The following is a 121896-nucleotide window of genomic DNA, read 5'->3' on the forward strand; positions in this document are numbered from 1 at the left end:
CGCAAATTCCTTTTAACTTGAAATTAGTTTCTGCCCAGCAAGGAGGGAACATTTTTCCTGCAGAATAATAAAGCACTTTCTATCAATTCTGCGGGAGATGCTATCGGGGCTTTTTGTAATGAAACCGGAGATCTAATTCAGGGAGGAACTCTGTTGTCAACAGTGATTTGAAACTCGCAGCAGAGGCACCTCGCTGAGACGAATCCTCTCAGCCACTAAAGATGAGGCTGAAAATGTTGTTCCCTCCACAAGAGATGACAAACAGAGTTTCGCGTGTCATCTTTGAAAACACTCGAAGCTCGTGTGTGTGAATTAGCATTGAGCACCATTGTGAAGGCGCATCCAAAGCACACGACTGCCCCCTCGTCTGGTGAGAGGCTGGAGCGTTGCCTCCAGTGCGGAGTCACTGCGGCTGCCGAGGTCACAAGGTCAAGGACAAGAGGCGTTTGGAGCGGGAGAAAAATGAGTTACATTCTCTGACAAGCTGCATCCTGAGTGCAGTTTTCAATTACAGCGGTAGTTAGAGTGTTATGTGCACATGTGTGTACCCCGTTTGTGTGTGTGTGTGTACGCCTGTCCATTTCCAGGAGGAGAGTCAGCCAGCAGGATCTTGGCACGGGGATTCCTGCCCATCAGGACTTGACGAAGGGAACAGATGGAGCTCTCTGAGGTGTGCTCTCGGTTTGGAGTCCCCCTTCCACCACAACTCCACCCCCACCCCTACACGCTCATCCCTCCCTCCGTCCACCACCACAGCCAGCTGTGCACAGCCTCTGCAATTTCATCAAAGCAACTTGTCATTCTTTCATGGTAAAGCCACAGCCCAAGATCCCTTGAGAAGCCGTCTTTTTCGAAATGCACGGCCTCATGTGCGGGTGACACAATACAAACGAATAAAAAGTGAGCGGATCATCTGAGTAATGTGTGATATTGGTGGCGGGCCAGCCATGCTGTCCCTATCGCTACAGCTGCTGTAATTGTGCTCAATTAAATGAGTGTTGTTAAATGATGTGAGATCTGCCTGGCCTCAGAACGGGTGAGTGCCGGTTTCTCTCTCTCTCTCTCTCTCTCTCTCTCTCTCTCTCTCTCTCTCTCTCTCTCTCTCTCTCTCTCTCTCTCTCTCTCTCTCTCTCTCTCTCTCTCTCAGTATTGATTGAGATATATTTTATTTAGCACAGGATAATAATAATTATTTAGTCTGCATCAGATTTATGAAAGTTTTGTTTCAGGATTGACAAAACACTTTAAAGCTGCACTAATCAATATGTTTGTGTTAACGGGGTCACATGACTCAACGTAAAGGTGCTGCTCATAGTGATAAAACAAAAGCAGAATTATTACTCAATCATCTTACAGCCTTGTTTTCGTTCTGCGTCCTTTAAAATCTTTAATGTTTTGTTCACTTTTAATCACCGTGATCAGCCTCTAATCCAATATTGGTACAGCAGTAAAGTCAGATTAACCCACAGAAAGATAAACTGATAAAGTAATAAATTTGAAAGTGGCTGGTATTTCCCGATGGAATTAGTGGAGACCAGAACAGCTAAAAGTTGTGAATACTGATGTTGCTGTATCTCTGTTGGATGCGTTAGTAGGTAACTGTGTGTTTACACGAGAACCCTATCAACTTTATAAGGTGATAACTTGTCTGCTTTAAGTTCACTTACTAACCTAAGGTGGTGATTAATAATAAAAAATACGTACATTTTTGCTTATCTATATCAGTTAAACTTTAGGGTGACACAAATAATCCAAAGTCGGAACAACGACTTAACAATTGAGGAAATGGAAGCTTCCAGCCGACTTCTTTCCTGGAAAATTTGTGTCAATGTAAAAAAGAACAAAAAACTGTACATCGCAATGTTGAGGAAAGAGGAGGAAAGATTTCTGGGTCCGCCCCTTTTCTGGATCCACCCCAAAACAAACAAACAAACAAACAAACAGACTGGGCTGAACACATAACAACTTTGAAGTCAGCACACCATAAAGACTATATTCAAACAGATGGTGTCAACTATTGTCATTTGTGTTGGTAGGTGATGTGAGTGATGTGAAGTTTTGACAACAAAATCAAACGAGCTGCGCTACATTTTGACTCGGAGCCCTCAGTGCTTTTAACAGAAAGATTATGATTCCAGGCACATCCACTAAACGCTGCTGTATCCCTGTTGACACCTCCTCTTAAAGCTGTTGCATGTAGATTAACTCACTCTTTTTTTCTGTCCGCTATCTCTTTGTTACCTAAATAAATAGACCAACTGTCTGTTTATTTGTCGGCTTTCTTCCACTGGCATATTCTAATCAATACACTATAAGGTTTTAATTAATCTGCAGACGGCTTCTGTATGTTCTCTTAAAGATAAAGAAAAGCAAAAGCAGACTCTGCTTTTTTAATTTCCCTGCATTGTTTATGCCTATGATTGCATTTCTACCAACCGGCGGCGTACGTATTCAACAAAACTTTCTCAAATCTGCCAGGTCCAACTCATTATGTTTCAGCCGGTAATGTGCTGCTGTTGTTTTCATGAGAAATATTTCACAAGAACATTGCTTCTCACAAATCTCATGCTTACACAGGGGAGATGCTCCGAACACCGCACCCTTGAGTAGATGCACTGGAGCAATTGGGGGTTGAAGACCTTGCTCAAGGGCACCTAATTAGTAGTTGGGGGCAGGAGATTATTCGCTCTCCTCCTGCACCGAGAGAAGTTCAATCTGGTGACCTCCTGTTCGCAATCTTGCTTCACTAACCTTGAGGCTACAGCTACCCTCCATTGTATAACAAAACGACCTACAGTACACCAATTGCAATCCAGCATCACCACATTAAGGGGTTTTCCATGCTTCTGTCTCCCACTGTAGTCCCGTGTGAATTGAAAGGACGAAGCCGGTCTTTTTTTCCACATCCTAATAACCTCTATAATCTGCCCAGTGGTTTCTCATTTATTATTCTTTATCGATTTTCATCATCAGTCCTAAACCTCCCCCCCAGCCCTTCTCCCAATGAATCATTCTCCTCTCTCCTTTCTCCCTCTCTCTCACACACACTTTCTCCAGCTGAGGTTGCAACTGCCAATCGATTCAGCACCCCGCGCATATGAAGTAGGGTACTTTTCAGTAAAATACATCACACTCATGCATGCTAATGGTTTATTGTTTTGCAGCCCGATCTAGTACCGAATGCATTCAGGGGAGCGGGTTATTGTCCAATGTGTGAATTTCAGTTCGCTGTGCTGAGACAATTTACACTGTTCAACGGCTAAATTGACAAAAATAAAACTTGGGAGTGGAGCAAGAAACATTTAATACATATGAGGAAAAGACCTGCAATGTTTTCAGAAAGTGAGAACACTTTTTTTTACTGTAAAAAATGGTTCAATTGAATTTCATAGGAATGCAAATTATGCATCTGTCCAATAAGGTTCACCTGTAATTGGATAGTGTGATTTAAAGTCTATTTAAGAATATGGCTGTCATTACCTCCTGTGTGTTTGTTAAACCTGGTGTAGGTCAGGGAAGAATGCATTACATATTTGAATCTGAATCATGAAGAATCTTTTTTAATAATTCATGGATCTTAATGAAAAGAATCAGTCCTGCTGATATTTATGTGTGCTTTTTGGTGCACATCCCAATAAAAATCTGGATCTAGTCAATTTAAACGTGGTTTCATATGAGACATGACACCCAAAGGATTATTACGAACAGTTCAATAAAACATACACTAATCAACCATTACATAAGGGAAAAATGGATGATCATGTATATCCTTGGCATTTTTTGAGAGAGTGAATTTAACCCATCAGTATAACTTTCAGTAATTATAAGAAAATCAGCCACAGCATTAAAGGTTCAGTGTGGAGAATTTAGTGACATTTAGTGGAGAAGTTGCATGTTGCAGCTGACTACCCCTCACCCCACCCTCCCCTTACACATAAAAGAGAACCTGTGGTAGCCTTCAGTTGTTATGAAACCTAACAAGATGTTTAGTTTGTCCAGTTTGGGCTACTGTAAAAAAACATGGAAACCTCCATAGGGAGGACCCGCTCCTGATGTTACAATAAAGTATTTAAATATAAAGGGCTCATTCTTGGTTGAAACACATCAGTGAAATCATCAGAAGAATTATTTTATATTCAATATCTTTCAATAGATTCCCTTTAACCTCAATCTTACACACTGGACCTTTAAAACCCGATGTGTGTTAGAACAGAAAGGCTTCCTCTCAGTCAAGGTGTATCTGTGCAGCAGGACTGGAGTTATCACTGTTTCACACAGCAGCTCTCTCTGTGCTGCCAGTGGGTCAGATCCACTCACTGAACTTTCCACCTCCACGTGTTTTCTAATTTCCTCTGAGCAGACCATCGTGTCCTCGTGATCACTATCTGTGGGAACAATGCCGTGAGGGATTAATAACTTGGGAGATGGAGGTGGTGATAAATGATGCCGTGATGGTCCCATGTCTCAGACTGTACAAATTAACTCCAGGTCTCTTGCCATTATGTCTCTCGCTTGCTAATGCTGCACTTACTAAAGCCACTCCATTATCTTACCGTACCATTCCATTGTGTTTGATGGTCATCATCAAGTTTCTTAGGTGAAGATTTTTTTTTGTGTGAAGTGACCATTTAGATCAAATTTAATGATTTTAAATGATTTTAGGAGTTTCAAACAAAATGTCTTGATGGTGTAGAATGCTGGTTTTCTGGACGACCTTCTGTGTGGCGTGTGGCTTCTCTGGTTAAGAGTGCATGTACAAAGCTGGACGACATGACAGCTCCCCGAAAGTGAAGCCAAGTCATCGTGATCACCCCCGGTTGGCTGGCACATCCATAGGTATTATACCCCATCTCCATGTTAATGAATGGGACATGGACAAAAGTAGTTCTAATTCTTAATTAGTTAATTGATGCTATAAACATCTTGATTACGACTAAGACTAACTCTAACCCCCACTCACTACTGCTGCTGACCTTGTGTCTCCATAAGATGTCAGAAGAACAAGATGGCAGCACCCGTATCTGGGAGAGTTGAGGGAAGTAGAGATGCGTCTTCCATCTTTACTCACAGTCCATGGTAACAGCCCTGCGCTCTAAGGCGATTTGATCTCTCTGACTGTCAGGCTGCAGTGACGTGACCCCTCACATTGTGTCTCAAGCTGATAAGGGATAAGAGTTATCCTGCATCGACCTGCTTCTCAGGAAGTTGTCAGACCTTAAATGATCCTTCTTCACCTTAATGTATGGATTACACATCTGATCATGGCCACAGACTCCAGGTTCTTCACATCAGAACATGTCTTACTACCATTACTGAAGACACTGCCTCCTGTTCACAGTGTGTAGGTTAATGTTTCCTTTGTGCTGATAAGTCTAATGCAAAGTTCACACAGCAGCGGATAACATGGATTTTCTATGATTTTGAAAAGTGTTGTTGAGTCTTGAAGCAGAATGCATTCCTGAGAGTAAGCATATTTGTCAAGGAGGCAAAATTTGTGAGCTTTCAGTCTCACATCTTTGTCATTCCTTCGTCTTTTCCTGATTCCGGACAATAAGACACTTGAAATACAACCTGAGCAGTCAGGCTGAGAAGCATTTTCAGAGATAAGATTTTGAATCAGATATCAGTTTCAACACAGACATGAATACGGGTTATTCTATGTGCAGATTAAATATACTTTCTTTTTAGTCTTTTCGAGTCAGTTTGCGCTTATGAACATCCTCCAAAAATCGGTCATAACGAACTCAATAAAATACATATAGCTGACGAGAGAGAATAAAAGTGGGAGAGAGACAGAGAAATACAGGGATGATACTTCCATTCGTGGGAAAAACCTACATTCAACCAAAGTAATTCATTGTTTCCAATGGTGGTGTAAATAAGAGGGTCATCTGACTTATTATGTGAAAACAATCATTAATGTGATTTGAAGCCAAATTTTAGAATACGCTTGTACCAAGATGGATAGACAGAGTAGATGTATGAATGGTGGATGGTTTGATGGATAGATAGATGGATAGATAGATGTTAATAGATAGATAGACTCTTTAGAGATAATTGTGTTGCTTGTTTGTATACACCAACACACACACACTCACATAAACACAAGCTAAGCGGAGGCAGCTGTGCACTCCGGAGTTCTTCTGGCTCAAGCTGCTGTAATGAAAATAAAAACATTGAGAAAACTGTGACGACATGTTAAGTGCTTTCAATTTTGATCCCTTTCCGTTGGTGTAAAATACGTTTTAAACAGCCATAATGTTTTATGCACTCATAGCTGCTCTACTCTTTTTGGAAATCATTGATGAGTTATGCTCTGGAAGTCCCACGAAGCCATTCACAGTTCAGGCTATAGGCTCCGTGAGCGTTTCAGTTGGCTATCACCGGACACATTCATGATTTATCAAAGATCAAATAATGATATTTAGCCAAGAGAAGTCAGCAGATTACGAATCCTGAGTGTGTGGGAATGACTCATGATGGGGTTGTAAAACTGCAGCCTAGCACTTACCCGCCACACGGTTTAGTGGATTAAGGAGTGCCACAGTCACACTCGCTTAAACGACTGTGTCAACAAGGAAAGCATCTCCCAAGTCACTGGATAAATCAATGCATCGCACGCTCTCCGAGATGCTTTAGAGGTTATGCAAATGAACGAGGCTGGGATGTGACATTTTGAAGGTCCTGGATGGATCACCCCTATTAGCAAAGGTTTTGACTGATCTTAAAAGGTACTCCCCCCGCCCCTCCTCCCGAGATGCAGGTTTATTCCGTCCTCTCACTCCTCTTTCAATATGATTTGTGGTCAGCAGGGTCGGCGGTGAGTTCAAATAAAACAAACAGAGCCCCCGCTGTAAGGGAGCCCACCTGTGAAATGGAAGCACGGAGCAAAGAAGCTGTCAGGACTCAGGAAGCAGGGGGCGCGTGACCGATTCGATGTTGCATCAGACTGAACAAATGTAGTGAAAGAAACCGGGGCTTACTGAAACCAAGACCGCTCTACTGTATGTTTGTATCCCTCTGTTGTTGAACAGCAGTGATTCACGGAGATGAAGCCTGGAGTACGACAAGCTGTCCGCAGCCACTGAGTCGAGAGCCGAGCCTCCCCGCAACAGCATTCAGAAGCAATAATTGCTCATGTGCAAAAGTATTACAATGGAAACACACGCATCCTAAAATGAGAACAAAATGTTGTCGTCATTCTTCCCATTAAAGGGTGAATATTGTTTGCACAGCACCCAGGTGACACGCTTCATATAAATTGGTTGCAGCACTTAACTGATGAGATGGCAATGGCCAAAAAAAAAAGAGGGACATTACATTATGGTAGATGAGGCTTTTTAAAAGTCCATAAATGAAATGATCGAGGGAAGAATAGAGAGGCTGATTGAATGCTGACATACACCAGCGCTCCATTAGCGGTGACAGCTAAAACCCCCTGATGTTAGCTGCAGTTACCACTTCACCACCACATTATTACACACACACACACACACACAAGCTGGGTACATGCAGTGCCCACTTCCATTTACCATCAGGAACAAGCTTTTTTGATTGAATAGGGAAAGTTTGTTTGATAAGTCCAGTCTACATGTGATAATATTTCATAATAATTAGGACTGATTCATATTCTCTACACACTGGAAATACCCCAATCAGCAATGATTAGTGATTGGTTAATCTAAAGAAGATGTAGATTGGGCCTCTATTCTTGTTGGTTAAGATAAGTTAATGCATTACTACACTTTATGATATATTTTCAGATTTTTCTGTGTCATGATGACATCCCTCCCATCTCTAAATATGATCATAAATGATTTGTCTATCTGTACAAGCATTAGGTTGTGTCTAGACATCTGAAGAATGGAGAGCAGTGTTTTCTTAATCACATCACTAATCAAATGGTTTAGTTCATTCATTATTTAAAGCATTTATCCTTTGAGGATGGCGGGGGGAGCAAGAGCCAATCCCAGCTGTCATTGGGTGAGAGGTGGGTACACCTTGGACAGATTGCCTGCATATTACTGAGCCAACATACATAGACAATCAACACTCACACCAGTCAATTAACCTAACCCCAGTCTGCATGTCTTTGGACGGTGGGAGGACGCTGGGGTACCTGGAGAAAACCTACACACACACAGGGAGAACACGCGAACACCACCGTGAAATTCTAACCCATGATCTTCTTTCTGTCAGGTGACAGTGTTAACAAGTGCAACACTAAATTGCCGATATGATTTAATGTGAGAGGGATGTTTTTCTGATCAATATGAGCTTGAGATTGTCTCTCCAGTCGAGTTATGTGCAGAAAATGTGTTTTTGAGTCATTATTTTGTTGACCTTTGCATGGTCAGCTCTAAAAGTCAATCATCTGGATATAAACTCCCACGTAATATTCCCTCCGAGTTTCGTGAAAATTTTTCCATGCTGTTTTGAGTTATCTTTGCTAAATGACTGCTCATTCTGAAAGCACTTATAAGCACAGTGCAAACATCAGGCCGACATAATACTTCGTTATTTTTCATTCTGAATATGTAGTCATTCTGTATACTAACTCTCATAAGAAGATACTGTAATGGAACATTTTATTACATTTCACAGCAAAGACAATTATCAATTCGGGTTCATACAATTCTACCTAGCTGCGGCTAGGGACCAGAGCACCCTGTCACTTAGTCAGACTTGGGTCAATGGCCCAGAACAATGGAATCACATTTGATTTATACTAAATAAGTCCCTCCTTTCACAAAGGTAGAATGTTTATCCAATCAGCTCTCTGCGTGTTGTCTTCAGGCTTAGATTTGGTCACCTCCAATCTGAATGAAGGACCCCTTCGAAGGTCTCACTACACATCAACATCAGGCATCTGCTTAGACTCCAAGTGTTAAAACCTGTTTTCCCAGAGACCCCTGTCTCTGACTGTAACACCTATGCACTCTATCGCAGACAGTAGGATGGACCCTGCTGTTAAGACCTTTTGTTTCATCAGAGGCACAAAGGAATCTCCAACGAATACACATCTGAGTCTGCCAAGCTGACCCCACATGTTTTCAGTCTTAAACACACAGAAATACATATCAGAATAACATTCCCATCTATAACTGTCATTCCTTGCATGAAACATAACTAAATATAAAATCTGCCATCACAATACAATACATGTTTTATAATTATTCACTAACACATTCACTAATGAATAATTCAAATGAAAACAGTTATAAGATAGTAATTATTTCCTAACGTGTCCTTAACAATGAAGTATATGTAAATTATTTACGTCATTAATAAATGAACAATGCTGATAATAACATGTTGTGTCAGTTCAATACATCCCATTATGATGTGTAATCATGTAATGGTTCAAATGATGCGATGCTGTTTGCACTGTCATCACTGTTCCTAAATCATCATGAGAGCAGAACAGCAGTCATAATAAATAATAGACTTTAGGAAAAGTTGTCATCCATTAGTTTGGGGTTTTTTTTTGTTTTTCACAGATGTCCACTCACTTCTTCATTATGCTGCAGCTTCAAGTCTCCCTAGGAAAGAGAGCTTTCAGGTCCTTATTGGAGCAGAGACTTTAGAAACAGATCACAGTCATTCATAAATACCAAGCGACATGATCAGTCTCGACACAAAGAACAAAAAGGCGAAGGAATCACTGGGGATTTCCTGACGCTTGTCACAAAGGACCAGAGTCATGAATATTGAAAGTGGTGCCACCAGATGAGAAGGGTAAAGCTGCGGCCGATAACATCAAAGACAGAGGGAGAAAACATTTTTAGGAATTAAAGTGTGCTCTGTGTAGCTCACTCAAATTACTGTGTGCTGTCTACAAATCAAATTCATTGAAATTCCATAGATCGTACAGACAATACAAGCAATAATGTAAAAATCATGCTTTAACAAAGGAAGGTTTCACTCTCTATTCATCTCTGTAGGGTTGACTCATTCAGACCTTCTCCTACAAAAGAGCTGTGTCCCAATTCAGGGGCTGCATCATTCCGAGGCTGCATTCGAACCCAGAGTGCATCATAACATTGTGAAAAAAGGCCGTCTCCAATTTTAAAAGCTCTTCCATACACAGGAAACAAATGCGTCCTTCCGTGCTCGAGCAGTGAAGGTGGATCCACCCGTCGGATCCTTCTCGGGCTTTTAGAGACCCCAGGCAAAAGGGTTAGGGGGTGTCTGGCAGTGGGTCCGGTGTAGTTTCATTTACAGAGCCAATCATTGAACTCCTTTCGAGACAATATAGGGACGCTGGTTCCGCCCATGACTTACTAAATAAGGGCACGTTTTTGTGTCCAAACATGAAAACACATTGGTCAAAAACATTCCCTCTGCATCCATCCACCAGCTGGTCAGAGACAACACCCGAAGTCAAAGGTCATCCCCAGAAGGTAGAGAACAAACAAGGCAAACATCTTGAGGACTCTGAGAATGTCTGAGAGTCCAAAAGGCAGGCATCATAAATAGAAGCCTGTCATTTTGTGTTATGCACATACCAACATCTTTTACTCTAACGAATACACAACACTCCCATTGCTGCTGACTAATGTAATCAGCTGTTCTCAGGGGCCCTTGATTTGCTTACCCCTGCGCAACATCCCTTATAAACCATTCATGTCGCACCATGGCCAGCCCACAACAAACTGCAATGCTGCTGCACAAACTTCCCAGACTTCAGCCAGAGACAACCTGAACTCTGTGTTGTGTATTGTTAACCCTGACTTTAATATTTACAGCACTAATCTGGGAGGAAGAGTTTGGGGTCAGGAGGGTAACACTTTCACCTCAGAGCTGCCTGGCATACTACAGGCTTTTATTGCTGAGTGGCTTAATTGAAGCAGTTGAGGCTATTCTTGATCAAGGGCGCTTGTTTATCAAGGGCACCTAAGAGGCCGCAGCCGGGGGAACTGAGAGCGGTTCCTATTATACTCCCAGACCATGTCCCAGACCTGCATTTTTTCAGGCCAAAATTTAAACTTGTGACCTTGTCCAGTGTTCAATTTATATCCATTAGGCCGCTGCGGTGCCAAAAAATTGATGACTACTACAACCACTCCACTCGGTGCTGCAACATAATGTGCCGTGATATGAGAAACGGCATTTTCGTTTTGCACCCGCCATTCATAAATAGATCCTCATGTCTCCGTTCCATATTTCACTGGAGGACAATGGAGTGATATTGAGGCATGTCACACAAATCTCCGCTGGCACAGTCTGACATCTAATCTAATCTTGTCCTCCCTCCATTTCTTTTCACTGCTGGTTTAACAGACTATTATGCTTTTAGCATTCGTGGCTTCCGGTGCACGGTGCACGGACCCTTCTGTATCTTATTGAGCGACTTTTCATCTCGGCAGGACATTTGATTTACAACGGCTATGGATGTCAGGGCGTCTCATAAACCTCCGCTTAGTCATTTATTTTGTTTATCCACTTTGGAACAGATCAGAACTTTCCAAGGACTTCACTGCACTCGTACAAGTGCAACAAGTTAGTCCTGGAAATAAGAGAGAAATGAGCGAGAACACAATCAAAACCACCAGTTAAATCAGAAGATGCTATTATATATCAGAGTGTACACAACATGTGAGGCGGGATTCTCTGCATGTGTTTCATTATTCCGTTTTGTGGTGGCGTATATGTATCAGTGTTGAAGCATAAAAAGAAAAAGGGGGATGTTGTGAGTCGTCTCTTTTATTCTGATATTTTCATCTCTTGCTGCAGGCGAAGACAGCAATACACCAAATGTACACCCACATGCATCATTTCAACAGCACCCCCTTTGGTGACAAGTCCATTCCCACAAGCATTATCCAACATAATATTACACTCCAAAATAGCAAGACTGTGAAAGGATGGACTAATATAAAACGCCGGAGCAGTCATTTTAATCGCCCTTCATCAGATCTTATTAATCACATTTACAAAACCATTTCTTCTCCCTCTCGTACCACACGTCCTGTTTGAGAGCTTTTAATATGAAGCCATTTATTTTATAAATGTAATGATTAATATGAAGCTGCAATGCACGCTGTAATTTTAGTTATTGATTACGACCCGGGGCCTTTGGCTCTGGGGGACATATGGGTCTAACATATGAGCAACCTGTGCTGCGATGCAGTACCTGAGGTACACAGATGATGAAGTCACGCGTTCAAAATCACATTAGCATGGCTTTGACCAGTTTTACATAACGTATCCCCGGATACCGCAGTTCCCCACAGGGACGTGAATAAAGCATAAGGCCCTGTGCAGTATCTCCCTGTGTTCTAAATATCTCCTCTCAACTTTTTATAAATGTGCAGTATTTATCATTTGGAATTCTACCACAAAACCCCTCTGTGTATCACTGGGGGAAGGCGAGGGAAATGGCAAAGGGAGAACTGGAATAAATTATTCGCAGACAAATCTTTTATTCCAACACTGAGCACAGAAAACAAGTGTGCCAGCTCCCCCAGTAATTCAAGAGGTACTTTTCTTTTGTTCTTCCCTTTGTTTTCTGTGCGAATGTGGAAATAGAAGTTGCTAAATAAGGCTCCTCCCATTTCCCAACTCCCCACGAGTTTCATCAGTGGTTCTTTCTTTCTTCCTCTCTCTGACTTTGGCAGCCTCTCTTCAGCATTAGATCATTACCTGTTGTCTGCTTTCAGTATCTTATACCTCTAAGTCAGGCCCATCATTTAAATTGCCTGTGACAAAGTCCACACACTGAGAAGGCGAGAGCTGCCCCTCTGTTGTTTATTAAGTTTTCCAATTGAATAAATTACCTGTGGTGGCCGCGTAATTGAGTTGACCTTATAAAATAACAAGAGGGGTGGCTCTGATGAGGCACAGTGGACGCCACACCTTTCACCACCTTGCATGACACCCTCTTTTATTGTCTGGACTGGATCGCTCTTATTAAGACTTCATTACTGCAACACTATCAATATTTCATCCTCATTGTCTGCGGCTGCTTTTGGTTGCTGGAGGAGAAGATAGTCGGAGAGGAGGAAAGACTTGGTCAAAGGAATGAGATCCAGGGAGAGAGAGAGGGAGCTCTTTCATCATGTGTTGAAGCAAACGTGGCTGTAGCATGGGGTATTACATAATGAGTCACACACCCATATTCACGTGTAGTCGTGTGTTGTTATGTTATTATTTTTTTTAAAGCTCAGCATGATGAACAGAGCTTCCAAGTAAGACAGTTTGCTTTCAAGCAGCTTGGGTACGTTGGAAGCCCAAAGGATCAAATTTACACTCCTTGGAAAACCTCTAATGATCTTGGCAACATCGCACAAACTGTACTTTCCTGGTGTTGTCTAGCTTCTCAGTTAAACTGTACGATACAGACATGCAAGCAGCTCCAATTAGTAAAGAACTAGTCAAGATTTTTTATCCCAATATCTGAATTTTGGTCCAGGGATTCAAACCGAACCCAGCCACAGCCCAGCTCATCCAAACCTTTTCTTGTTTCCTCTCTGGATTATTTTGAACAGTCGAGGTGCTGCACTCCGAGCTGCTCCTGGGTAAAAAAAAAACTCTACTAGTCTCAGAATAACACACTGTTGTTCTCCAGTAAAGCATGTTCTCTCTGCCAGCTCCGTCTCTTCGTCACGTCGAGTGCCACGTCAATCTGAAAAAGTACCGCAGCTTCTGCAGGAGCGTTCCAAGGCCTGCCTCGCTCCTGCACCTGCGGTTCAACTGCTTCCTTGAATTATTGATGCCCCACAGGTGGCTACTGTACGGTGACTGATGCATAACCTAAAGGATTTAGTTTAGAAAGTAATATTCACTGCCGGAAGATTTTATTCGCACTAAATCACTGTTGAATGTTACAAATTACCACAGCAGATAATTCAGCAACATTTAGAGGTAAGATGATCGTGTGGTTTCGGTGTAAAGGGAGGAGCGTCTCAGCATCCACCAGCAGAAGTACTGCAGTGATGCAGATGTTTCGCACAACTAAATGTGTTTGCTGGTTAAGTGTCTGTTTTCTCCACACTGTAGTGTTTGTGTGTGTACGTGCTGTGTGAGAGAGCGAGAGAGAGAGAGAGAGAGAGAGAGGGAGAGGGAGAGGGAGAGAGAGATATGTTGAGCTACCTGGCATCGCTGCTGCCTCTGTTTGTTTGGCTCCAGGCTTTCAGACTGTCAGTGCGAGGTCTGTGTAGTGAAACAAAACATGCTGTCATCTCCGTAACAAGTCTAGCCGCCGGGACATCACACACACACACACACCTCAGTGAGACGAGATGCTACGGCACAGCCTCCATCTCTGCACATTCTGGCTCCAGCAGTTGACACTTAGGACAATCGTCATTCTAGGGATTTTGGGAAACTTAAAATCCTCTGTGGCGTTTGAAAAAAAAAAATTTCATGGCATTTCCTTAGCCTTCATGCAGCGGAGCCATTTTTGTATAAGCACATTACAACTTGCGAAATCAGGATTGGTGCAGAGATAAGGTTTCACACTGAAATGTGGAGACAGGCGTGTTGACCTAGGAGGAAGTGAAATCTCATTTCTGAGCCAACTTTCATGTTGTTTGTCTTTGCCCATCTGTTGTCTAAACGCCACGGTCCTGGAGGCACATCAGCCCTGGTCTGTAAGCTGTTACAGACGGGAAGTCAAGCGCCTCTTTCAATTACTCTCTTATTGGCCCGGACCTCCCTCTGGACAGGCCAGGCCCAGTGTCACTCCTGCTGGTAATGAGGGGAGATCACTCCCCACGGAGGAAGTGTCTCTTTGGGTTTGCGTTATGTGTCCTCCCCTCCTAACTCGACAAATAGGAAGTACAGGGGGTGTTGTGGCTTTTAGCACATGTCTACTGTATTTGTGTCCTGTTCTCTACTTTGCTTTCACCATTTTCTTCGACTGAAATCACTTCACACACACATACATGCACGCACGCACAAACACGCACACACACAGACACACACACACACACTCCAACCCTGATCTTTTCCTGATCTCCTCAAGCCACATCAAATCTGTGACAAATGAAAAGTACCTTTTTCCTTTTTTTGAGACTCATGTGACATTTTGTTCAACAGACCACGCTGCCCTTTTTTCCCCTGCCTGCAAGTTGTCTTTCGCTGGCTATAGTGCAATAACACATAACACCAAAACGACTCCCACAGCTCAACTTTTTGCTTTTCTCTCCCCTGGGGATTGCAAGTGTGTTATGTGTGGAAAAAGAGGGGGTGGTGGGGGGTGTTGGCAAAAAGGTTGAGTGTGTGTTTGCATCTCGCAGCCAGACAGCTGTACACCAGCCCAGTGTGAAGGTCAGGGTACAGCCCGGCTAGCAGCAGGAGATGTCACACCAGGACAGGCCATGGCAGCCATGCACAAAATTGCCTCAACAGATCACAGACCGCCACCCATCTGCTGTGATGCCAGATTGGGGGGGGTTGCAGAAAGTTGAATTCAGTGGTCGAGCTAATAGCCCTCTGTGAGATTCACCACAGTGGTGTGGAGCCATTTGGAAATTCTTTGTTCCGTCACCGATTTTTTTTTCCGAACAAATTAAATGGAATTCAAATGCTCTGTGATTATAACTGAAGTTGCACGTCCAGCACTGAGTGATTATGGGATGGTGGTGTGACTAATACTGTTTCATTTAGGCTTGAATATATTAAAAGTTATTAGTTCTATAGTTCAAAATACATTGATAATCTCAGCTATAATCCTGTATTGTTCCTCAGAATTGTTTCAGGTAAAGTCTGTCGTGTCGGCTCAGGTCGTAGTTCTGTCCACATGATGACCTGCGTTGTTGCTAGGCAGCATTTTCAGTTCACCAACCCAGATGGGAGGTAGTTGCTGGGTCTAGTTTTCTGTCCTACCAACCTTCGACAGGACATTTGTCCTACAGGGAGCTGACGTCACACCACCACCCGTAGTGGTAGAAAAACAGCAGGAACTGTCATGATAAACAAAAGAATATGGCTAGTCTGTGGGTAAGAAACAGCCACGGGTATAATTACAGGCAAATGAAGAGATGTGTATGTTTTTCCAAAGCTGCTTGAATGTGCAAACACTCCTCCAAAGCAAACGTGGTGCATTAGTCATAAAGTGTTGGAACAGACTCTGGATGAAAATATAATTCAGCTGCACGTCATCCACTTTGAAGGAACCTGACAAAGTCAGACCCGTGTAAACACGAGCATCATCCAGCACAGAAGTGATGTGACTCCACTGAAGACGAGGAGAACGACCTGACAAGTGCAGAGCAGTGACTAAGTTTCTGCGTCAGAGTTTAATTACATTCTCATACTGTGGAAATTATAAAAGTGCTGACCTCTGGGGGAATTTGATGGCTTACAGTCACACTGCATAGAATATGTATTATTATTATACAGAGCTTTGAGATTGGTTGTAGGGCTGAACAGAAAGTCTGTGAGCGAGCGCCCGTCTGTCGGCAGTTTCTATTTCTGTTACCGTTCCTTGTGGCTGATGTGTCCCATCTTGGAGGAGTCAATCTTCCTCACAAAGGAGGAGCCTGCCTTCCCCGGGGACATCGTTTATTCATGTATCAGATTTATTTTTCGCTGCCACGGCCTCCCAGGATTCACACCGCATTTATTACAGGGGGGTAATGAAAATTGAATTCATATGGCAAAGCCCCACATGCATTGTGTGACTTGGGCGCAGTGTGAAGGTCTCCTCCCTCCACTACAGCCTGCTGCAACCACACTTCCTAAGTTGAGATAGAAATTTGCAGTCTAAAAAACTTTTCAAGGAGAAAAACGTTTTCAAATTGAAAGAAATTGATGGTGAAAAGTTTTTTTTTGTTTCTTTTGTGGTTTCTGTTTGCTAGGGGAAGACAATCAGCTGCTGTCAGAAGTAAAACTCATCTGCTTGTTGGAAAAGATGCATTAATCATCTCGTATTTATTTGAGTCCAGGAAACACAACTACATATGTCTCTTTTAAAAAATGACTATATCTTCACATGACGTAATGGACTGAACTTCTCAAAGTGTTTCCATGTTCCACTGGGAAAACAATTAAGTAAAAGATACATTTTTTCTAGATAATTGAACTGGATTTCTGAGTATCTGGTATCGATGGACTCTATTGTCCCACAATACAATCACAGGAATCAGAAAATACAACAGGTTGACTTAAGGAGTGAGACAGCTCCAGGAACATCGGCATCAACAAGCCGTATATCTGAGGAAACATGATTTGCTGTTCTTTCCTTCCTCTCTTTGTGTTTGTCCCTCGTAACGGATCATGGTTATTCATCTCTGCGTGAAGTGAATAAAACTTTAATACGTTTCCTCATCCGTGAACATGATTTGCACCTGAGTTGCATCAGGTAGATTATCATCTGCAGTGATGGTGAAGACAACATCTCCCATGATCCTTCGCTGCTTCACGACATCATCAAACATGATAAAATCGCTGTTAGCTTCACCTCTGTTTGTCTTTTTTCATTTCTTGTTGTGTAAAATAGTGAACTCCATTAATAACCTGCATGTAAAGTAAATAAAACATCAGTATGCAACTAAGCTTATGCAATAATATATATAGTTCATATTTCTTGGGCTGGACAGCAAAAAAAACAACAACATTTTTGTGTTTGTGTGTGTGTGTGTGTGTGTGTGTGTGTGTGTGTGTGTGTGTGTGTGTGTGTGTGTGTGTGTTAAGGCTCGGCCTCTTACTGATCTGAGGACCTCCTGTTTCCCTCTGTATTCACCCTCAGGTCTCTCTCTCCACTTCCCTCCCGTCTTATTCTCCATTATCATGAAGATTTATACATTTCAGGGATAAGCAGAAATTTTCCATTTTTCACAGATGCATCTCTGACAAATTCACAAGAGTTTGCATCTTTTCAGTGGCTCAATCGCATCATGTCCAATGTCTGCTTCCTGCCAAAAGATCCAGTTTTGCAGAACAACTTCACTTGGAGTGACTGTGGCAATGAATCATTATAATGTATCAACTGATCATTTATCAACAAGTATTTCATTACTACAGCTGTTAGATAAATGTAGTGGAGTCAAGAGTATAATACTTAAGATAAGATAAGGTAAGATATAAACACAGGGTAAAATATAATATAGGATGTATGATATAAACAGAATATATACAGTGCAGCAGCCCCGCACATGCATTTCCCTCTGATAATGTTGTGAAGTAGAGGCGTTAAGGAGCAGAAAATTATAGTATATATAAAGTATATACTTGATTGGTTGGTTTCTACCTCTGAAAATAACAATGAACTTTAAAGGTTAGGATAATAAACAACATGTGCATTAGGTGATTTGTTAAATTGCAGTGAAGGTGCAGCCAGAGTGGTATCAACAGAGTTTATGCTAAATCTTACCTGCCTGCTGAAGACAGTAAAACATTTATGGATGACAAACAGCCACCGATTCTGGATTTCTCCCTGTGCTGCTGATGGTAAGTCTGACTCTGACGGTCAGTGTGTTTGTGCGGAAGAGAGATTGAGAGCAAGAAAGAGGGCTGTCGTCTTGTTTTTTGTTCAATGCCATTCAGGGTTCAACTTTTATTGATAAACTGCAGATCCCAGGATCAAGTAAGCAGCACAAACCATAGGATACACACCTGCACACACAAATTCTCTTTCTGCACACCCAGCACTGTCTCTCGGGGGGAATGGCTGAGAGGGGGAGGCAGAATTGGCAGGTTATTGAGGGGGATGTGTTTTTTTGTAATTTAGTTTTAAAGGGGACGGCCTCCGTCCTCATCCCCCGACAAATCACCTACTGAGTCCATGTGTGTGTCTTTCTCAGTGAAGTGTTTTACAGATAACATACATAAATCTCTCGCTGAGTTTTGTGGTGTATTTGGGCTGTATCATGGATGGATGACGGATCAACTCATTAAATGAATTATTCATTTGTTTATTTATGGGCTTAGATGAAGACTTTGAAAGTGTTATTTTTAGTGACATTCCAGCAAGATCTAATTCACAGAGGACTGCCATGCTCAACACGAAACTTTTCAAGTATAAAACGGATGCATGCCAACTCACGGATATTAAGTCGGCAGCACACATAGATTAAAATAAACTGACAAAATAAAGAGAGGCTCTGCACTGAACCAGGGAGTCAGGAACCTTCCGTCTCTTTCTCCAACGAGTCTTCATCTCCTCCCGCTTCATCTTCCCGTAAGGTCCCCCCCCCTCGATCGTTTGTCTCCTTTACCTTGAGTATATTTTTCCTTCATCTGTCTCTGCACCGCCGTCTGCTGTGCCGTCTGCACGACAGGTTGGCCTTTTTAAATGACTCTTTGTCATTGTGTGGAAGCGTCAAGTTACTTTGGTGAGCTGCTTGCCCTCAAGTGTGAGGCAAAGAGGACAAGGGAAGGAGGTGGGAGGAGGGGCGGAGTGATGGGAGAGGAGGAGATGAAAGGAAGAGGAGAAGTACAGAGGGAGGGAGGAGATGAGAAAGGAAGGAAATCAGATTTAAGGAGAGAAAATAAATCCCCCCCCACCCTTCACCTTAAACGACAGTGAGAGGGAGCATTTCCCGTGGCTGATACAACAGCAAATTATGAAAGGTAATCTCTGGTGTGAGTGTGTGACACAGTGATAACTTTGGCAGGTGGAGAGGAATCCTTCATCCCTGAGTCCAGGAGAGGAGCCAGCTGATCTTATCAAACATGGCTGATGAGGCCTTTGCTGTCGGTATTTTTTTTTCTTCCACACTCCCTCCTTCCCTGTATGCCCCCTCCTCTCCCTCCCATTCTCTCATTTCTGTCTTACAAGCTCACTGGGCCTCGGCTGCTGACATGCTTCAGCACAACCACTAAGCACATCCCCACTGTCGGGTCTTGAGTTCACACTGCTGACATTGCCAATTCATTAGTGTCCACTGACGCACAGCCAAACTCATAACGCCACGAGGCATTATTTTATTTTTTAGATCTTTTCCTTTCCCTGCTGGGAACCTAAATCAGGTGGAGAGGGAAATGACAGTGAACTCATATTCTGAGCAGCAGAAGCCACAACCGGGCTCATTCATGTGTGGCTGCCTTCCTCTCAGCCTTTTCAACACTTTAATTAAATTGGATCTGCCTCCTAATTATTCTAATTGATAAATTATAACTTGATTATGTCACATTACGGCTCTGTAAATCCAAAATCCTCATTTGCTTGACAAATGCAGCAGTGACTAACGTGCATTTGAAGGGAGCTTGGGATGGCCTCAGCCGCACTGAGGGGAATGCGCAGTGCAGAGATTCCCCCATTTATTTTTCGGTTGCTGCGCAGGGTTGGTGATTATTTGTCTCTTTCAATCGCTAGAAGCACGGTTAATTAGAGCCCTTTCATTTTATTTCAATAACTAATTTGGGAATTGGGGTTCTACACTTTATAAAGCATGTGCTGTAATTATATCCAAAATACATTACCAGGCGTTTTTTTTCCTGTGTGTTCGATTATAGTTGGGAAATGACAGAACCCATGGGCTATATCGCTGGAATGGCTCCTCTTTGAACCACATCAGCCAGAGCTTGATGATGTTCAAATTGAAAACAAGCTCTTACTGCGGGAATTGTTCAATGTTATGAAAATTTCAATATGTGCAAATGGGAATCCGTGAAGTCAGGGGTGTTGCTGTTCACCTCCCCGCAAACCAGGAAACGACGGGCAGCTCAATCACGAGCCCATCACGAGTTTAGTAACAGGCTGCGGGTGCAATTGGTGCGTTGCCGTCTGCAAACACCAATTTAAAATAAGAATTGAATGAACAATAATCTTTCCCAAGACGCCTGCTCATCTCGTTCTCACCTCTGAACTTCAGCATGACCCGCTGCATCAGCTCCACCGCCTGCAGGCATCAGCAGCACACATAGAGGAATGTGTGTGGCTAGCAAGTGCACATGTATGTGCGCTGTATGTCTGTGTGTTGGTGGTGGTATTGAGGGAAAACAATGCTGAAAGAAGCAGTTGGTGTTTGTGTGTTTGTGTGTGTGTTGGGTGGAGGGGTTACAAACCCTTTGAGACCTCATTAACCAGGGAGCCTTCACCTCTTTGTGTCATGCAGCATCATAATGTTGACTGATGCTCGGAGACCAATAACGACCAGAGAGGATGAGCACAGAGTAATTTTTGTTATTCTAACTCTAGTTCAGTCAGAAACCTTCTCATCAGACTGAAGTCGGGGCTGAATTTACTTTTGTTGCTCATTTAAAAGAAAAAACGAAAAACCCCTGAAGAAGAGGAAAAGCAAACAGAGCCAAGGAGTAATGATGATGTTCATGTGCACATGATGCAGCAAAATGTAAAATCTGTGTTTCTTATGCTGAAAGTCAAAAGGTTAACTCATAAAAGCCAATTAAACTTCTAAAATCGAACAGCATGCTGGTGAAGGCTGCAGTGATATCGCTCTGCAGCACCTGCTGTCGGTTAGTGAGTCTGAGCCCGCTGCAGCAGTAACAGATGTGTGCACTAATGTATATATGGCTGGTTTGTTATATGAATGAGTGTGTAGCGGATCAGCTGATGGTTGTCTCTCGTGGGCGACATAAATTACTTCTTGCTGCTGCCTGAACCGATCTCTGTTCACGCAGGCGTGCAGACACACATCAAACATCTCTTGCCTCCTTCTCATGTTGTTTTCAGGATCAGCAATCCCCACCAGCACTGGAAACTTGCTGGAGGAAGCGAAAGCAGCCGTATAGGTGCATGTTTGAGAAGCAGCCTGCAGCATCTACAGGTTCTGAAGTTATACGAGTCTCCAGCAACAGAACTACCCCTTAACACAGTAGTACACTTTATTATTAGTAGTAGTAGAAGTATTAGTGGTAGTGGTATTATTAGTAATCTAAAGCTTTGTTCAGGCCACCTAAAGCACTTGGTTAAGGTTCAAATGACAATGTGGGTATTTTAGGTAGAGTCAAGGTCATGGTTTAAGGATAATTTATTTTTGTAAAACACATTGATATGAGCAGTGCATGAATTTCATCCAGATCATTTATCCAACAAATAAAATAAAAAGATGGACTATTGGTTCTCCACTTCTTCCCACTTTAAAATATCCTAGATATGGGTGCCGCCATCTTGAGCTTTTAAAAAAAATTTTTTTTTGAAAATGTTCAGTTCCACGAACAGAAGAGGCACAAAGAAAGAACCAAAGTATAAAGGAAACAGCACAAAAAAATAACAAAACTCGATGGAAATCTGCTCATATAGGAAAAAAATCAGCCCGAAGCGATGCACCTGTATTATCAGCTTCCAAGTGTTAACTGTACACAGGTGGAGTAAATCACAGCACTGAAGTCAGAGTCAATTTAATTTAAAGAGCCATTTGTTTCCTCCTCTACATCTCTGTGTTTGTTTTGGAAGCTGTGCGATCATCTGACCTCTGCTGTTTCTCGTCCTGTTTGCAAAGTCACCGTGTTCCGAAGAGCTGGCGAGTGCATCGTATATCAAAACAAGAAACAGAGACCATGGCCAAACATACTAAAAAATAATATCTAATCACTGTAAATCTAATGGTCTTTTTAATGGCATATTAACATATCCTTTGAAAAGAGCTAAATGTGTTAGCACCGTGTTCGAAAAGGAGGCTGCACTCGCTGCTTTCAATAAACATTTGCCAGCGAAAGATTTATTTAAGACACGGCGTCCTGCATATGAACAAACAGTGGGAATGGGGCTCAGACAACTTTGACCTTGACTGTGTGTTTTACATAATGTTGGAGATGATTAGACCTTCTCAGCATTTAATCATGTGCCATTAGAGGCAGAACAAGATGGACATTTATAGACATTTCATTTGCCGGGACTGGAACATTGTTATTGTTCCCTGGATCTGCAGAAAATGATAAAGTTAAATGAATGTATCCTGTTTTTGATTTGTTTTACAACATCCTTCATGCTGAATGGGGTTAATTAAGAAATTAAGTAAATATGTCGGCACTCAAGACCGCGACGGCTCTGGAAATGTCCCTGTGACACGTAAACCTGAAGGAACTGAACGTGTTGTGTGAGCTATCGCTGACTTCATCTATTGCTTCTGTTTCATGTTCTCTCTCTGAGGAAATTGTATTTTCCTTGTTGCCACGAGCTGAGATTTCTTCTCAGTGAGGATGGTTTTCGTGTTAATTATTCTTTTTGGAGATTTACTGATACCGACTACAGTGATGATGCCTGTGAACAAAGTGATTGCAGAGGATTGAACATTTTCTCTCTCTTTTCGGTGCGATTACATGATTTGTATTCAGCTGTGTATGAAACTCATAATTGCAAAATCATCTCATGACTGACTTCTGAGAGGAAGCAGCGGAAAGATGCAGAGATGCAGATTCACGTCAGTGGAGTTTTGAATTCGGTTTCAGGAGATTCAAAAACCTCTGCAGCAGTTTGAGTCGTGATTTTTGTATGTTCGCCCCCGAGCTCACACTGACGGCATAAATCTCACTGGGTGGAGTTTAAGGCCAAGGACAATATAGAACAACCAACCACAGCAGAGTGACAGATTGATCTACCGTGAACACGATACACATGTAACCTCGCTATCCATCTTCTCACTCTGTCAGCGTATTAAGATGCAAGGTGTGTTTGTCATGCCCTGGTAAATAAACTTTTATTGCATCAAAGCCTCAGGGACTCATCTGAATATTTAAAATCTTTGGATGAATGCTCTGATTTAGTAGCTTTGAACCCCCCCCTCCCTCCCCCCTCAGGGTGCTGACAAGAATTCATGAAAGTCAGCTTCAGTTGATCATAATTAATCATTGAAATGACAGAAAGTAGATGTTGTTTGGGGAAAAAATAAGATTGTCTATGTATTTAGTGTTAAATTAATTAACATGAGACTTTATCAACAGCAAATACTATTCTTTTTTAACTTTCAGCCATCCAACCCAAACGCTGATGAACAAGAAGAGTCTATAACATCATCATCGTAAAGTGGCAGCGCCCAGAAATCTTCCTCTCATAGTTTAGCTTCGTATTTTGAAAGAAAAGTTGATATTCTAAACTCTGTGTGTTCTGCACTCTGGCGAAATATCAAAAGTGAATCTTCCAGGGATGGTGGGTTCAAAGCAATATCAAACCCTCGATCCATCATCAGAGCCTTATACCTCCGCAAAAAAAAAGCCCATATGAAGCGAGGTGGATATTGATCATGATACAGACGCACAACGAAAATCTGTGGGAGGTCAAGAAAAAAAAAAAAAATAGATCCCATCGAGGGACCTGCAATTCCCACAATCCCCAGTTAACCTGAACATCAGCACAAAGTGAAGCGGCGCTCAAGGTCAGAAGAGACGCCTCTACCTACATAAATCATGAGAGGAGTCATCACAAGCAAAACTCGAATGCCCATAAGCGTCACTCAGCCTGCCAGTGTGTAAGCATTTTTTTTTCCACAGTGTTTCCTCACAAGGGCGTCCATGAGATTTTTCTCCTCGGTTTTCTTTTTCAGTTTTTCATGATTCATCTATTTTATCTTCATGTTTGTTCCAGGCGATCCAGTAAAGCCGGGCATACAGGCCTTTGTGCACAGCTGTTCCCGTCTTCTTATCGCCTCTGTGTTTTTGTTCTGTGTTAAAACCCCTCTAAGTGAATATTCACCTTGCCTAGAGGAGCGAGCCACTGCTATCAAAGTTTGGGCAACCATCTGGAAAAGCAAAAAGGGAAAAACAGCAAAAATAAACCTTCCGAAATTCCCTTATTTACTGCAGAGAAAAGGTGATGTGAAATGTGCTTTTGTCAGTAGCTTTTTCTCACTGATTTTAAAGCTTCTACATTCCTTAAGAGACTGTTTGTAATATACATTTACTGCCATCATCAGGCAATTATACCCACTCAAGTCTGGCTATAAATGTGATCTTATCAAGTGTCACCCTGGAGGAGCGAAGCAGATCTTTTAGCAGACTGCAGAGTGAAATGAAGACATATGTTGAAAGCATATTCCCCATTCAAATGATAGAGCTGTTAATATTCTGTATTTTTAGTCCATGAAATGACTGAAACCAGCAATATGTTAGTTTCCCTCTCAATACTTGATTCTCAAACACCACGCTGAACCCATGTGTTCCTGAGGGAGACACATGCATCACTCAGAGTAATTCAACTTTAAGTTTCAATAACTTTCCAAAACAGGTGGGCACTATAACTTCTATTTATGTGTGTGTGTGTGTTCATTGTAACTTCGGTTCCACATCATTACATATTCAATACGTATGAGTTGAAGAGATAATCTCAATATGATAGAGAACGCCCAGCTAGGTTGTATAACTTTGATTCTCTGAGTGAAGAGACTATCTCTCCAACTCTGTACATACAGAATATGATACTTTAATTATAATGGATTTGGCTGCAGCGCCCTTCCCCCCTGAAACGTATACAGTGCCTTGCATAAGTATTCACCCCCTTTGGACTTTTCTACATTTTGTCATGGTATAACCACAGATTAAAATTTATTTCATCGTGAGTTTATGTAATGGACCAACACAAAATAGTGCATCATTTGGAAGTGGGGGGAAATATTACATGGATTTCACAATTATTTACAAATAAAAATCTGAAAAGTGTTGAGTGCATATGTATTCACCCCCTTTACTGTGAAACCCCTAACAAAGATCTGGTGCGACCAATTGCATTCACAAGTCACATTTGCAAGTCACATAATTAGTAAATAGGGTCCACCTGTCTGCAATTTAATCTCAGTATAAATACACCTGTTCTGTGACGGACTCAGAGTTTGTTGGAGATCATTACTGAACAAACAGCATCATGAAGACCAAGGAGCTCACCAAACAGGTCAGGGATAAAGTTGTGGAGAAATATGAAGCAGGGTTAGGTTATAAAAAAATATCCAGAGCTTTGAACATCTCTCTGAGCACCATAAAATCCATCATAAGAAAATGGAAAGAATATGGCACAACCGCAAACCTACCAAGAGGAGGCCGTCCACCCAAACTGAAGAGTCGGACAAGGAGAAAATTAATCAGAGAAGCAACCAGGAGGCCCATGGTTACTCTGGAGGAGTTGCAGAGATCCACAGCTGAGGTGGGAGAATCTGTCCACAGGACAACTATTAGTCGTCTACTCCACAAATCTGGCCTTTATGGAAGAGTGGCAAGAAGAAAGCCATTGTTGAAAGGAATCCATAAAAAATCCCGTTTGGAGTTTGCCAGAAGCCATGTGGGAGACACAGCAAACATGTGGAAGAAGGTGCTCTGGTCAGATGAGACCAAAATTGAACTTTCTGGCCTCAATGCAAAACGCTATGTGTGGCGAAAACCCAACACTGCCCATCACCCTGAGCACACCATCCCAACAGTGAAACATGGTGGTGGTAGCATCATGCTGTGGGGATGCTTCTCTTCAGCAGGTACAGGGAAACTGGTCAGAATAGAGGGAAAGATGGATGGAGCCAAATACAGGGAAATCCTTGAAGAAAATCTGATGCAGTCTGCAAAAGACTTGAGACTGGGGCGGAGGTTCATCTTCCAGCAGGACAATGACCCTAAACATACAGCCAGAGCTACAAAGGAATGGTTTGGATTAAAGAATGTTAATGTCTTAAAATGGCCCAGTCAAAGCCCAGACCTCAATCCAATAGAGAATCTATGGCAAGACTTGAAGATTGCGGTTCACAGACGGTCTCCATCCTGACTGAGCTTCATCTTTTTTGCCAAGAAGAATGAACAAACCTTTCCATCTCTAGATGTGCAAAGCTGGTAGAGACATACCCCAAAAGACTTGCAGCTGTAATTGCAGCGAAAGGGGGTTCTACCAAGTATTGACACAGGGGGGTGAATACTTATGCACCCAACAGATGTCAACTTTTTGGTTCTCATTATTGTTTGTGTCACAATAAAATTTATTTTGCACCTCCAAAGTACTATGCATGTTTTGTTGATCAAACGGGAAAAAGTTTATTTAAGTCTATTTGAATTCCAGTTAGTAACAGTACATAATGGGAAAAAGTCCAAGGGGGGTGAATACTTATGCAAGGCACTGTATATGATAATGAGTGAATCTTCATATTTGGGTGAACTATCCCTTTAACAGGTGTGTTAGGGATCTATATACCCCAGGTCCCAAACACCCACGTTAATAATCACTGTTCCTCGTCGTTTTCAGCAGCAGAATACTAAATGTTCATCGTAATTAAAACACACGTCACCTAGTCGAGCGATGCAGCTCATTAATGTGTTTTAAATGGTCTCTGGACAACAATGGAGCTCTGAGGCACAGAGGAACGAGCTGTGTCAGGGTTTATCAGCACACAGACCTGTTCACTTTGGTTTTGGGACTTTTTATGGGATTTGCTGTCATTAGGAGTTTAAGTTACTGGATTTTTGGAGAGTGTGAATTTCTCAAATTTACAAGAACATGATACATTACTAATATCATTTCACTGTGCTTCTCCTCCTTGCTAAATAGTACTACATTATTACTGTTATATATTGTTGTACTTTCAAATGCATTACACCATAACATAGACCAAATAGTATCATTGGTATTATTAATATATATTTATAATTCTACCAACAACTAAAATATTTTAATAGTAATATATATTGTACAATTTGTGGTAGTATCAGAGTATTATTATGTGGCAGGTGGGGATCTACAGATAGTGTATATAGTTATACTTTGATATAAAATACTATTTATATTAGTAAAATCCCTATTTTACTTTTAATATTAATTTTTATATATATATATATCAGAATCAGAATCAGGTTTAATTGGCCAAGTGAATTGTACAAACAAGGAATTTGACATGGTTAAGTGGCTCTCAATGTTTTTACATAGAATACACATAACAACACAAAACAAAACAAAACAAACAATGCGATGGTCTAAGAAAAAGAAAGAAATGAAGTGCAGGGATAAATATTGGAAGGTATGAGTATTACAGTTGTACAGTGAGGGTTAAATAAATAATATAATTAAATATAATTACAATATAATATACAGTGCCTTGCATAAGTATTAACCCCCTTGGACTTTTTCCCATTATGTACTGTTACTAACTGGAATTCAAATAGACTTAAATAAACTTTTTCCCGTTTGATCAACAAAACATGCATAGTACTTTGGAGGTGCAAAATAAATTTTATTGTGACACAAACAATAATGAGAACCAAAAAGTTGACATCTGTTGGGTGCATAAGTATTCACCCCCCTGTGTCAATACTTGGTAGAACCCCCTTTCGCTGCAATTACAGCTGCAAGTCTTTTGGGGTATGTCTCTACCAGCTTTGCACATCTAGAGATGGAAAGGTTTGTCCATTCTTCTTGGCAAAAAAGATGAAGCTCAGTCAGATTGGATGGAGACAGTCTGTGAACCGCAATCGTCAAGTCTTGCCATAGATTCTCTATTGGATTGAGGTCTGGGCTTTGACTGGGCCATTTAAAGACATTAACATTCTTTAATCCAAACCATTCCTTTGTAGCTCTGACTGTATGTTTAGGGTCATTGTCCTGCTGGAAGATGAACCTCCACCCCAGTCTCAAGTCTTTTGCAGACTGCATCAGATTTTCTTCAAGAATTTCCCTGTATTTGGCTCCATCCATCTTTCCCTCTATTCTGACCAGTTTCCCTGTACCTGCTGAAGAGAAGCATCCCCACAGCATGATGCTACCACCACCATGTTTCACTGTTGGGATGGTGTGCTCAGGGTTATGGGCAGTGTTGGGTTTTTCGCCACACATAGCGTTTTGCATTGAGGCCAAAAAGTTCAATTTTGGTCTCATCTGACCAGAGCACCTTCTTCCACATGTTTGCTGTGTCTCCCAAATGGCTCCTGGCAAACTCCAAACGGGATTTTTTATGGATCCCTTTCAACAATGGCTTTCTTCTTGCCACTCTTCCATAAAGGCCAGATTTGTGGAGTAGACGACTAATAGTTGTCCTGTGGACAGATTCTCCCACCTCAGCTGTGGATCTCTGCAACTCCTCCAGAGTAACCATGGGCCTCCTGGTTGCTTCTCTGATTAATTTTCTCCTTGTCCGACTCTTCAGTTTGGGTGGACGGCCTCCTCTTGGTAGGTTTGCGGTTGTGCCATATTCTTTCCATTTTCTTATGATGGATTTTATGGTGCTCAGAGAGATGTTCATATTTTTTTATAACGTAACCCTGCTTCATATTTCTCCACAACTTCATCCCTGACCTGTTTGGTGAGCTCCTTGGTCTTCATGATGCTGTTTGTTCAGTAATGATCTCCAACAAACTCTGAGTCCGTCACAGAACAGGTGTATTTATACTGAGATTAAATTGCAGACAGGTGGACCCTATTTACTAATTATGTGACTTGCAAATGTGACTTGTGAATGCAATTGGTCGCACCAGATCTTTGTTAGGGGTTTCACAGTAAAGGGGGTGAATACATATGCACTCAACACTTTTCAGATTTTTATTTGTAAATAATTGTGAAATCCATGTAATATTTCCCCCCACTTCCAAATGATGCACTATTTTGTGTTGGTCCATTAAATAAACTCACGATGAAATAAATTTTAATCTGTGGTTATACCATGACAAAATGTAGAAAAGTCCAAAGGGGGTGAATACTTATGCAAGGCACTGTAACTTCAGGAGTATTTGTACATTGGTTATTATAAAGAACCAGGGTTATTGCACAGTGCCACGTGGATTGGCTGTTCAGGAGTGAGACGGCGTGGGGGAAGAAACTGTTTTTGTGTCTGGAGGTTTTAGTGAATCCTATATAAGTATATAAAGTATATACTGTTGTACATTGAATTTATAACCCATAATTACTCGATGTAACAATATAGTACCTCTGTTTTGTTCCATCTGTTGTGTCGTATGTTATGTTTTTATGTTTCATGTTCTGTTTCACTGTTTTAGCAGTAGATAAGAGTTGAACTGAAAGAAGTTCTGCTTTAAAGGATAGTTTGACTTTGATGGTCCTTGCCTGGTCTCTCTCCTGCCTCCTACAACAGACGCTCACTCATCTGCACGTTGTTGAAGTCTAAGTTTCCCACAAAGGCCCATTAGCGTTTCTTTTTCACGAGTCTTTCATGCACCTTTTGAGAGAAACGGTTAATTAAATGGTCGATACTTGCAGCAATTCCTGGAAATTTGCTTATTATTGATCCAGCCTCCATCTCTCCTGTTGTGAACCAGATGCATTTCTCCATTGATCCCACATCAGACTGTGCAGTGTACCGGCACAGTATTTTTAAATCTCTGGCTATTACGCATTGATTTAAAACAACTTTTCATTTTTTGCACTGAAACACTCACAAGTTCAGTCTGAAGAGGAGCCATTTTCTGCTCAATAGCAATACCAGGCTCTCGTGGGCTTTAATTGGTTCTCTCATAATGAAAAATGAAAAATTTGTTTCCACGACTTTATTCCGTGTTCTGTGATTTATTATTACTGCGCTCATAATAAATCCTTTCCTCTGTCGTCACTCGTATCATCGTTTTTCTGAAGGTGTTTGAAATGTTCCAAGTCAACTGCCACCTCAGTGTTAATTCATGCCTAATTTACATGATTTCTATATATGGCTCCGACTTCAAGGTGCACCCATTGCGGTTTCTGATACAGAGGTTCTTTGTTGTCAGGAAACAGGGTGGGGAGAAGAAAAGAACGAGAAAAAAAACAAAAACAAAAGTCTATTCCTGTCTAGTGACAACCCCTCTGCAGTCTCGTGGATGTCAGAAGTTGAATTTACAAGACAAAGGCGGTGAGTTCACTGCCGACACGCAGCGAGTCTCTCTCCTGACAGACGGAGGAAATATAAACGGCCGCAGCTCAAAGGAAGACGCACTCCTTGTAAGCTTGAGTTAGACGTTCGGGAAGATGTCCACTATTTCTAAACGACAGTCGGGGGTCTGTCACTTTATTCTCTCTGTAGTTTCTATTAGCCATGTGTTTATTGTAGCTTTTAGTCTCTTGTTTTTTCCTTTGTCTTTGTCACTGCGTCTACAGTGCACCATTCTGCGCCGGTGTTTCAAACTTCAATTCCAGCTGAATAATCTATTCGGAAGGGAGCTTTTAAAAGGTTAATATGGTAAATACACGCCTCCTCTTGTCTCAAATACATTTACATTTAGATTTGACTATTTTGATTGTAATTAGTCTTTTAAATTTCAATGTACGGGCCTCATGAGTGTATATAAACCTGATCCATATCAGGAAGAAGAGTTTTCTCACATTTATTTCCCCCCGTATCCCAGTTAAGCCTGAATACGTTTGAACTGTAGAGCTAACACAAAGTTTAACTTGTGTATTTAAGAGAGGTCCCTGCGTATGAATCTGTAATGAAGTTTTACTGAGCCTCAGCTTATGAATATGCATGATTTAAATCTGGGAGACTTCCACGGCGCTATTTGGGAATTTTCCCGGCAAAGCGTGTCAAGCATCTAACGGGTATGCTACAGCAGGATAACTGATGGAGAGAGGGAGGGAGGGAGAGAGAGAGAGAGAGAGAGAGAGAGAGAGAGAGAGAGAGAGAGAGAGAGAGAGAGAGAGAGAGAGATGCATTTAATATATTCAAACACAGAGAAAACAAGCAACACATTGTCTGATATGCGTGTGCTGTCTGTTCTCTGCCTTTGTGGCATCGGTGTCAGCAGGTGGTCGCACAATGAGGCGGAAATTCTGGGATATGACATCTAGTAAACTGATTACAGATCCGCGGCGCTCTTTCATCATTTACAGCTATCACTGTAATATTCAAATGCAGATATAGGTTGCGGAGCAGTTAAGATTAATGTCCTTGTTTTGCAGCACAGTTCAAACATATACGTCCTATGCAAATAGGGAACAGGGCATGTAGCAGCACTGGGTTGTGTTCCACTGCTGTTTTCACATTTACTTCCTTGTTGTTCTCATAAAACTCTGTAGTCGGCTCCAGTTAATTCCAGCAGAGTGTTGGTCCATATCACATCATTTGTATTTGTCAGTTTTACAGTCAAGCCAGTGGTATCTAGCATACAACTGGAGTTATTTGGATTGGTTTGTGGGACCTACAGCACTGGAAAAATCCATTTAAAAAAGGAAAGACTCTCTTCTTATAACCACAGACCTCACTGTGAACAGTTAAGGAATTATCAGTTTTACACATTTACTCAATCACCATGCCCTATATGTAAGAAATAGATGTGCTGTAATCTTCAATCTTTGCAATATGAGGTTGGTGTTTGTTGCTTTTGGGCATTTTGTGATTTTCCAAATTTCATCACCAGAATTTGCAGAAGAAATAAAATGCTGGACAGTATTATCTTTTCTATTAGAATATTGTCAAATGTTTCAAACGGGGCATGATTCTTTAATTTCAAGAATGAATTGGTCTGGTTTTTTTCCGACATAACAAAATATATACCTTGTTGTCTCTCTCTCTCTCTCTCTCTCTCTCTCTCTCTCTCTCTCTCTCTCTCTCTCTCTCTCTCTCTCCCTCTCTCTGCATATGTGGCAGAGAGACTGTGGCTGATGCTGTGCCCATGCAGGTGATGAATGACCAACAGTGGATAAACTACACAGCATAACCTCCAGGCAATCCAGAGCACACTCAGGTGCAGGCCAGCAAATTTATCATTCAATCGTCAGAGGATTTTTATCAAGTGTGTTTTCTCCTGTGTCTTTAGATTTATTTTACAATTTGTAAAAGTGACTCTGAGTCAGCGCTTGACAAGTGTCATTGCAGCCAGTCCACAGAAAAGCATCTCAGAGTTCAAATCCATAATCTGATCCAGAATTAAACAGCGGAGAATTGGAAACATGGCATTTAGGAAAATTCAATAATATTTTTTGTAGATGTCAACATTTCAAATGCGGACAGAGGAGCAGGAGCAGAACTACAACAGTATGCTACAAATAAACAGATGACCTCGCTGGCTCTCCTCTCTCTGCTCAGACAAGTGGAATGCGTGGGTTTGGGCGGCGTGGTGTAGGAGGCACAAACCCTGCTGAGCCCTCTGGGCTATGAACACTCATCAGCACATGGAGTGCACTTCACTGTCTTGAAAAAGAATACACACTCTCCCCCCAATCACACAAATGGGTCTACAGCAGCGGAAAAGTTGCCTCAGCAAACCGCTTGTTTATTTCTCTCTCGCAGGCTAATTGTTAATCATTTTCTTTTTAATTGTGGTAGTGGGCCCGGGCTCTCGATCTGCGGTGGCAGGCCTCCCAAGGCTCGCCATGGCGTTAATGTGATGTTCGGTTTAGTCTTGCAGCAGCAGTCTGTCCCTCCAGCCGCCACTGAGCACAGCATGATGGCAGCCCATGAGGGACGTTACCAGGCCAGCCTCTCGGAGGCGTGATATGTAAGCTGCTTCTCTCTGGAGGCAGGAAGCCTGGTTCTCTGTCTTACCAGGCTCTTGCAGCTCTCTCTGGGGGCTTGGCAGTGCCCATGTGGGGGTGGCAGTGATTGATGATGCCCACTCCATTTAACACACTGTAGAAAGCCAGCGGCAGATGGGGATCTACAGATGTATGCTTCGCTGCAAAGCAACACAAACCCAGGTCTCGAGGAAGTTAGCTTTGCCACAGTATGTCAGTGAGCTGTTTTACAAGTGCACTAGATCCTGTTGTCATCTTCCAGCATACAGACCATCCTATTGAGCATGTATCATCCAAAATGGCACATGTCAGGGGAAGGGTAACTAATGATTCATGCTGTATCACTAAAGGCAAAATGACATGAAGCCTGTTTAAACATTATTCCACTATGTGAGTTTTTTAAATGCATTACGCATGCCATTTAATGCATAAGTATTATGCATGCATGAGTATTCTTATTATGCAGTTACTGTACCATTATCACTTTGTGTTCACGTCATGTAGTGTAAGGCCATGACCAGAGGAATTGCAGTTGTGCTGACCATTTGTTCATTTTTAGGAAAATTTGTGAATCCCCTCCGTTTCTTCCGCCGGTTTGATTTGACGTATTAATCTTATCGACTTTACAAGAGTGCAGATGTGAATATCTTAACCATCCCAAAGTTATTTTCATGCAAAGGGGGGAAGAGAGTAGGAGGAAGTTATTTGTCGGTCTGCTGAAGTGGGAGGAAGTCCCATTTAATTGGATTTTGATGTGCCGTGTTGTCATGGCACCCAGATCCCATCCTTACACATGAACTTATGTGGGTCTGTGCATTAGTGTGTGTGTCTGTTTGTGCATGTAAGATGGAGGAGCAATAGAAAAGGAGACAGAACGACAGACAAAGTGAAGGAGAACCAAAGGACAAATGATATTTCACACAGGAAGGGAGTTGTCCTGAAGAGAGTGCTGAATGATGGAGGTATGAGCAGTGATGATTATTGAGAGAAATTATTCGGCGGCCATTTGTCATAACGGGCTCAGGCTGCAGCTGGTTAAGTGGCCACAGATCCCTCAACCAGTGGCAAGTCAAATCACAACCAAGAGGTTTAGTGCATGTGTAATGAAGGGACACAAAGTCCATCTGCATCTCAGTCTGCTTTCATGCTTTGATGTGGCATGTGCTCCATCTCGATTTATCTCCAAAGGCAACTCTATAAAACCACAGATTAGCAAGACACACACACACACGCCTGTCGCCTGTCTGTGCTGGATAGGGAGCGCAAACACAAGAATCCTGAGCATGTTTTTAACCCTTAATTAACTGGTAAAGAAAACGCTCCTATTTAAAACGACAGCTTTACACATTTTTTGACTGCCCACAGCATCTTTCCTCACTTCCCTGGAAAGGTTAGGAGTGCCAACAATTTGCCCAAAGGCTTGCCACTGCGAGTTCAAGTTACATTTTTGATATTTTTTTTTTTTTAGAGACCCCAAATTCCAGTTGAATCAGAAGCTTGTGCTCCTGCTAGCTGATAGCAAGTTGTGTTTGGGCACGGCACAGTGGTGCAGTGGGTTGCCCTCACTGAATCTAACCTTAGTTCTCGATGTATTGTTTGGTTGTTTGTCTCTGTAGGTTGGCCCTGTGATATGCTGGCGACCTGTCCAGGGTGCACCACGCTTCTCATCTAATGTCAGTGGGATTGGCTCCAGCTCTCCCCGAGATCCACAAAGGATAGCGCGAGATAATGGATGGATGGATGGTTCCTGACAGCCTGAAAAAACTAAGTCCAGTTAAGTTTGGTCTCCGCAAACACTTGATAGAATCATCTTCTTACTTTCGCTGCTAAATACTTCACTATGTTCTCCAGCTGCTAACTCTCTGCCCCCAGTTGGTTCTTAGGCGTGTAGCAAATTGCAACTTCAGGACTGAACCAAAACTTGAAACCTTTGAGCTGCATAAACCAAAAACAATGAAACAAAAGTACCAATTGCTTCAGGTTTTTTAGTAAAAGTGACCTATTTTCCTATTATAAATTGCATTTGGAACCATTGTTCTTTCAGGAATAGTCTTTGTCAAAAATATATAGTTGTACACTAATCATGGTAATAAAATAATCAAAAAGGCAATGATATTTTATCCAGTTATTATTTCAGTAAGGATCCAAATCTATAACTTGGATGTTAAAAACAGGCTTTTCTTATTTTTACTTTTCTAATCTTCATAAGAGTCGTAAGGTGAAATGAGCCTGACCTTTAAATTTGAATAAGAACAGACAGGTGCATGTTTGCTTCCCTCTTTCACTCCATGTTTGTATATGAGCGGTGAGCAGAGCTGGAACTGAGCCCTGAAGGCCAGAACTCTGAAGTTAATGGAGCTGTGAGCACAAGGTAGACACTTTTATCAATGGGAGAAAAAAACTACCACAAGTATTTCATTCTCTTCAGAAACACTGTCAACTAAATTGCTGGTCCCAGTCCACAGAAACAGTCATTAGTCTATAAATCCAGCCAGTTGCCAAGGATGGTAAGTGCGACATAAGGCGAGATTAACCATCTATCCTCAGAAGTACCGAACTGAGTTACAGTTGAGTGTGAATGTAAACACTAATATTGACATGGGGAGCTCTTGAAGCTTAACTGTGCACAGGGGAGCTCGAGCCAATCCGGTCGCTCTCGCAAACACACAGAAAAGTCTTGCATCACAGAAAAAAATCCTACTTTTATGAGTGTGAGGCGTTTGATTGTGAGAGGTGTTCCCACAGCAGCCAGCAGACACTCGTAAAATCATTTACAGGAGTCGTAATTTAGAAGAATTGAGGAGGCAACAATGGGGATGATTTTAAAGAGCGAAAAACGAGTCTCAGTTTGTTAAATATAACCCTGACACTGCTCCTGGTGATGACTGACTGTCTGCTCCGTATCATTTTCATATCGTATCAGTTCCTTTTGGTTGAAAGATAGATAGGGGCACCTCAGTGGTGCGTGAGAGCACTTGGATCCCACGACGGTGTCGACAAGAATCTGGAGCATCCAAATTTAGTCAAAACGAAATCCAGGGTTAATCACCCAGGATGCAACGCAGGCACTCAAACATCTGTTGGAAAGGAGAGAGCGCGACGGCTCGAATGGAAAATTCATTCGCTTCTCAAATACACAGAGGGAACAGTGAAATGACTTTGCAATCTCTGGGTGAAGGAACAAATTATTAACTTGTTTCATCAACCAAGCTAAAAATAGTATTGGAGTAATGTCCGCAGTGTTTTGACAAAGTCACACCTATAATTCCTAATTGGCTTCCTTCTCCCTACTCATTTGCTTCAGAGAGATTAATTGTGCTACGTAGAAAATCTTAACAGTGTTTCCTGCTGAACAAAATCCAGTTTCAAAGGTAGGCATGCAGCTGAGCGAACACACACACACACACACACACACAAAAACACACACACACACACACACAGCTTCGTCCGGGCTAAATTGAGCTAGGCTGTGCAAATGCTGCACATATTAACCCACATCAAATGAAGGTTTATTGCCGGCCAAATGAGCTTAAGTGGCTCATAAAAAAATATCAAATATTTGGAATTCAAATCGGCAAAACGTGGACATGAGATATGGTGATGGCCGCACTGCTCTGTAAGCTCAACCCTGCACTCGAAGACGCTTGGTTCTGTCTCTGGTTCCTGGTCTGTTTCCGTTTGGATCTCACACTCTGTTCAGTGTCGAGAAACAGCTGCATGAAAGTGAAATGCTCCAAAGAAAAGTTTTCCTCCAGCTGTTAAACGGAGTAAAATCTTGCCTGCTGATTGTCGGGGTGGAGGAGGAGGGTTACCTTGAGAACACTCTTCAACCCTCACTTCACCTTAAGCCTAACCAATACAGAAGAGTGAGGAGCGAAAGAAACAGACTTCACTCCGGAAGAAAAAGAAAAAATAAGACAGGCTCCTATGGGAAGATCCGTGCCCATTCATCTTTAATGTATCTCAACTTGTGCTCCGAGGCTCTGAGGACTGACAATGGAGAACAGACAGAACGAAGGAAGAATGGGGGAAGGGAAGGGGATAAAACAGAGGGGGGGGGGGGGGGGGGGGCACCTTACTGGGGAATAGTAGGATAGTGTGAATGATTGATGAGCAGACAGGGCTGTTGGGTGCAGTCGCCAACCAATAAAAATGGACTAATCCATCCTCTTCACTTCCCGGGGAACACATCGCCACCGCCGTCGCCGAGCTTGTGGGATTTTTTGGGGGGTGGAACTTTTTCCTGACCAGTTTTCAAAAAGCCAACACGTTGGAGGAGCTGGAGCCAAATGGTTTCCAGCCAACTGGAGTCGCTCCATCACCTCTCCCTGTTTCAATCTCTCTTTCCCCTCGCCCCTGCTGTCTGTCTGCCCATCTGTCCTTCTGTCTTTCTGTGTACCTGTCCATCTGACTGTTGTTTGGTTAATTTGCCTGGATCAATCTGTGAGGCCCCCCCACACACACACAAAAAAAAATGTCCACACTCATCTCCTGTGTCATTTCCCCCTCGACCACCCACTCTCACCAGTGTCATTTCCCCACCAAACCCACCTTCATTCATGCTGCAGCCTGATAACTCTTCTTCCCCTCCAGCAGCTGCCGCGCTCGCTTTTGCTAAACACAGAGTGACCCCTGCTGGTGGAGAATATGCTCACAGGCGCCGTCTACTCCCTCTTCTCTGGGGGGGGACATCATCCGTGAAATCAGCCTGGTATCGGCTCCACGGTGAAAGACCCTCTGCTCTGTCTCTGAGCCAAGAAGTTTGCCCCCTGCACCCCCCCCCCATCACTTGGGAAGTAGCAGCAGTCAGCAGGTGGGGTTTGTCTCCACTGGGTTTTCCACCCAGTTTTTATTACTACGACTGACGAAGGCATTTCAAGTCTTTAGTAGCTGACAAGCAGTGCTTCCTGTGGAACAACTAGTGAATTCACTGCTCCAAAGTGAGGTGGTTTAGCTTTTTAAAGTACTTCTGTATCAAGTTCTCACATTGTTTATACTTCAATAAAACTAGTGGCAACATAATGGTTAAAAACTCCACTAAAAGTAAAAGTTAATCACAATTAAAAGCAAATATACATAAAATGTCAAAAAGAAAGGTTTTTATTTTACTTTACTTATTCACATTGGCCCATTCAAAGTGTTTGTATTAATGCATTTATACTGTATATCAGTATATTGTCATTATTATTATTAGTGACCTCATGTAGGCAGCATATTGACATTTTCATTCTAAATACTTGATTTAATACTGGGTAGTTCTATATAGGCTATATAAAAATGAATAATATTCTTTACATTTATTTTAATTCAAGTATATTAATACAGCAGCAATATCATATGAGGTAAATAAAATTTCCCACTGGAATGTAATAAAGTAGAGTTTGATGTGAACCTCAAAATTATACCTATGGCCACTATCTTTGTATCTTGTTGTATTAACGTCTAATTTGAAATCAATCAATCAATCCCACTTGATCTGTTGAGCCTTTTTCATACAATCATGTTCATTACCTGTTCTCCCTTCACAGTTTTCTTTCCTTCTTTGTACATTTTCAATTTGGACTTTGAAGAAATCCGTGTAGAAACACTGGAAATTCAATAAAAACCATTTATAATAAATAATAAATATTGCGAACAACTTTATTCACTTGGCCGAGGTGGAAAAGTTGGTATATTGATGAAAGCAAACTCTGACTCATTGCAGTGGAAACAGACTTAACAAATAAATCATGATACAATATTTGAGAATGACCTTCGTGTTGTTATTTCTCTCATAGCTCAGAAACAATATATCAACAATATAAAGAAATTAGGTCATTAATATCTTTTGAAGTGTTGTCTGAGGTGGATTATATTTAGCCCATGTTCATCCACATTAATTTCCCTTCATGGCGTAGGTCAGTGTGTGGCACGAACAAAATGTGTTTGTGTCTGCCGACGTTCATTTCAATTTCCAGCCGATCCACGTCCGCTACTGAAACCACAAGTGACTCATCCAGTCTGAGCTACAGCAGCTTCCCCCTGAAAAGAAAGTTAATATCATTGTATTTATCTGTCGCTGCTCTTAGAAGTCAAAACAGAGAGAAAGTGAATCATCTTACATTTTTCTAAGACGCTTAAGTTGTGACACAGCCGGCAGAGAATTCCTTTGAAAGGTGGAGCTCAGTGTGCCGCGGCTGTCGACAGTAAATTAAGCGTAATTGGGTTTCAGCGCGGAAAAATGTCCCGCCTTTGACTTCCAGTTGAATTTTGCTCAGAAGGGAAGGGAATGAATAAGACATGCAGGTGGGAACGTCAATATGAACTACGGGTTGGCTCTCTTGCTTTCATCGCACACGAAAGGCATCGTGACACCGCCGTCTCTCTTCAGGGGGATTCAGGTGGACAAGTGAAATGGATGTATCATCTTGAAATAGGTGATGAGAGAATCGGCTGCTGTGTTTGATGAAATCCTGTCGAGCCGTCCTTGTACTGAGGAGGGATTTACTCTGAGATACACGGGGAAACGTCACATGAGGATAATTCACTAAAGTGCTGATAACCTTGGAACTAAACCCCCCCCCCTCCCCCCCTCAGACGTGAACTGAAGGGCTCTCACGTGGCGAGACGTATCCGGCTCCCCCAGCAGCCAATCAGGCTCTGCTCAGGCGACGCGTGTGGTCACCAGACGATAGACACGGCCCCCCCCCCCCTCACACCTCTCACTTACCTCACATGATTTATTCCAGATTTCATTTGATGAGACTGACCCTTCGGCCCGCCACAGAGAAGACTGAGTTGTAAACGTCAGCCGTGAGATTGTGATTTAAGGAGATCCGAGTGATTAAGAAGTTAATTGTTGAAGTGTTGTCATGGTGGCTTGTTTAATTATGGCGGACGAGGGGATTCATGTGGGGGCTGGACTTGAAAACAGCGGCTGAGTAACCGACACCGTGAGGCTCGTCTGCTTGGATTCAGCTTTATTTACTCTGCAGAAGTCACAGCGACGACCCCTGGGGAAAATAATTAAGGTGGAATCAACATTTCACGCCGTACGTGACGAGCATATCAAGACAATTAAAGCTCCTAAGAAAGGGAAGGGGAAGGGGCCTTTAAGCAGGAGAAAGTGCTGATAAGCAGCGTTCCGCAGGTTTAAATCGTGAGGTATAACAGACAGTTTGGAGCATTCAGATGCAGCTTATCCCCAGGCTGCCGCTTACACAGGATAATTAGGTCCAACGTTGTAGCTGGGGGAGGAAGCTGCTGGAGTGGGAGTGCACACATTCAATCATCCTGTACTTTTTACAGTATTGTTAAGTACTTGAGTTATTCCCCAGCCATGTCACAGGGGAACTAACACCAGGCTTTACCTACTTTTTTTTCCCACATTTGTCAGGGAAATATTCATTTCCACTGATTTATGTGTCGGATCGTATCGCTCCATTGGCATTAATGTATTCCATCATTCCCACTGTTCTCCAGAAGCCATGAGGAGCCTCTCCGCCTCCTGCAAAGTCTGAACCGGGTCGTGGTAAAGACCCCACAGGTCATTTCTTTTTGCATAAATCCTCCTTTTATGCCACGCCAGTAACACAGCAGTAAAAAAGTTAAGTTTATTTTCATGTAAAAATCTTGACCTCTAATCAGAAAAGAGCAAATTCAACGATCGGTCAACGAGGACACGCAGCGTCAGTGAAGATACCAGTTTATGTTTCCGTCGTTCAGTTGCAAACCTGCAGCTCCAGCGTTTACAGACGTGCTGCTCTGAACGTAGCGCTGCCAGTGATGTTCTGTTTCATACAGTAGCTGCTGCAGGTATTTGTGTTATAAAATATCTTATGTGTCGGATGTTGGTGCTGGAACTACTGATCATTTTTCATTGTTAGTTAATAGTTTGTCTCCATGTTTAATGGATGAATCATTTACTCCATAAAACACCATCTCAGGTCCATAGAGACAAACGTGACGTCTTCAAATGTCTTTTAATTCAACCTCATGAAGCAAAGATATTCAGTTTATGATGATATGAAACTGAGCAGAAATGTTGACATATTGTCTGTTTAAGAAATGACTCAAGATGATTATTCCTCCATTTGATCAACTAATCAATGAATTAATGCTGCAGCTCTGTGATATATTTTCTGCTGAAGATTGAGAAGAGACTGTTGGGCCATCGACTTTCATGGCTGTGAATCATCTGACAAACATTGGAACCTGATGATGCCGCTGGCGACCTGCAGGTGAGCACTGCTCAAAACAGGTAAGGCCTCGTGAAATTGGTTTGTTCGGACGGGACTGGATTTGCACAAAACGGAAAAGAAACAAAAGGTAGATGTAAAATTCGAATATAAGATAAAGTGATCATTTATTTATCCCCATGGGGAATTTTGTTCATTACAGCAGCCCAGGCAAAAAGTAATTACAGGTCAAAATAAAGAATAGAATACATTTAAATAGAAATTAGAACAATGGCATTACAATTAGATACTTGAATATAAAGAGGTGTAAATGCATTTCTTATATACAGTAGAGTGTAGCATTACATTGAATATATGTGCTGTTTGCAAAATTTCAAAATCAGTCCAATACCTTTACAAATTACAGAAATGTCTGTTGTTGTTATATCGGCGTGTGTTTCTGCTCTTTTTGTTTATATATATATGAGGTATACGTATAGAGTCACTCAAGCCTGGGGTATAACAAATAACACTTTCATCAGCTCATTTGTCCGACTCAATGCTGAAAGCTTTTTAATTTAGAGACTAATAAATGATAAATCCTCATCATGGAAATAAAACTCATCATAAAAATGCCATGTTTCACCAGGTATCAACACATAAGCATAAACACATTCACTCACGTACACACATTCAACATAATTGCGAAACTAAATGATGGTGCCCATGGAGAAATATGAAGTATTTCATGTGTGCTGTACTCATTTCACGCCTGATGGCGTCTCACCTTTAACCGGGAGGTGCATGTCTTCAGATGCAGTTTCAGGCTTGGGGATTCTAATAAAAGAATAATGGAAGCATTCTCTCTTTTTAATTGGACATTGTTAGAATGACATATCAATCGTGCAGCAGAGATGCCCTTTCCATGTATACTGTAATTGAAACATTCCCTATTCCCCCCGTCACTGTCTCCCTATACAGAAGATTGAGGCTGCTTATGTTGGGTAAATCTGCTCAGCCTGCGTTGTTGCTTTTTGTCGAGTCTGCTTTACTGAGCATCACATCAACACGTTCATTCAATTTTTATGTTTTTCTTTCTAATATTCATGTGAATTACTCATCAACTCGTCTGGTGTAGATGCATATTAATGTGAAAACCGTCTTTGATTTCTCAATATAAGCTGCTTTCAGACATACCCTCCAGGGGCTGTATGTCCGACTGAGAGCCTCCAGCCTCTCTCTCTGACAGCAGGTCATCCCCTGCAGGACTCACCGCGGGCCAGTGGGTGTGTAGATGACGTTTCTAACACGCAACCGAACAAATGAAAATCAGGATAATAGAAATACCTCAGGATGAAAAGGATAAACCGAGGAAGACACTGACAACGATGTCAGGAGAGCTTTTGACGATAAGGTCAGACACGTGATCCCTGCAGCGTCATTTATACGTATCATCCTCCGCCTGCTGCACCAGCCCTCACGTGGACGCTGCAGAGATTTGTGTGTTGTTGTGAATGTGTCTGAGCAGATAATCTCCTGCTGCGTTGTACATGTGTGAAAGGAAAGCTGCAGAGAAAGTCTGGACCCCACTTCTCCAAACCTCAACCAAAAACAGCCATACTGTCTAAATCAACAATACTGGTGCCTCTATTATACTATTTGTCTTGTACAATTATCCATCACCGAAGCTCTGATTCCCATTAGCATTTTTGCAATCATCCAGAAATTCTATTAAAGTTCTTAGAAAATAAATGACAACAAATGATCACCCTATTAAGCCCCGCTGCTAAAACCCGACATAATGTGCACAGTATGGTATTGTAATCATTTTCATTAGAGGGTGAAAAAGCAGCGAATTGCTACCTGTGTTTAACCACTCAAATTTCCATTTCAGGTATTCATGGCATGAAGCTGACAAGCGAACTGAAGCCGAGCAAATAAAACCTGGCAGCCGCTGGATGAACGGCTGCATGTTTGGGTCATGATAAGGAAGAATTACACTTTTGCACATCACTGAGGGGAGGAAGACAAAGCCTGGCGCGCGCTTAAAAGTGCTATAAACTGCTGGGAAATAACCCAGTGGAAAAATAAATTAAACAAAATTCTCTCTTGGTGGTTTAAGCCTTTTCCACAGTGGGAGATGTAAGTGATTCAAGGCTCATCAAAACCACACAGTATGGCCCCCAAAGCACACATAGTAAAAGGCATGATGGAGGTCCGCAGGGCAGGTGTGGCGCTGTATCAGTCTTCAGAGGGCGTTCCTAATGGAGCCATTACAGAGTCAGCTGTCATCTCCAAAGAACTTCATTAATCACCACAGGAGGGATAACTCCTGCTCATTAAACAGTAAAACCTTCACAGCCACAGTCGGGACCATCAAAATCACCACTTCAACTCTTTGTACAGATTCTCACCAAGCCGTCACCTCGTCCGTCCATCCGTCCACACATCCATCCGTCCACACATCCATCCGTCCACACATCCATCCTTCCACACATCCATCCTTCCACACATCCATCCTTCCACACATCCATCCGTCCACACATCCATCCGTCCACACATCGATGTATCCCACTGTCCATCCATCCGACATCTGACTTAGTCCCGACCTGTCTGTCAAGCTCATGTGGCCTAAATATTGTATGTTATGTTTCTCAGAGCCTGTGACAGCATTAGATTATATTACATGTTAGGAGAGTAAGTGAGATTGTAATGAGAATGAAGTGAGAGAGTAATAATATTATCAGTATTTATACAGTGGCAGACTGTTTATGAAGATGGATGATAGGACAGCTCCCCAAAAGTGAAGCCGAATTATCTTGGTCATCACCTGGTGGCTGGATGCTTTATATGAAACCCGGAAAAGTTTGTTTATCTCATTGATCTCCAGTATATATGCAGAAATAAACATCATAGGAAGTCAATATTCTGATTCCAACAATCAGCTTTTCCTTTTTTGTGCATTGTATGTTATGTTTTATTTGTAAATCTTTGGTTCTTGAACTATTGATCAGATAAAACGAAAGACAGAAGAGAAGCATGGATGCAGAGCAAGAAGGGGAACAAGGCTACTTGATGTCAGCACAGCCATTTGGCAGCTCGGCTCCAGAGGGCCTGCTCCCATTGGGTTCGAATCAGAAATCTAACAGCTAATGGCAACAGTCGCCCCATGGAAGCACTGCTGACAGCAAACTAATGCCCACACACACAGAGTGGAGCACATGAGCTGTCAACACCCCATCATGACCCTGTGGGTATAAACTGGCAATGAAGAAAGAAAGAGAATAGAAAGAGGAAGTAGGAACTGAAGGCTGCTTTCTGTTAAACCCACTTTACCACAAAAAGGTGAATATTCTTTTTCGGTGTTTGTCAAAATAATCAAAATGTTGAGTCACATTTCAAAGTGGAGGAGGGAAGAGGTCAGGAGAAAACAGTGTCAGATCTATAAAAGCTTTTATTTAAAGCTGTCACCTGTCGATGTGCAAGAGGAAAATTAAAATAGAAGCCAACGAGACAAACCACAGATAAAGTCAAGATGAGTGAACAGAAGATGTTTCTGTAAAACTGACCCAAATCTCCTATATGGGCTGAACTGTGTTAAGACCTGGATACTGAAATGGTTTTAGAAAATAAGACTCGGATTGTTATAATTTTGACCACTTGTGTCCTAATGCATTTATTATATTTCCTATTTTTTAAATCAGGTTTTATACTTAAATTGTCCTCTCATCATAGGTTTAGTAGAAGTTGTCTTTAGATCATGTCAGTATGAATCTTAGTTTTTTTTTGTTTCAAGTAAATTATAGAAATTGAATCACTATCCATCAATCATTTCTCAAATTTGCGATTCATTTTATAAAAGCTTGAATTGCAGGATTACACAACAAAGCTATACTGAGCTGATTTCCCTCAAACTTGGTGGGTCTGGACCAAAGAAGAATTCAAGAAGCTATTACATTTCTGTGTGGACGTGGATTAGGGGCCAGATCCAGGATTTTGGTTTTATTAGAAAAATGAATGATTTAGTTTATCAGAGCACGTCCTCTTTTCTATAGTTTCCCTCTATAAGAACTAGCTGGAGCTTGGTGCTCTACTGTGTGCTGTTCTAGCTCCCTGTGTTTTTAAAGGGGTATTGAGACTCTGCAGGGAGATTTCCCAAATGTCCAAGAAAATAAAGTTGGTGAAGTCAAACCACAAACTTTGTGATAGAAAGACTGTGTTAGAAATGCATTTGTTTTGGAAGTTTGGAAGAAGTAGGTTTGGAGTTTGGAAGAAGTAGGTATTTACCAGACCAGGTGGGTCAAAAGAAATAATACTATTGGCTGCATTGAATAAATAACTTTTCTATGTAAAGTAAACTCCACAAATAACCATGTATTTTCGTGTAGACAAATAGAATGTTACAAAAGCCTCCCCGACCAAACCCTGCAGGCTGTCACAAGATGAGCGTCGAGTAGATTGAAGAAATCGCTGAACAGCAGCGCTTCTCGAGATGAGCAGTATCTCGAGCGTTCAGCTTCTCCACCAAGCCGAACCCAGTTTGTCTTATCAGCAGACAGGTTGAACCACAACACTGAGCAGCGTCAGCAAAGAGCAGGAGCCCCGAGGGGATCAGACATCAAAGTAATCAGCCACTAAATGTAAGAACAGGGAGAAGCTGTCGCACCAGGGAACTCGTGTCGTCTTTTCTCAGAGGAAAAGGACAAATCTCTTCAATAATGTTCCAACAAACAGATTTACTCTGCGATAAACACAATTATACAACAAACGTGTGATTTTTCATGCTTAGCCTTTTTCCGGCTGTAACCTTCCACATTGATGGAGACGAGTCCAGAAACTTGGAGCTGAAGTTGAAGAACAGCAGCTCGTTCCAGACGATTCTCAGAGCAAACAGGCATCATCTTAATCCTTATGGAGCTGCAGAGTAGCACACATGGCCCCAACGAGAGACGTCATGATTCTAAAATTTGATGCAATCCTTTTTCAACGTTGCTTCACAGATTGGGGATACATGTGCGACTGAACTACGGCAAACAGGAGCGAAGCATTAGGGCAGAAACTCTTTCCCTGAGATCCAGGCAGAGATTTCATTAATCACCACAGTTGCCCCTCCTAAGTGAAGACAGAGAGCAACAGCTGGGGGAGAGGAGCTCGGCTTTAAACAGTACAGAGTGCAGGAGGTGCAGCCATCGCTTCTTGTTGTGGATTCTGACATCAGTAGTAATGAACACCTTGGAGCGTTGCCCGCCTGCCCGAGCATGAACTGCTATCACACATGATGCCGGGCATTGGAGGCAGTTATTGTTTGAGTATCTTTGTATGAGCTGGTGTCTGTGGGTCTGTGCGTGTGACCAATGCAGTGTACACTCCTCTGTGCACCTGAACGTCCTCGTGCGTTGCTGCCTTTCACTGTGCAGATGTGAGTAATATGCAGAATAACAGGAAGGCCCAAATGACCTGGTCTGACAGGAGCAATTAATCAGAACGTTGTTGGTGCTCTCGGACGAGACCGGGGCGTCACGCTGAGGTTACACCTGCAAGTGCTGGAGCTGCACTGGGATCCAGAGCACCAGCACACAGTGATCTTTAAATGATCTATGGCTCACTGGACCACATTTATTTCAAATAAAGAAGCAATTCGTTTCAGAGACTATTCATTTATCCAGTGCAAGTCCTATATTTATTCCCTTTTTGCTCTGCTTTGGTCTCCACCACCTTCTGAGGAAGGTGTCTGTATATTCAGCTGCTGAATGTGCACTGAACATAATGGAGATATATTTCTGCAGGTAGGAAAAACCTGTGGGTATTCCATGAACTGCTGTGTCTAAAAATGCTTGAAAATGAAAAGCCACAAAATAAAAGATGTAAAGCCTCAGGCTGTGACACCAACATAAAAAATTGAATAAAACTATATATTTCTGTGGGAGGGAACCTTTAGCCTTCCACAAGAATATGTCACACTTCCTCAATGTTGATTATGAATTATCATATCTTAATTTGGCAGTGGGAGTAAATAACTTTTTAAGGAGGCAAGAGAAACACATTGTTAACAGCTGGTCAGCTGGAAGGCTGGAAAATTACTCTAATTAGGACAACCCAAAAATTAGCATGCGTGATATTTGGATAATAACAAATGTAGTCAGTGTTTCTATCTCAGCAGGTATATTCACAAACAGCAGACTGGAGCCGTCGCCACATTACAATTCTGTGCTCACATCCTGCTTTGGGAATTCAGTTGTCACTAATCACAGTAAATCAAATTAAACACAGACTCAAAACCCGGGCGCTTTCCATTCTGCTGCTCTTTTGTCCAATCTTCTGTCAATGCTGGAGCCACCTAGCCGGTTTCGACTTCTTTCCTCCACTTCACACACGCTCTCACTCAAACACACACACAACACCAGGAGGTCTTTGCTTGCTGATCTATGTAGGACAAGCAGTGGGGTGTCTGAAGTAATAAATGAACAAGATGAATGTGGGGGATATGTTCATTTGAAAGCTCTTGTCACTGAGGGTTTGTCGTCTGGCTGCACAAAGGGTGGAGCCGTCCTGCCTGATTTGCTTTAGAGTCAAACCGTGGCTAAATTGGAAATCGTGAATCACTCTGACACCGTTGGCGCAAGATGGATTACTCCAGTTAAAGGCTGCCTTTTCTTTACTTTGGTCCTTTTTTTAAAGAAATCATACAAAAATTAATTTTTCTGACAGACGGCCGACCTGGGCAGTCAATGAAAGGAACAGCAGAAGGAGGCAAAGGACTGAGGCACTACAAAGCCGGTCTTATCGGCGCCGCACTATCCCGAGCGCATCCAAGAAGCTCTCTGCAGCACAATGAGCCTGGCGGAATATTTGATCAACTGTCTCAGGTTTAACAAGGCTTGCCAAACTACACCTGCTGGAGGAAAAAGATACGCCTTTGAGCAGGGCACTGCCTCCCTCAAGATGTTAAGGAAATAAGCGTTTGATGTGCACAATACCCAGTCGCCACTAATCTCATCCAATCTCCAGCACTTGGATTCTCAGTGACGTTCACATTTTGCAGGACTGAACAATGGCCGACTGGAGACCAACATTGCCTTCCAGCATGATCCATCTATAAATTACAAACCAGTACACTCAACACGCACTGCTGTCGACTACATAGAGCTTTTACAGAATGAATTCAATACTATACTACTATAAATGTCCTCATACCAATGACACAAGGGATCTTAATTCATGGTGCACTTGGAAACTCTCCCACACACACAGTGAGGCCGAGGATAACACACTTGGACAGAGGTGTAAATTCATGTGCTCCCTGTATCATTCTGTCTTTGAGTCTGAGCTGGAATATGTGTGTGCGATTGTGTGTGTGTGTGTGTGTGTGTGTGTGTGTGTGTGTGTGTGTGTGTGTGTGTTCACCCCAACTCATCGTTGCCGGCTGCAGCTCATTGCCCTGCAGTAATATCGGGCCTTGCAGACACCTGGGACCAGTGGTGTGGACCCTCAGAGGAGGCAACCGCCTGGCAACTGGCCCTGATTACTTTCTCCACTCTCTGGAACTCAACTCTGTATATGCCATTAACCAGCTCCACGCAGTGTGATCCCAACTCGACCGTGCCATTAACCCTGTACACAAAGGGTTGTTTACACACACACACACACACACACACATACGCACGACACAGAATTCTACGTCTTAACCACTAGGCCTCGACCACCAGCATCCTATGAGCAGAGCCTGTGCAGCTGGCTAACCTGAAACGAGAGTGACATCTAGTGGCCAACTTGGAGCACAACATAGAGGAGCATACAAAAATATGAGTTTAAATGTGATCTCCCTATAAATGATATTATCTTTCATACACCAACCCAGTTTGTTTCAAGATTTGGTTTCACACTCCACACTTCCATATGAATTACATTAATTATCCTAAATTAAAAATGGAACTGTTGTTTTTTTTTTCTAGATACGATAAGATAGATAAGATACGATAGGATACATTTATTGATCCCAAACACATGCACAATCACACGACATGCAGAGTAGGGAAATTTGTCTTCTGCTTTTGGCCCATCTGATGAACATCACAGGACACACAGAGCAGTGGGCAGCCATGCACAGCGCCCGGGGAGCAGATGTTGGGGGAGTTAGGTGCCTTGCTCAGGGGCACTTAGACAGTGGGGGTAGGGAGAGTGCTCTTTGGACTTTGGAACAGATCCGGATGTTGTCCTGGCAGCTATTGAGTCGTGGTCTTTCGAAGAGGACAACAACATTACAGATAATTAAAGAAATACAAATAAAATAGGTGTAAAGTATTTTTAATAGACTGAGTTATAAAAAGACCACGTTCATTTAGTGGGCAACATTAAAGAGGTTCAGGATCAATATAATTTTTAGAAGTACTCAAATCCTAAATTAGAAATCCCAGAATTTAATCAAACATAAATGTACATAAACATTTTTAACATAGAATACAAAAAACTGGATGATTTAGAGATTTATGTAATATGTAATATCCTGTTTCATTAACGCGTAAGATGAACATAATTAAAATTTCAAGAAAATTTTCATATTATTTGATACTTCATTTTTTCACACGTCAACCATAATCAGACTTAATGGAAAAACACGCAGTTGCTGAAGGGACTGTTGTTTTGCTCCCTTCTCACCAGGGGGCAGTGTTTCCCCATATAGGATTTCCTTTTTCATTTCCTTTTCCAAAATACAGATTGACATTCTCTCACATTAAGGACATAAAAAGTCACTCGAATGAAAACACACTTTACTCAAAGAAATCCCTATAACTTTGTAGTTGTCATATCATCAAATGAATGAAGGGATTAAACGGTTGACAAAGAACGAAACAAATTTAAATACATTTTACTTCCCCCATTTTACCCTCATATCATTATAACACATCCCATCACACCTTCCCACCTTTTTTGAAATTTCATTTGTCGATATGTATTGTACAGTCAATAAAGTAAATGTATATAATGTGAATTTAAATGTGGTATTATTGTTGTTCTTTATTATTTTTTGAATCACTCAATAACTTTGTGGAGAACGGTGTTAATACTAAAGTTACTTAATTATAACCTATTATACTAATGATAGTAATAATTAATATTATTAACATCATTATTATGATCATGATGATGATGATTATTAATTGTATTGTTATTATGGTTTAACATCACAGGTATTATTTTATTTATTTACCTGCCAACACATTCTGTAGATTTCTAAAAAAACAGTTAACACATAAAGCCTGTACAACTGGATAACATTGTTTTACAGTGTCTGCACATTGTAAACACACTTTGTCCCACATGCTTGACAATGTGACTGAGCCACAAGGAAGAGGAACACAACCTTATCTGACGTATGCAAATGTTTCTGACTCCGCGCGTCTCCGTGTGGAAGAGGCTTTTCAGGAGGGAGGTGCCAAGAAGTCTGAACAGTTTCAAAGCTGCTGAGCGTCCACACACGAAGAGGACTTCTCAAGGACCTCTGCTCACACGGGGACACCAGGAGACACCAGGAGACACCAGCAGGCAAGTTGTCGCTTCGCCATGTGCTGTGAGATTTGTTGCCGATTGAAGGGGAAAGGAGGCTGTAACCTGATCCCTGCTCACCTACCGGTTACAGCAGACATGTCCTACCTGTCACCTCTGTCAAGAACAGCTGTATTCTCACAGTCGGTTCGTCTGTTGAACCTTTCAAACTGTTAGAATACTGTGTGTTGCGTAAAACTGTGCGTAAAACTGGGGTTAAACTCCACAGCCTTTGTCCCTGTCTCTGTCTTTACCCGATAGACTGATCCCACTTTACAGTAAGTGAGACGAACAGGCCTCTTTTACCTTATGGTTGCTTTTGTCTCCTGGTGATCGAATCTTAAGACTAACGTACAAGAACCAACTTTGAAACTTATCTGAGGCCGTTTGTTATTATATTATTGATAACAATCATAGTTATTACGGGTTATGGAGATAGTAACAGGTAAAAAGGAAGAAATCCTATTGGGAAGAATGAAATGTATGAAAATGTTTAGAGTAAGGAAGGTTAAAGCAGCAACTACAATTTCTGGTTCCCATGATTTGTGTTTAGTTTATAAAACCTCAAGAATCCATCACAGGGCCCGAGTACACCCCAAGAGACAGTGTAAGAGGAAGATAGTTAGCTACGTTGCAGTTTGACTCAAAATGTCTAACACAGTTAGTCTGTTATTCAAATGGAGATGATTTAGTCTGTTTTGTTATTGATTAACTCTTTGTTGCTCAATTGTTTTTCCATTTCTGTGATATTTAGACTACTCTACCTTAAACATAATCCTTCAAGAGACGACTGACTTACATCACATTGTAAATTCCTGTTGAGAAAACCAAAGATACCCAATATATTGGGGAAATAAGAAAAAGATTAAATTAAAGTTAATATTAATAAGGTTGTTTCTGTTTGATGAAAGGTTCAGAAAACAAAGATTCTTACAACTTCAAAGAGTTTTCATGAATACATGCGTTTGTATGGAATAAGACGCAGAACAGAAAAAACAGAATGTGAGATATTATATTTTAGTTAATTCAACATGTATTCCTAATTAGATGTCATTCTTCTTCAGTGAGTACACGTCTTCTATGCGGCTGAAGAGAGGCCCAGATGCTTCATCATGGATCAGCTAACTCCCCACCAGAGCTCAGCTGCAGGTCTGCTGGAGCCGGACAGCGAGGAACTCCAGCTCCGGGTGGACTCCTTCAGGAAGCTGGGTTACTCCTCAGAGGAGGTCCGGTCCGCTCTGAGGAAGCTGGGGCTCAGCACAGACACCAACTCGGTGCTCGGGGAGCTGGTCAGGATCCGGACCAGCACCGCACCCGGCAGTTCTGACGGAGAGGAGAGGAGAACAGCACTAAAGGACCCTCTGCTGCCTCCCAGCTGGGCTCTTGGATCCAGAATCACGAAACAACTGGGGCACCAGAAGAATACAGAGACAGAATTGAGGCCTATTGTCATTGACGGCAGCAATGTTGCCATGAGGTAATCCTGAGAGCAAGGGTTTCCTATCCTTTATGGGACCAGTAGATCAGTAACTTAAATCATTATATGTCCTTTTCGTGGTATTTATGTTTGCTGCTTTGAACTCCCGAGCCGCTGCATATACGTGCACGTGATTTACTACATCCAGTGACCTCAAGGATTGTGAACCCAGGCACAGTAAAATACCTGCAACGTAACATGTTTAAATCTACCATGGCTAAGTGCCACGTTGTCACTCAACTCTGACCCTGAAACTCCTCTCCTCTTCGGCGGTGGTGGAAGAAGTTTTTTTATAAAAGGTGTTCACCACCCTGCCTGTGCATGTTTTTGCAGCTGCTACAATATGCAAATTCTAGAGACACACCTTGAGGTATCCACCTCACAATAGATAATCAGTGTGATACAAGAGATATGACCTGAGGGAAGTCATTGAGAAGGCTCAGGTTTTAACAGATTTTTTGACAGATCCATTTAGTTAAATTATCCGTATTCACTTTGTACTTGTTCCCTCACCTCTGTCTTTTACAGCCACGGCAACAAGGAAGTGTTCTCCTGCCGAGGCATCCAGCTGGCAGTGAACTTTTTCCTGGATAGAGGCCACAGCTCCGTCACCGTCTTTGTTCCCACTTGGCGAAGGGAGCAGCCCAGACCTGATGCCCCCATCACAGGTAATAATACAAGAATGAACGACCCAGCACACAGTTGGCAAAAAAACAACAACCCTGAAGCAATTACCATTACTAGTAGAGGAGTTTGCCACTGGTTAACTTTCTCTCTGGAGCTCTAACCCTTAGCCCTCAGAGGAAAAGAAGGAATGTCTCCTCACCTTACTGAAGAGGAGACACCAGCGTTGTGGAGTTGGGCTTGAGGCCAATGTGCATTGTTTACATTAAGTTAAATTAATCAGACATTGTTCTGCTTCAATCGAAGGAACGATCAATCGTCAAAGAACGATCGTCATTCTCATTTCATTGACTCAGAAATCGTCCGTTTATTAGAATCAGTTGTTTGGCAGTAAGAAGTAAAACCTTGTATATCAGTGTATCTGTAGGTACATGCGTATTCCTCTGTCTGTCCCCTCAGCAGTCATGTGATAACGTTTCAACGTTGTCCGAGGCTGAACTCGAGCCAGATGCATGTGGCAACACATCAAGATTACGAAAGAGAGCTGCCCAGTTCTGTTCTAGCATGAACCCATGATAGCAGCCAGTGTGGGAACCTTAGCTGATATCCTGGGGCTCTTTCCATGAGGGCACAGCATGACGGCATGAAAGTCGTGTGGCAGCAGGACACAATAAAAGGCTCTGCGTGTGTGATGTCTGAGTCACTCATGTTCCTGGGTGTATCTGACAAATCACAGATCACTATCACGTCGTTGTCACGTCATCTGCCTTCTGATGCCTTTTATTCCATCTCAATCAATCTTTTTTTTTCGACCAGTCAATCTTATCTACCCACGGAAAATGAAGAAACTGCCGGCCTTTTCAAACTGATGCATCATCACCTCGTGGCTCTCAGGATTAAGTAACCGGTGCTGGCCTGGGTGGAGTAATCCAAGGGATCTATTTCCATTCTGTGAACAAGGAAGTAAAAATCAGCCTGCAGTCATTCCAGGGAAAGCCCCATCAGGAAGTACAGCTGTGTTTTTACTCCCACACCTAGTTGACTGGTTTGCTCAGGCTGCAGATAAGTGCTGACAATCATCTACAGTAAGTGGTTGAATGAAGACAGTCAGCCTGAAACACACAAACACTTATTTACTGAGGTGGCTGAGAAAATCATGATTTTCATGTCACCTTCAGGCCTCTTGGATGGCTCCTTTCATTTAATTTTTAATTTGCAATAAGCGCTAACAATGCACATATTGTGTTTCCATTGACTCTTGCAGAAAGAGTAATATGATATAATGTACATAGAGGTTCTGATGTTGGCACAGGTGATGTAATACCTTCTTTGTGTCCTGGGATTTGATCGCTGGAGCTTTGTCGGATGATTATTCTTTATTTAATTGTGTGGTTTTTGTTGCCTGACTCGCAGTTGAGGATATTGATCAATGGTTGTCATGTTACATAACAAAGGTATTCAGCTTATATACAGCTGTGATAATAATACACCACAGTTAAATACAGTGTTAAAGGGTTATGACTCAGACAGGATTGTTTGCATTCCCAGATCAACACATCCTGATGGATCTCGAGAGACGTAAAATAGTGGTCTTCACGCCGTCGCGGCGAGTTGGGGGCAAGCGAGTGGTCTGCTATGACGACCGCTTCATCGTGAAGTTGGCGTTCGAGTCGGAGGGAGTGATCGTATCCAATGACACCTACCGTGACCTCCAAGGAGAAAGGCCTGAGTGGAAGAAATGCATCGAGGAGAGGCTCCTCATGTTCTCCTTCGTGAATGACAAGTAAGCACCGAGTGCTTCTCTGACTGAGGCTGTGAGGTCTAATGACTTCCTTTTCACAAATACGATTTAATGCAGCTGCAATGAAACGTACGGCCTCGTCTACCTGATTTCTCATTAGTACGTTTGATTTTGTTTTCCCTCCAGGTTCATGCCCCCTGATGACCCTCTGGGTCGCCGTGGCCCCAGTCTTGACAACCTGCTGAGGAAGAAGCCTCTGCCTGTGGAGACGAAGAGACTGCTCTGTCCTTATGGTGAGAGACTATCAGTACATTAATCAGGACCAGAATCCTGTAGCTGCAACGTAGATGCACAAAAATGTGGCTCCTAAGTTGAATGACCGTAAGCTTTTTTTGTTTGTGTCCATTTTTATTTTTCTCAGACAAAAAGTGCACTTATGGCATCAAGTGCAAGTTTTACCATCCGGAGCGAGCCAACGGGTCCTACCTCTCTCTGGCTGATGAGCTGAGAGAGAAAGCCCAGATCTCTTCTGCAAAAGAAGAGAAAAATGTCTCATTATCACACAGACAGCTGCAGCCGGAAACAGGACCTGCTCGTAAAGCAGCTTCTCATCCTCGAGACCCGAACACGGAGCTTGTGAGAGACGGGCAAGGCTCCTCATATCCAAGTCTAACCAGTGAAAACAAACTGTTGTACTGGGAGGATCCTATGAAGAGTTTAAACCATTTGCCCCGCTCAGGCCAGAGTCAGAAGGATTGGCCTGGTTTGCACTCTGCGCCAAATCATTACTATACCAACAACTCCCACGAGTACCTGGATTCAGGCCTCGGCTCTTTCGACAGCCAGTACTCTGATAACTTGCATTTCCACAGCAACTCCCACAGCCCCAGGTCCCAGCAGCAGAGTGGCCCCTCCTGCAGGTGCTGTTCTCACACTGGGCCCTCAGCAGCGCACCAGCAACACCACAGGAGCCTGGACTCCCATTGTCAGCCCAGCTACCCTCACATGTTCCCACCAGGTGCGCCACATCAACACAGCCTCCCCAGCCCGCTCCATTACGGCGGTGCCCCCCAACATCAGCAGAGTTACTGGTCAGATCCCTATCAGGGGCTTCCCCAAGCCAGCACATCAGGCAGTCTCCCCTCCTCCGTCCCATCGTCACACTCACACAACTCTCGCTGCTCCTACGACGGCCACGAGTATCAGTCCTGGGGCCAACAGCAGCCGTCTCCTGCCCAGTTTGACCCTCAGAGGATGGAGCTCCGCCAGAGACTGCAGGCCATCTTCAACCCCCATCAGGTGGATAAGGTCATGGAAATGTTCCCACATCTGATGAATGCAGAGAAACTGGCTGCAGAGATTCTCAGCTCGACTCAGAAAGGAACATTCTGAGTCGAGCTCAGACCTGACATGGTACTTGACCTAAACACTTTCTGGTGTTTCTTTAAATGAATGATTAAAGCTGAATGCAAATGTGTTTAGTTCTGCGAAATGAAAGGAAAATTTGCCTTAATATTTATAAAGAGTTTAGACATTCTCATTTCTTAAATATCTCAGTGAGAGCCTCCGACCTGCCTGCGGACTTTCTCCGCCTTGCCCCAAGTATAAAGTCAGCAAAGTCTCAGAAGGAGACACGTCCTCCGCAGAAATGTCAAATGTGACCCTGTAATCCATGATTTGGATAAAAAAAAAGTGCCTTTAGAGCAAAAATAGTTATGACTGAGTTTCCTTAGTTTTGATTGTTGATGCATATTGTGTCAAATGTGATTTATTTAAAGTTCTCATGCGACAGGAAATCACTGAATAAAGTATTAGTTATGCTTTTATCCGGCTGTTACTCTCCAGGACACTCTGCTGCTCAGTAATCTCTGTGAGGTGTGTATTTCCACACACTGTGACCGATCATTGTGTTGATTCAGTTAATCAAAGGTTCCAGGCTTGCATATAGCATTGACAGTAAACCGTAATCCAATAAGGAAACTGAGAAAAAGACTTTGATGCCGGTGAAAGGAATTTTTTTGGCGTGTCATCAGTCGTTTCCTGTAAGTCAGCTTCATGGAACACTCATAGAAGACAGTTGCTGCAACACGACACACATGTTTGGACTAATGTGTGATTGAGGATGTGATAAAAAAAAAAAAAAAAAATGTTCTCTTAATCACGGACTGTGAAAGTACACTGTGAGATAAACAATCATTATGTATGTATACAGGAAAAGAAGATGTCGCTGTTAATAAAAAAATGTGTCAGATATTATGTTTTCCTGTTGGAGTTACTTGTACCAGTTGTTCTAAAGTTTTTTTTTCCAGTAACAGGAACCGAGTGTCGGACTCACTCGTTCTTACATCATGACTTATTGCCTACATTTCCTCCTGAATTTCACAAGAGCACTTCTGTTTTTCTGGCTGTGATATAAACAGGATTCAATGACTTTACATGCACTATTCCGGAATTAACCAGATTAAGACAACAGTTTAAAACACACAGCATATTCAGATGACCTCAAACTGAATGGGATCATACTCAGAATAAGCAACAATCGAACCAAAACGTGTAGTATTCTGATATTAGTCACAGTATGTAGACAGGTATAAGTCTTGCACATACACACATTAACACACACACACACACACACACACACACTGACTCTGAGTTGAGTCGTTCTCTATTTGTTCAAAGCGAGAGGCCCTTCAGGCCACTACGAGAGTCATTCACACAAAAATGTTTGCACTCAACAGGATTGTAACACCTCCTGTTATCATGCCTTCAGTTTATGTTGGTTTTTCAGTTGAGCCTGAAGTGATGCCTGTTTTATTTACGTAAAGACCTGCTCAACAACTCGCTCATAAAGAACAGTTACACACTGTAACCGTAACATATCTCTGCCCAAGCTTCACACAGGGTTGAAATAATATTTATTTTTGTGATTCTTCAGAGACATGACAACACAACACTCGTGTTTTTACATTTGTACTATGATACAACAATACCTCATTACAATAATGTATCAGACCCATGACTGTGACTACTGTTCTCTACTCAGTCGGTTCTCCATGGCGCAGCTTGGCGTGACGTATTCTCGTCATTCCCAGGCCATCAGTAGTTTGTGGAATGGTACAAAGGCACCAAATCCAGGTTTACTGCAAGGGGGCAAAAAGTAAAGTCACAATGAAACTGAACAAATCAGCTATAGATAAAATAACAGAGAAAACAAACCATGACATTTGCATATTCAGCTCTGTCACTAACTGCACAGGATAGGCTCAGGTATGTCCGGGTGCAACGTTTGACAGCTTAATGCCTGCTGTCAGTCGGGTTGTGTCACAGTCAGATGTCCTGCAGTCTGATTTCTGCATATTTGACTCATGATTCAGGAATCACAGTTTGATAACAGATGGCCAGAAGTGTTGATGTAGTGTATAGATCTGGAGGGATTCAAGACTGGAACAATAGCAAAGTTCTGAAGACATTAAAAAAAAAATTCAAGCAGGGTTTGTTTATCTCAGGAAAGCGTCCGAGTGGATTCCCAGACGAGGTGTAAACGTTCGAGAAGTTGCATGCTCCTTTGATCAAACAGTGAGGAATTGAGGTCAGTCACTTACCATTCAAAGTAGCTGTGTCCCCTGTGGCTGCCGTCATGCAGCCCGTGATCAGGTGTCTGCAGCTCCACGCCAAGGTGGAGGTCTGGCTCCCCCTGCAGGTGGCCCAGGTAACGGACCGTTCCTGTGCTGACCCGCCCAGACGGCAGCATGACCCTGACCCGGTGGCCCAGCTGCAGGTCCATGGGGGAGTGGGGGACAAAAGCCCTGTGGAGCCCATAGGACGTCCTCCATGATCTCACACTGAAGGAGCAGGAAGGTTCAGTCAGTAACAAATCCCCAGCTCCTAAAATAAAGATTCCGGTGACTTGTGACCCCCGCTCTCCTCTGTGGTGTATGATTGAAGCATATGAATGATATCAATTTGATTTAGTGTCCCCCAAAAAATATCCTACATGTTGAAATGAATTCTGTTATAAATTAACCTAATGCAACTGATGCTGTCGTTTGTCTGTCATCGGCACCTCAGGGTAAATTATTGCATATTATATATTATATTTGGGCATAAAGAAAATCAGATTGCTGAGGATTTGTGTTTATTTCATGTTTTTATTATATAATTAACAGATCAAAACACACTATTCTTATATGTTTTTGAATTATATTTGATTCCTGGGAGACATCCTGTACCTGGTGACTGAGGATGAGGAGGATGCGAGTCTTGAGCTCAGCGCTGTTGATGAAGATAAGCGACTGTCTGACAAGCTGCTTCTGCAGCCGTCATTTCCTGATGACATCTCACTTCCTCTGTGTAGAAACATGTGTCTTGAGAGACCTGTCCATTAGAAAACAGCACTTTAAGTCTTTGTTCAACTTTAAATGTATGAAAAACTCTTCATTCATATTTGTGTCATTTTACTTGAGCTCTCCTCAAACACTTGTCCATTGTCCTCTGCTGACTCTGCCTGATCATCACAAGTGGCCACTCTCACCAACACACCAGCCTCAGAGTTCAGCTGAGGAGACAGAGGGGACTTATCATTAACCAAGTCATTAACACACACACACACATGTTCACAAACACACCTGACCACGCAACTCTTCCTGTTTCCTCTGCAGCTCTGAAAACCTCCTCTCCCAGGACACCCTCTCACAGGCGACCCTGGTCTTCAGGGACAGGATGTCTCTCTCAGCCTTGCTCAGTCTCTGGTTCAGGCCGGTGGTGCGGTCGGGGCTCCCTGGTATGGCTGTGATCCCTTTACTTTCAAAACCTGATAACAGGAGTCAAATGGTCAACGTGACACACGTGCACTGCATGCAGATTATTTATGAAGCAGATAATATTATTGTTTCTTTTCATGAGTTTATAATCATATCATAAAAGTTCTCTATAAATCCATAAAAGAAGTTCAGTTATTATTGTTAATCTTATTTTTCTTATTGTTCTTATTGTTCTTCTTATTCATATTCTTATCAGCTACTGTGAATAAAATTTGTTGTAATCAAAAGTTAAAATTGTATTCATTATGTTTTATCGCTGACTCTTACCCACAAGTTGTTTCATCTGTCGTCTCGTCTCCTCTGTAACGGGTTGTTCCCTTGGCAAGAATTTGACTGCATTATATGGGCAAATCTGCAAAATTAAATAACTATAAATAAATAACAACCCCATCTAGACTTATGCAACGATACAAATGACTCATGCACTCACCCACAGGAACCTGCAGGTGCACAGTATCCCTTTAAATGTCCATGTAAACACAGTACGCAGGATATAAGCCGTCATGTTGGAGCATTTTCCGACTGGAGAACCAATGATATGAACGTTCCTGGGGTGAAATAATATTCCATCTCTACATTGACGTGTACTCATGACTGTGGTTTTACTACACTGGGGTCTATTGAGTCCAGAGGATCAGGTGAAGGCTGCTAAAGAAAGTAACTCCTGTGGGCGGATGCTGCAAACTCACACAAACACAAAACACAGACAGTGACAGCGCTGGACACTGACCTTGGCCAGAAGCTCACCTGTGGACTGGGAGGAAACCGTCCCATGTGAGGTCATATGAAAGTAGTGGCTCCCATTTCTGCTCAATGGGCCTCAATGCGTGTAGTCCTGCTAATGTGTCGCGCACTCAGAGCTCAGAGGCCTGTTGCTACGTATCAGGTCTGTGTGAACACTGCTGCTGACGACTGCTGGGAAGGTAAATCTTCTCTAATCTTCTTAGTCATGCAGTCACAGAGTGGAGTTGGATCCAGGCTGCCTAATTTGGTCTGCTGAGCCTCAGCTGTAAACAATACGAGTCCACATGTTATCCTGTTGGAATCAGTCTGCCTTCTGGTAAAGTGAATCGGAAGAACTGAGGGAGAATTTACCTCACGTAAGGCCAAACAGACTCCCACAAAGACTACATTTATTTTGAAAGGGAGCCATGATTACAAGTTTAAAGTGACACTTTCTGACAATTTAATTCACAATGTGACAATATCACATTTCATTGAGCACTTGATCTACTTGGCCAAGACCCAGAGATGTGGAAGTTTCTTGGATGAGCGGTTGTCGATAAGACAGAGAGAGATTTCTCCATTTATAAGCCATCTTATCAAGTTTTCCTCAAGGGGATGCAAATCTGTATTTTCCATGACGTGGACATCATCAGAAAGCTCAAAGCAACTAAAACAAAACTAAAAATTCCATTCCTACTGTTTATACAATTTATAATACAATTAAAGTGTGAGATTATGTCCCAGAATTAGATGAACAAAACAAAAACACATTTAAAACAAATGAAATGGCCAACAAAGTCTACACAAAGTTCTGCATACGTCGAACAAACTTGCTCGACTTGGTTTGTCTGATTTCCTCTCCAGAGATCAGTGCTCCTTGCTCTTCAGTGGAGGGTGCTGTTCACCAACAGTGTTAGAAAGATGTTGTTTGTCAGAAACAAAACTCTGCATCATCTCCCTGTTAGGAAATCAAGGGGGCAGTATTTTTTCCCAGTTGATTATTCACACTACACAGAGTTTTTGGTTTCACAGTAAAAACTGGGCGTTCAAATGAAACGTGAGCTCACAGTTTCCATCTGTGTGGTGTGAATTTAATCCAAACACCTTCTTTGTTGCTTTGTTGCTTCTACGAAAGTAAGAAAAACACTCATCCAGGGTCACGTCCTTACACAAGCACACGCATCGTACACACGTGTAAACAAACAGGGAAGCTAGATTCACCCCGTTTCATCAGCTATGGGATGTATTTTTTATATTGAAATGGAAGTATATCGGGACTTTGGGAAATTATCAGCAAAATAAACAAAGATACTACTTTTTTGTACGTATAAACTATATACTTTTTAGGCCACAGAGAAGTTTTATTTGCTGCAGTACCGGGAGTGGCCCCCAGGGGGGAAAACGATAGCAAAGCTGAGTGACTGCAGGTTATGTCCACTTCTGTTAACGCATTAATGATGACGTCATGTGACAACCAGTGGGGGCAGCGTGGGTCAGAGCTAAAGAGAAAAATAAATGTTGATGGAGTAAGATGTGAGCTCATTAGACCTGTGAGGCTTCTTTGTAAAGCTGGAGGCCACATTAGCAAATAAAAGCATCACACTGCAGAATCTATGACATGTCAGGTTACAGTGAGGGTAATGAAGACACCTGGTTTTGACCAGAAAGAAGAAGAATGAAGATGATACTTCCTGTTCTGCTGCATCGATTTTACCGTCCATTATTAGTCCGATTTTTTTTTTGTAGAGTTTGTAATGAAGGGAACTTTTCGCGGAGTGGATGAGTCTGTACGGTTTAAGATGGACTTTAAAAATGTGAAACTACCCTTTAATGTACCCAGATGAAGCTGACTGAGCCTTTTGGATACAGAGTCATTATTTCATTGAGTGTAATACAGTGTGTGACATTAACAGCCACATCCTGCCTCTGGATAAGTCAATTCATTTTTCAAACTACCACCCTTAACCTTCTAATGATCATCCGGAGAACATAAACACATTTTGTGTGTTTCCTGCAGCTGCGACGAAGACAGGAAGGATTTCTGTCACCCGAATTGTGCAAGTGCCTTTTGTGTCGTGTCCAAGAATTCAACGTTCTCTGGGCCACAAAGAGGTAATTGTAGTGTGAGGGGGCTGGTGGGCAGGGAGCGGGGTCTGATTTCACATTGTGTTGGACAGAAACCAGAGGGTTCCCTATACAACAGCCCACAAGGCACTGCAATCTCACCTGGACTCTTATAGGCCAGCAAAGGCTTAAGCCACTGAGTTATTTTAGTAAATCTTTAATTGCAGGGCGCACAGTTTTAATAAAACTTTATCAAAGCAACCGTACACTACAGGGCATTGTAATGTAATATCGTCTTTTATGTTGAACCGACACACAGGAACATGGGATTTAAAGACATTTAGGGGATATATGGGGGTAAACAGGGTAATTAAAGTATCCATTTGGGGGAAAGTTATGAAATAAGCAGTTTTCTGTTTCTAAATACATTTCTCAAATTGATCAATATCAAATTATTCCAAAAAAATGTCCCACCTCCAAAAATACATCACCCTGTCAATTCTAAGGCATCTTCAGACCCGCCCAGCGACAGGAGGCTGGTAGTCTCCTCCTCTCACACTGGTATAGACGCGCAGGTGAGAGTTTCCACTTCTTATATTCCCACTCCAGTGCCGTCATCAGGAAGCGAAGGGGGGAGGTGAGAGAGAAGGAACACCAGTGAGAGCGAGAGAGAGCTCATTCACTTCAACCACAGCTGACACCAAAGCCTGCACAGTGCGCCCCAGGTGAGTCGCCTCCACCGATTTTACATGATGGTCTTTGTGTGTTTTTAATGGAACTAAATGCAGCTTAGATATTTGTGTAAAGGGAATCCCAGGGTGGTGTTACCACCGTGGATGATACAGCAGGGGGAGGTTCCTCGATCTCTTATGATGTGACATTTCTGTTAGAAACCATATATGTGATGTGTGAAGTTTGTTAATGACAAGCAGGTATTTAAATATATATGGATTCATTTTCAACTTAATTGAGAGTCTGTGTTTCCAAATAACTCCAGACAGCTTGTAATTTAGTTGTTTTATTTCTCAATCTCCAAAATACCTTAAAATGAACTGATTCTGGTTGATAATGAAATTACTCACAACAACAAAAACATGGTCAGGTTTTGCGTTTGTAGCGTCTCCTCACACAGACGTCATTCATTCACATCATAATCAGTCAATATGTTTTCTTATGAAGTTAATCCCTTTCCTGAAAATGGTGATACTGTCATTTAAACTGGTCCTTGGAGTCAATTTCATGTTTCACCGATGGAACATGAAGTAAGTTCAAGTCAGGTCGAGCATTGGGAAGGAGGTGGTTTAAAATATGAACTATTCAGCACCTGCACACTTCATCGTGCACAGAGCACTGTTCCCAATTAAACTCAGCAGTTCAACCTGAACGATGGCTTGTGTTGTCGCTCAGTTTCCAGGGTGTAGAGCCCTGAGGAGGCCATGCTGGGATCCAAGGGAGAGGGGAAAAAACAAGCCGCCTGACGGTTCTCCCGAGGGAACTGATTGAGGAACAAACACATTTTAATTGTGTTCCCTGATTTGCGAACAGAGACACTTATCATATAATTGCCGGTGACTGCATGACCTCATGAGTGGGTGAATATTACCTAAAACTGCTCATCGGGCTTAGACCTAAAATGTTGCATTCCAGGAGCTACTGATGTTCGGGAATTGAAAAATGCAGCATTAAATCTCACATTTAGCAGTTTCGGGCTCAGCCAAACAATTACAGGATCAGTTTCAGCCGAACAATTAGAGGATTGTGAAGGGAAGAGACCAGAGGTGACTCCCACAGATCTAAAGAGCTGCCCACTGAGCGCGACAGTAATTCAGTGAGTCCAATTAGCCTGGGTAAACAGTTTGAATTGTGCCCACATTACCATTCATCATAAAGATCCATTGTCTGCGCACAAATTCAATTTGTTGTCGCTGAGTTTGTTCTGCAGGCAGAGATTTGTCATTGCGTCTTCAACAAAAACCTTGTGTACTTTAATAGAAGAGCATCCTGCAGCTGTCTATTCATGTTCATTGTGTGTCTTACCTTTCCATTCACCAGGATTCTAACATGATTTTATTACAGGCTGAACACAGCGCTCCCTCGATTTCTCTCCGCGTGACAATGGCCTCCACTCCCGTGAAAGACTCAGGTATGAGTGTGTGTTTGCTCAGGCTTTTAAAATCATCGACAGTGATCACACACACGTTCCCTAATCTGCACAAACCATGTCTATCAAGTTACATCAGTTTTGTTTGTGTATCATGAATATGTCTCAAAATGATATTGAAATGTGTGCAACAAACTAAATTCATAACCTCAGACCCAAAATTAATATATGGAAAAACTCCCCCCCCAAAAAAGAAAAATATGTCAGTTCTAATTTGGTCAAATTTTAGGAATATCAAAATCAATTCATTTCACTGTAAATTGTAAATTATTTTGTTAAGCAGATGTAAATTGACTTTAGCACATCGTGTGGCTAACATTATTCAGGACTGCAGCTCGACCATGACCGGCCGTGCTACAATTTGGATGTCTTCTGATTTGTTTCTCTTCTCATTTGTCCTTTTCAAGGAGTTAAAACGAAGTTAAAAAAAATACCTGCTCTGCTGCTAAAGAGACAAACTTTCACCAAAGTTAGTTTGGTCACTTAATGTTAGTTTCTGAACTGTTTAAGTCTGTGACAGATTGAAACCCCAATTCTGAGGTACACATTGCTCACATGGCTAAACTAACATAACTACCTCAGTCTGACTACACATGCCTGCGCTTTAAATATATTTGTATACATCTCTTCTTTCCTTCTTCATGCTATATTTTCTCCGTATAATAGTTAATTGTTTGTTGACAATCCGTTGAACCAAAAACTAGATTTGTCCACCAGGAAAGGTTCCTAAACATATCTGTGCATAATGACGTGGCAGCTGATCTAAGCCTTGACCAATGAACATGTCCCATGAGACACCCTGTTAGCAAAGATCTCTAAGAAGCCATTTTTAAGTTTTTTGGTCTTAGGAATGCATTTTCCCTGATATTATTAAAAAGTGTATACTGAAATTAATATGTATTTCTGCAACAATGTCTCCCAAATTCCCAGGTTTCACAGGTGCCCTGCACCTCCTCCTGTTAGGACTACTCCTGCCAGCAGTATTAGTGTCGGGTCAAAGTACCTCAGCTACCACCCCTGCAAGCATGACAACGAGCAGCGCAACCTCCCAGCCGACAACCACGTCATCTGGAGCAACCAGCAGCACCACCCAGGCCCCCACTTCTACAACCCAATCCCCGACCGTCACCACAGGAGCCTCCACCTCCCAGTCCCCAAGCACCACCTCTGGGGCCACAACAATGACCACACAGTCCGCTACGACCAACATCAACAGCCCCAGCCAGTCTGCAGCCTCCACCACCTCAGGAGGTATACCAGTCCCCACCACCACCCAGCCTTCCACAGCCACAGCAACCTCTGGGGGCTCTGCATCCATCACAACCACCCAGTCCGTCACAACTACAGCCGCCTCAGGAGGCACTGCAGTCAGCACCACCACCAACACTCAGACACCCTCCAACACTTCACCAGGAGGCGGCTCAACATCCATCACAACTACAGCCGCCTCAGGAGGCACTGCAGTCAGCACCACCACCAACACTCAGACACCCTCCAACACTTCACCAGGAGGCGGCTCAGCATCCATCACAACTATAGCCGCCTCAGGAGGCACTGCAGTCAGCACCACCACCAACACTCAGACATCCTTTAACACTTCACCAGGAGGCGGCTCAACATCCATCACAACTACAGCCGCCTCAGGAGGCACTGCAGTCAGCACCACCACCAACACTCAGACACCCTCCAACACTTCACCAGGAGGCAGCTCAGCATCCAACACAATTCAGTCCTCCACAGCTTCTTCAACAGGTGGAGGCAAGGCAACAACCAACACCCAGTCACCCACAACCACTGCCAACTCTGGAAGTACCGCAATCACCAGCACTCAGTCCACCACAACATCTAACCCATCTGGAGGTATTGCAGCCAACACCACCTGATATCCCATCACCACTAGCACCCCCAGAGGCTGACTGCTACTAACCAGTCCCCCACAGCCACCAACTCAACAATCACTGCCAATTCTGCACCTTCAATATCTATCACTTCTAATTCTCTTCTTTTTCTTTAGTTTCTACGACAGCCATGAACCAGTCCAGCCTCACCCCGATGGCTTCAGGTGGGACCAGTTTAATTATCTCTGTAGCTTCAGGTGTTGTGACTGGTATGGTGTTTATTTTTCATCAAATATCCATTTAAAGAAAAGAAAATAATTGCTTATTTGCTGTTTTTAACTATTATTGACATCCATCTTTTTGCCTCAGGTGGAATGACCAATGGAACCACTGTGAGTAGGGCAAGTCCCCCTCTTGAGAGAGACGTTTTTTTGGGGGGATTTGTGTCTCTCCCTTGTCATTCCTTCTTCTTCATCATTGATTCTGTCTGTCTCACCTTCATCGTGAATCTCTCATCTCTCTCATACACAGTTCGAATGTCCCTCATTCAGCTGTAACAAGTCGGAGTGCTACAGTATGTACAGCAGTCAGAATGCCACCTGGTGTTCTACTGCGTCCGTTTGTCAGGTAGGGAGGCAAACCACTCTTTTGAACCATCTCACAAACTGCTTCAATGCATTGACTTAAACTTAAATATAATTTAATTTAACGCATTTCAACTTATGCCAATATTAATTTAGGGATTGATATATTTCCAATACCAAATATTGGTCGATATATGTTTTAGAAAAACACTTGGTGAGGATTCTTAAGATGTAGTTATAAAACCCTCGAGACAAAGAAATGTTTTTGAGGCTTGACTTTTTTACAGTTTAACCGTAACCTTTATTTTCAATACCCATACAGAAAAACTGAAATACAACCAGATGTATTGGACGTGAATTATTAATTTCCTGAATGTTTATTTTGTCAGATAAAAGTTTTGTTATCAGCACATATCAGAAAACACAGATACTGATACAGTATTTCTGTGAAAGGCTAATATCTTTTACCGTTCGTTATCGACCTACCCAGACCAGGCTCTAGGCTTCATGCAATTATAATGTTCAGTAACATTCATAAAAAAAAGAAAAGGCAAAATAAGTAATCTCTGCTTGTGTGTCGTTCTGTGTTGCATCAGCTGATGAGGCAGATGGACATGTCCTACAACGTTAGCTGCACTGCCTCGTGTGCCGACAGCTGCGTCAACGCCTCTCAGATCAACTGCAATGAGAACTGCTGCAACTCTACTGGCTGCCTCAACAGCACTTTTGCTTCCATGATGAACATGACCACAGGTAACCCTCCCGCCTTTACTCTTCCTAATCCACGACTCAGAATTGTTGCATCTGTCTTTATCTTCTTCACATGATAAATTATTATATTTTATTACATCTCGTGAGTTTATCGATGTGCACTTTAAGTCTTTATTTCATGTTCAAACAGTTTTGACTCTGTTCTTTACATTGTTGTAGCAAGTGGAAACACAACAACAATGACACCGACCTCAAAACCAGTCACTACAACTACTGCCACCAGTACAGTAAACAAGGTAAGGGACTGACGCCTGCATGTGTGAGTGTGTGCTGGGTACAGTGTGTGTGTGTGTCTGTTGTGTGTGTGAGCAGAAAGTTAACTTGTCTTCTTGACTTTTTACCCGAGTATATTACATTTCTGCCCAGTAATTTGATAATCCAAAGTCAAACAATCTAAATGTGTTTGTGTTTCTCAATTTTTTTCAGGGAAACAAGTGTAATCAAGGTGTGTGTACTGGCGCGGACTGCTACACAACTTTTAAAATTTTACCTCTCCAAACCTGCTCGTCCTCACAGCCACACTGTCAGGTGAGAATATGCAGAGAATATATAACAGTGTACTTCACCCACATCCATATTTTCATTAATATAAGGAAGCTCCAGGAAAGTACTTAATTTCTACATGTAAGATTTAACAGAATTGATAAACACAAATGCAACTTAAATGTTTTCACCTAGGAAAACACTTAACCTCTTAACAGTCGGGTGAAATTTTGTGAACATGGTCACACACTTTCACAGTTAAAGAAAAAGGGCACTCACACACACACACACACACACACACACACACACACACACACACACACACCTCCCCCAGATCAGAAGTAAGTCCTAAAGACAAACACACAGTGCGGTATACTGTATATTTATATATTTATACCTCACTGACAGAAATGAGACACTGTGTGAAAGCGCCACATTAACATCTTCAACTGCCTCTTCTCCGCTTAACTTTACATGACCTATGACTAAAGTTATATTAGTGTAGATGAAAACTACTGCTTTCACAGATGAACCATCTCCAGAGGGTCCTGAGCAATACCGAAATATCTCGGCCTCACATTTTGGCGTTTGACCTCTCGTATCCTGCACAGTTCTATTCACTCACTGTCTTGTTTGCAGCTGATGAAGGAGACGATGGACTCCTCCCTTAAGTGGACGGCAGGTTGCTTTTCCAACTGTTCTGCCAAGACCACGTGTGAGGCCTCCACTCCACCTCCCTGTCATCTGGAGTGCTGCAACGCCACCACCTCCTCCTGCCTATGGCTGAACGGCACCATGAATGTCCCCTCGTTCGCCACAAGAGGCCCGTCTCTTCACACAGAAATGATGACCGGCCTACTCTGCCTGCTAGCCGTCACCCTGATGCTGTGAGGAGCTGTGAGCAGCCTCAGCTGTTGTGTAGGGTTATGTTAGGTATCCAGAGCTTTGTATAACTCCCAGTCCTTCCAGAAATAAAGCAGGTTACGGTTTACACTACTTCATATATATCTCAGTGATATTCATATGTGATTGTGCTGTGTATATATAAATGTGGGATAATATAAATGTAAAGCTATAATGTTGATTTTCTTTCTTTTTTTATTGAAGATTCCCGATCACACTTTTATCTCTGTTTCAAAACCAGTGACAGATGGCTTTGAACAGTATATTTTCTAAATGAGAAGATTAAACTTCAGGAATAAATTACAAATCTTTATCATCTTTATTAATAAAAAATAACACATTAAAAAAAATCCAAAACATTTTTTTGGAGTGAAGTTTAGTTTAAAGAAATTATATTGTATCTAGACTCCTTGTTTTAGCCTTGACCTCGTCCATGATTAAATTCATATCCTTTTTTAAGAACGATTTCCACTTTCATTTGATTATAGACACATAATTTGATGGGTGAGTGAGCCAAAAACACTAGGTTTTAGTGGTTGTGAGCAGTTTTTTATCATGTCATTACAAAACAATTTCCCTTCAGATGATCAACTTTTGAAGCCATTGCAAGAGTAATGCACTTTATGAAACTCTAAGTTGTAACATGGTGTTGTGAGGGTTCGCTGAACAACCGCTGTCAATGTAATCTCAATGAAATGTGCAATTCAGGACTTTTTGGCTACTTATTGTCAAAGAAATGTTTTGTGGTGAATCGTGACTTTGATGTACACGTGGTATACAAAGTATATTTTTTTGTATAATGGTGTCATGTGGATGCTCAATGAAATCAGAATGGTGTCAGGTTATTCTAGTTTTGTGTTTCTGTACAATATGATGATAGTGCCTGAAGAAATATATCTAATAAACTATATGATTGGTGAAACTCGATTTGATGACATCCTCCAATGGATGGTGAAGATATTTCTTTGGGCTCACAGATGCAATGGGCCCACAACAATTCTATTAAGATTATTTTTTTCATAAGGGAGGTTTTCATAGATAGACAGACAGACAGACAGACAGACAGATAGATAGATAGATAGACAGACAGACAGACAGATAGATAGATAGGTGTACTTTATTGATCTAAAATTTAGAAGCTACCGTGTTACAGGGCATTGCACATAGAGCAAAGCATCAATAAAGCAGATACGAAGAATTACAATTGCTCAAAATAGAACTTCGATTTTAAAACTGTACATTCTCCCGAAGTAAATGATACACAATAAAGTACTAGAATAGACAGTAAAGTACCAAATATAAGAGAACAACGAATAAGCCTATAAACAAGAGAATAAATACAAAAGAAGACAAACTACAAACAAAAGACACATGTGCAAAGTTGCAGTATTTCTTTCCATTAAAAGACAATGTGCTGAGGTATGTAGGAATATGACTGAAATATAATATGAATATAATATGTTCAAATTCACAGCTATAGCAGGAGGAAGCAGAGGGTTTGGACAGATACTGAGAGTTCATCTTAATTTGACCGAGATGAGGAGCTGCAGCAGAATCACAGAAATACTGCAGGACGGATAATAATGAAACTTGGTGGAAGGAGTGTGGAGGTCAGGCGGGAGCCCATTACAAATTGGAGCGGATTTAACATTGCGAGAGTTATTGACATTTTCATTGATTTCTCCAAATAAATCATGGCACTTAATGAATAACACTATCTATCTATCTATCTGTCTATCTGTCTGTCTGTCTGTCTGTCTGTCTGTCTGTCTGTCTATCTATCTATCTATCTATCTATCTATCTATCTATTAGGGACTGTTAGCTGAGTAAATGGGGGCTATGGGCTGTAACTGGTTTGTTCCCCCTCCAACCAAACACCCCAGGAGGTCCATTGACCTGGTGGATCCTCAGAACTCCTCGACACAACTCAGTAAAAGCAGGGATCCAGGTCTATTGTGGGACATAATCCTCTTTGGCTCAGTCGCCCTGCTGCCCAGGCCTGTTAATCCAAACCGATCCACACCAAACCGAGCTAATGACACCCCCCGGCTGTGACGTCTCTGTGGGTTCTGAGTCAGTGCGTGGCAGAGACAGGCCCGAGTGGGTCGGGCGGGGCCAAGGAAGAAGGAAGGAAGGAGTGGGGGGGTAAACATCTGGATCAGAAGAGGGAATTATGTCGCTGCTCGCGTGTCTCTGCTGCAGATGTGTGAGAGGGAAAGAAATCAAAGTCTGATCGAGATTCACGTGGAGTTTCCCTGCGGGTGGATTCTACGAGCTGGAGAGAGAGAGACGCGTCGCTATGGATCAGTCCGTCGCTATTCAGGAAACTTTGGAGAAGGAGGAAAACTGCCTCATAGTATCCTTCACAACCTGCCTGCGCTTCTTCACGGGCTTTACATGGGGAATAACAAAGACTCAAGCTAAATTCAAACCAGCCCGAGTCGTGTTGGAGAGTATCAGAGTCCACAGATTATATAGATTATATAGATTATATATCTTGGATTAAAGCTCTGTTACGTGGTTTACGTGTCTACGGATAAAAAACTTCTGGTTCTGTGGGTTAAATCAGATCAAAGTATTTGACACGTTGTTGTCTTCACGAGCAGGGTTGGTTTGGGTGGAACTTCCCACGGATCCAGTCCAAGTCCTGTAGTTGGAGCTCTCGTCCACACGGTGGCAGCTTTGTGTCACCAGCTGATGTTTGAAGTTACAGGCAGCGTGAAGAGAAGTGGTCTGAAGATGTGTCACAAATGACATGAGTGTAAAAAAATGCTCCATCACAAGCGGAAGTTCTGCATTTGTTCGGAAGTGAGGATGTAGATTTGACAAGGAGTCTGAAAACAAAAGTAGTTCTGATGCAGCAGAGTTTCCACCAATAGGTTTTATTTAGTTGTTATATTGGATTAATTGAACTCAAGGATTCACATATAAACAGATATACATTGTTCTTTTGGTTATATTGCTACTGATGAATATTAAATTGTGATTTTTAATAATACTGCTTTATTTCCCAGCTCTTCAAGTCATATGATAATTAAGAAATACTTAATACTTTTCACTATACCCTTAACTGTGAACATGCCGTCCAGTGTGAGGTCGTCTCTCACAGCATCACAGAGAGCATACTGCTGGGACTGGTGGAGTCTTCCAAAGAACATGCGTGAGTTTTTAACAGTAATTGGCAATAACATGACTTCTGTGTGTTGCTGAATCATTTGTTCAGAAGAGGAATTGACTTGGTTGCGTAACCGATAGCACAACCAAAAACTGAAATGCTAGATTTCACTGTGTTGTGAAGCAGATCTACAGTAGTTTGAGTTCAACCACACCCATCTGATTTTAATATTTTTCTTTTGTAGAATCTTTATTTATACTCATCGAAGGATGGCCATCACCGCTGATGACGTGTCCCTGGAGGACATCGTACCCGTCTCCCTTGACTTTGCTGTTGTGGAGAGTGAGCAGCTTCCATATGTTTACCATCGTAACAAGTCGGACCGACACCAGACTGAATTACATTGTGTTATTCTTCTCTTTTTCTGCACTGAAAAAAGATATCAGTTGGACCAACTTAATTTAATTACTTCAATTGGTAACACCCAATTCAATTAAGTTGAATCAAATCAAATAAACAGGTTGGGCAAACCCAATTAATTTAAGTCAGTTCAACTTAATAATTCAAATAAAAAATGTGCATTTAGACCTAGATTTAAGGTAATTCAACAAAAAAATTTCCAACTCCAGCTGTTGTGGAGAGTGAGCAGCTTCCATATGTTTACCATCGTAACAAGTCGGGCCGACACCAGACTGAATTATATTCTGTTATTCTTCTCTTTTTCTGGTAGTTTGTCCTCACCCTTGTCCAGGGTTAAAAGGCTGCTGCACCTTGTTAAGCTTTGAGGCAAATAGAGATTTGTGAATGTGGGCGATACAAATAGAATTAGATAGAGGAGAATAACTTGTTTCTTGTGAAAAAATGACCTGACGCTACTGTTGTCTTTCATTCTGCACTTTTTTTAGTTTCCTCCCCGGAGGAGCTGGCAGTTGTGGGTGTGTTTGCCCTTTTTTTTCTTAATTACAAATATTCTCAAATACATTACAAATACCAAGTAAAACTGAATATCACATGGTTTTTTTTCTCAAAATGTTCTTCATCTGATTCAAGGTGCTGATACCAGAGTGAGAGTAAGCTACCAGGAGGAAGCACTGGAGCTCAGACTTCCTTTCGGGTCTCATTCGCGGCTCTTTCTCAGTGAGGTCAACAGAGCGTGGAGTGGTAGGTCAGCACTCACACACTGAGGCCAAGCGCTTATGTAACATCCAGCAAGTCGTCCCTTTTTGTTCAGGGCTCCTGCAGCCTCTGAAAAACCCTGAAAAATAGCTGTTTCTGTTTGACGTACATGACATTGGCAGTGATGAAAGGCAGTTTGAAAACTTCAAACGTCTGTTATAGATATGGATATATAGATATAACTGATAATTTTTTGCTTCAGAAGTTCATATTTATATATGTATTTGAACAAAGTTGGATTCCCTTTGTGTGAAGTACAAATAACCTTCTCTAACGCATGTTTTGATAAAACCTGCTGAGCCAGTCTACAATTGCCATGGGGCTAAATTATGTCTGGAGCCTAAAATTCATTATATTATTATATTTTGACATGAGATTACTGTTAAATACATTTTCACAAATCTGAAATGAAAACACAAATGCATTTGTGAGACTGTTGATGTCCCACAGCTTCCACGGAGGACGAAAAAGAGGAGTGACTCAGACAGACAGACAGTGAGAAGGGGTGGAGTCTGTACTTGTGTTTAGTTTATTTATGTCATCAGCTTTTACTGAAAGGACGAGACTCAAACGGTTCAAAAAGGACGAGTCACTTCCTCCTCGATGTTTCTCCAGAACTTCTTTTTAACTTTTGATCTGAATACAGCAGCTCGGTTGAGGGGGTGACAGAGACATTTTCCAGGGATGTGTCACTCTCGCCACTGGCTCTCTATTCTTCACAGTGGAAGCCAGTTGTCAGCATGGACGAGGACCTGTGTGTTACATTTTTCGTTGTACGCTAAATGAGCCACTGGGACTTTTAACCCGGAGATGGAAAGATTAGAGGACAAGGCTCCGGTAGTTGTTAAAAGGAAGAATTTAAAAAATGGTAAAGGTAAGCGAAAAGAAATGAGATTCCTCAATGCGATTTCCTAAATATACATTTCAAGAAGTGCAAATTTGAAGGTGGCGCCACAGAAATCGAAAGCTGATGTTTAAAAATGCTTCGGAAATTAGATCACTTCTTCTTCAACACTGTATTTACACCATGCATCTTACCTCCTCCACAGGTGCCTGATGACAAATTCCAGCTGTTTCCGTATTCCTCAGTCACACGTAATTGTGATCGTCCAAATTTATTCCGATTCTCTTCCCCTCTCTGTCCGGTTTTTCTCCAGATGCTTGTAAGTCTCCTACGCACGTGCCAACATTCGAGTGGATCAACAAGTACCACAAAGCCAATAAAGGGCCGGGAGTTGTCAAACAGGCCCTCGGCACAACTTTCACTAAACTCAACCAGCACCGGAAAACAGGTTTGTCGTCTAATACCTTTTTTCTTTGTATTTGTTTCCAGCCTGTGCTTCCGTCAAGTAACGCTCCAGTTGACAGCCATCATAGGTTCATTCATTCAGTTGGTGACAGGTTGCAGGAAGAACAGGGGATGAATGCAAATGTCCCGGCACGTGTATGATTGAAAACAGTAAATGTTTGAAAATTTCTCATTGTCCCAGTGAGCCAGGAAGCTAAGCGAGCATTAAAACAGGGCCATAGTCATGCCAGAGCTACAGGAAGGACAGTCGTTACTTATATCATTATCGTGAATAACACCACTTTTCCTGCTGTGATGTGGAAATGACTGCCCAGACTTTATCTCTACAGCACTTTAAAACATGCTCACCGGTCGGCTTGATGATAGGGATTAGTCAAAAATAGAGAGTTAATTCAAAAAGCTTTTTTTTTAAATGCCCTGGCTGATATGACTCATATGGGTGTTCCAAAAACATAAAACAGAACCAAACGAGAGTGGCCCTCAGAAGAGAGCTTTCCTATGCCAAGGCTGAACAGTCCTACACATGACTGTTTTGTAGTACAAATATAAAAGTTAAGGGAGTGGTCTGATAACGTAAATTATTTATTTGTCATTAAATATAGAGAAAGAAAGTGAAGGGAACAAAAAACCCTGTGTCAGCATCTTCTTCCCCAGAGGTTTGTGTTTCCTCCTGAACAAATAAACCAACAAACACGAGTGAAAACATAAACTCCTCAGTGGAGTAAACAATGGAGGTTAACCATCAAGAGACCTACTATATATTTAGTAATTCAATACAAGAATCCATGTGTGATCTTTGAAGGTCACAATGAAAAATGCACTTTGTTTATGAAGAAACAAATGTTTGTGTAGTTGCAGTTACATGACAGGATATGTTCCCTTAAAGATGTCACACATTATGTTCATGCATGCTGGGAGCCATGCTGCTCATGACTGTATACTGTATATAAATACACATATCTATCCTCATATACAGTCTATGTTTATGACAGACTTTGGTGCCTTGGCGGAGGGAAACACTCTAATGTGCACTTTGTGTGTTTTTCGACTGTCTTTGTATGTTTGTTAGTAGAATAACACAAAACCACCAAACTGATTTCTATTCTATTCTGTGGAGGGGTGGGATCTGACCCAAGGAAGATTTATGGTGCGGATCAGGGGTCGGATTTTCTTCCCACTGAGATGAGGTGTTTTGTGTTGATTTCTCACAGAATATTCGAGGATCATACATTTTAAGGCATGTTTTAAGGGACTGATATTTAAGAGTGTTTGCAACTTGCTGCAGATCCAAATGAAAACCTGAATCTAGCGGATTTAAATGTGGTTTCATTAGGGGACTAGTGGGAAACACTACCGATACTTAATTTATCCACTTGAAATGTGTGAGCCTAACTTCATGTTGCACCGGTGTAAATATTGTGTGCATCTTGTGAACAGTGTGTGGTTCAGCTCGTGTCTCTGCAGCAGCAGCAGCAGCAGGTTAACTCCTCCCACCTCACTTAGCATGGGCAGGTCTGAGTGGAGCTCGGTCTCCTCCTGCACAGAATGAGTGGCAGCGGAGTGGGGAGATGTCTGAGCCGCTGAGAGACTCGGGTATGACAAATATTCCAACATTTACTTGTCTTCAAGGGGCTTTAACAAAACTAAGAGTGTGTCCCGTTTAGCTGGCTAGCTCCCCAGCTAACTCCAGCTAGCCAGTAGTAGTAGTAGTTGCTTCCTCGAGGCTAACTTTAGCCAGGTTAGCTCACAGGGCCAGGTTCGCTGGGGGAAACAATTATTTGTGCTGAATCTCAGCGGTTGTTATTGCTCACATCAGTGTGGAGCTGCCTGTCAGGTTAGCGCGTGTAGCCGAGCGGTGCTAAAGGCTAACGGGGCTCCGTGCTACATGAAGTTAGTGGTCGTCGCTGTGTGACAGAAAATGACACACCCGCTGTGGTAAGAGTTGGAGTCAGTGTTTTTGCGACACACACAAACACTTGTGTCACACACGTTGAGTCACACCGTCGTCGGTTTCCAAAGAGACACTCTCGCTAGCTCATCCTCTCAGCTAGCTTAGCCTGTTAGCTTCAAATCACTACTCTGCAAACTTTCTCAGGGATGAAGCTGCTCTGCACCGACTTGGGAGGAGAGAGTTTCTCTAAATCAATGCAAGTGGGATCCAAGTGTGTTATTCAAGCAGGAAGAAGCGATGCCGTCGATCTGCAGCTTTAGATTCATTCCTCTGCAGCTGACAACTTGGTGCTGACAACGAAAAGGAAGTTATGAAATAGTGAACTTTGTGCAGCTGCACATAAAAAGCTGCGGGTGCATCAATACGGAAGAGATTGACACCTGAACAACGTTCGTGCTGACTTGTGGTCAGCTGCAGATAAAGAGGCGCAGGCGTGTGGACGTGTGTAGTTCAGCCTCCATGCAGCCGACATGGTTATTAAGCTCATTAGCTGGTTAATGATACTCGAGCAATGCGCAGGAATGTGAAACATGCTGAGCTGGTGGTCACACACAGGACCCTCATGGGGCCAGGGCCTCACTGGGGGGGGGCTGATTGTAAGATAAGCAACTGCAGCAAAGTGTTTAATAACGTATTACAATGAATGAATTAATAACATTGTATTTGTGCATTGCCCTTATTCACACGAAGTCCTCTGTTCCTAACCCTCAACAAGAGTAAGCAAAACCCACTAAAAACCACGTAGAAACCTCAGAGAGAGCCGCACGTGAGGGATCCTCTCCCAGGAGGGACAGAAGTGCAATATGCAGAGAAGAGAAGAAGCTCTCTACACTTTGTGGCATGTTGATCAGCTGCTAACGATTATCATAGGTTAATCACCTCATTAACAAGTCCCCATTGTCCACATTGATGCCATTTATTTGCTTAAATTTGACTGATCAGACGTCCAAAACCTAAACAAATCGAGGTCACTATTATACCAGTCGAAATAAAGCAGCTGTTAACACATTTTAGCAGCTGTAATATGAGGATGACTAATACTTTATATGCTTAAAATTAGTCCTAATTTATCTTTCAGTTTAAGAATAGTTGAGGATTTGAAGGTTAACGTTTTGTGATAGTTACTAACTACTTTTATGTGCATTTAATTTTCATGAGACTTTCGTCTTTATACCTTCTTTATTGTTCATTATTCATTCACATTTTCCATGACATGGTTTATTTCACAGAGAGAAACTGGTGTTCAAAGCGAGAACAAACTCTTACCTTTGGTAAACAATCCAACTAATGAAATGGGGATGAACCAGTCTCTAAAGGGCTAAAGTCTAACATGCATGTCCCTGAAATCTTAGGGTTAGGGTTTCTGCAACTCAGGAAGCACTTTAGTCAATTTCACAGTTACATGTGTTTTTTCTTTGTGTGCACAAGCTGTTCAACATCTTAACCCGGAGCATTTATTAATTTACACCCTTCTAATGTAATTTCACAGTTTGCTGGAAGTTTTCTCAGACACATAATGGGCCATCTTTTTTTTTCCATTTCACACACTTTTTTAGTCAAAACTTAAATGGGGACAGTTCAGGTTGTGTTTGTTACCTTGTTGATTATTGTACTAAATATACTGGCACAAACATTTCTGATATGATGACCTTTTCTTGGAGTTGCACATGTCACAACCTGTTTTCTTAGAAAGTCCGAATGATGAGAACATTTCTGTACAACAAAGATGCAGAAAAAGTTATGTTGTATGACAACTGTGGTTATAAAGCTGTCTCAAACGTTCTGCATTAGCCACAGATTTAACAAGAATCATACATTTTGTAACCGCATTGTTGGGAGTTTTGTGATCACTTTTCTTTAGGCATATTTTGACAACTTTCTTTCCCCTCTGACATTGTTTTCGTCGTATGATGTTATAGTCATAGCACTCTTGATATCCATGTCCTGAAGTGCATTTTAGCCACAAGGTTCTTGTGTTGAATGCTGAAACCAAAAAACAGAAGAGATCAGACAACAAATGCAATAGAACATACTTTTGTGTGCTGGCACTGCGATGTTGGTCAGGTGCACTCTTAAAGTAGCCTACACTGAAACTTTTGGAGAGTTTAATTTCCTGCTCAAAGAACCTGGCCTTCCCTTTCAGAGCAGCCAGCTGTGTTCCCTGCCAAGCTGCAGGAGACAGGGGCAATGCTGTCTCATATCCTCACACTTTAGTGAAAGCCAGCTACTTGGGATGCACTAACTGTTACCAACTCCAAAAGACCGGCTCTGTCAATTGACCACAGCAGAGCCCTGACTTGACACTTTTTTTACGATTGACTTCCATGTTACTGTGGGAGTTTGTTTTTGTTCTTGGGCATGGCAGCTTTAATTTATTCAACATAGTCATTATTAAGGTGTTGAAATTGGTTTGTTTAGGGCTGGGTTCTTTCTCATATGATACTTGGGGCATTTTAGGATAATGTTGGGAACGACACTAAAGCCGTTATCAGACATGACCTGCGGGTAAAATGTGGCGAATTGGTCTCTACCCAGAAATTGCCTTTCACACATGCACAACACAGCGGGAGGATTTCTGCACAGACACGTTCACATCAGCAAAAACTCTGCTACGAAGATCACGTGATTTTCTTGACAACACACAGACACTACTGTGAGCTCTTATCACCCCAAGCTCACGTCATTTTCATCAGGGTCTTCTGGGTATATGACACCGCTTTTTCCACCAGGAGATATTAGTTTTTTTTTCATTAGTAGAGTATTCAACCCCCTCACTCGCTTGTGGTGAATCCAGCGGGGGATCCCCTGCCGCCCTCACACATGCACCTCCTCCGGAGAAAATACGATCCTGTGCACTTAAGCTTAAGTACCTTGCACCACACAGTCTTAACTGACGAGATATTTATTTAGGCATTTTGAATTTGTGCTATATTGTTACCTTTATGATCTTATGTGTTGTCAATTGAACCTAGAACTTTTTTGTTTAACCTTCCTTTAATCTGCCTTCTCAATACACAGAGAAATCGGACCAAAAGGGAAGTTCAGAAAGGGAAATCGGTGCCAACAGCGGCACACAGAAGTCCAGAGTGTGTCCGAGCCCGGAGAGGTGAGGCCTTTTTATTATTCACACGTGGAAGTTTTCAAAACCAAAACTCTTCATACAACTTTGGGTTCTTACTTTGGGGTCATTCCATACAGTAAACTACAACTACTTACGTAAAAGTTTAATGTGGAGTTGTGTGAGTTTGTTCATATTCTGTGTGTGTCCCTCAGTGTAAAGACTGTTTTATTTTCTTTACGCTTACTAAACATGTAGAATACATTTCCTTCCTTTTACAGAGCCTTCCTTTTTCTTTTTCTTTTTTTTCATGTTTGCTTGCGTGCGGTCGTCTTCTCTCTTCCGTGTCTGTGGTGCATTGCTCCCTCAACTATATTTCTAACTTGACTGTTTGATGGATGAGTACAACTGTAATGTGCTAATTGTAGTTTTAACCCGAGTGTTTAAGGAAGATATTAAACCAACAAGGCACCAATGACTTTACTGTATCGCCTGAAAGTTACAACACATTAATAGGTTCACTTAACACAATGTTAAATGCAAAACATTTGAGAGCTGAAACAGAAATTTAAAAGTATAAAAAGCATATAATTTGAGAATTATCCGATTTACATCAGGTACTGTTTACATACCCGGCAGCAGCATGTGAGGCATGTATCATTTAAATTCAAACCTCTTAATTTACTTAAAGTTGTTAAAGTTTACAATGCTAATTTGCTCTGTTCATTTGTGTTACCTGAAATTGACGGCTGCCCTGGAATGAATGACTCTACTGTATTTTTTAAGATGGTTTTTAGTTATGGTTTGTTTCTGGAAGATTTCTGAGACACAGGCATATCACATTTCTTCCTCTTTTCTTTGTCTCATTGTGTATTGATACCAGGGGAATGACGTGTTGCCCCACAGTCTTGGTTTCTACTGTGCATGTGTTGATCTACTGTTTATCTCACTGTTGGTCTGGAGCAGAGTGTTATGTCTCTGGTGTGCCATCATTTCATTTCTAGCTTTTAGAAGCGTTATTAACTGATGCAAGTAGGTCGAGTAGTGTTGTTGGTGCAAACTGATAACTGTACTTTGGTTGGTGAACAGTAAAGTCAAACAATTTAGACCAAACACCCAGTTTGCATTCATCCAGACACTTGTTCCCCCTCTGACCTCACACCAGAGTGACAGAATGATCTTGTTTCTATCTTGGTCTGTCTCTATTCACCCCAGCGTCTAACTCTTACTTCTCCTCTCGTTGTGCAGTCAAGCCATCTCCAGGGATGACCTGGTTCACGCCTCCAGCCACACCACATCAAACAAAGCTCAGATACTGACCATGCCTCAGTTCAACCTGCGTGACAACCTCATCAGATGTGAGCTGCTGAAGAATGAAGACCTTTACACTTACCGGGAGAACTTCAGGTATGTCGCTGTCGACCAGTGCTGCATTTATACAATAGGAGGCCAGAGAGGGGATCTGCTCTGGTGGCCAGTCTGACTCTAGTGCCTGGAGAAAATTGTACATCACAAAAAATAACATTGTATGTAAATTACTTTAATAGTTTTAGTTACAGACTTTCAGAGTTATCAGCGAGGTACATAGAAACAGCTGTTTACGGCTTCGAGTTGAATCTCTCTCTGTGTGGTTTGCTACAAATGGTTGAAAATTGAATTAGGAGGAAGAGATTAATGACTCTCTCTATTTTTTTTAATTAGGTTTAAAGTGATTCCAAACTAGATTTAAGATCACTTGAAAGGGAAATAAAAATGTCGCATTGGATAACAAATCACAAAAGTAATTTAAAGATTTGATTGTGATATTGGAGGTGCTGGGTCCAATTAGACATGTGCCTGTCCCACTCTAGGAGGTCCTGATCTTGTTCTGGCAGAAGAGTGAAAGTGCTACCGGGTTTTCATACACAATTTAAACTCATGTAGAGGGGTTTGAAATGGTCTCTTGCTCAGTGTGTGGCACCATTGAAACATGAAAACATAGCATTCATCTGATACCACATCATTACAATAATGATGCAAAACGTATAGAAGTGTGGACAGAAGCCGTTACCTAAAGTCCTACTTCTACATCCATAATTAATATTCTACAGGTTTGAATTTTGGACGCATGTCAAGATATTTTATACACATAATGTTACACTTGTGTGTTGAACACACAGTGTAGCTGTGAGAACAGCTTGGAACCAAGAAGTATTATGTAAAAACATTGAGTCAACATCTGTGGTTTTGTAGTTCTGTGTACTTAGCTCTTTGCTATTTTAAGCACCACTGTCTCAGATGCTTTCTAGAAATGCACCAGTGTAGAGGTTAAATGCGCTTTAGTCTAATCTCATTTATTGAGGATGTTGATATACCAGTAAATACTAAGACATTTCTCAGTTTTTTTGCTTTCTGAGAAATAAATGAAAAAGAAGAATTTCATTCATTAACTTCAGTTTAACTACACTGCCTCCTGTTGGTAGATCCATGCCTTAATTATTGTCTTCATGAGAAACAGCAGTCAAACAGAACTTTTTGCATTGTGCTTGGAGACCTGAATTGTCTGCCTCATTTTCATGTTAATCTCCACACTGAGAATGTACAGTTTAGAAAAAAAAGCTTAAGAAAGCAGCGGTCCATGATTTTTGTATAAAAACAGCTTCAGCATTTTTCCAGGTAGCTTAGACTGGGGCCATTAGGACAGAAAGTTTTGTGCATTGCGGTGTGATGGTGGTCAGCACAAAATAAAGAGTTCTGTGCTTTTCCTATGCATGAGCGTGAGTGAAGCTCCTGCTGCCTGAAGGTCAAGAGATGAGGACTGTTGAATAAAAGGAAGTTGGTGTTTTAATCTGGACCTGCAGGATGAATCTCAGTGGGGTTGTGGAGGGTTTGAGCCCTCTCACCGTTCCTCACAGTTTGTGTCCTTCAGAAAGGCACTGAAGTTCCAGGAGGGTTGCTCTTATAAATTACATAAAACCCAATTTCAAGATGAGTGTTGCAGTAAATCAACTTAATATATATCAAGGTAGATTAATGTCCCCTGATTTAAACTGCAAATCACAGAAGCGACTCTGAATTAGCTTGTTAAAGTCAAGAAGAAATGCTTTATTTAAGTAAACTCTGTATTCTCCTTATCTCTCCCCCATTCTGTCGCAGCCTTTTCCTCGGCACGTACAATGTGAATGGACAGACGCCAAAGGAAAGCCTCAGTCCTTGGCTGAGCTGCACTCTGGACCCTCCTGATATGTACTGTGTGGGGTAAGTCAAATTCACCCCCGCTGGAGAACAGCGATGCAATTCTTCACTTAATCCTATCACACAGACATACAGACATTCAGTCCTCAAACCTCTGACAAATGCATGTAGGCATTGCTCACGTTTTCAGTAGGAGAACATGCCCTCCCACAGATTCGGCACCGTGCGCCCACTGATCCTGCCTACGTTTCACTTTACTACTTTGATATAAAAGACTAGAAAAAAGTTTGGTAAATACATCACAAGCTGTGGGTGATGTGGGAATCAAATCTCAAACTCCCATTTGGTCTTCCTTATAGTTTCCAGGAGCTGGATCTCAGCAAAGAGGCTTTCTTCTTTAATGACACCCCCAAAGAGCTGGAGTGGACGAAGGCTGTGTCCAAGGGCTTGCATCCAGATGCCAAGTATGCCTTAGTAAGAAAATCAATTTTTTCTTCTTTTCAAAGTTGTCTTCCTGGACCTGTATATGTTAAAGTCCGGCCAATTGTATTTTGTCTTTACAGGGTAAATTTAGCTTCTTTTCTTTCTTTTTTTTTTACATGGAAACTAGTGGCAGATTCACTGTTACGCTGAGTTTCCTGTGTTTTGTGTAATATCATAAAGAGTAGTTATGATAACCCTGCCAGTTAGGTGAGATTTTTAAGACTTTAATCTTTGAAGATATCTTCTATCTTTCTCTTCCTCTTCCTCTTATTCACTATCATCTACTTCCGTTTTCTCAGAGTGCTGACTTTTGCTTATCATGTTACTTTTTTGTATCTGCTTGGCTGCTTTCCTTGAGACCTCATAGGGTGTACAGGAAGTCTGTCGGCCACAGAACTTGTATAATGACATTTCCTCATCAAGCGTCAGTGCTCTGACTAAAGCACACTTACTGTTCTGTAACCGACACTGTAAAAAGCCTGGCAGCCTGAAAAATAAAAGTTTTCACATTAGTATCTGAATGTTGTTTCTAGTAGGATTGACTGAGGAGGCTTATCAAACTGTTTTGCTTCCCCCTGCTTAATATTCTGGGATGGTCGCGTCTGTTTTCCTTCAGATAAGACAGTGGGTTCTACTTTATGTTCTAAAATACATGTTGTTTTTGTTCTAAGCAGCTGCAAGTGAAAAAACTCTGAGCAGCAAAAATGATCTAGGCTGTATCTCAGGCTCACAGAGTCAAACTCCCCATGAATTTAAATTATGCAGGAAATTGGTATTTTAAATGATTCTTCCTACACTGTATTAACTGATGTTTCTTTTTTTATTCGTGCTCTGCTCCAGGTGAAGTTGGTGCGTCTGGTTGGCATCATGCTGATCTTCTATGTGAAGAAGGAGCATGCAGAGTTCATATCTGAAGTGGAGGCAGAGACTGTGGGCACTGGCATTATGGGAAGAATGGTAAGGCTTATTTTATTAAACATATGCATCCTGTAGGTTTGATGGTTTTATGTAAAGTTGCTCCTTGTTCAAAGCAGAAATCGTTTGGTTCCTGCAATGACTGTTCATTGGTTTATCCGTGGTAGTGAAAATCCAGATGTGCTGCCACCAGTGAATGAATGTGATAGAAACTGTGGAATAGACAAATACTTTAACAAGCTGAACCAGTGTTGTCCCTCGAACCCTCTCTGTTTATAACTCTTCACTTGAGAGCTTGTTCATCCAGCACCTCCAACTTTGTTCCTCGCACACTGTTGCAGAATAGATTATTCTCGTCTTGTATGCAGATATGCTGACTTAGCAGCCTCTGCAGTGTCGAGCAGATGGCAGGCGGGTGACCAGTAGGGGCTCCTCTCCTGCAGTAATGAGACGCTGGCTAATAGAGTGCACCCAGAAACAACTGAAACCTGAAAGTATCTTATTCTCTGCGCCACACTGGATCACTTTCAAACAGGGGGAGCTTGTATAACTTCATATAATCTCATTCATCTTTTGAATCTTTGTAGATGCTCGATTGGCATTAATCTTGACTGACCTTCTCTCGTCTATTTCGATCCCACACCGGCTCACAGGGAAACAAGGGTGCTGTGGCAATCCGATTTCACTTCCACAACTCCAGCATCTGTGTGGTCAACTCTCACTTAGCTGCCCACATAGAAGAATACGAGAGACGCAATCAAGACTATAAGGATATTTGCAGCCGTCTCCAGTTTCGACAGCTTGAGCCGACACAGACTCCACTCACGATCATGAAGCATGAGTACGAACCATTAATACAGTTAAAAGTTATAGTATGATTCATATAGAAATCAAAGCAATACCGTCATAAACTTAGCTTTATCTTTGCTTGTAATTGCTGTGTATTGCAAATTCTCATTTGATGTTATCTCTCTGCTTCATTAGTGTGGTTTTATGGATTGGAGACCTCAACTACAGAATCAGTGACCTTGATGTTTCCAATGTGAAGGAGCTAATCAGCAAGAAGGACTTTGAAACTCTGCACAGTTATGATCAGGTATTTGGATTGGTCTTAATCTCTCTTCTGTCTTTGTATTGTCTGTGTTTCTTTGTGAGAGCTGATTCTCACAAGCTGCCTTTGGTCCTCAGCTCAAGAGGCAGATCGATGAGGAGGCTGTGTTTGTTGGTTTCGTGGAGGGCGAGATTGATTTCCAGCCCACCTACAAATATGACACCGGCTCTGACAAATGGGATACAAGGTAATCCCGCATAGCTGCAAATAGAAGTCAGTAAAGAGATCATTCTTCAGTGACACAATTAAAATTAACATAATTGCAAAAAGAAAGAAGTTTGACGTATTCCAGCTCATCCCCGTTATGTTTCACTGTTTCGATACTTATAAACAGACAACTACTCTACCCTGTGCAAATACACTGTCATACAGATGTAATTTTTGCCTTCAATACTTAATCTAATAAGAGATGTAACAAACGTGCTTGATAATTAACAGATTATTACTTCTGCATTTAGTGAAAAATGTCGCGTGCCTGCCTGGTGTGACCGTGTCCTGTGGAGAGGGAAAAACATCAAGCAACAACATTACCAGAGTCACATGGCTCTGAAGGCCAGTGACCACAAACCAGTCAGTTCCATGCTTGAAATTGGGGTAAATGACTTATTTTATAAATTGTTCTTTTTCATGTGGTAAGAAACACACATAAATTAGAAAATACATTACAAAATGGTAAAAGTACATTAATATTTGACTATCTGCTTATCTGCCTATGTCACTGCAGTATAACTGATTGTTTCTTTGCCTGTGACCTCCTCCTATATGTTCCTACAGATCAAGAGAGTAAATAGTGAAGCCTATAAGAAGACATTTGAAGAGATTGTGCGCAATATCGACAAAATGGAGAATGAGTGCATTCCGTCTGTCACCCTGTCCAAGCAGGAGGTAAAAGTTCCAATCACTTTCAGTCCTATTATAGTGTAATGGGAGCAGTTTTATCTCTTTGATGCACTTAGTTAAACAAATGCCTTCTCATTATGCCCTTTAATGACTTCAGTAAGTAAACCACAACTAATGAAGCAGTGTATTGATCTCAGGCTTGGGGCCTATTGCAGGTATTTAAGGATACAGTTCCAAACCATAGAGTCGACTTATTCTTTTAATCTCACCACATGAATCCTTCTCTCTTCTCTCAGTTCCACTTTAAGGACGTGAAGTTCATGCAGCACCAGGCCGAGACGTTGAGCCTCTTGAATGATGGGCAGGTCCCGTGTCAGTTTGAGTTTATCCAGAAGCCGAATGAGTATACATACTGCAAGCCCTGGCTCACAGCAAACCCCCCCAAAGGCTTCATCGCTCAGGGTGAGTTACAGAGTCCAAGTTTCCTCCAGGAGCCACATCTCATTCTAATAAAGCATCAATGTCGTCCTTTGAGGTGCATCTTCCTTTTTTTTATAGTGCAAGACGACACATTGTTACAGATTATGGATGTCATGTTGCTTTCTAAATCCTCAAAGAGCACTACCTCAGCATTTGTGGAAACCCCTGTACGACATAATTCAAAAACAGTTGAGTCACCCGTTAATTTATTTGTGCACCTCTCATCTTCAAGGTGGTTCTGTGGACATTGACCTTGAGGTTTTTGTAAACCGCTCTACGGCGCCTGAACTAAACTCTGGCAAGGAGCAGATCGAAGACATCCTGGTGCTTCACCTGGAGCGTGGCAAGGACTACTTCATCCCTCTGACAGGAAACTACCTGCCCAGCTGCTACGGCTCCTCCATCCGTTCGTTGTGTCATCTGAGGGATCCCATCCAGGAGATTCCGCAAGAGACACTTCGTGATCTTGTGAGTGCTCCCATGTGCAGAACAAGTACAGTGTCCTTGAAAGACCTCACAAGACACAGAATATCTTTTTTTTTTATAATTGCAGATTTACAATTTCGCACAGATTTTTCTGTTATATCTCAACTTTTCTTTGCTGTGTTTGTTCTGAACATTAGGCAGAGAGTTCTGGAGATGAGAATGCAGTAACCGTTGAAAAGCCTCTAGACATTCCTAAAGAACTCTGGATGATGGTGGATCACTTGTTCCGTAATGCAATCAAACAGGTCAGACAATCGATGCCAAAGTTTCTGTTTTGGGGCTGTAATAAAATCAAAGAACACTGTACCTCTACTTAGTTTATGTTTGGCACATTTCTTCTGGACAGATTTGTAAAGTTATGGTGATTTATGTGACTCTTGGCCTCCTTCCGGGCTTTTGTGTGGTTTCTTTTAAAGGACAAAGGAATTAAGCTAAATTAAAAGCTTAGGAATTTTACTCTTGACACAAAGTGTCTCATTAGTTGTGCCTGCCAGCGAAGTAGCTTTGTGGAGTCTCTGCATTGATTCGCTAAAGAGAATTAACAGGGATTTATTTACTTGATTTAGGTAGTTTAAACATGGGATTTTATTCTAAATTTTAATCTAAACAAAGTCCATTTCAGATTTACCTGTTTGTAAATTTCTATTGTGCTTAAAAAAAAACCACCAAGACTCATGTGTTTTATCTTCCATTTGCAGGAAGACATATTTCAGCAACCTGGTCTCCGAAGTGAATTTGCAGAAATAAGGGATTGCCTCGATACTGGCATGCCGGATTCTCTTCGTATCCTTCGAAACAGCTTGATTTTGAATGATTCCTTTCGTGATTTGTTTATTTTTGCTCCCACTTCATTTCAATATGTGGCAAGTCTTTTCCGATTACCACCTTAACTCTGTTGACCTGCAGCGGGCAGCAACCACTCAGTGGCAGAGGCCTTGCTTCTCTTTCTGGATGCCCTCCCCCAGCCTGTGGTCCCCTACTCCTTTTACCAGCTGTGCCTAGAAGGCTGCTCCAATGCCAGTCAGTGTGAGAAAGTGAGTGAGACACAGAATCATGATTTATCCTGTCCAAGATGTGTTGAATTATAAAAGACAATCTCTATTTGTTTGTTTTTTCATACAATGTTAATTTATTTACTCTGCAGGTTATTTCCATGCTACCTCGGTGCCATCAAAATGTGTTCAACTATATATCTGCCTTTCTGCGTGAGCTGCTGAAGAATTCTGCCAACAATCGATTAGATGTCAGCATCCTGGGTAAGAAAACCAAGCAGGTGGCTCATTTGTGAATTCTGCTTCATGATTTAGTCAACATGTTGAATAAGAGAAGAGAAAGTAAGGAATCAAGCCAGGAAAAGTCAAAATGAAAATCATGTTTTATTATTCAGCTCTGTTTATGACTCAGGGATTGTTTTCAGTAAGTTTGCCATTACTCGGAGCAATCTGGTTGTGTAAAAAAAATAGTATGCGCTCCCAACTTGCCCTGTTTGAATAGAGATTAAATTATACCAACAACACGAATTATTGCAAAATCTGAAAATCTTTGTTCTTGACATTGATGTGCTCGTCTTATCTATCATTACTTAAAACATGTCAATAACTGAAACAGCTGATAAAGATAGTACAATAGGCCAAAGAAAAGGAACCCTTTGTTATACTTTGCAATATGAATAATTTATTTTATTCCTGTGTAGCCACCATTTTTGCATCCTTGCTCCTGAAGTCGCCTCAGAAGCAGGATCTGGCGGAAAAGAGGAAGACCCAGGAGTTCTTTCAGCACTTCCTGACCCAGGGCTCCTCGTAGAGGGAGGACTTTCTCCATCGTGTCCTTCATGCTGATGCGCAACACTAAAATACAATGTACAGTTTAGTATTTGTAATGAACCGTACATGAAATGAACTAATGAATTATGATCTTCCCGGATGGCTTTTTGTGTAGATATAGTAGAATCACGTCAAAGCCACACTTCTGACCTGATATTAGTTAGTTTGTGGTCTGCTGATGGACAGAGTTTACTGTATTCCCTGGAGCATCTGTAGAGACCTAATAATTTTTAATGTATCTATATTTTATTTAAAAAAAAAAAAAAGATAATTTGTATTTTGATGTTTCTGATCTCAACAGCACATTGTTTTTTATGTATAAAAGCAGTTGGAAACGAAAGTGTGTCACTGGTGAAGTTGAATTTTCTCACTCAAATGCTTTGTTTCATCGGCTTCCAGTGCGTCGGATGGCAAATAAAAAAACATGTTTTTTATTTCTAGGTGGAAATGATGCAATTAAATTAGCAGTGAAACCAATAACAAAGATCTCATATCTTGACACAAATTGACATGAACAGGTTTGACTTGCTGATGGCAGGAATGTCTTTAATGTTTAGTCTTCACATATGTGTGTTTGTGTTGGTGTGTGTTGCCATCTTTAAGTTGGAGGAGGAGAACGTGAACATCTGTCCCCATCTGCCCTGCGATTCAACTTCCAGATGCTTCCAAATGCACTTCTTTCTATTAGGGAGAACGACATTTCTCCACTTCGAGAATTGCCCTGAAATGCGGCGTTTAGCGCGTCCACAATAAATGTGTGTGTTAAGTTTATCTGTGCATCAAAATATCCACATCACTGAACTATATGCGTTTCATTGAAATATACAATGTGTAGAGAATGCTTGATATTTAATTTCCCATAATTCATCTGGAATCGCTGTGAGTTCCTGACACTGAGAGGTGGAACAGGGAGGGGATACAAGAGTGAGCGAAACATCCTCCGCACAGGGACGAGCTTTACATCTCAGCTCAGGTAAACGTTCTATCACGTCTGCTCCTGCTAGCGCGACTCCTTATCCCGGGATAACTCGGTGCCTCCTCAGAGGAGACTGGGTCACACATCAGCTATCGACTGTGAGCCCGGCTAAAGGCGCTAGCTACCCTAGCGTAAAGCTAACGTTGAGCTAAAACCGCTGCTAGTCGACTTAGCCGGCAAGCTAACGTTTATTGAGCTTACCTATCTGGGGCTGGGGCTAACGACAGAAACGTGACTGACAGGTTAGCTCCGAGGTTGAGCCTCGTAGCGTTTTAAATATGCGAATAACGGCGGACGTGTCATTTAAAAGACGCGTACAGCGAACGGGTTGGTATCTGTGTTTAGCCGCTAGCTAGCTGTGGGTAACCAAGATGTATTCTGTGAAATAACGAGCCACCCGACTGTTACTCACTCAGCTAACAGTAACATTGAGTCCGACGGGTCCTGTAAAGTTGCCATGTTGTGTGTGTGTGTGTGTGTCTGTGTGCAGGGACGAGCAGGGACAGGGACAGAGAAGTTGCCTGACGTTGTCATGTAATGTGACATCTTTCTACGAGTTGCTCATGTTTGGTTTCGTGATACTAAGAGATTTAATCAGAAGGAAATCATCGATCGTGTTGATTAGTTTGCAGACTGTAGCCGCTGTCTCGTGACTTCTGACACTGGCTTCAGAAACTTCTAGCTCCGGATGTTGGTTCCCTTCCCATCGGGACTAATGTGGTTCTTCGAGAAGGAGCGTTGTGTTTTAAAGTGCTTGACAATTATTAGGTTTGTTAACGAGTAGACTGGGGAATGTACATGCATTTACAGCCAGCCATTAGTGAGATGACAGATTGGCAGGTGTTATGTTATGATAAAGTCACGGATTTGCTCCAGACAGGTTTGAAGATATGGAAACATAATGGCTTCAAATGATATCAAGATCAAATTGTTCACATCAGTCGATATCAATGATTATCAGCAATGCATGTCATGTGACTTCTGCCCCTGTGTGTAGGATATTTCTTTATGTGCAGAGAATGACAAACACTGGATCAGTCATGTGCTACATCTCCCTGTGTTTGCACAATGCAAAAGCAATGTATCAATATATACATTGAACCTTGGTTATTTATCGCCTTTGATGACAATTTTATTGCGATAGTAATTGATATTGTTTTGTTGCCCAGCCCTTAATACATGAATTCACTAAATATGTTGATTTGCATATTATATCCCATCTCTCTGCCTTTTTATGTCTGATGTGAAGTATTTTTAATTGGTTTGTCCTTGGAATGTGCTCCACAAAAAGCCCATCTTAATTAGAATAAACAAACTAGAGCTTATCCAAATTAAGAACAAAAAAAGTCCTTTTACTCACTGATTGTTTTTTTCTTCAGGCTGTAAGCGTTTAAGTGTGCAGTCCTCCTTGCCCAGGAAGGATAGGCACCAAGGACCATGAGTGACAATGGCCCTCAAAAGGGGGCGCCCATGTTCTTTGAGGTGGAGGTGGATCACCTGGAGCGGGACGACGACGACGACGAAGAAGAAGAAGACGACAAGATCGCTGAGCCTTCGTCGTCATCTGGACGCATGTACGACCGCACCACAGTGCTCATAGAGCGGGACCCCATCCGGCTGGATGAAGAGGGCGAAGAGGAGCTTCACTGTGGAAGGGACGGAGATGGTATCATCTTCTTAACAGAGGGGGAAGCTGACGAGGATGGCTCTATGGTATTCATGACGGACCCTGATGCCATGTCACAGGGTTATGTGCACCACACCATTTCTGCCGACCAGATCCAGTTCACAATAAATCCAGGCTCGACGCCCATGCCACGCAATATAGAGGGGGCCACACTCACCCTGCACTCTGAGTGCCCAGAGACTAAGCAGAGAGAGGTAAGACTAAATAAGTGCCTCTATTCCAGATATAAAATATGTGGAACTCCCTCATATTGATGAAATTTGAATGTTCCATTGACAAGATACCTTACTCCTTGAATGCATAGTAAGAACACATGTGCATGAATTGAACGATTGCCACAGGGAAACTGTTCTCTTAGGATGGCTCAACAGAGTCTGGAAAAAGGAGGTAAATAAGTGAAAAAATCGAAACTGCTTTTAAATAGAAATCAATATGATAATGAACAGGAATTGAGTAGAGAAATATGACAAATTTGAGAGATTTCGAGTATTGACAGGTGAAAACTAAGTAGCTTAAGAGTAATCTAACAATAAAATGAACCATGCTGTTTGAAGGTTACCTGATAAAATGTGTAAAATGGCCTCAAAGTAAATTAACCTTAGAGCACTGGTGGCGCTGGTCAGAGAAGGGAGGAATTGTATAGTCACAGAAGTTCCCCCTGTGGCCGTCACTGGAAAACCCAGTAGGTCTGATCCTCTGGCTGAATGTATTCCTCTGGCTACCCAGAACACTGTGTGAAGGGTGGAAGATGTTGTCTATGATGGAGAGGAGATTTGACAACATCCTCCTCTTAGCACGTAAATGCAAAGGGTCCAGCTCCCACCCCCAGGACTGAGCCAGCCCTCTGAATCATTTTGTCCGTCACCCTCAGGATAAAGCCCCAGCAGACCACAGCATAGAAAATAGTGCTGGCCACCGTAGACTAATAAAACATTGTTGCCTTCATGGTGTCACAGATGTTAATGTACTGGAGTCTGTGCAGAAAAAAAGATGCAACTGTTACCCTTACTGCTGAGCGCTCTTGAGTCCTTGGTTCAGTCCAGTTTGCTGTTAAAGTAGACAACCCGGATATTACTGCTCCTGCACATTCTCCCGCATTTCCCCTCGTGGAAAGAGGAGTAGTGGGAGTCCTGGATCTCCTGAATTCCCACAACACTTCCTTTGTTTTGCTGATGTTGACCTGTAGGCGGTTCTCTCCATAACCCTGTTGTACTCGGACACATCCTCAGGCTTTGTTTTGTGTTTTGTGTGCATTCCAGCTCAATGGAACTGTAGATGGTTATTATTATTATTTTTGCTTGGTAGACTGTGAACTGCATTTGCCCTACTCACAACCTACAGTGATCTTCCTGTGGTGAATTTGCCATATTATGAAACCTATCCTAGCCTAATTAGCAGAAATGGACAACAAAACCATCTCACAGTAATAAGTGTGCACTGGGAAAGCCAAATATGAGGCAGGGTGTAAAAGTTTGCAGTCCCTTTTCTTATCTGTCGCCAATAACAACCTTCACAAATGGTTTATATTTTCATCAAGACTGCATCACCGACAAAATTGCCCAACACTGCTCAGTTGGTTCTGAGTCATAATGAAAGGGCCAGATTCATGGTGATGTGTCATATTCCTTCTTTTGAGTGAACATGATTTGTTTACTTGAGATTGAGGGCACAGTGTTCGGTCTTAGTAGAGTACTGTGCCTGGGTCTTAACCCACCAGCCATATTATCACTAAACATGCAAAAGGCCGGTTATTAGTGCTAATGCTGAACATCAAACACTGTATTTGCTTGGTGTTGGTACGTTCTGTTGGATTGTCTGGATCACTGGTATTGTGCTGCATTATTGGTTGGTAATGCTTTAAGAATATCCGAGGGGTCAATAAAGTAGACCAGATACTTATGATACTGTAGTAATTCTACTCAGAAGTGCACACCCTAGAAACTAGAAAACACATAAGCAAAGTTAAGCTCCATCTTCTGATTTTGACAAATTTTGATGTCGAACGTACATATTATTTGCTTTTTGTGGTACATTCACATAAATTCGAATTATGTATTAGGCCTGTTATCAAAAGATCTTTTGTTCTGGTGGTGTCTTTGCTTTTCTTAAGTAAACTATGCTGCCAAAGTTTGTCTCGGTCTAAACTGTGGTCTTTTATTATTGAAGTCATCTGAATGGGGAAATGTTACAGTTGGACATTGTAATTATTATTATTTCTAAGAACATTAAGACATTGAGTCACAGGAATAGTGTCAGTTGAGAATGTAGCTTGTCCTGTCGAGGTGTTGGACCACAAGTTCTCTCCCTCTTGCTTTGTGTTCAGCACTGGTTAGCGTTTTCGAAGAACAGAATGGACTGCATTTATTCACACTGCCCCGGGGGTTCAGTGTGAGAGGAGAGCAGGAGACTGCCATACTGCAGAGGAGATCGGTGCTGTGAAACACATTGGATGGGATGTACTGCACTGGGGGTTAGGCATCATCGCTGTCCTTTGTGCTCACCCGCTTCATGTGCTGACGGCTAGCTGAGTCATTGAGTTGAGGTCCCCTCTGAAAGGTCACATCCACTCAGACTGTCACTTCATTGTATGGCGATGTTGGGTTTTGCTGATCTGAATTATCAAATGACTTTCTCCCTGGCTTCTCAAAATGAGGCACTAGTTTACTTCCTTATCTTAATTGTGATTTCATACAGTACCGCTGCATTCTGTTCACATTGTTTAAATAATGACCTTCACCTCTTCCTTCAGGTGAAGCGCTACCAGTGCATGTTTGAGGGCTGCACAAGGACGTACAGTACGGCGGGAAACCTGCGGACACACCAGAAGACTCACAGGGGCGAATACACATTTGTGTGTAATCAACAGGGCTGTGGAAAGGCCTTCCTCACCTCTTACAGTCTCAAGATCCACGTCCGTGTTCACACCAAGGAGAAGCCCTTTGAGTGTGATGTGCAAGGCTGTGAGAAAGCCTTCAACACACTGTACAGGTGAGTCCACATGCAGCTTTGTTGTTTTATTTCTCCTCTTGGTGTTTTTTTTATGGCGATATAAAGTCACGACAGGCTCCACCATAAAATGAGTGCCACAACAAGTAATGCTACTAGACAGAAATATCAATTTATCAATGTATTTCACTGTTTTATATGATCATATATTTATATGATCATATAAAAATATATAATATGATTTTATGTGGTGGAAGGTTTATTCTGACCTCAGGCACTGTTTTCGAGCATTTTAAAATCCGTCATGTTATCTTTTTTTATTATAAGAAGGAAATCTATTTGGTCAGAGGTGCAAGATACACAGAGTCAGTGTACACAAGTAGAATACAAACAATGAGTAAACGGAACAATACGAAGAACAAACAGAACATTATCTCAGGGAACTGCTCTCTCATCATCCGTCTGATCTACACACAGTGTGGGAACATTGCACCAGTCACTATGCATTTCTCTAAATGCTGTAGTTTTTATTTTAAATGGCAATCAAGTTTAATAATTTTTTTGGCAAAGGGATTCGTTTGGTCATCTAAGACATTCTATATCTTATTCAAAAAATAAGTTCAAACTACTGGCTTGAATGATGGTGCAGCAGATAATGAGTATAAAACATGTTCTTGACTACACTAGGCTCAAGAGACAGAGAAAAGGCAACTTGTGACCCAATGGATTTCTTGGAGTATGACAGCATCAACCAATTAACCACAATGACTATGATAGCCCCCTCAAAGCTGTCGCCATCGTAAAAAAAAGGGTTAGGGTTTTGCTGTATCTCTCTTTTGCTCAGTGCCAGATCAGTTCTCCCTACAGAGGATCTTCACCTTTTTAGATTTTGCTCCGAGGTCACGTCAGTGCCCTGTGGTCCGTATTGGCTCCGTTGCCATGACAACTTGTCTGGGGCTTGGCAGAGCCGTGCTCGTGGCATCAAGTCCTTGTCAGAGGCTGTTACTTAGGGCAGCAAAGCAGTGGCACACATGGGTGGATTGTCTTTTCAATAACATTACTTTCCCCTTGCCTCCTCCATGCCCACAGATCCTCTTATACAACCACCACCTAGAGAGTGTGTTCCTTTGCCCAGGCGTCTCCCCCGTCTGAATTGATTCTGTCGTCATCTTAATGTGCACTCAACCATCTTTTTTTTTATGCTTTGTAGACATATTAAATTAGGTACAGCAGCAATCAACACATGCTGCTTAAATCCAGTGTGTTTTCGCATCGTGGCTAAATGAAACAACCTTGATTGTCTCTTCAGACTAAAAGCACACCAGAGACTTCACACAGGCAAGACTTTCAACTGTGATTCAGAGGGATGCACAAAGTACTTTACCACACTCAGCGACCTGAGGAAGCACATTCGAACGCACACTGGGGAGAAGCCATTCCGGTGAGTATTTCCATTATCACAACAGGATTAACTCACTCCGAGTAGAAGATGAAGAGCAGTGCTTTTTATAATGTAGTAGATGTTCCCGGGTTGCTCAGTTGTTTGTAGTTGTAAGTAGGGCTTGGCGATAAAACCATAAAGATAATTATTGCATGATAACATTTCCTCGATGGGAATATAGGACATACAACATGGATAGAACTCATTCCATCTATGATAACACAAACAGCCAATGATGATGAGAATCTCCTCACACCAAACCAATCATGTGGCTTGAATAGAGTTATATCCACTTTAGGTTAGGTAGACACACACAGCACAAAGCGTAGGAGTAGCAGCCGGCAGCAGCACACATGCAAATGTTTGGGAAACTGCAGCCGTGCACACAAGTACGTCAGGAGTGGGAGGGAGATAAAAGAGAAAATGAAGACAGGAAAGGTTCATGAAAACTCCAGCGACAGCGTTACCGTAGAAGACACCACAACAATATTGTGATAAGATCTTATTTACATACTAAAACTTCAAGATAATTTTGAGATGAGCCAATTTTCCCCATCTTCGATTAAAAACATGTATCCTCTGTCTTTAAAATCATCACTGGCTATTTGCGTTAGGTCTAAATGTGTGTTTTTACCATTTGTGTCCTCAGGTGTGACCATGACGGCTGTGGAAAAGCTTTTGCTGCAAGTCATCACCTAAGAACTCATGTACGGACTCACACAGGTACAGTTTAGGGTTTGTTATGTAATCTTGGTTTGTCCTTTAGTCGATTGAACAGGGACATGTTTATTTTTTAAGCTATGCCTGATTTGTCACCAACACACGAGTTAAAGTTGAGTAGCCTAAGCAAATCGATTTTTGGTATTCTATTCACTAGATCTTTATTTCCGCAGTCTGTTTATACGTGTAGATAAAAGAGCAGAAACTTTAAAGGGTGTGTTCATGTGTACTTGGACAAATTACTTCCCCAAAAGAAGGATTCCAGTTTGTTACAGCTGAGGTCCAGTTCTTTGCTCAAGTGCTTGTTCAGGGACAGGAGCGGCTGTCTCAATGTTCTACGGAGCAGATAACCAGCTACTCATATCTGTTAGGGTGGTCTCTAATATGTGTTTCCTTGGTTATGTTCAAATGAGGGAGAATTGAACTTTGTTTTAAATTCTACACATAAAATAGAACCTCATGTCAAAACAAAAGTGAAACAATAGATCTTGTGCTTAGTCATGGAGATGCTGTAAATCAATAAAATTACAAAGAAACAAGTCATAAACTAATCAAAGGATATTGACTGACGCAGAGAAAGTGTCTCAAGTTTTACCCCTGGCTCATTTCTTCTGCCTGACAGTTAAGATCAGCGTGTACGTTTTCCTTCTCATTGTGTATTCCTCCCCGCTGTCTCTGTAGGGGAGAAGCCATTCGGCTGTCCCAGTGACGGCTGTGAGAAGGCTTTTAGCAGCCAGTACAGCCTGAAGAGTCACATCCGGGGCCACGACAAAGGACAGACCTTCAGCGTCACCCTCTCTGAAGTGAGTCACTGCACCGCAACTTGTCATCGTCGCACACTTTCGTCTCTTGATTTCACCACATTGCTCTTGTTCTCCGTTTGCTGCCTGAGCGCAAAATTACACTATCATTCTTTTATAATATTTAGCTCTCAGTCACATGAGCTCTCAGTCACATGACATGGAGCATGTCAGTCAAAGGTTAGAGGGGTTGGCACTACAACGGATTAATTTATTATCCTTATCGGTTTTTCATTTGTAGTCATTAATCGACTAGTTTACCTTGTTTGCTTAACTGCTGATTTTTAATCTAGTCTTTTATAGTGACTTACAGTAAGTGTTGCAGTTTCACTCCTGTCTTGTTTGCATGACTCAGCACTTGAGTGCAGCAGTGGCAACTTTAATTAGGAACTTTTCATCTCTTTAATTACAGGATGCAAATCACTCGCTGTGCCTCAGTGACTTGAGCCTCATCTCTACAGACTCAGATCTACGAGAGAACATCCATAATGTAAGTGTGGCCTCTGCTTCGGGATTGAAGATGTACAGCAACTGTCAAGTAACTCAGTTTTCCTTTTGTGTAATTAGAAAAACAAGTTTCTGGCTGTTCTAGTATTTTAATGTATTAATTAAATATTTTTATAATTAAATATTTTTACAGGCTCAAAATTTGGACCTAAACAATGTGACGCCTGTGAAAATCTTTGAGCTCATGTTCCAGAGTCCTGAAAATAGTGTCAGCCAAGACGATGCCCATAACAATGGTAAGAACATTTTAAAATCCTGTAAGTTAAAATTACATCTCAGGTGCTTGTTCTGAAGGAGTTTTTATTTCCCTCCTCAGAGAGCCTTGGCGAAACGGGAGGGAACAATGCCTCGACTCTCATCTCTTTCACTATCACTCCTACCTCCTCATCGTCCTGTTCCCACACAGCTTGTGACATGGAGGCTTTTTCCCAGCTCAGCAAGAGCTCTTTCTCTCACGCCTCCACCTCTGCATCTGTCACCGCTTCTGTCACCTCCGCCAAACCTTTCATGCAACTAACCGGGCCTCAGCAGGTCTCAGACGCGCCCCCTCAGGCTTCTGGCCCAGCACCAAGCCCGGCCCCCTCGCAGCACTTCATGACACTGCCACACACGTTCCTGCAGACGGACAGCGCCACCCAGACCACTCCCCAACCACCGCCTGATCCTGCTCCGCCTGTAGTGGCTCCAGCACTGACCACCACCACTATACCAGGCACTGCTGCTGCGTCTGTTGTTGCAGCCACCACAACAGACGCTTTGGCAGCTGTGGCTCAACCTGTGCCTTTGGCCAACAACCCTGTCCCCAACTCGGTCCCTATTCTCGCTCCGGCCCCAGCCACCATCACCATAGCACCCACGCAGAACCTGCTGCAGCCCAGCCTGGTCATGTCTGACCAGAACCTCCAGTGGATCCTGAGCAGTGCTGCCAGTAGCCAGCAGAACCCAGAATCTGTGAGTAATGCTCCCACACTGTAAACATGTGGTGACTTGATCTGTCCTAGTCCTCATTTGATGATGCGTTATCCAGTTAAGAAACGCACTCTTTTTTGCATTGGAGTGAATATTAGAGATATCTTGAAATCTATCTTCTGATCTAAATTTCTTTGAGGATTACAAAACTACCGTCAGTAATTAATCAACTAATTAATTTAGCATAATATATCAGCCACATTCCTTTGATACAGCAGAAAACTACTTCATGCATCTGTAATGTTTCCCCAGCTTTTTTTAATCTGCTTGAATTTGTTTGCAGTCACAAAAAGGAGCTCCAAAAGTGGAAAAGGTTTTCTTCACTACAGCCATACCAGTTGGAGGAAATGCTGGTAAGTGTCGTGAACTATTAAGACACTGACTTTTATGCATAACTTTCATACAAGCTAAATCGTACATTTGTCTGAGCATTTGGGTTAATGATTTGTTTTAGTTATTGATTAGTGAATATTTTCTATTAATGATTTCATTTTTTTAAATTCATAAATGATCAGGTGGAATTTGAATTTCCCACATGTCAAGAGTCTTTCAATGTTGTCAAACATCCAATAAATATTACATTTAACAATTTAAAAATATATACAAAAAAGCTCACACATTGCAAAAAGTTGAAATCTGAGAATGTTGCATGAGAAGTGTATCTGATTAGAGTTGTTCTCAAATATTTCACCGTTGAAGATGCTGCTTGGAACAACTTATGACTATGATTTGGAAGGTAAATCACTTGTTTTTTCTGTGAACGTTTCTCTTCATCTGTTTCAGGTAACTCAGTCCAACAGATCGGCCTCAGCCTGCCCGTCATCATCATCAAACAGGAGGAATCCTGCCAGTGCCAATGTGCCTGCAGGGACGCTGCTAAAGAGAAGAGTTCAAAGAGTGCCTCCTCCATCGTTTCAGCCCCAGCACCGCAGCAAGCACCAGAGCCCCCTCCTCCCCCACTACCACAGCCCCCAGAGCCTCCCCGCCTTCCATCTCCGTCGTCCTGTCTCCCAGAGTCTTCCTCCACGGCAGGTGAGGTGAGCCTGGAGGCCGCCCCTTCTTCTTCTTCTTCTTCGTTGTCGTCCTCAGCTCAGACTTTCTCCACGTCCAACCCTCCCTCGGCTGAAGGTCTAAGCAGCATGGACGTCTCGGACTTCCTCTCCCTGCAGAGCCCTGGGACAACTGCCAACATTGAGGCTCTGTTGCTGGTCACGGATGAATTCCACATGGCCACAGAGGGCAATCCTTAAAAGAGCTGCCTTCTGAGTCTGGCACCATGTGTTTGTCTGTTGCACCCACTTATCCACAGTCACCGATTCCACCCACACCTCGGTGACGCCTCGTCTTTCTCCTGATACAGCCTGTGCTTGGAGCCCCTGTACCTGCAATGCATTCTGTTGTGTGGCATTGTGCAACATGTATACACAAACTATGATGACCTTCTCTTGTGAGACATGGCAGTAGTTGCTTTTTTAGAAACAGGATTAGTTTGCTTATTGAGATTTAGCAACGTTAATGCTTATTAATGCAGGGAAAAAGCAGTAGATCCTTTGTTGAAAAGACATAATCAAACTGTATATAATAACCCTGTTGTCCAAGCACTGATAACTGAAGAGTTCCGGTTTTCTGGCTCCAAGGTCTCAAGCCTGAGCAGGAAAACAAACGTGTCTGTATATCCTTGTACTGTACTACAGGTCCCTAACAAACGCTTAAAGCTGGTTTGCAACTGACCAGAATGCACTGTATGTTAGAAGAAATTGCTATAATTTTATCAAGCATTGCTCCCAGCAGGAATTTGAAGGGTTCGTCCACGCGGCCCCACATATGGCCGTCAAACAAGATGAAGTGATTTCCTCAGTATTTTTGTTTTCTAGGCAGACCAGTGTAGTCAAGAAAAATGTGTTGATTCTTTCCTATTTGTTCTGACAGATGTTCACTAACTGAGGTAAGAACCTGTGATCAGTCTCTTTGAGTGAAATCAACACGTCAATAAGTTGCCTATAACTTAAAATTAATTTAAATTTGTACATGTTAATTTATTTAAATGCTTGATTCTTTCATTATACATGTAATACTATTGTTATCAAGATAGCAGAAAAATCTATTAATTTATTTCAATCATTTGTTGTGTTTTCAAGTTGAAAATGTTTGTTACTGAATTGTCTTTTCCTTTTTATGAACGTAATGGGTTTCGCTAAAAGCAAGTTGTCGAGGAAAGAAGCACCGACGGTCGATGCAGAGTGAAGCAAATTAATCCTCTAGGATCTGCTTGTTTGCAGAAGTTGTCCACAATGAAAACAGTAACAGTCTACTGTCGACATCCCGTGTTTTAAAGGGCTGTGGCCCTCTCAGGGATGCATCAAGTCATAACTGATCCTAGGTCCCTTGATTTGTCGCTCAAACGTGTGTTTCTCTTCACCTGATGCACGCGCACAGACACACACACACGCACACATGCAGTGGCCCAACGTTTTTTGCTGCACTCTTCCCTGTTTATTGCACACTGACTTGTAAAGTGAGTAATCCGACAGCTCTCGTGAGCTGAGGTGCAGCACCACTACAGACTTTTTTTGTACACAACTGCTGTAAAGTAGCATTTGAAAAGATGGTGTCCTGGCGACAGTGTATATATGGTACATTTTAGTGTAAACATCTTTGAGAAACTTGTAGATTATTCTAGAATTTGTATTTTTGTATAGACTTTTGAATTACTAATGTATTCCCTCTAACATTGCAACCCCCCCCCCCCCCCCCCAATTCACATTCACGCAGAATATTGGGTTTGCTGTAGTTTTACAAGCAGCTCGGTTTCTGTACAGTCCCCATTGTAACAAGACTATATATGTAACACAGCCCCCTGCTTAGAGTATAATTGAACAGTATTGCTTCACATGGGACATAATGCAATGATGATAGAGCAAAGGCATTGTGCCCTGTATACTGAGTGTAGAGCTACTTGGCCTTACAACTTTAACTGTTCTCTTTGCCTTGACAGTCTGACATTGATACGACACGCTCATCTTCACCAGGTCTCAGGGGCCTTGCATCCACCGGGAGATCCCATGGAGGCAAAAGCCCTGAGACAGAAAGCTTGTGATTCGTATCGTGTGCCAGTTGTAATGTTGTGGATATGCAGCATTTTAAAAAGATTATATACACACATGGCTACACAACAGATGCAGGTGATGTGATTCTACCTTTTAGTTCCAGGTTGTAGGATCAAAACTGACATGTTATCTATATCTGGCTTTTTCGTTGCTTCCCTGTAATTTGCAGGAGCGGAGCTTTCCCCTGATTGACCTGTTAAATGTGTTTTTAAAAGACCATGTGCTCTGAACCATTCCAAATGTGCAGTATTTGATATCAGGAGCATCTAAATCGAAAGTTTGCTCCGTTAGATCATGAAATGTTATAGTTTACACACCATTCTACCCGTCAAGGCACTTAATGACATTACTGCCAAGAGTTCAGCTCATACCTTCAACACATCCTTATCCATGCATACTGTCAGTGAACACAACTATGCAATTTTAAGTGGCATTCGCAAGTTTAATCACCGACTCCTATGACAAAAAAGTTAATATATTCCTCCCACCACGGCGTATTCGGCTCAAACCTGATATGCAGAAGTCAGTGGCAAAAGTTGTCTTTCCAATGTTGACATATTGATGCATGCTACTCCATTAAACTGCATTTCAGATTTGGAGTGTTATGAATATGGACTTTGTAGTGTGTAGTTCAAGTCGCAACACAGTTAAAACCTTCTTGTGCCGTTTTTTCCTCTGATGTATCTGGTTTAAAAACCAAACTGGATTTGTTTGATGGAGCTCCTCGTGAATGAATGATTCTGTTCTAAGAATTGTTTTTTTTGTTGTTTTTGGTCAAATGTAAGCAGCTTTTCCTTGTTTTACTTTCACACTTTATGGGTACATGTTTCTTTCAGGCTCACTCCATTTTATGTAATCATCTCAGCCTTTCACACTTTTCAACGTTGACATTTCGATCGTTTGTTGGCGCACCCTCAGAGAAAAGTCAAACTTGCAGCTGTAGATGAGGTTGACGTCAGCAAATCGCTGATGATGACATTTGTTTGGAAGCAGATAGTTTGTTCACAAATGTAAAGCCAGTGTGTTTGTCGTTTTTCTGTTTTTGGAAACTGATTATGGCAATATTTACAAAACGGAGGGAGAGGAAACAATATGCTTCCAAAGGAATGTCTTGACACCCAAAGAGTGAAGAATCGGGAAGGATTTGTATTTTTTTAAAAGAATGTATAATGTGAAAATGTTTGCTTATGCTTGTTTCGTATAAAGTAATATGATAACTTTCTGAATTGAGAGCAATATAATACTAATAAAACCTTATCCTTGTCACTGTAACTTTTCAGTTTATTATAATTACATCAGAAGCATGCTGTTCCTCTTCTGGTCACTTCTGCGGTGGTAAGGTCACATCCTGGAGAGATTTCCTCTGTGGGAAATAACTGGTTAATATTCAAAATCTGAATAATGTGACGCGGTTTTCAGGCTTCAGGGTGAAAAACAAGCCCTCACCACGAGAACCTCACTGAGATCCTTCAGGTCGTTCAGGACCCTCTCACACATGGTTATCCCCTCAGACAAGGTCCCCAGTCTGTTGTTGACCTCCTCCAGCTGCTGAAGAGGAGAAGTCACCAGTTACTTTGGTCATAGATCCAAAGATTAAAGCTCCAGAGTGAAACTGACCTGTTTGACAGTTGAGACGTCATCTTCAGTCCTCACAGTGGGTTTATCTCCTGCAGAGTCTGTAAATGTTTCACACAGACACTTCCAGTAATGTTGACAAATGTCACAAGTAAACAGATAAATGTATTGTTTGTTACCTGTGTCAGAAGACATGACAACAGACATGTTTGTTCTGTAAACACGTTTCCTCACTGTGTGTGTGTTTAAGCAGGCGCTCACAGGTGAAGTCAGTCTGTCTAATGAATGAGGGCGGGTCACTATAATTGTCAATGTGCGAAAAAAGTCTGCAGGAGGTTTTTTAACAAATACAAGAACATGCCTTTAGAGATAATACTTAATCTTTCAAGAACACACAAAGTCGCTAAGGGGAGTATTTATAAGACAACCACCCACTAATTAAGTCCCACACCTTTATTAAATACAGAGATCTCTGGTTCAGATTTCTCCATCGATGAAATCCAAGAAAACTGTATGAATATGTCCCAGGGAATCAAGGTGACAAGGCCTATAGATTCTTCTGGAGATGATCTAAATAAGTTTTTAATTAATATTATTGTTAATAATAGTAGTATTAGCAGAAGTAGCAGTAGTCTGAGAAAAATACGTATTGTTATTATAATAACGGTTTGTATTAGTATTAGTAGTATGAGCCTTCTTCGTCTTCTTCTATTATAAGTAGTATTTATCATTTGTCATAATTACTTTTTCGGTCTTTTCCCCTGTGTGCTGCTGGCCCTTTAAGAAACGTGTCGTCATTGTTTTAGGGGCGTAACCCGGAAATCTTCGTCATTTGATCGGTCAACACGCTGCCGGTGCATGAAGCGACTCATCCTCCCTGAGGTGTGTGTGTTATGAAGTGTGTATGTTATGAAGTGTGAGTTTCATGAAGAGTGTGTGTAGCGTCGCTGTTGATCTGATCAGACCCGGAGCTGCTCCTCGTTCAGCCGCAGCTCGTCGCCTCGGAGCGGACATGTGTAAAGAGCTGAGGACCAAAGTGCTGCGGTTCCTGCCGCCGACCCCCAGCGGGCCCACGGTTCACCAGGATCAGGCAGGTGAGTGTGTCACAGCTGGAGAACCGTGGAGAACACGTGGCTCCGTCTGTGTTTACATCAGCTGGAGTCAGCATTACACTGTGTTACATCAGATTCCTGCTTTTCCTGTTGGGATGTGGACCTGCCCACTTCATTTAACGTCAGAGTCTATTATGACAGTAAAGGTCACATCGTAATAATTACAACAATCAACGTGATTTGTATTAGATTAGTGACAAGGTGCTTTGCAAGTTAAAAATGAACAACGGAAGACGAACATAAGAAACTATGTTAAAGCATCACACAGCAAAAGAGCTCAGACACAAACAGGAAACAATTTAGAGGTGAGAAAAGTCCAAAAAGAAGATCAAATAAAACATAGGTAAGATGATAGAGGTTATTAGGATATGTATACTTATAAACACAGCTGATATTATGGTCATCAAGGTCACCCCACTGGATTTATATTATTCGGTCACTTTATGTTCAGTGTTCAGTAATTAGATTCATCCACAGGGAAGTTTATTTCTGTGTTGATCTTTAATTAGTGTATTTCTGTTTAAGAATAAAGTGGATTAATAAACCAAATTTAGGGTTGATTATACTTTTTCCAATCAGTTAGTCAAGGCCAGATAAGGGACTCATGTGTCATTACAGACCAACAAACATTTAAATGTTTAATACATAAATAAACATCAGTAACGGCCTCTTTATTCTAGCCAGTGGATGGAGGCATTAAGGGACTGTCCGTCCATCCCATTCTATCTCTTCACGTTTGGTACAAACATTCACTCGGTCTCAAGGATGCACTGATTCGATTCCGATTCTGAAGGTCGCGGTGATCTCATATGAATCTGGAAATTCAATCATGTTTACAGACACTGCAGTGCTGTGTTTCCAGTTCCACTCTGCGTCGTCATACTTCTCTCCACTGTGGGTGTTGCCTCGTTGACCCTTGTAACCTCTGACCTGCAGATGGTGCTGACATCCTGAGGTGCACGGCGGAGGCCCTGAAGGAGGGTCACGTGGTCGGCGTGCCCACAGACACCATCTATGGTCTGGCGTGTCTGGCTCAAAACTCCGACGCTGTCCGAAAAACGTACGACGTCAAGGGGAGGAACGGACACAAGCCGCTGGCCATCTGCGTGGGAGAAATTCAGGATATCTACAAGTGAGTGAGAGGAAGGCGCTGGTTTGGGTCCATTGTGTTGTTTGGTGGATGGGGGAGAGTCAACACGTCTTTGCTATTCCAAAAATCAGTGGATGTTATTTCAGGTCATGACTCAGAGCATCAGCAGAGTTGAATCCACAGCTCAGCTCGATCCTGTTTTCTTGTGTTATCAGGTACTGTAAGGTGAACGTGAAGGAGGAGCTGTTAGGTGACCTGCTGCCTGGTCCCGTCACTCTGGTGTTTGAAAGATCGGACCTACTCAACACGGACCTCAACCCCTTCACCTCAGTAGGTTCACTCCCATAAGTGGATCCTTGGGGAGATATGTCACCAAATTATGAATTAATAATTATCTATGATCCCTCAGCTTGTTGGCGTGCGTATCCCAGACCACTCCTTCATGAGGCGTCTCTGCCAGATGTGTGGGGAACCACTGGCGCTCACCAGTGCCAACATCAGCGCACACAGCAGCACTCTGGAAGTACAGGTAAGTGGAACCGATGCAGGAAGGAAACATTAGTAAGTAAGAAGGGAGATGCTTTTACGTTTATAACAAGTTTTGATGTTTCCCAGCATCAAACTTCAGGTTGGAAGAATGTTTCTCTTCAGTTTTATTCCGTCTTTATCTTGACTGCTGCCGTGTTTTGCTTCTGAAGGAGTTCCAGGAGCTTTGGCCCAAGCTCGCGGTGGTGGTTGATGGTGGACCAATCACAGACCAGAGCCGCCTGGGATCAACGGTGGTCGACCTGTCGGTGCTCGGCAAATATCACATCATCAGGCCTGGCTGGTAAGTTCATGCTGCCACGCTACATGTAAAGTTTTCTCAACCTGCAGTGACACAAGACTTTAATTTTCCAATCTCAGAATAATATCCAACCGAGTGATGATACCCACGAGATTATTTGAACATAAGGAAAAGTTGAGCAAAGGAAAACCACTTATTTTAAAAGTGTGTATTAAACAATACAAACTTTTCCTTTAATAGATGTTTGACCTCTGCAACCACTTGACCCTTAATGCAAAGCAAATGGATTAAACCTGAAAACTAAACGGGTCACGTTACATTTCACTGCACCTGAGGATGTGATGTGAAGGTTCAGATTTCAGTTTTGAAAACATCAGAGCGATCGCTAAATTTGAACGTGCACGAGACCGATGATGCGTACTGCATGTGATGGCTCATCAGTAGAGGGAGTTCTTCATTTCCACTCTCCCATTCCACTTTACTATTGGCCGACGATGCAATTTTATTTACAGTGTGAATTTCTTTCCATCACAACAAAGTTTCAAGTGTGTAGTGAAAGTGGGATATAATTTACGTCAAAGCAAAAATGACCAACAAATATCTTCATCGTCAGTTCACTGGCTGTTAAATTCTCTCTGGTTGCTTTGCATGATTATCGTCGCTCTTGAGGTGGAAGCTTATTCTCCTGAATAGAGACTGAGAAGAAACTCTCTATAAATCATCACAATGAGGACGAGCCTCCCATGAATCTCCTGGAAAGATGTAAATTCTCTGACCACTGAAGGTTCTCCAGGGATGATTTATTAAAACGTGGCTGTAGTTTACGACACAAATGAGCGAAGTGTCACACGGAGTCAGTGTAATGTTGTGTGTTTGTTCTCTACATCGTGACTCAGCTTTCCTCCCTCACTTACTCTGAGGGAGCGTCGCTACATTAAACAGAACATGTCTAATTGTGTTTTTCAGCGCCCTCTCTTCTACGCTTGATGTGCTGGAGCGCAAACACGGACTGTCAGCGGACTCGGACAAATGACCTTTGAACTCTCAACACTCCACAACACGGGCTGAGACGCACAATTAGCTCTGACCTCGGGGCTCTCTCGGAAAAGAAGAAATCCCTTTTCTATTTTTGTGTTCACATAGAAGAAAGAGAGACTAATACTCAGGAACGAGTCGAGTCTTAAACGACCGATGGGTGAAGTTGTTCTGGTGGCGGCTTTAACGTCTGGGGTCTTTGTTTTGATGCTTTACCATGTGTCGACTATCACATTATGTGTCTAAGTTATCAATCTTTTATTTTGAAAAATACAGGTCAGCTACTTTTGGGGATTTCTATGCATAAATGTACAATTTCATCTTTTTGTACTGTCATAGCAACGTGGCATCACTGAGAATACAGGTGTTTGAGTCAATATTATATATTTATTTTGTATTGTTTTACAATTTACATCAGTATGATAAAAGCCTAAAAGGACAGAATCCTTCTTATAATAAAAATTGTTTCAAGTATAACATTTCGGCCCATCCACTAAAATTGAGGAGGTGTTGTTTAGGACCTATATTGCAACCAGCCACCGGGGGGCGATGAAGGGGCTTCGGCTTCACTTCTGGGAGCTGTCATGTCGTCCATCTTCATTTACAGTGTGGATTTGACGGGCGCCCAACATGTTGCCTGGATGAATCTTGTTGACAAGATAAACAGATGGTTATTTAAAATGCACTAACTATGCATCAAAGTTTAATGATTCCAGAACTGTTTTTTTAAATAACTTATGAATCCCATGTTTACAATTGGTCGCCAGCTACGGTCACAGTAACTGTTTTCATGTTGTAGCTTAAAGTACAAGTCTGAAACTGCTGCTGTAACACATCAGTCGTGCTGTTGAACACACGGAGCCAGTGAATGTACAGTAGGACATTCATCCGCCCACGTGCATGTTTAAAAACAAGGATCTTTTAGTTTATCACTGTGTGTTGATTGATGAAAGTGCCACAATAAATTCTCAGTTTTCCATACTCAGTCTGTCATTCATAAAAAGCAGTTTTTTGGGTGAGGGGGGGGGGGGGGGGTTAGGCATTAGGAAACTTGCAGAAACTCCTGAGTGTCTTCACCTTGGAGAGAAATATTCCAGCACATAACACATTTTACAACTCTGACAAGTCATTTTTATATTTCAGCTGATGTGTGGATTGAACAAACAAGATATTAATAGTTCTTTTATTAGTTTTTAGAGGTGTTGGTGGGTAGATTCAGTTACAGCTGGACAGAATCAAGGTAGCAGCTTTTTCATGTTTCTAGTTTTAATGCGAATACAACTCTTCTCTTACATACTTAACCCCCACCCACTGCTTTTAAAACACCATGTACTCGTCATTTAAACAAGTTCTCTGAACCCGAGTAAAGGAAAGATCAACGTTGGGGTCTCATTCCGTTTTAAACCATAAGTGTCCCACTATTGCTATTGTGATCCATTTAACTCTAGAGGGGGCAGATGAGGACGTTGCATGGTGACTCATAGTATTTCAGGCAGTGGTTTTGACAGTTGGTGTTTGAGCTCATTTTGAAATCTGTAAAAACATCAGAGACAGTTTTATATTCTCGTAGAACAAACCCCAGACTGACTCTTTTATGGAGCTTTAACCCGTCTTGTTCTTGCGGATCAGCAAGTGTCCACAAAATACATTAACAAGAACTCTCATACCCGGTTTAGTTCCAAATGAAAGGCATGACCTTATTAACTTGTGTGTACTGATCAATCTCTACATTCACACTGTAGACTGTAAATAAAGATGGCGGACGTGTCTCCCCCTCCTCCCGCGGTAGCGATCCTGGAGTGGAGCCACGGTAACGAGGGTCCCACCCATTACCGTGCCCAACCAATCCCGAGTCAGTGTCAGCTGTCAATCATGAAGTTTCACTCTGCTTTTAAAGCATCAAATAACTCGTTAAAACCAAAGTTACCTGAAAAATGAACACTTCTTAATAGTGTGAGAACATGCTGAACCCCATCTGAGGCAGGTTTATGACCTGTACTGCAGTCAGCCACTAGGGGGAGATCAGGGTGATCTGGCTTCAGTTTTTGGGAGCTGTCAGGTCGTCCATCTTTGCTTACGGATCAGTCTTTACATTCTGTCTCATCTCGTTTTGTTCCCCTCCATGTGAGCTTTCAATGCTGTTTCACATGAGCCACTGCTCCTTCTCTTTGTTGAACTGCTCCGCCCAGCGGCGGGTCAGCTCCAGGTAGTGGTCGGGTCCATGTGGCTGGTAGTCCAAGTACACGCGGGTCACCGTTTTTTTGGGCATCGCTCTCTCTATCTGCGTCCCCTCGTGCCACTCGTTAAAAGACGTGATGGTGACGATCTCCGGCCGCACGTTGAGCGCCGCCTGCAGGGCCGTCTCGTAGTAGCGGCCGTTCACTCTGTTGCGCGTGTTGTGATTGTTCCACGGCCGGATGCTGGTGTCGATGTAGCCGGGCCCCACGCTGGGGATGAAGAGGAGGTTGTTGCCGTCACAGAAAGATTTGACGGCTTTCCAGTTCTGGTGGGACGAGCCGAACGAGAAGCCATTGGAGGCGAAGAACGTGTACATGCCGTCGAAGCCACTTGCGAGGATGTCGTGCTTGTGGCGCTCCTCCACGATCAGGGCGATGAAGATGGAGTCGTAGGCCGAGTCGCGAACGCTGTGGGAGCCGGTGGGAGTCAGGAACTCAGACCAGGCCTCTGGAGGCGTTAGGTAGGAGTCGTAGATGTAAAACAGAGGAAGGCTCTTCCCGGTGCTGGTGGTGAACTTGTAGAAGGCTCCGTGGTCACCGTATCTGTAGAGACAACAACACAGTCAAAATTAATAAAATCTAAGGGTAATTAAAATGAGTTAAATGGATTTGTTATCCACTGCAGACCATTACTGTTAGACATACACTTAGCTTGTCAGACTTTGTGTGTTTCAAGCTGACAGTGGGACATGAGGTGTCACAAGAGATGATGGTTCATCCTCAGAGGAGCACAAATGTTTTTTTTTCCTGACAATTTTCTAGATATTTTTTGTGGAACCAGTTGATATTTTGGCCTGATTGCACTTTAAAAACTCGTAACAAACCATTTGCCAGCAAACACCAGTCCTTACAAACATATCATTCATTACATGTAATGTGGCAGACGCTTTTATCCAAAGCAACTTACAATTAGTGCATTCAACATTTATGAGGGGCCATTTAGGGGTTCAGTATCTTGCCCAAGGACACTTCGGTATGCAGATGGGGAAGAGTGAGGATTGAACCGCCAACCTTCTTGGAGGACGACCACTCTACCCCTAAACCCCAGAACTTCGTAAGAAATGTCCCTGGAGATACAAACAGTTGTAAAGATGCCAAATTCTCCAGACCCACTTTTGAGGAAGTTTGTTTAACATGATGCAAGAAATGTTAAATGTCTTATAAAACATGGGTGTGAGATGATATAGACCTAGGGATATATAGACTGCCTCAGTGACTGGTTACCCTGCTCAAAGTGTTGGACAGACCCACTAATTACCATTGTTTCATTATCGAGGCAAAATATCAAGATTTGCTTGTTAATTGCTTTTGAAAGTTTTTGGGAAACTGAAACCTTTTATAGTTTTGACCTTATTTCACGTATTAATTTGTTTTGTTCCTTTTCAGAGTAGCCCAGGAACTAAAGGTTAGAAAATAGCTTTGCTTCAAACAACTCATTCATAAGTCATGAGTCTGGTCTTATATCATCAGAAAAGCTGACTTCACGTATTTCTCTGGCATGAAATCTTAATGTTCTCCTGTTTGAGCTGACATGATGATGGAGAAGTGCATCCAGACGAGCGCCTACCTGTCAATGATATACTTGATGTTGTCGTGCACGCTCTGGTCGTTCCGGCCTCGGTACGGCTGGAGGTGAAATGCAACCTGGGAAAAAGACGCAGACAGAGACACCTTGTTGGTTTCCATTCATCATATTAGTGTCGTTAGAAAACAATAACGCTGCAGTCAGCACTTACACATGACCTTTGTAAGTATTGACAACAAGTCAACAGGGGATGAGGCCTCGTTGCAGGTTGAAAATCCAAGGAGGCAGAAAGACAACAGCTCAATATGTTTACTATGGTCCCTTCATGTAACAGCTGATTGGATCACCTGCTCCTCATAGCACACAGAAAAGTACAAAGAAAACGTTCCTACCATTTTAATTCTGATAAACAAGTTACCAATTCACCAATTTGACCCTGAAGCGAAACATGACACCAGACCAAAGCCCGAACTGCTTTGGATTATCAATAGCGCTTATGTTTGCTGACATGAAAACTTTTGCGATGGACGATGAAGAAAAGATGTGAATTAATATTTACAGTTTGTGTTTGAGAAAAAATATATTTTCTGATTTAATATTGAATATAATAGTTGAGTTTGCTTTATTTTTATTCATAGTTAAATGAGGTGTATAAATATATATATACAATGCTGAAAACTATCAATCCTAATTTATATTTAATAAAAAAAAATTAAAGGTTTGATTACGATTATTTCAAAAATGTATATATATCGATATCAGAAATGTTTTAGCCCCTTAAAAATCTATAATATCTGCATCAGCTCCCGAAATCTGTAATGGTCAGGATTTCTAAAACACATCCAACCATCTGAGTAGACAAATTTATTTACAAAACTAATTAGTAGAAAATATAACAAAATAAAGATATTCAAGAAAGCTCCAATGTCGCAACACAAGTATGTAGCATGGCCGAGGTTCTTTATCTGTGTCCAGTGAATTCAGTTCAATGGCGTCTTAGTTGAGATTCAGTTGCTGTCGGCCTCCTACTCAGAACCTTTCCTATAGGAAGTGGCTGCAAAGAACCACATCTTCACCATTTTCCTAATAACGTCAGACTGTGTTTTTCTCCCTGAGTGGAAACCTCTGTATGTTCAGAATCCGTATCTGTAAGAAACCATTAATGCGATTGTTGAACAAAAGCAGCAGAGGAACAAGGGACCCCGAGTGACATGTACAAGGGAAGTTGAATATTTTAAGGGCACACCATGAGAGTTCAGTGACTTTGAATAATGTATGATCGAAGCGAAACACTTTCCCTCTCCAGCAGCGGACACCCAGGGGGAACAATGTGAAGGAAAGTGGCTTTTTTAATATAATGGAGGCCGACAGCAAGTAAATGGATGTGAGTTGTCATCAGCAGAACTGACACAGGGTTGACTGAGCCTATGACGTAAAACTCCTGTTTCAAACCAGATGTAAAGCTGCATCTAGTCCGATATATTGTTTTTATTGTATATATTGTTGTTTAATGTCCGATTGTTGTTTTATGCCCAATACACCATCCACACCAAGGCAATTTCCTGTATGTGTAAATATACTTGGCAATTAAAAGAATTGTGATTCTGATTGTGATTCAGCTTTAAACATTATCCAGCAATTGATAAACGAAAAAGCTACCTTTTTGTGAAATGTATTTAATCTTTGTAAGCTGTGTGTGTGTGGGGGGGGGGGGGGGGGGGGGGGCGTTCTGCTCTCCTGTTCATTGCAGCAGAGGGTCGATCCACCAGAAAAGTCGGCTCATTTTCCAAACACACTGGCACGTTACTCTGCGGTAATTTAGAAGTAAATGAGACAGGAATCTCATTTTAATACCTCATAAACATTGACAGCAGGAGCCTGGAACCAGCCCAGCGTGATTCATGCTGAGCACAATGGAATTTAATGCCATGTCATGCAGAAAGCTCTGAAGCAGGGGATGTGAGCCAACGCTGAGAAAAAAGGTCCAGACAATTAGATCGATTTCAACAAAACTGAGCATTTCTTAATTCCAGATTGTCAATTTCAATCTGTGTGGCCAGTGGATGCAAAAACCAATGTAAGATCACAAAGGACTGAACTCGGTGCTCTGGAAACAAGGAAGTATCGCTGATGCCATCACGGGGCCCCCACAGGCCATATTACCCCGTGAACATGCAACTACATGGCCTACTTACTAGATGGAAACTCTACAGCCCCTCGGGGGGCAGATTGTTCAGAGGCATGGGACTCGTGATGCACATTTTCCCTCTGCCCCTTCCCTACTGCACCTAGCTTCCATCCCCCCCGTCTTACCCCATCAAACCGCCCCCACCCTCCCCTGGGTAGAAAGACTATTTCAGCTGCTCTTCAAGTTGAGGTCGAGCAGCGGCACCGCTGTGGAGGCTCCATGTGATCTGCTCTCCAACCGAGCCGCACCATCCACGAGCCGTGTGTGGGTGCTGCTGAAAACCTGCTCAACTTATATAATGATCCAAAAAAGTACATCGCTTTATTTTGTGTTGGGGCACGGAGAGGGATCTGTGTGTTTTCAGCACTGAGCTCAGGGATCGACAGTGTGATGGGTTTGTTTTTAGCTCCGCTCTCGTTTCCATTAATCTTTGAAGTTGTATTTCAAGCAAAGACAACGTAAAAAAACCCCGATTTCCCCTGGTTCTAATATCATTGTAACTATTTGTAAAGAAAATCAAACAAACATTTAGATTTTACAACATACCGCCTATGTATTTATATTTATAATAATATCTGAGGTCACACGATGCTAAGCAGCAGATTCTTGTATTTCGATAGAGGGAAGCGGCTGGTGTATCCAGAGAAAACCCAAGTGAACACAGAGAGAACACGCAAACTCCAGGTTCAAACAACAGAATTTATACATAAAGTGTGATAAGAAAAAACACAAATGGCAGAAGCCATCTATCAGAATTTCTTATATTCTTATATTACATATACTATATAAAAGTACACTATATAAATACAGACCATTTTACTTTTACTTAGTTTCGGTCCATCCACTAACATGGAGGACACTGGGTTTATGACCCATACTGCAGCCAGGCACCAGGGGGCGATGTAAACAATGGTTTCACTTTGGATAGCTGGCATTACAAGTATCTTTATATACAATCTAAGGTTCAAACCCAGACCAGCGTTATTTTGGGGGAAACGAGGAACTAGACTCTCCGAGGGCCGAATGTTTCCTGATGCATTTCTCAGATTAGCCACGTATCTACGAACACGTGGCTGTGACGCTGCTCCTGTGAGATCCTCTATCTCCTCTGGGCCTCCTGCTTTCAGACCTGCCTTTCAGTACAAGGAACGAGCAAAGAAATGATTTCAGGTTGCTGCTTAAGAAAATTTGCATAAGTAGTTGCTAATGATGGGAGCCAAAGCTCCTTAGCTTGTCGGCGTTTTTTGCTGAAATTAAGCAAGAAGAAGCAGTTCTAAGATAAATGTCCCTCTGTGCAGTGGGAGGAGCTCCTCACACACAGGATGCTGTTCATGCACTGTAATTAAAAAGCTGCTCTAAAGACACAAAGTCATGAAGCTTCTTCTCATTGAATACATGTACAGTGGATTTGTAGAATATATACAAATATGCTTGTTATATAATGATGTCACGCGAGCTGGGTCAGGGAAGACAGTAAATCATTGCATTAAGCTCAATCTATTAGCGTCCCCGTCCCCCCCCCGACAGCACCATGTGTAGAACCTCGTCAGCTCAGCGTTGTGTGTCTAATCCGGTCCTTCTTGTCGTGCCCTTGCACAGATACATTATTTCTTTGCCTGGAGCCGAACAACTGAGTGAAAAAAAACTGTGATATCACATCTGACAAGCCGGCCTAACAAACCTACTGCCTCTCGTCCCATTGGTTCAGAGAGCGTGAGGTCAATATGTGTCACGTTGCTGCTGGAAAATTAATCATCTTCATCTGGATACAAACACAGGAATGACGAGGAAAATGTTACGATGAGGATCCTTTAAATTACTTTATCTGAAATTGACCCTTGGTGTTAATTTAGCCAGATGTAAATGCACATGTTTCTTTGAAGGCTTTGTAGGTATTTTTGGTGCCATACATATACCTCAGTGGAGCTTTTATGCTAATTTACTAAAAAGAACATAAGCTATAAATAAAAAGAACACACCAATATGAACAAATTTACGTAAACTTTATGTAAAATGTCCCCATAAATGCACATGAACAATATGTATTGTTTATTCTATGAGATAAACATTTTCATAACAGCAAAATAAACCGATATATCTGCAAATTACTCATATCGGCCCATATTATTGACCAATACAATGGTTGGGCTCTATTTAAAACAACTTATCTTCTTTGTCACAGTCTAAAACCCCAAAAGATTGACTTTACAATTATATATGAGAAAGAGAATAAGTAAATCCTCATATATAAGAAGCTGAAACTCAAGAATGTTTGGCATTTTAAATGACTTTTCCGCTTAATCAACTAATCGATTGCTTCCGCTTTAAAAAATTCATACAAACTCGGATGTTTTTTTACGTTTCATCGAGGACTGCTAAAGGGTTTATCCTGTTCCTGGCCCCTAGCATCTCGTCTGCCTTATATTTCTTTACTTCAAATGTGTAGTGTGCTGTGCCAACACTGTTGGTGCATTATTAATAACATGCTTTGACACAAGAAACCTCTTACAAGCCAGCCTCTGTTATACACCATGTAATTTCAAATGCATTCATACAGAAGAATGGCAGCTTTGTCAGCACACAAGCAGATGCTCACATGACCAATCTCCCTTCAACTTTTAGAGACATTTTGCAGGGGACGTCTTTCAAAAGGACCTGGACACTGTCTTCCCTTAGTCCATCTGTATCTGAAGACCATCTGACATGAATTGTATCGCATTACGAGCAAGCATCACCCGTAAAAGTTTAATAAGCCTGCGATACAGTGACAGGAGGCAGAAGGACCAAGATAGTTGTTTTCTCCATCGCACCATTTTTCCGACCTAATTGGCAATAGGTCATGTGGTCATGTGGTACTGCTACTCCCCCACCTCTCCGCCCCCCTGATGTGCTCCTGAGCTCATTCAGCCTTCAAAGAAACCACTGATCCAGCTGCAGCAGCAGCTCTTTGCCCCATGTTTAGTTTAGGGGACATCACCACAAACATCAAGAGTCAAATCCACGAGTAACAGAGACAGTTTCATATGAGACAGAGCAGAACCAGCTGAGCTTCAGCAACTGTTGGTCTTATTCTCCAGTGGCAAAAGGAAACTCCAGCTTTAAACTAACATCCCCAGCTTTGTGAAGCATTGAAATCCTTTTTATAGAGATAAATGGATGGAGAGATAATGGACAGACATTTACTCATCGACCCTCAGCCTCATTCACATTCTGGCAACCATTCAGAAATAAAACAATCGGTATCTCTGCAGGCTTTGACATTTGAGGTCAACAAACTGGATGTTTTACACAAATAGGCAACTTAAATATTTGTCTATATGTCAGAGCCGTGTTGTAGTCTCTCTGTAGATTCATTAGTGTTCGGGAGACAATAGACACAGTAGAACAACAAAGAAAACAGCTGTTGCATCGATGTAGGGATCCTAAATGCTTCGTACAGATAGAATTGAGAGCCATACATATTTCAAATAATTTATATATATTATTTGTTTGGTTGCCTGGAAATTGAGTCCAGTATAGACCAAAACACGTGTATATCTGAAAGTACTGAAGCCAAAGCATCCAACAGATGGGACCATGCATATTTAATACTGTTATTGGAGTAACTCAAGGCTCTGTGCTTGGCCCGCATTTATTTTCTCTTTGTGTGAACATTTCAAGTGAATCAAATGTGATGCTATGCAGATGATATTGTTCTGTCCCTACCCATTACAAACTTAGTTATAATTTCTATTCAGAACAGTCTCCAAAAGTGAATGTGATGCTAAAATCTAAATTGTATGTGTCCTTGGCTGGCTTTTACTCTTACACTTAGCTATTTTAGTTTGATTGTGCTTTAGTTATGTTCTATCTGGTTTTTCATCTGCTGTGAGATTTTGAATTGTTTTGTCTGTAACCTTGTATGCTGCTCTCTTGGCCGGGCATGTCTCGTAAAGGGGGCTTGTTTACTGGAATTTACTTGGTTGTATAAAGGTTAAATCAATAAATAAAAGTTTATATCAGCACTATTGAAAACCAACTCTTCCATCAGCTGCTGACATTAAAACGGACAGGTCATTGAAGAATCATCGCTCAGTTTCCAGCGACAGCTATGTGGATGCAGTGAAAAGTGAGCTGAGGATCACGCCTCAGAGGAGATTCATTGCTCTTAGCCCTGAACTCTTTCCGCGCATTGTTTCTGGTCTCACTCACACAAAGTGCATTGATGCCTTTTTACCTTGAGGTTGTGTCTATATGCAGCATCCAGTAGAGCTGGTACCAAATCCTCAGCGGGCTCCCCATCGTCGTCAGCCAGGCCGGGAGGATACCAGGACAGGACCAGAACCCCTGGAGATGCACAAAAAACACGACTCAGAAGCCAAAACCACTGATGAATACCTCAGAGAGCTCAGTTATCTGCTGAGAAACTATATCCAAAATGTTAGCTCATGCATTGTTGCTGTGATGTATGGATTTGGTGCAGATTCCAAGAAATGCTGACAATCCTGCAGGGAGAAGAACATGGTGAAAAACTTTCACCTCCATTAATCTGCAGTGAGATTTTCATGCAGCCTTTCACACGGTTTCACAGACTCAGTTGAGAGCAGTGCACGAACACAGTCAGTTTTAGTTTTATTTAAAGCTCTAATCAATTAGAGTAATTGTATTGGACTGTGACTGACACTGAATAGGTTTTTGGCAAGAGACAAGGGGTCCTTTGGCACAGATAAGAGAAAAGGCCCCCTGACCACAACTGGATGAGGGTCCAGAGACATGTAAAAACGACTTTAAACAACATTTTGCATCGTTGTGTTGATTTGTGTCTTTTTATGTCCGTTTTACGCTTCTCTTCGGGATCATTTGGCATCACTTTGTGGTTATTCTGAACCTTTAATCATCGTTTTGTGTTTCTCTGTAGTGATTGCTCTCTTAATTAACTCAACCACGGCTGTGCAGAGGAGAGTTGGTTGTTTGAATGCTGACCCGCCCATCACCCACATCCTGCATTTGATTGATTAATCGATGTGTTAGTTGCGGTCTCTCTGCACAGCTCGAGTTTGTGACAGCTCATAAATTCCAGCAGGGAAAATGCTTATTCATGCTCTGATGCAGGTTCAGAAATGACTTCATATCGGCCGCAGGGGTTCCGGGCTCCAGAGGAGATCTGGCACATTGGCTATACACTCAGAGTTAACTCATTAAACACATCTGCTTGCTCTGGAGCTGTGGACACAATTAGATTACGATGCTGAATTATATAATTAAAAAATGGCCGATGCGGTCATTTTGTTTACGTGCTTCTGAAGTGGAAGTGGTGCCATTGGACCTGGGGCCGGCTGTGGTTTCTAATTAAATGGATTACTTTAACTAAGCATTGTGAGTCCTTCCATGATCCATCTGTCAGGGGCGGGGAGGTTTTCAGAGGGCCGGCTGATCTGGTCATTATTCCGGATGGTGTATACAATATCCTACTGCGCTGCCGGACAGAAACACCAGGGCCTATCAAGTGTTGGCTGCTGATGGCTGGACACACAAGGCTGTTACTCGAAACCAGACCACCGGACTCTGAGTCTTTGAGGGAAGCCACAAGTGTGTTTCCTACTTCTTCTTCTTTTTTACCTACCAACACACTGTACCAATTAACATTTCATGATACATGCTAATAACTGATCTAAGCCTGGAATTGAGATATGGAATATTAAGTCTGGTTGACCTTGCAAACAGCATCCAATTTGTTATATGTACTTTAAATTACTTGAACTCCCTTTAGCGATATTAAAGTTTGTCTTCATTATTAAAATCATTAAATATAACAGATAACATCTATAGTGTATTTTAAAACGCTTTTTAAAACATTGTTTTACCTGAATTGATTGTCTGACTAGATGTATTTTTCAATTGAAATGTATCATCCTGATCCTGATGTCATGTCTTCCATATAACCTTCTCCTATAATCATTCCTACTTACTGCCATGTTACTTTTGTAGGTTACTGTTTCAGCTAACTTACTTATTTCACTGTTTATCCATTTCCATTGTTATTTTGGCAAGGTTCTGCTTCTGCATTAACTCCATTTACACTTTCCATGTTTGCTTTCACTTATAAGCAAATACACTTTATACTTTTATTTTTAGATATGACACTCTACTGTTTTATTCTGTGAACTCTATTATCACTTTTGTATTGTAATCTTAGAGCAAGCTGCCACAACAATGTCCTTTGGCATTATAAAGTCGTATCTCTTATCGTATGGTATCTGAACCTTTCTTAATAACCCTTCTTAATTCATACTTACTTCAAATTCCGTTTTACTGTTGCAGTGACATTAAAGTTATCTTAACTCTACAAACACTGGATTTGAGACTCACTATCTGATGTTTGAACCTGTCATAAAGTCAGTTCTGTGTTTCTGCTCAGATTCTCAGTCTGCATTTCAGGAGCTGTCCACTGGATGTGTGGTGCTGAAAAGGTTTCCTCTCCTGCTGAACAGAGGCAACTTATTTAGGATCCAGATTTCTGTGCAGCTGCTGAACAGGGAAAAGCCCAAACACCCGGCTCTTCTCTCTGCAGGGTCAGCTTGTCCCTACGTGCATCTTTGATCTGTACCTGCTGCAGACGCTCCGATCTGCTCCATGTGGGACTCCAGCACGTCCGGGTCCCTGGAGCTGTACGGGTTGATATCGGGGTAGAAGCTGGCTCCGATGTCTTCGGGTGGCATGTGTCTCCCTCTCGGGTAGCTGGATGCGATTTTGGGGTCCCAGTGCGGAACCAGGAGGTGGTCCCAGTGGATGTACTTGCCGTCCATTTGCGGGTTGCCGTACCAGCTGTAGTAGAAAATGTGAACATCGTAGAATATAGTTCCCTCGGGGCCGGAGTTGGAGAGAATCGCTTTGGTGATACTGCCGGCTGGGCGGGCTTGACCCGGGGACGCGGTGGTGCCACGGGACACGGAGCGCCGGTCCACCTTGCCAGCGAACATCGGCAGGAGCTCCAAGCCCGGAGCCAGATCGGAGAAATCGTCGCCGGGTGGCTTCAGGGTCCTCAGTCCCATCATGGTGCCAAAGATGAAAAGCGTAAAGAGGAACAGGGCGATGCACGCTTTCCTCCGTAGTCGAGCCATGTTCGTTCCAAGAGCACAAATTAACCTCTGAGTTTGTCCTGCACCGGGAGTTCACTTCGCAACCCTGCCTCACACGCACGTCCCTCTGAGCTCGACACAAGGTGCCTACATGGTTACAGTCCTGCAGCAGCAGACTACTTGACGCAGTTCGCAGTGGGGTTTTTAACTTTGCTCTGCAGCCTCATTGTGGAACATGAGCTCTGTGCGTCCTCCGCTCAGCTGGAAATGTCCTGATCCAGCACTGATCTACACCGACTCTCCGGAGTGTCCTGCGCCTCCAGCTGGTTGTTTGTCCCGCCCAGGATCTGATCCATCCACCTACTGGGCACATGACTGGCGTCCACATGCAGAGTGAAGGGTTTTCCAGCCTCCGTTAGTTGGTCGGTTCTTGCTCCTTCTCAAAACGTATTTTGGATTTCATAGTGGCTGCAAGATCATGACCCAAAAAACAAGAGTAACTTTTAATCCAAAAAATAAAACAACAAACCGAGATTTGGGCTATAGGATATAATTTTGTATTTATACCAGAAGCCACATCATTATCTTATATTCCAAATTAGGTAAGAATGTTTTGTGAAGCTGAACTCCAGCGTCTGATTCGCTTTGAGCAGTGAATTCAGTAATATACTGACATCTAGTGGTTGACTTATAGAACACACGGCAACTTTACTTGCTGCTTTCAGGTACTACCGGAAATGACAAAGTGCTTCACAAACAGAAAAAATGAAATACGCAAATACATTAGAAATCTAGGTAAAAGCCTTTTTATAGAACTTGGTCTTTAAAAGAGGACACAGAGGTAACCTGTCTGATTCCCAGGGGAAGCTGATCCCACATGGAGCCCTCACAGCAAAAGCTCAATCACCTTCTGTTGTCCCCTGGGAACCAAGAGCAGCAGTTGAGTACCAGCAGGTGTAGTAGTAGTAGTGGTATTAGTAGTAGTAGGAGGAGGAGGAGGAGGAGGAGGAGGGGGAGGAGGAGTGGTCTTTACTGGTAACTATTAATTTCTCGTTAATAATATTTGGATTAAAACATTT

The 121896-nt window shown here is 42.1% G+C and overlaps 6 protein-coding genes across 11 annotated transcripts; 5 read left to right on the forward strand and 1 right to left on the reverse strand.

The window, feature by feature from the left end:
* The first annotated feature begins 52007 nt into the window (after positions 1–52007).
* Positions 52008–57038, forward strand: LOC128449545 (ribonuclease ZC3H12A). Its single transcript, XM_053432774.1, has 5 exons — positions 52008–52420; positions 52949–53088; positions 54593–54827; positions 54972–55078; positions 55207–57038. Exons 1-5 carry the CDS (start codon positions 52056–52058, stop codon positions 56175–56177), a joined length of 1818 nt encoding a protein of 605 aa, XP_053288749.1. The 5' UTR covers positions 52008–52055; the 3' UTR covers positions 56178–57038.
* A 5953-nt stretch (positions 57039–62991) lies between these two features.
* Positions 62992–70062, forward strand: LOC128449223 (uncharacterized). Its single transcript, XM_053432288.1, has 10 exons — positions 62992–63120; positions 64472–64538; positions 65487–66416; positions 66571–66618; positions 66764–66786; positions 66926–67021; positions 67575–67731; positions 67909–67985; positions 68176–68277; positions 68872–70062. Exons 2-10 carry the CDS (start codon positions 64511–64513, stop codon positions 69121–69123), a joined length of 1713 nt encoding a protein of 570 aa, XP_053288263.1. The 5' UTR covers positions 62992–63120; positions 64472–64510; the 3' UTR covers positions 69124–70062.
* Positions 70063–71245: 1183 nt separating this feature from the next.
* Positions 71246–89397, forward strand: inpp5b (inositol polyphosphate-5-phosphatase B). 5 transcript variants are annotated; one of them, XM_053431701.1, is made up of 23 exons: positions 71246–71492; positions 72226–72296; positions 72496–72593; positions 73157–73186; positions 73302–73412; positions 74585–74719; positions 79706–79793; positions 80994–81152; positions 82881–82982; positions 83279–83393; positions 84243–84359; positions 84971–85158; positions 85302–85413; positions 85506–85615; positions 85887–86022; positions 86203–86313; positions 86565–86730; positions 86981–87216; positions 87372–87479; positions 87933–88017; positions 88141–88268; positions 88379–88490; positions 88928–89397. In XM_053431701.1, the coding sequence occupies exons 1-23, from the start codon at positions 71436–71438 to the stop codon at positions 89035–89037; spliced, it is 2685 nt and encodes an 894-aa protein (XP_053287676.1). In that variant the 5' UTR covers positions 71246–71435; the 3' UTR covers positions 89038–89397. The 5 variants fall into 5 exon arrangements, with proteins under 5 accessions (XP_053287676.1, XP_053287675.1, XP_053287677.1 ...); XM_053431700.1 differs by having other exon boundaries at positions 71247–71492; positions 72217–72296; XM_053431702.1 differs by lacking the exons at positions 71246–71492; positions 72226–72296; positions 72496–72593; positions 73157–73186; positions 73302–73412 and adding an exon at positions 73954–74301.
* A 528-nt stretch (positions 89398–89925) lies between these two features.
* Positions 89926–103482, forward strand: mtf1 (metal-regulatory transcription factor 1). Of its 2 annotated transcripts, none has more exons than XM_053431705.1 (11): positions 89926–90030; positions 91413–91914; positions 94470–94708; positions 95976–96107; positions 96757–96830; positions 97509–97630; positions 98040–98117; positions 98268–98370; positions 98451–99085; positions 99387–99456; positions 99887–103482. In XM_053431705.1, the coding sequence occupies exons 2-11, from the start codon at positions 91471–91473 to the stop codon at positions 100351–100353; spliced, it is 2364 nt and encodes a 787-aa protein (XP_053287680.1). In that variant the 5' UTR covers positions 89926–90030; positions 91413–91470; the 3' UTR covers positions 100354–103482. The 2 variants fall into 2 exon arrangements, with proteins under 2 accessions (XP_053287680.1, XP_053287681.1); XM_053431706.1 differs by lacking the exon at positions 89926–90030 and adding an exon at positions 90038–90360.
* Positions 103483–104578: 1096 nt separating this feature from the next.
* yrdc (yrdC N(6)-threonylcarbamoyltransferase domain containing) lies at positions 104579–108790 on the forward strand. Its single transcript, XM_053431707.1, has 6 exons — positions 104579–104879; positions 105834–106029; positions 106203–106317; positions 106397–106516; positions 106686–106816; positions 107741–108790. The coding sequence occupies exons 1-6, from the start codon at positions 104711–104713 to the stop codon at positions 107805–107807; spliced, it is 798 nt and encodes a 265-aa protein (XP_053287682.1). The 5' UTR covers positions 104579–104710; the 3' UTR covers positions 107808–108790.
* A 1162-nt stretch (positions 108791–109952) lies between these two features.
* On the reverse strand, positions 109953–120859 carry LOC128449182 (glycoprotein endo-alpha-1,2-mannosidase-like protein). The gene is made up of 4 exons (XM_053432235.1): positions 120346–120859; positions 117976–118085; positions 111614–111690; positions 109953–110589 (listed from the first exon to the last, which is right to left on the reverse strand). The coding sequence occupies exons 1-4, from the start codon at positions 120857–120859 to the stop codon at positions 109953–109955; spliced, it is 1338 nt and encodes a 445-aa protein (XP_053288210.1).
* Between the last annotated feature and the right edge of the window lie 1037 nt (positions 120860–121896).

The sequence above is a fragment of the Pleuronectes platessa genome, chromosome 10, assembly GCF_947347685.1.
Source record: "Pleuronectes platessa chromosome 10, fPlePla1.1, whole genome shotgun sequence".
NCBI classification, from domain to species: Eukaryota; Metazoa; Chordata; class Actinopteri; order Pleuronectiformes; family Pleuronectidae; genus Pleuronectes; species Pleuronectes platessa.

What these genes read in the sequence shown, in the direction of transcription:
- LOC128449223 (XM_053432288.1), top strand. Translation starts at nt 64,511, where the DNA reads ATGGCCTCCACTCCCGTGAAAGACTCAG. An exon ending in AACATCTAACCCATCTGGAG is followed by an intron (nt 66,417 to 66,570) that starts GTATTGCAGCCA and finishes CTTTTTCTTTAG; the next exon opens with TTTCTACGACAGCCATGAAC. An exon ending in GAATGACCAATGGAACCACT is followed by an intron (nt 66,787 to 66,925) that starts GTGAGTAGGGCA and finishes TCTCATACACAG; the next exon opens with TTCGAATGTCCCTCATTCAG.
- LOC128449545 (XM_053432774.1), top strand. Translation starts at nt 52,056, where the DNA reads ATGGATCAGCTAACTCCCCACCAGAGCTCAGCTGCAGGTCTGCTGGAG. An exon ending in ACCTGATGCCCCCATCACAG is followed by an intron (nt 53,089 to 54,592) that starts GTAATAATACAA and finishes TTGCATTCCCAG; the next exon opens with ATCAACACATCCTGATGGAT. An exon ending in TTCTCCTTCGTGAATGACAA is followed by an intron (nt 54,828 to 54,971) that starts GTAAGCACCGAG and finishes TTTTCCCTCCAG; the next exon opens with GTTCATGCCCCCTGATGACC.
- mtf1 (XM_053431705.1), top strand. Translation starts at nt 91,471, where the DNA reads ATGAGTGACAATGGCCCTCAAAAGGGGGCGCCCATGTTCTTTGAGGTG. An exon ending in ACTGGGGAGAAGCCATTCCG is followed by an intron (nt 96,108 to 96,756) that starts GTGAGTATTTCC and finishes TTGTGTCCTCAG; the next exon opens with GTGTGACCATGACGGCTGTG. An exon ending in TCAGCGTCACCCTCTCTGAA is followed by an intron (nt 97,631 to 98,039) that starts GTGAGTCACTGC and finishes CTTTAATTACAG; the next exon opens with GATGCAAATCACTCGCTGTG.
- LOC128449182 (XM_053432235.1), bottom strand. Translation starts at nt 120,859, where the DNA reads ATGGCTCGACTACGGAGGAAAGCGTGCATCGCCCTGTTCCTCTTTACG. An exon ending in GATCGGAGCGTCTGCAGCAG is followed by an intron (nt 118,086 to 120,345) that starts GTACAGATCAAA and finishes GTGCATCTCCAG; the next exon opens with GGGTTCTGGTCCTGTCCTGG. An exon ending in ATCAAGTATATCATTGACAG is followed by an intron (nt 110,590 to 111,613) that starts GTAGGCGCTCGT and finishes TTGTCTCTACAG; the next exon opens with ATACGGTGACCACGGAGCCT.
- inpp5b (XM_053431700.1), top strand. Translation starts at nt 71,436, where the DNA reads ATGGATCAGTCCGTCGCTATTCAGGAAACTTTGGAGAAGGAGGAAAAC. An exon ending in GGAGGAGCTGGCAGTTGTGG is followed by an intron (nt 73,187 to 73,301) that starts GTGTGTTTGCCC and finishes ATCTGATTCAAG; the next exon opens with GTGCTGATACCAGAGTGAGA. An exon ending in CCTGATATGTACTGTGTGGG is followed by an intron (nt 82,983 to 83,278) that starts GTAAGTCAAATT and finishes TCTTCCTTATAG; the next exon opens with TTTCCAGGAGCTGGATCTCA.
- yrdc (XM_053431707.1), top strand. Translation starts at nt 104,711, where the DNA reads ATGAAGAGTGTGTGTAGCGTCGCTGTTGATCTGATCAGACCCGGAGCT. An exon ending in GGTTCACCAGGATCAGGCAG is followed by an intron (nt 104,880 to 105,833) that starts GTGAGTGTGTCA and finishes TCTGACCTGCAG; the next exon opens with ATGGTGCTGACATCCTGAGG. An exon ending in ACCTCAACCCCTTCACCTCA is followed by an intron (nt 106,318 to 106,396) that starts GTAGGTTCACTC and finishes ATGATCCCTCAG; the next exon opens with CTTGTTGGCGTGCGTATCCC.